At 35.8% G+C, this 140146-nt stretch overlaps 17 protein-coding genes, 3 long non-coding RNA genes, 1 other non-coding gene and 4 pseudogenes across 30 annotated transcripts; 18 read left to right on the top strand and 7 right to left on the bottom strand.

The window, feature by feature from the left end:
* Positions 1-7505: 7505 nt before the first annotated feature.
* LOC125587032 lies at positions 7506-10160 on the top strand (annotated as a pseudogene).
* A 7433-nt stretch (positions 10161-17593) lies between these two features.
* On the top strand, positions 17594-17665 carry TRNAT-CGU. Its single transcript has one exon. It is a non-coding gene; the product is annotated as a tRNA-Thr (tRNA).
* Positions 17666-17765: 100 nt separating this feature from the next.
* LOC106380988 (nuclear transport factor 2) lies at positions 17766-20165 on the top strand. 2 transcript variants are annotated; one of them, XM_013820847.3, is made up of 8 exons: positions 17766-17921; positions 18247-18432; positions 18507-18923; positions 18992-19127; positions 19201-19322; positions 19406-19471; positions 19554-19614; positions 19694-20165. In XM_013820847.3, exons 2-8 carry the CDS (start codon positions 18253-18255, stop codon positions 19927-19929), a joined length of 1218 nt encoding a protein of 405 aa, XP_013676301.1. In that variant the 5' UTR covers positions 17766-17921; positions 18247-18252; the 3' UTR covers positions 19930-20165. The 2 variants fall into 2 exon arrangements, with proteins under 2 accessions (XP_013676301.1, XP_013676302.1); XM_013820848.3 differs by having other exon boundaries at positions 18247-18411.
* Positions 20166-22911: 2746 nt separating this feature from the next.
* Positions 22912-24442, top strand: LOC106380987 (ninja-family protein AFP2). Of its 2 annotated transcripts, XM_013820845.3 has the most exons (3): positions 22912-23159; positions 23266-23796; positions 23890-24442. In XM_013820845.3, the coding sequence occupies exons 2-3, from the start codon at positions 23280-23282 to the stop codon at positions 24249-24251; spliced, it is 879 nt and encodes a 292-aa protein (XP_013676299.1). In that variant the 5' UTR covers positions 22912-23159; positions 23266-23279; the 3' UTR covers positions 24252-24442. The 2 variants fall into 2 exon arrangements, with proteins under 2 accessions (XP_013676299.1, XP_048614001.1); XM_048758044.1 differs by having other exon boundaries at positions 22989-23796.
* Positions 24443-24518: 76 nt separating this feature from the next.
* Positions 24519-27271, bottom strand: LOC106380986 (annotated as a pseudogene).
* Positions 27272-27334: 63 nt separating this feature from the next.
* Positions 27335-30433, top strand: LOC106380985 (protein root UVB sensitive 3). The gene is made up of 15 exons (XM_013820844.3): positions 27335-27574; positions 27664-27721; positions 27807-27866; positions 27956-27994; positions 28075-28137; positions 28254-28310; positions 28507-28570; positions 28709-28792; positions 28882-28964; positions 29060-29189; positions 29281-29373; positions 29460-29598; positions 29706-29749; positions 29829-30016; positions 30113-30433. The coding sequence occupies exons 1-15, from the start codon at positions 27438-27440 to the stop codon at positions 30209-30211; spliced, it is 1338 nt and encodes a 445-aa protein (XP_013676298.1). The 5' UTR covers positions 27335-27437; the 3' UTR covers positions 30212-30433.
* Positions 30434-31079: 646 nt separating this feature from the next.
* On the top strand, positions 31080-33238 carry LOC106379315 (FBD-associated F-box protein At5g27750-like). Its single transcript, XM_013819306.3, has 4 exons — positions 31080-31251; positions 31379-32349; positions 32435-32575; positions 32651-33238. The coding sequence occupies exons 2-4, from the start codon at positions 31393-31395 to the stop codon at positions 32942-32944; spliced, it is 1392 nt and encodes a 463-aa protein (XP_013674760.1). The 5' UTR covers positions 31080-31251; positions 31379-31392; the 3' UTR covers positions 32945-33238.
* A 1800-nt stretch (positions 33239-35038) lies between these two features.
* LOC106379314 lies at positions 35039-36848 on the top strand (annotated as a pseudogene).
* Positions 36849-37918: 1070 nt separating this feature from the next.
* Positions 37919-39754, bottom strand: LOC106379313. The gene is made up of 2 exons (XR_001275966.3): positions 38853-39754; positions 37919-38184 (listed from the first exon to the last, which is right to left on the bottom strand). It is a non-coding gene; the product is annotated as an uncharacterized LOC106379313 (long non-coding RNA).
* A 147-nt stretch (positions 39755-39901) lies between these two features.
* Positions 39902-42122, top strand: LOC106377921 (FBD-associated F-box protein At5g27750). The gene is made up of 4 exons (XM_013818135.3): positions 39902-40222; positions 40365-41280; positions 41346-41486; positions 41570-42122. The coding sequence occupies exons 2-4, from the start codon at positions 40369-40371 to the stop codon at positions 41858-41860; spliced, it is 1344 nt and encodes a 447-aa protein (XP_013673589.1). The 5' UTR covers positions 39902-40222; positions 40365-40368; the 3' UTR covers positions 41861-42122.
* LOC106380980 (putative pentatricopeptide repeat-containing protein At1g13800) lies at positions 42074-45010 on the bottom strand. The gene has a single exon (XM_013820838.3). The coding sequence runs from the start codon at positions 44930-44932 to the stop codon at positions 42332-42334; it is 2601 nt and encodes an 866-aa protein (XP_013676292.2). The 5' UTR covers positions 44933-45010; the 3' UTR covers positions 42074-42331.
* A 251-nt stretch (positions 45011-45261) lies between these two features.
* Positions 45262-47237, top strand: BNAC05G10150D (uncharacterized hydrolase YugF). Of its 2 annotated transcripts, none has more exons than XM_013820840.3 (9): positions 45262-45529; positions 45622-45716; positions 45797-45944; positions 46033-46128; positions 46218-46307; positions 46419-46511; positions 46594-46689; positions 46766-46831; positions 46914-47237. In XM_013820840.3, the coding sequence occupies exons 1-9, from the start codon at positions 45365-45367 to the stop codon at positions 47064-47066; spliced, it is 1002 nt and encodes a 333-aa protein (XP_013676294.1). In that variant the 5' UTR covers positions 45262-45364; the 3' UTR covers positions 47067-47237. The 2 variants fall into 2 exon arrangements, with proteins under 2 accessions (XP_013676294.1, XP_013676293.1); XM_013820839.3 differs by having other exon boundaries at positions 45264-45535.
* A 134-nt stretch (positions 47238-47371) lies between these two features.
* LOC106380983 (PLASMODESMATA CALLOSE-BINDING PROTEIN 4) lies at positions 47372-48459 on the bottom strand. Its single transcript, XM_013820841.3, has 4 exons — positions 48283-48459; positions 47949-48191; positions 47834-47870; positions 47372-47756 (listed from the first exon to the last, which is right to left on the bottom strand). The coding sequence occupies exons 1-4, from the start codon at positions 48332-48334 to the stop codon at positions 47498-47500; spliced, it is 591 nt and encodes a 196-aa protein (XP_013676295.1). The 5' UTR covers positions 48335-48459; the 3' UTR covers positions 47372-47497.
* A 7870-nt stretch (positions 48460-56329) lies between these two features.
* On the bottom strand, positions 56330-58555 carry LOC111206261. The gene is made up of 2 exons (XR_002658421.2): positions 57149-58555; positions 56330-56935 (listed from the first exon to the last, which is right to left on the bottom strand). It is a non-coding gene; the product is annotated as an uncharacterized LOC111206261 (long non-coding RNA).
* A 49-nt stretch (positions 58556-58604) lies between these two features.
* On the bottom strand, positions 58605-63257 carry LOC106395702 (probable inactive purple acid phosphatase 2). Its single transcript, XM_013836086.3, has 2 exons — positions 62508-63257; positions 58605-61988 (listed from the first exon to the last, which is right to left on the bottom strand). The coding sequence occupies exons 1-2, from the start codon at positions 63198-63200 to the stop codon at positions 60642-60644; spliced, it is 2040 nt and encodes a 679-aa protein (XP_013691540.2). The 5' UTR covers positions 63201-63257; the 3' UTR covers positions 58605-60641.
* Positions 63258-63272: 15 nt separating this feature from the next.
* On the top strand, positions 63273-66555 carry LOC125587471. Its single transcript, XR_007323761.1, has 4 exons — positions 63273-64072; positions 64142-64226; positions 64516-64578; positions 65935-66555. It is a non-coding gene; the product is annotated as an uncharacterized LOC125587471 (long non-coding RNA).
* Positions 66556-69813: 3258 nt separating this feature from the next.
* On the top strand, positions 69814-71587 carry LOC106377460 (remorin 1.4-like). The gene is made up of 7 exons (XM_048758045.1): positions 69814-69956; positions 70046-70143; positions 70246-70403; positions 70485-70578; positions 70681-70996; positions 71074-71155; positions 71253-71587. The coding sequence occupies exons 1-7, from the start codon at positions 69931-69933 to the stop codon at positions 71445-71447; spliced, it is 969 nt and encodes a 322-aa protein (XP_048614002.1). The 5' UTR covers positions 69814-69930; the 3' UTR covers positions 71448-71587.
* A 2596-nt stretch (positions 71588-74183) lies between these two features.
* LOC106377456 (probable WRKY transcription factor 4) lies at positions 74184-76351 on the top strand. Its single transcript, NM_001316266.1, is given in 4 exon segments — positions 74184-74606; positions 75167-75780; positions 75853-76023; positions 76099-76351. Coding segments are annotated over 4 exon segments (1461 nt in total).
* Positions 76352-76797: 446 nt separating this feature from the next.
* LOC106377453 lies at positions 76798-79797 on the bottom strand. Of its 7 annotated transcripts, none has more exons than XM_013817693.3 (10): positions 79653-79797; positions 79275-79380; positions 78845-79172; positions 78671-78757; positions 78320-78589; positions 78089-78227; positions 77713-78013; positions 77433-77627; positions 77221-77343; positions 76798-77109 (listed from the first exon to the last, which is right to left on the bottom strand). In XM_013817693.3, the coding sequence occupies exons 3-10, from the start codon at positions 79125-79127 to the stop codon at positions 76996-76998; spliced, it is 1512 nt and encodes a 503-aa protein (XP_013673147.2). In that variant the 5' UTR covers positions 79128-79172; positions 79275-79380; positions 79653-79797; the 3' UTR covers positions 76798-76995. The 7 variants fall into 7 exon arrangements, with proteins under 7 accessions (XP_013673147.2, XP_013673146.2, XP_022559064.2 ...); XM_013817692.3 differs by having other exon boundaries at positions 78089-78233; positions 79303-79380; positions 79653-79795; XM_022703343.2 differs by having other exon boundaries at positions 78089-78233; positions 78845-79195; positions 79653-79795.
* A 7364-nt stretch (positions 79798-87161) lies between these two features.
* LOC106374109 lies at positions 87162-90885 on the top strand. Its single transcript, XM_013814202.1, has 5 exons — positions 87162-89277; positions 89352-89874; positions 89949-90048; positions 90130-90505; positions 90584-90885. Exons 1-5 carry the CDS (start codon positions 87162-87164, stop codon positions 90883-90885), a joined length of 3417 nt encoding a protein of 1138 aa, XP_013669656.1.
* Positions 90886-91885: 1000 nt separating this feature from the next.
* Positions 91886-93562, top strand: LOC106374107. Its single transcript, XM_022702391.2, has 5 exons — positions 91886-92097; positions 92273-92399; positions 92474-92761; positions 92838-93056; positions 93251-93562. The coding sequence occupies exons 1-5, from the start codon at positions 91886-91888 to the stop codon at positions 93560-93562; spliced, it is 1158 nt and encodes a 385-aa protein (XP_022558112.2).
* A 2692-nt stretch (positions 93563-96254) lies between these two features.
* On the top strand, positions 96255-101809 carry LOC106377450 (ARF guanine-nucleotide exchange factor GNOM). Its single transcript, XM_013817687.3, has 3 exons — positions 96255-96431; positions 96915-97710; positions 98060-101809. Exons 2-3 carry the CDS (start codon positions 96973-96975, stop codon positions 101666-101668), a joined length of 4347 nt encoding a protein of 1448 aa, XP_013673141.2. The 5' UTR covers positions 96255-96431; positions 96915-96972; the 3' UTR covers positions 101669-101809.
* Positions 101810-101994: 185 nt separating this feature from the next.
* LOC106377461 lies at positions 101995-103646 on the top strand. Its single transcript, XM_048758046.1, has 5 exons — positions 101995-102476; positions 102752-102854; positions 102949-103066; positions 103146-103241; positions 103334-103646. Exons 1-5 carry the CDS (start codon positions 102098-102100, stop codon positions 103469-103471), a joined length of 834 nt encoding a protein of 277 aa, XP_048614003.1. The 5' UTR covers positions 101995-102097; the 3' UTR covers positions 103472-103646.
* Positions 103647-104220: 574 nt separating this feature from the next.
* Positions 104221-107219, top strand: LOC106377457 (integrin-linked protein kinase 1). Its single transcript, XM_013817698.3, has 11 exons — positions 104221-105121; positions 105219-105293; positions 105443-105559; positions 105663-105757; positions 105854-105974; positions 106056-106135; positions 106233-106292; positions 106377-106498; positions 106585-106670; positions 106753-106868; positions 106946-107219. The coding sequence occupies exons 1-11, from the start codon at positions 104816-104818 to the stop codon at positions 107070-107072; spliced, it is 1305 nt and encodes a 434-aa protein (XP_013673152.2). The 5' UTR covers positions 104221-104815; the 3' UTR covers positions 107073-107219.
* Positions 107220-112395: 5176 nt separating this feature from the next.
* LOC106377449 lies at positions 112396-114333 on the top strand (annotated as a pseudogene).
* Positions 114334-140146: the final 25813 nt, after the last annotated feature.

Raw genomic sequence — 140146 nt, forward strand, 5'->3', positions numbered from 1 at the left:
AATTACTATAGTGTCGATAGTAACTCGAATTTACGCGTTTATTTTCCCTTTGACTGTTGGTTTAATTCCATATTCACACTTCCGAAACAATAACAAAATACAAGGAATATCTTAATGATGCTCATTACCTTGAATTCCTCTTAATTACTTGTGCACTAACTCTTTGATTAACATTTGATATGTATTTATCATCGTTTTTCACGATAACACAATTGAAAATATGAAACATCTATTTAATCCTTTTTTGTCGACAAACATCTATTTAATCAAATAATTTAGTTACAAGCCAATATTAAAATTGTATTATATTTGTTTTAATCTTCATTTTAACAAATAATATAACTTTAAATATATTATAATATTTTATTGTTCTGAAACACATACTTTTCGTTTTGTAAAGGTATATGTTTTAGAAAAATAGTTTTACAAATAGTTTTTTAAATGTTTTGATTTTTTAATAATACAAATTATAAAAAAATTTAAAAAATGTGTTTATTAAATTACTATTGTTTAATGGTATTAAAATAAATAATGTATTTTGAATATATTTGAAAATATAAATATGACAACTTTCTGAAATTAGTTCAACTGTTTGTCACTGACATTGACTAATAAAATACATAGATACATAGAAATAGAGTTAACACTTTTGAAAACTGTGAAACAGTCTTAAGTGAAAAGGTGTATGTTTTATATATTTTCACTGAAAAGGACATAGCATCAGGAGAATATTTACTATTGACAGCTGTTCTTTGTGGAACCCAGAAGAATTTTAAGGGTAACGCGTAGGAATAAATATGTAAGAACAAAAAATGAAAGAAAAAGGAAAGTGTAAAGAAGCCAGTCAAGTCGATGTCGGGACAACGAGATCTTATAGTTATGCCCTTAACTAGCAAAAGGACTTCTAGTTCGGTTCGAACATAACCAAATTGACACTATCATTCTTCTCCTTTCATCATCTAGTTCTCTTCCCCTTTGTTTGCCATGGGGTTAAGAACTTACATATGGATTTTTTCTTTCTTCCAAATATTCAAACACACATTTATACAAAAAAAATTATACAGTGAAACCTCTATAAATTAATAATGTTGAGATTACACCAAAACTATAACTTTTTTATTTTTATTAATTTATAGAAATATTAATTTATCGATATACTATAAAATTTGAGACTATAAAATTATATTATTTTATAAAATTTTTTAATGTATATTAATTTATAGAGTATTAATTTAAAAAATATATATTGTATTTACTAGCGGTTCAAACAAACTATAATTAGACATTTAGTTAAAAAATAAAAAAATCTCTAATATTCTTAAAATATATACTGTATTACCCTCAATTTTTATTTGTTTCTTCATTTAGTTTTTTTTTCAGTAAATCATTATCTAACCTTTTTTTTCATATTCACATATATCACGTCATTTTTCACTATTGATCATCGCCATGGCCACCATCATAGTGCCTCTTTATATCTATGATCATGATTTCTTCAAAAACCACGATCACTTGTTGATTAGTAACCACCCCGCCGTTTTGATAACTGCCGCCACTCCTATAACTATTACCATCACAAGTTTTTCAACCGTCGCTTCAACTACCACTTCTTCTTCCGTAACAACCAACACATCTTCCGTAATAACCATCAACTCTTTCATGACCGCATCTATCACCACGTCCACCATCATTATAGTCAGCACGACAATCACCAAATTCGTAAAACCACCATCTTTCCTATATACCCACCGATTCTTCATAACTATCATCACATCTTAATAAAGCGAATGTAAGATTGATTTATGTCCTAGTTTGACATAATATATTATTTTAGACTATTTGTTAATTTAATTAGTATGTAATGCACTATTTAGTCTATTCCATTCTATTTATATTGTGTGTAACTGGTAACAACTAAAAAGAATATATGAAATGATAGCAATTATAATTTCTGGAATTTAATGGAATGGAATCAGCATTCCACTTATTCCAAAACGTTTTTGATTTGGAATGATTTTTCAAATGATAGTTATTTTTTTTGTCTGGAATGTTATGGAATGATATGAAATACACATTCCATTTTTTAGTTGTAACTGGTGAATTTTTTTTGGAATGCACATGAATCAAGCATTCTAGAAGTTTTTATTCCAAAAAACTACATTCCAGTTGCAGCCATTATCGTTTTTTGGTCTAACATTCTATTTCTATTTCTATTTATATTATCATTTGTATAATCTTGTACGATGGAAGAGTACGTTCATATGCATAATTTATAATTTTGTTTCATGTTGTTTAGTATTCTATTGGAAATATATACTTATTGAAAGCAACTTTAGATGTTCAAAGATAAACATAATCTATTTTTAATATATTCTTCCATTTGAACTAATATGTACTATGTGTTGAAAAAACTAATATGTACAATACTGTTAGATATGTTCCATTCTATTTTTATTGTAAAAAATTAAGCTTTAATTTTATTTAAAATATTATAAGTATATTTTATATTTTATATTTGACTCTAAGGTTCATTGATTATAATTTAAAGTTTAGTATTTAATGATACGTGGGATTAGAGGTAGAATTTATATTTATACTCCCTCTATTTTTTTATGTAGGTAGTTTTAGGTGAATGCACAAATATTAAGAAAGTTATTATTTTTTCCAAAAGTAGCATTTGATATATAAATTAGGTGTAATTAAACCAATCATAAATAAATATATATTATTTGATAGGTCACACTATACCCAATAAAAGTAAAAATTATTTAAAATTATGAAAACTACTTATATTTTGAAACAAGCAAATTTTACTTAAACTATTTACAATAAAAAAACAGAGAGAGTATTATTTAGAGAACTTTTATACAATTTATCTATCAAATCAGTTAAAATTTTATACTATTTCTTATATGATGTTCAAGTTTATTAGTTTAATTATGTAAAGGAATAGTTGACAAAAATAATTATGTAGATGGAATAAAACATATATTATATTATTATGTACTATTTGTAAAGGGTACAATCATGTTTTATCTATAAATTTGGTTTTCTATTTTGCTTTGTTGTTTCACCGTTTGTTCTACATAGTTTTTGTATGTGGTGATTAATTGAGTGATGTAATGTTATATGTTTAATTTAATTTTTAACATTTCTGTCTTTATCTTGTCTATATGTTCTAAATTGTGGAGGACATCACTTCCCTATCTCCTTATCACCGGTAATTTAGGGAAAAAAAAAGATAATACCAGACAAAACTTATGAAAAAATATTATGAACTTAATTATGACAACATCAATGCTATATTCTTTATTTCCAATAAAAATTTGGTTAGTTTGCAAAAATTTTCTTTATACAACATACAAAATTGTATGAAATTAAATGTCTAAATTATATGATGAATAAATAAAAAACGAGGGCAAGTATTCAATTTTTTTTGAGAATTCGAGTATCTAAGGCGGAAAAATTCTAATTTTACCCTATTTTCATAACATTATACATGTTTACTTTTATGTGAAGAACATTTTCACAAATACCAAAGTATGAAGTTTCATTAAATATGCTAAAAAAAATTCTATCATTGTTTTATAGATATATAAATATAAATAATTATTTAAATAAATAATAGAATAATTTTTATAGTTTTGGAATTATACGTTTTTAAATTTGTTGAGTTTTGGGCTTCAGCAAATTCATATAGCCCAGCCGCAACACCTATCAGATGGGCCAAGTCTTACGCAGGCCCACTCCCACTCTTGTACCTCGTCACACACATAATATATAACATATGATTAGTGTGTTGATTAGGTTAAGCAGCCATAAAGAAACACAGAGAACGTGTACGGCAAGAAAGATCAACTCAATCAGTCAATAAGCAAGAGGAAGGAGACAACAATACACGATACATAGCTTAAGCCTAAGTCTATTATCTAAGGGCTTTGTTGTATTCTCTAGCTTGGAGTATTTAGTTCTTTGTAAACAGACTATCTAGCACACTGATTTGGGGTTGCTAGAGTCTCTTTGATCTAGTGAAGTTTGGGAGCTGAAGTTCTCCCACGAGACGTACCGTGCAGAGGGCCGGAAACTCGTTAAATTGATTGTGTCGTTACTTTCAGTTTAAATCTAGATCTAAGACAAACTTGAAACCTACGTAACCTAAGCTAAATTTTCTTACAAATTTAACTTCTTATAATTTTTAATTTTTTTTTTTTTAATGTCCTAATCTCCACCCTCCAAAATTTCACATTTCAAATCTAGGCTTTGATCATTTAGGATTGTTACTGTTAAGATTTTTAAAATAATGGATTTAGAAAATGTTTGGCCCTTGCTTTTGTGGTCGTGATTTTAAAAGAAAAAAAAAACTATTTTCTAAAGCTTTGAATTCAAGTTTTCAGAAACAGCAAAGAAATGTGAGAAAAAAGTTAGAATTTGAATAATTTTAAGAGCTTTAAGTAATTTTAGGAAAGCAAAAAGCTGATTGGTAAATTTATTGGCTTTAAAAATTTTAGTTCACCGTAAAGTTTTCAGTCTCGAAATTTGAATCTCTAAACTCTAAGTATAAATTAGTCAATTTTAGAATTATAATGTCTATTTACTCTTTAAAACTGTAAATGCTATTAAAATAAACATGAAAATAATATTAAGAATGCGGTAATTTAATCAATTTTTCGTTATAAAGTTGAGATGGTGATTTATATTTTGGATAGTTTTCGGCATGCTAAGTGGCAATGATGTTTCGGTTTATGATATTTTTATTGTTTTGCATAGAAATTTACGTTTCCTTTTGTTTTCGATTGAAGTTTTTGGATTACCATGCAAATTTATACAGGAAATAAAATGCACGTGGCCTTTTTCAAGAAGTTTGTGTGTGTTCTTATTCATAAAATAAATATGTAATTATAGCCAATATAAAATTTTGAAAAAGGTATAGGACCGAAAAATGATTAAGAACATTTCTTAGTATTCTACGGGTCGTGTGAGTTATGTAAACATTTTCCATCATATTATTATTTTGGCATCATTTTTAAACAACATTTACCGTTTTATTTTATCAAATAAATATATTTCCAAGCGTTTTGAAAAATGTATGCTAACGTATTTTACTTTTGTATATGTTTACTTGATTTTATGCATTTGTACGTATTAGAGCAGTAAAATTATTATATTTTTATACTAGGATTAGTCCGCGATACGCGTGAAATATGCTTTATGTGTGATATATGTAACTATATAATTGTATATTTTGTTAATTTTTGCAAAAATGGTGTATATTAATTTTTATGGTTTTAAATAATATTATGGTATATAGTGATTATGTATGAGTTATAGATGGTGTTCTTGTTGTATGTTTTTGATAATTATCAATCTCTGATTGGTTAGTCAATCGTGGGTTGCTATAATTATTTTAAATATTCAACTTACACAAAGTTCCTTGACCAATTCTTTCCCAATATTATGAAAAAATTATGCTGATATTGAATGCTAAAAGAATTTTCAAACCATGGCAAAAAGTAAGGGAAAAGTTGCTAAATCATTATTCTAAAAGTTGTCATTATATACAAATATGGTATCCTCAATAGTTACATAACTTCTTAGAACATCTTTAATCCACTGTTTTTTTTATTTCTATAATAGCAATTAGAGATCAAATTGCTTCAACTCATCTCTATCACTTATTCTAAGTTATTTATCACTACTATTTTGTTACTATATATTTAACATGTGTTTAATCACAAAATATAATTGGAGTCTAATAATAAAAATATGACAACAATTATTAGATTCATTTTTTGGATTTTTTCTTGACTTTGCTTTAATGAAACGTGAAAGAAAGATTGTTAATGGATTTCCACAAACTGCTTTTTTTTTTATGAATTTTTGTATATATTTTGAATTTAAATATTTTCGTTCTGTTTTGTATTTTTGGTTATATTATGTAGTTCACTAAATTATAAATGGTTATTTTTGTATATATTTATTTTCATTTATATTTTTTAAAAAATTATGATTTGATTATTTATTAAATTTTTTAATTGTTAACGGTTGAATAACATATATATCATTTCCTCATAAAAAATCAAAACGCCAATGTAAACTTGATGTCTTGAATGTTTTGGCGTAAGTGAAATAATACAATTGAATGGTAAATAAGCTATATTGTCAAATCTTCTAAGTCTCTGAGAATGTGTTGTGTTATGTATTCAAGTTGTATCTTCTTTGTATGCTTCCGTTATTATCTGATTTTCATTGTGGCGTCTCTATCGGTACTTTTAAACTTTCACCAACTTTAAGTATTTTAACAAATTTAGCTTCTAAATCACCGAAGCGGCTTTTGGAAGAGTAGCTAATCTCTTTTTTTGGAATTATGTAAGAACCAGAACAAAATTTAGCTCATGAGTTTCAACACAATGACTATGTCGCTTCGAGAATTGTCGCCATTTGTTGTTCGATCACGATAATCGATTACGCACGCCAATTGGTTGACAAATTCTCTTAACCAAATGTTTATGTTTGGAATGGTATGTTTAATGGGTTCATGCCATACAACTTGTCTAAGGAAGTTTTGCTGCTGTTCAAAAGGATGAGAAGCATGGACGTGATGCCAATTGTTTTACTCTCCCGGTGTTTTTTTTGTTAAACCTCTCCAGGTGGTTTTATAAGCTTGTGTGATGGTTAAACATCTAAGACAGTTGGCAGCTTTCTGAAGTGTTGCATTCTATAAAATAGCTTAACAAACATAACCATTCCTTTTGTTTTTCACTAATATCAAATCGCAAAATATTGTTCCCCTCCCACCATTTTTATTATCTTCTAACCATCATCCAATTTTTTCTATACATAATAATTTAATTTTCAGATATTGGCTTCTCTCTTGAACCATTCCAAATCTCTTCTATCAAAAACTCAGTTTATTTGTAAAGTTAATAAGAATCCGTAATTTTTTTATAGTTTTTTAAAATAATCGAACTTAAAATCAGCCATACAACTCAAACACGTCATTGGCTGATTTTTTTGTACGCAAAGCAAATTTGCTTGAGGGGGTGTGAGTTTTGATGGATACAGCTAATAATGGGATCCCGCTAATAATCTAATATTCTTAGACACATTGTCTAAATTATTGGACCATCCTTCATTGCTACCGAATTTATTTACACATGCCACTCAAAAACTTGTCTTTGTTGATTGAGAAGATCACATACAAAGCAAATTAATGAATCTGTAAAGCTTAAATAATAATAATAATCATTCACTAATCTAACACTACTAAAAGCAGCATATGCTGAAAATCTGTGCTGCCACGTCACTAAAAATAATCCTTCAATCAGAACATTTCTTTTTGCCACATGAGATAGGCTTGACTCTAATATGTTACATTTGGGCCTCCGTTGCTTAATTTTATTTGTCTGGGCTTCGTCTGTTTTAGGCTTGGGCCTCGGTCTATTGTGTTATGTCGACAAACCTAACAAAAAAAAAAAGAGAATGGCCTAAATAACACGTAGATCGCGATGAAACCTAAAGCAGACGGAGGTCTCGAGGATCTACACCTCTGCCTCTTCGTCTTCTCCGATTCAAAGCGTAGAGAGCTCTGATCGATCAACTTCTCCACAAACGAAACTCCTCTTTCATGATAAGTCTCGCAGCTTTCTCTCATAACAATTTTGGTGAGTTCTTTCTTCTGTCAATGATGATTTTCATTCTTTCTATGATGTGTACTCACTCACACCTTTTTACGCAGTGACTTGTGTGGCATTTAACCCTGTGGATGATAATTACTTATTAAGCGGATCAATTGATGGGAAAGTTCGAATATGGGATGTGTCCTGTTGACTACACTGATATAAGAGAGTTTCTGGTTTTGTTCGTATCGATTAGAATCAATTAGGGCAAGATTAAAGTCGATTACTTTGTAGAAGATGCAACAAAACCAAGTGAAGAAGGTTACTCTCTCTCTCTCTCTCTATCTCTCTCTCTCTTCCCTCTCTCTCTCACTCTCCCTGTCTCATTTTGTCCTAATTTGATTATCGGCGACTCCAACCGATAAAGGATCCTCAAAGTTATCGGCAAAGGAAGCTACGGAGTCGTGTGCGCAGCCGTAGACACGCACACGGGAGAGAAATTCGCCATCCAGAAGATCAACAACATCTTCGAACACATGTCCGACACGCTCCGTATGCTCCGCGAGGTGAAGCTTCTTAGGCTCCTGAGGCATCTGGATATAGTGGAGATCAAAAGCATCATGCTCCCGCCTCCCAAGAGAGAGTTCAGAGACATCTACATCGTGTCCGACCTCATGGAGTCTGATCTTCATCAGGTTATCAAAGCTAATGATGATTTGACCAAAGAGCATCATCAGTTTTTTCTGTATCAGATGCTTCGTACCTTGAAGTTCATGCATAAGAAGTTCAATTCTTTTGTCAGACATGTTTTGTTTTTTAAATATATGGTTTGTAATTAAATTTTGGTTTGTTTGGGGTGCAGCTAATGTGTATCATCGTGATCTTAAGCCAAAGAATATACTGGCAAATGCGAACTGCAAGTTGAAAGTTTGTGACTTTGGATTGGCTAGAGTAGCGTTCGATGATACTCCCACCACAGTCTTTTGGACGGTTTGTGACACTTTGTGTGTTTGTAGCTTTCTCCTGTTCTGTGTTTTGAGTTTTTCCCTTTTGCTTCATGGCAGGATTATGTTGCAACGAGATGGTACAGAGCGCCTGAGCTCTGTGGATCATTCTTTCTATGGTACTAGATTCGCCTATATACTTATCTTGTGTAATGGATATGTTCAGTGTAGAAAAATTCTGTTAATAGTATTGGAGTTGTAAAGAGTATTGAAAATAGTTATTGTTCAGGGATGACATTGAACTCTCCCGGAAGTTAAAAAACCTGTGAATCAGGTAACCTTCTCCTGCAAAATAAACACTTCATATTTTCTGAACTTTTTCAAAACTAATTTTGGCATTAGTCAATTTAGAGTTACTATCTTTATTTTTGCAGTACACTCCAGCTATAGATATTTGGAGCATTGGCTGCATCTTTGCAGAGGTGCTAACATGGAAGCCATTGTTCCCGGGGAAAAGCGTTGCTCATCAGTTGGAGTTGATTACTGATCTTCTTGGCACACTCAAATCAGAGACCATCTCTGGAGTATGATTAACTTTTCTCAGCTTTAACTGTTTATTTTCAGCTGTATGTCTAAAACATCTATACTCTCTGTTACAGGTTAGAAATGATAACGCTAGAAAATACTTGAGTGAAATGAGGAAGAAAGATCCAGTCACCTTTCTCTCAAAAATTCTCCAAAGCAGATCCTTCAGCAGTCAGACTTTTGCAGTACACTCCAGCTATAGATATTTGGAGCATTGGCTGCATCTTTGCAGAGGTGCTAACATGGAAGCCATTGTTCCCGGGGAAAAGCGTTGCTCATCAGTTGGAGTTGATTACTGATCTTCTTGGCACACTCAAATCAGAGACCATCTCTGGAGTATGATTAACTTTTCTCAGCTTTAACTGTTTATTTTCAGCTGTATGTCTAAAACATCTATACTCTCTGTTACAGGTTAGAAATGATAACGCTAGAAAATACTTGAGTGAAATGAGGAAGAAAGATCCAGTCACCTTTCTCTCAAAAATTCTCCAAAGCAGATCCTTCAGCAGTCAGACTTTTGCAGTGGCTGTTGGCTTTTGATCCAAAGGATAGACCCACTGCTGCAGAGGTCTCTTTCATCCTCCTTCCTATTGCTTCTTGCGTGTATCTCTCTGCTGCTTAAATTGGCTATCTTCCTTTTTATTTCCTGATAGGCTTTTGCTGATCCTTACTTTAAGGGTCTCTCTAAGGTTGAATGAAAATTATCGTGTCAGCCAACCTCGAAGATGGAGTTTGAATTTGAAAGAAGAAGGTTGATAAAGGAAGACAGTAGAGAACTTATTACAGGGAGATACTGGAGTACCATCCTCAGTTTCACAAGGACTACATGGCGAATCTGAGGGTTCAAGTTTCATCGTGTTGTTTACTCCATCCTTTAAAACATGTTAACAAAGAAACGCATGATGCGTTAACACAACATCATCATGCGGGAACTTATGATTTATAACTAGCTAGCGAAACTGAGAACATTCTCACATTTATTTGAAAATGAATACACACAAGTTTCCGGCTTTAATCACTATGATATCTGGTAGACCCACACGTTCCATAATATATATTGTACTAAGAATTTTACCGAAAAGATAGATCCTCCAGTAAGTAAATTATCATTATCAGACAATTTAGAGCTACGAAAAGGTAGAGCGGTAAATTAGATTAGTCTACGTCCATTAGCTCTTATCCATGTCTATTAGCTCTTCTCCATTTATTTTTTGTGAACAAAGAATGATCATGTTTATTAGAAACCATGTCCATTAAGGACCAGATCCACTAACATCCATGAACATGGACTGCCATGGAGTCCATAATAGACCATATAAGAAAATTTTAAATTTTAATCTATAAGCCTACAAATTTTACAGTTTTGGCGGAAAACTCGATTTTGCGTTTCGGCAGAAAAAACGATTTTGCGGTTTTGCTGGAAAAATTTGGTTTTGACGGACAAACTCGATTTTGCGGTTTTTGCAGAAAAACTCGATTTTCCAATCTTCCAAGGAAAACTTGATTTTCCGGTTTTGGCGGGAAAACTCGATTTTTCGGTTTTGGTAGCAAACACGATTTTCCGGTTTTGGCGGAAAAACTCGATTTTACGGTTTTGACAGAAAAACTCAATTTTGCGATTTTGGCGGAAAAAATCAGTTTCAATCGTTGAAATTGCCAAAGGAGTCGCATAAACTCTCTTACACGATGAAATGAAATTTTCCAATTTTCCCTTAAATTTTGGAAACCCTAGAATTTTTTTTTAATTGGGCCGTCTATGTCTATATTTATCAAATCCACAAACACCTATAAATTAATTAGTTTCTCAATTTTGACAATTTAAAATCTATCTAAAAATATGAGTATAATTAATGGAAGTCCAAATATATTTGGACATAGACGTTCATTGGAGAACCCACCCATTTTACAGCTCTACAAAAAGGCGGCAAGTTAGACCACAAAATATTCACTGTCATTTTCTTATTCATTGGACTAACAGGCCCAACAAAATTAGAAAAAAAAGTTCAAATGTTAACAAAATAAATATATAATATGATCTTAGAAAATAAATATTTATATATTAAATTTAAAGTATTTTCAAATATTTTATAAAATTAAAATATGTTTCATATAAATTAATTTTGTTGTAAATTTACCCGCCCGTAGGGCGGGACAGCCCCTAGTATAATTAAAGAGGGAAAAAAGAAACTTGGTTAAAGGTTTAATTGAGCAAAAAATCTCTCTAATCTTCTAGAAAGAAATAATATCTATGATCTTTCATTACAAAACAGAAACCATCAAAGGAATGTCTCCTTATAGATCACGCCCACAAAATTTAAGTGGGAAAAGGGATCTAACTGAGGACCAAAACACTCTTCAAAAACTTTTTTTTTTTTTTTTTTTTTTAACGTCATTATTTTATTAGAAATGATTAGAGTTTACATAATCTTCATGGAGAAGATTTGAAAGAAACGATGGTACAAAAAAATGAAATTGGAAACTATTATATTCCGAATCTCCATGTTTTGCCAATTTGTCTGCAACTTGGTTTGCTTCAAGTTCAACCCACTGATAAGAAATATCTTCAAATCGTGATTCCCACCATTTAATCTCCCTTATCCAATTATATAATCCAAAATGTCGCTGCTTGTTGTTGAGTAAATTAACAGCTTTTTGACAATCCCCTTCTATTATAACTCTTCGATAGCCTCTACTCCAACAGAATTGCATTGACATTAAGATTGCTTGCAGTTCACTCTCCAATGGTGAACTAACCTTCATACCTTTAGCTTGTACTGATCCTTTATACGAACCTTTATCATCACGAATGACCCAACCGGCTTTACTTGTAGAGTTCTCATCAATAAAAGAACCATCAACATTACACTTTAACCAATCACTTTGTGGTTTCTGCCATCTATGTCTTCTTCGAACCTGTAATGAAGTTGTATGTGAATTTGGAGCTTCATGAGAATTTCCAGCATCCCTCCATTCTTGAGCATCCAACCGAGCATAATGTAATGTAGAGATCCAACTTTGACCTCTCTGTTGAAATATCAATATATTGCTGCTTTTCCAAAGCCGCCATAAAATCCACAAAGGTAGATCTTGGAAATGAGTTAACCTTGATGATGAAGAAATTTGTTGACAAACAGCTACTTTCTCTTCCAGTGTTGATGTTCTACTATTGATGATCAAATTTGATATACCAGAAGACCTCCAGACACATTGAGCATAATGACAGTTGAAAAATAGACGTACATTACGAAATTGTGGTATTACATTACGAAATTGAAATGTACAAATAAATATTGATAAACATAGAATGTAAATGTTAAAACAGGTTTACAAAATATTTGAACCGGTTTGTAATTTCAAATTGGTTTACACCATTAAACAAAATTAAAAAAAAAATACAAAACTAAACCTAATCTAGAGGCCGCCGTTTTCTTGTTGAACTCTCCACAAAAAAATACAAAACTAAACCTCCGCCTTTTCATCCTGCCTCTTCCGTCGTCTGTTCGTCCAGCTTCCTCCACCCCGTGAAGCTTCTTCTCCGTCCTCCTCCATCAAGCTTCTCTGCCTCCTCCAACTTTCTTTACCAAGACAAAAACAAATCGATATCAAAACTCGGAGAGAGAGAGAGAGAGAGAGAGAGAGAGAGAGTCCCCGCATCACCGCCGCATCGAAGAAGAAGAAGGATTTCGCTTTTTTTTTTTGTGAATCCGTATTAGGGTTAGCGTAATCAACATCTCAAAACCATAACACAATGTGACAATAACAAAGCCCATCACGAATTCTTCCCGATTACAAAATAAAGCCCAAGACAAATTCGTTTAAATGAAACGATGCGGAGTGAAGCGTGTGGACACGTGGCGCGATTGTATGAAGTGAGTCTCCTAGCTGGAATCCTATGTAGACAGCTTAGGAGGGAGTAAAACACTCTTTTATATAAGACTTTTTCTTGGGTTCACTCCCTAGGGTGAACCTAAAGGTTCACCAACCAATAGAAAGTTGTCATTTTAGATCTAGTATCTTTTAATTAAAGAAACAAAATAACTTCCCAAATTATATTATGCTTTTAAAATAAAAATAAAAAATTAAATAAATAAAAATAACAATAGTTCTAAAAAAATATTATTAAAAAAAAATATTTATTTTTAAGATTTAGAGTTTAGTGTTTAAGATTTATAATTTAGAATTTATCCAAATGTTTAGTGTTTTTCCAAGGGTTTAGGGTTTACCCAAGGGTTTAGGGTTTACCCAAGGGTTTAAGGTTTTCCCAAGGGTTTAGGGTTTAGGATTAGAGTTTAGGGTTTAGTGCTTTATTGACAACATGTTTAGTATTTTTCCAAGGGTTTAGGGGTTTATCCAAGGATTTAGGGTTTACCCAAGGATTTAGGGTTTGGGATTTGAGTTTAGGGTTTAGTATTAGAGTTTAGGGTTTAGTGTTTTGTTGACAACATTTTTTTTTTGAATTCGTTTTTTATATATTATTTTTATTTATTTTTAAATTTTATTTTGAAAAAATAATATAATTTGTAAGTTATTTGGTTTCCTTAATTAAAAGATACTAGATTTAAAATGATAATTTTCTATTGGTTGGTGAACCTAAAGGTTCACCCTAGGGGGTGAACCCAAGAATAACTCTTTATATAATTAGACTAGAATAAGATCCGCGTCTTGCGCGGAATTAAGTTATTATTTTTATTATATTTTGGAGAATGAAAAAAATAGTTTGGCTTCATTTGGATTAGGGGTGTTCAATCCAGATATCGGGTTGGTTTCGATTCGGTTCAGTATTTTTTCGGTATTTTGGTTAGTAAAATATAACTACTATTCTAAATCCATATTTACTTTGACTTTAGTCTTTCACACACTTTTGAAAGATTTCAACTGGACAACTAAATTGATCAGCCAATCTTGTTGCTTTAAATCATTAGTATATATATATATATATATATATATTATTTAGTTTGAATATTTATTAAATAAAAATTCATATGCGTTATATTTTATGATCATTTGTAACTTATTATAACAAAAAAAATAATCTATTGATAACAAAATTTTCAGAATGAGAATCTTCAAATTTCTAATAATATATAGACGTTTTGAAAAATTCAAAATATAACATATAAGAAAAAATATAAATGTTTTTATTATATATTTAATGTGATTTTCTTAATATCTTTTAATAATATAAAATTAAAAAAAGAACTAAGATACCAAAATTGTTATCAAATATTTATTATTCATAATAATTAATTTTCATATATACGTTAATCATATTAGGTAATTTCGTAGCTTCTAATTAAGAAAAGTGCAAAAACAATATTTGGTAGATTATTTATCAATTCGAATATTCGATAGTTAGTTTAATAAAAAATATAATGTAAGTTAAGATGGACCAACTTATTTTTTTAAGAATAGTATATTTTATATAGTCATTTATTAAATGAGAATTTATAATCATACACTTCTATGATCATTTATATCGTTTTATAACTGAATATTTAAATCATCGATAACAAAATTTTCAATGTGAAATCTTTAATAAGTTTATAATTTATAAATGTTTTTGAAAATTCATTGAAAGTTTTAATATTAAAATATTTATGTAATCTTATGGTATATAGTTTAATATATATATATATATATGTTTTATTATTAAATGATATTTTTTACTCATATGGTTTTAAAATCATGTGTATCTTCTTATAATATTAAATAAAAGTTCATATTAATACAATTTTATGATCATTTGTAACTTATTATGACAAAAAAATAATCTATTGATCACAAAATTTTAAGAGTGGTGATCTTCAAATTTCTAATAATTTATAGATGTTTTGAAAAATTCAAAATATAACATATAAAAAAATATAAATGTTTTTTATTATATATTTAATATGATTTTTAATATCTTTTAATAATATAATTTTTTTAAAAAGAACTAAGATACAAAAATTGTTATCAAATATTTATTATTCATAATAATTAATTTTCACATATATGTTAATCATATTAGGTAATTTCGTAGCTTTTATTTAAGGAAAGTGCAAAACATTTTTTGGTACGTTATTTATCAATTCGATATTTAGTTTAATAAAAAGTGTAATATAAGTTAAGATGTACCAACCTATTTTTCTAAGAATAGTATATTTTATATAGTTATTTATTAAATAAGAATTTATAATCATACGGTTCTATGATCATTCATATCATTTTATAACAAAATATATCTAAATCATCGATAACAAAATTTTCAATCTGAAATCTTTAATAAGTTTATAATTTATAATTTATAATTGTTCTTGAAAATTCATTGAAACTTTTAATATTAAAATATTTATGTAATCCTATGGTATATAGTGTTTAATATATATATATATATATTTTATTATTAAATGATATTTTTTACTCATATGGTTTTAAAATCATGTGTATCTTCTTATAATAAAAATGTTAAACCATTGATCATTAATTTTTAACATAATAATTTTAATAGTTTTAGCCATTTATTGTCGTTTTTAAAAATTCAAAATATAACATATACGAAAAAATCTAAATTTTACTTTTATAGCTAATTTGATTGTTTAATTTATTTTAATAATATAAAATTAAACAAAAAATGATGGAGGAAATATAAATTGTTATCAAATCTTTATTATTAAAATCAATAATTATCATATATATATTAGTCATTTATGGTAATTCCGTAGGTTTGATTTAAGGAAAGAAAATAGCATATCATATCATTATATCATATAGTTTGACCAACTTATGTATCTAACAACATATAAAAATCGAATGTGGACCTATTTATTTTTCAATTGAATGTAATTGACTACCTAATTGAGTGCCACCTATGCATTGGAGCCTATTTTAATTAATACAAAATTTAGGTTACATCTTTTCAAATGTTCTTCAATTAATATATAGGGGATTTGAGACTAATAAAGCAATAAATAATAGTATGATGCATATATAATAGTGGGTAATAAATAACACTAGGACATGAATATAAGATTATAAAAAAAATTAATAATACAATGTGAAATAGCAGTTACAATGTGAAATTAGCAGTTTAAAAATAAATTGTTTTGATGATATTTTAGCGGGTATGGTGAAATTATAGTTTTTGTTCTTTTTAGAAAATGATTTTCTATGTCACTTCTATAATACTCCATCCGTTTCAGTTTAGTTGATGTTACAGAGTAAAATTTCCGTTTCAAAATAAATTATGTTTTATAATTTTAATATAAAATTTATTGATTTATATTCAATTCTATTTTTCGAATGTTGAAATGTGGTTAAGTGTATTAGTAATGATGTTTTTATTTAGTAAATATACAAAATTAAATATTTTCTTAATCTGTATGTACAACGCTAAAACGACAATTAAAATAAAAGAGAGGTAGTACCGTTAATTCGTAATAATCCAAATGGGTTCTTAATGAAAATATTAAATATCCTTTGATATGTAACTATATCCGTAAATATCCTTTATCAATTTAAAAAAACAACAACTATGTATGTTGTCGAAGTGGATGATGATCCGTGATGCGATGGCTCTTCCTGGTGAATCCGGTTAGGACGAGTATTTATCTCTCATGTACTTCTCGTCTGAAGCAGTTTCTTTTTCCAATATTTCCTCACGTTTGGAGTGAACTGGATGAACAAGCATTACTGGTATTGAAAAAGATTTTTCTCCCGGTTAATGCGTTTCTTTCCCATTGTTGCGGAGTTTGTGACTCTTTGGATTACACTCAGAGCCGGGTGAAAGCGTGTGCTCTGATTGCTTTTGCACATGGACTTTTATTTTGCTTTGATTTTTCTTCAGTGATTAGACCTTAATTTCTTAAAATCATAAATATTTAGGTCCCTAATTTAAGAAAAAAATAAAGGTAAAGCTTTAACAAAGAAAAACTACTCAGCACTAGGCCTATAATATATGTGAGCCGGACCTGGTTACACTACATGCAGTTTTTCAAAGAGTCTATGAAATTGTCGTTATGCACTTTCTTATGGTGTCTTTTGTAAATTGTATCGTCATGTTATCTCTCTATCGTTCAGTTTATTTGACTGTTTGGCTTTCGATGGTCTTGTTCTATACTCTTTTAGTGGAGTTTAAACTCGTTTAAGTTTAATGGAAGTTTGGTTTGATCAAAAACAGAAAAATAATGATGCGATGGCTCAATGGATAGAATGCCGTTGTGGGAGTTAGATTCATGGGCTTTACGAACTCTAGCCCATCAGCTAAATCTGTATTGAGCCGATAATTTATAGCAGAGACATTCTTACTAGCACATAAAATCCATATCGAAGTGATCACTGCAAGTTTAAAAGTTCTTTCCATGCACATTGGTATTTGAATTCAAGACTTAAATCAGCGATAAAACAAACACGTAACTTTTAAAATTTCATTAAAGAACATTAAATTTTAAAACTGTGAGCTTGTCATAAGCCTCCGTAGCATAGTGGTATTGCGTTCGCTTCGTAAGCGAAAGGCCGCGAGTTCGATCCTCGCCGGGGGCTTTTATTAATATTTTTCTATTCATTTTGCTTAGTTATGAATAAATAACATTTGAATTCTTAGCCAATAATTTTACTGTGAAAATCTGTAGAAAAGCCACTACAGCAACTACGAGAATCCCAATTCTTTTCCAACTAAGTAAAAACCCTAGAGAAGAAAAAGCCACACACATAAAATAATATTATACTCATCGCTCGTCTCTGTCTATCTTCTCTTCACTCTGATCTAAGATTTCTTCTTCTCTTCTCATCTTCCAAGGTATTATTTTGCTTCTCTTTTTTCTTTCTTATCTGTTCATCCTAATACATGTTCTACTTAATATACCAAACACTTGTTTCATCACAAACATTTATTTATTTATTTTGGGACTCATTTCAATAATTCAGTTTAAAGATTCATCGCAAGTACTCAATCAACTCTTCCTGAGATTTGATTATTTCGTATAGATTGGAATGCGAGACAATGTATAGATTTTGATTTTGTATTGAATCACACAAAGACACCTCTTTTTTTAGTTTTTGAGTTTCGTCCAAAACCTCTTTGTTTTTTATTCTTTTGTTTCTGAAACCATTGGATTATGTAGAGAGAGATGGCACTCGAATCAAATGCTCCATTGGCGGATCCACACATTGTTGGGAATGCGTTTGTTAAGAAATACTACACCCACTTGTACGAATCACCCTCACAAGTGCATCGGTTCTATCTCGAGGACAGTGTTTTAGGGAGGCCTGGTTCTGATGGAGAGATGGTCTCTGTCAACTCCTTAAAAGTAAAGATACAGTTACAGATGATGTTCATTTTTGGAAGCAGCTTTTTTGATATTAGGGAGCTTCTGTTTTGTAGGCTATTAATGAGCAGATCATGTCCTTTGATTACGAGAACTCAAAGATTCAGATTTTGACTGCTGACTCCCAAGCTTCTTACATGAGTGGAGTTGTTACTTTGGTCACGGGCTTGCTCACCGTGAATGATGGGGAGAGGATGAGATTTTCTCAGTCTTTCTTCCTCGTGCCGCAGAAAGGAAGCTACTTTGTGCTCAACGATGTGTTTAGGTATGTCTCTGATGAGCTTTTTGTTGAACCAGAAGCTAACAAGAAGGAGGTTGAGGAGGAGGTGACTCCTCAAGCAGTCCAAACAACAACAGACACTATTATCAGCATAACTATGTCAAATGGACATCCCATAACAGAAGAGGAAAAAGTTGTGAACGATATTATCTGCAACGGTGTGGATGCTCCCAAGAAATCATTTGCAGTAATTGTGAGTCCTCCTTCGCTGTGTTCTATTGCTCAATCTGAGCTTATCTAATCTAAAAGAGTTGCACTTAGGTCCAGTCCCCAGCTAAAGTTGGTGCTGCCTTCAATGTCAAAGCTTCTACTGCAAAGCCTAAGCCTGTTAAAAAGCTGAGCGCTGCTCTTGAGTCCAAAGCTCCTGCGCCTGTTTCCCAAATCGACAACCAATCAGGTTTTGTTTTAACATTCGTTGTTAAAGCTTCTTGTGTAAAGCCTACCCCTATTAGTTGCTTGTATTGTAACAGCTGAGGGTGGTTCTATATTTGTTGCGAACTTGCCTATGGATGCGACACCCGAGCAGCTCAACGAAACATTCAAAGGGTTTGGTGCCATTAAGAATGATGCTATCCAAGTTAGAAGTTACAGAGTGAGTTTTTTTTTTTTTTTTTTTATGAAAAAGGACATTTCGTCTAGAAACTCAAAAAGGTTTTGATCTTTTTTTTTAATCAGCTGAAGCGAAACTGCTTCGGGTTTGTGACATTCGAGTCTGCTGAAGCTGTGAAACTGGTCCTCCAGGTATGTTTAAACATCTATGAATTCAACTTTTGATTGTAAACTGGAATGCTTTCTTCTGATGTGTTGCATCACACAACTCTAGGCTCACAAGGAGTCAGCCATTAGAATCGGAAACAGAAGAGTTTCCATAGAAGAGAAACGAGGTTAGTATTAGTTAAACAAAACAAAGTTTAGTTCTTTTTTGAGTATTGTTTCCAGCTTTATGACTTGAATCTTCTGCAGGCAACAACGAGAATGGCAGATCTTCAACGAGAAACGGAGGTTATAGGAGCGAGAACGGTTACAGAAACGACGGGTTCAGGCCTAGGGGCAACGGTTTCAACGGAGGAGGACGAGGCCATGGAGGAAATGGATATGAGAGAAGAGGAGAATCACGCAATGCTGAGGCCAATAATAATGGTGATGGCAGCAGGGCTTATCAGAATGGTTTGGTGAAATCTAGCCGAGCCAGAGGCTAAAGAGAGTTTTAAAACTATGTTGGCCCTGTTCGTTTGTACATCTGGAAGATGCATCCAGATGGTCCACCTAGATGTCTTATCTAGATGTTCCATTTGGGTGTTGTTCGTTTCTTCATTTCGTCCATGCATCCAGATGAATCATCTGAATGCAACTATGTTCGTTTGCTTTTCATTTTGTAACTTCCATCTGCATCCAGGTGGATTTGTTAATAAAATGACTAAAATATATTTTTTTACGTTTCGGCGGAAAAATAGCATTTTTACGGTTTTGGCCGAAAATATTTTTTTGGTTTTTGAGGAAATATGTGTTTTTCGCGAAAAAAGTGCATTTTTATGGGTTTGGCGGAAAAATACGTTTTTGCGGTTTGGACGGAAACAGTATGTTTTGAAGTTTTGGCGAGAAAAGTGTTTTTGACGGGAAAAGTTTTTTTCACGATTTTTGCGGGAAAAGTTATTTTTCGCGATTTGGCGGGAAATGCGCTTTTCCGGTTTTGGCGGGAAAATGCGTTTTCCGATTTTGGCGGGAAAATGCGTTTTCCGGTTTTGGCGGAAAAATAAGCTTTAGGCCGGAAAATGCGTTTTCTGGTTTTGGCGGGAAAATTTCATTTTCCGGTTTTGGCGGTAAAATATATTTTTCCGGTTTTGGCGGGAAAATACATTTTTTCCGGTTTTGGCGGAAAAATAAAATTTTCCGGTTTTGGCGGGAAAATGCGTTTTTCCGGTTTTGGCGGGAAAATGCGTTTTTCCGGTTTTAACGGGAAAATATGTTTTCCAATTTTAGCGGGAAATACGTTTTTCCGGTTTTGGTGGAAAAAATACATTTTTCCGGTTTTGGCGGGAAAATTATGTTTTCTGGTTCTGGCGGGAAAATTACATTTTCTAGTTTTGGCGGGAAAATTTTGTTTTCCGGTTTGGCGGAAAAAATGTGTTTTCGGTTTTAGCAGGAAAATTGTGTTTTTTCGGTTTTGGCGGGAAAATGCGTTTTTTCGGTTTTGGTGGAAAAATTCTGTTTTCTGGTTTTGGCGGGAAAATTCAGTTTTCCAGTTTTGGCGGGAAAATTCTGTTTTCTGGTTTTGGCGGGAAAATTGTGTTTTCCGGTTTTGGCGAGAAAATGTTTTTTTTTTGTTTTGACGAGAAAATGCGTTGCTTTCGGTTTTGGCGGAAAAATGTTTTTTTTGCGGTTTTGGCCGGAAAATGCTTTTGGAGTTTTGGCGGGAATATGCGTTTTTTTGGGTTTTGGTCGAAAAGTGTGGTTTTACTGGTTTAGCCGAAAAATGTGTTTTAATGAAAATGTGTGTTTTATATTTTTTGCGGAAAAATGCATCTTGCGGTTTTGGCGGGAAAATGTGTTTTTCTGTTTTTGCGAGAAAATGTATTTTTTGGTTATAACGGAAAAATGTATATGCAAAAAAATAGAATTTACGGTTTGAAAATAATATTTTGATTTTAAAAAGGTCATTTTTGTCATTTATCATTTTGGACTGAACTAGATGCATCTGCATCCAGATGCATCGTCAAGACTCACCTTCATTTGGGTGAGAATTTGAGATGAGTTTTAAAAATTCAGCTGGGTGATCCATCTGGATGTAACATTATAATGCACTAAACGAACATCAATTTGCATCTTCACCCAGATGAATCACCTGGGTCAGCAAAGGAACATGCCTGTTGTTGTTGTTGCTTTATTCATCTGAAATTGAGAATCTGAAAGTTTTTATAGGAAGAGAAGAGAGGTAGAGATTAGAAGTTTTGTTGACACTCCTTTCATTTGAGATTTTGATAATTTTTTTAATACCAGATATTTTGTCCGCACTTAATTTTTTTTTTTTAATATACAAGCATAATTTTTTTTACAAATACTCATCTGTCCACACATATGCACATAATTTTCTCCAAGTATTTATTAGTTTATGTTTTATTAATTAAAAAACTAGCATTTTATGTTCTTAAAAAGTTTAAATCAAACATCAAATTATTTATATATAATAAAGTTCTTAATTAAATTATATATGCTCCCATATTAAAAATATTTTAGAAAATAGCTTTATACAAATGTTTTTTCTTAATTAAAAATTAATTATAAAATTTTTAATATCTTAAATTTTTAATAGAAAATATTATTTTCATATAACAACACAATGTAAAATTATCTAATTGTTTAAAAATCTAATATTATTATATATACGAATTCATTAAGATATCATCGGTTTCTAAAGTTTTGTTGCGAAAAATCGCTTCACAAATTATTGATGAGTATGATCTGGTAAGCTTTTTTATTTGGACCGGTTAACAAACAAAAATATCCCAACCAGAAAATTCCTTGTGAGCTTGGTTTGATGCATGTGCCAGTAGAAAAGGCAACATGGGCAAGCCCTTATACCTTATGGGCTTCTTGGAGATGGGAAAGTGGATAGGGAGGGAGGGTCTTCTTCAATCTTCACTGCTCTATTATTATAGTTTCCTCGTAATAAAAACCAACAGGTGAATGACACGTGGTATTTTGGGGTCCCCCACTTGACTAAACAAAATGACCCACCAAAGATTCTAAAAATCTTCTTTTCAATTTATAGATTCCATTCTCCAACCTAACTTTCACTCAATCAATTAACTTACACTTTTCTCACTAAAATTTCAGCTTGTTATGTTGATAATACCAAAAAACGTTACCTTAATACTTTATGATATGTTAGTCTTTTAATTTATTTGAATTTGCCTTTATGTAGTAATAATTAAAGGAAATAATAACTTTTTTCTTTTACAAAATGAAGTGTTATATTCTCCTTCCTTCACTTTTTCCACAAGCAACTTGCTTCCCTAGTGGGTTCCACGGTCCGAGCCACGTGAGTGACGTTGTCGAGTCGCTTAGATTAATCAGAATTCGATTTTATGTTTTTTTTTTGAACAAAAGAGTAAACGCATCTTTTTACTTGGGAGACACGTGTCGTATCTGTGATTAACTCAGCCGCTTTACGACACGTTTCCTCAAGCAGCATTATGCAACGCCGATGTAATCAACCGGCCACGTGTCGTTCAGGCAGCTCTCTCGCCGGCCACTTGCCTCTTCGCACTCAAGAGGCTCTTCTGTCTCTCTCTCTCTCTTTCTCTTCTTCCTCCATCTCTCTTTTCATTTTTTTAATCTCTTAATTATCTAAAAAAAAAGCGTTTTCTCCTTCAGGTCAACTTCAGTTTAAGCATCTCTCGTCTTCTTCACCACCACCTTACCTTCTCTGGTAAACCCCGACGAGTTTTCTCGTTCCATAAAACTAACTTTGATCCGTATGAATTGGTTCTATAATATGTTCAAGTATGATTCTTTTTGTCTTTCATCATCATCAGTTGTTTAGTAATCAATGGGGGAAGAAGCAAGTAGACAACAACAAAGGGCATGGAACAACAACAGAGACATGACGTTAACGACAAACCTTTCTCTGGACATAAATAAACACCCGACAGATCCGTCTGAAAACGGCGGTGAAACATCGGACTGCGAAGAAGACGAGACAGCGGTTGAGCTGAATCTCGGTCTCTCTTTAGGAGGTCGATTCGGAGTAGACAAGACTCCGAGGAAGCTTAAACGATCTTCTTCTGTTTTGGGCGCTGCGCCGTTTGTGGCCGAGCCGGAGAATAGTTACGCGGTGGGTTTAGCGAGAACGACGTCGTTGCCGGCGGAGATAGAGGAGGGGTGGAGGAAAAGGAAAGAGATGCAGTCGGTGAGGAGATGCGAGAAACAGAGTTTCAGAGCTGGAGACGAGCAAACGTCGTCGTTTGAGAGACATTTGGTTTCTTGCGTTGATTCCGATGGTGGAAGAGTAGGAGGAGGTAGCTCTTCTAGCTTGTCCGAGCTTGACAACAAGAATCATCAACAAGGTATGTATGTTAGCAACATTGTTTTAGTCTTATAGACTATATAGAATAGTGCTATCATAGAAATTGACAAAGGTTATGTTGGTGGTCTTGTAGGTTCATCAAATAGTTGTGGTGAGGACATGAGTCCAAAGATCATGAGAAGATGTTCATCTAATAACAGCGAAATCCACGGAACGGAGAAAGGAGAGGATGATGGGAAAGGCAAAGGGAGGGTTCCTACGTCTACAGGTTTGTTTGACATGCCGTGTGTGTTCACTAAAGGAGACGGTCCAAACGGAAGACGTGTCGACGGCATTCTATACAAGTACGGGAAAGTGGGAGAGGAAGTTCGGATCATGTGCATTTGCCATGGCAGTTTCTTGACACCAGCAGAGTTTGTTAAACACGGTGGCGGTGGAGATGTTGATCGTCCCCTTCGGCATATCGTTGTCAACACTTCTCCTTCAACGTTTTGACTAGAAGACTCTGGTAAAAAAACTAGAACGTGTCGTTGTTTTTATAAAAATATCTTTTGGATATCTTCTGCATGTTTGGCTTTAAGAATGAAATGCCAAATCTCAATCTTGTTGAATATCAAGATTCTCTTGTATTTTTAGGTGTAATACATCAAAGAATCATCAAATGATATTTATGATTCTTGCTTGAATACTATAGTATAGTAACTATGATTGACGTGTTATCACTACGAAGAGTTTAACAATGGAACAGTGACTAGTTTGACCGCGGAAAGATCTTCTTTTTTTATGTAGCATGTGTTGTTGCAGGGCAACTATCAACACCACAAGCCGAATCATCTCTGTAACCTCTTGATATCTTAAATGAATCATGGACTCGTCCGTCGCTGCTCTTCTTGTATTCGAACAAAAGACTAGAGTGATCAATCGCTGTAAGTTTAACGTATCCATGGTCGTAATCTCTGAACAGACTCCAATTCGGTTGCTGCCTGGAGAATTCAGCAAGATGAGCTCCTCCACCTCCAGCAACTACGTGGATTGTCCCATCCATTGGACTCTTGTAGTTACTTTCTCATAATTCGTGCATAAACTCTACACACAGCATTAAAAAGAAAGCATTAGAACGATCCAATCATTAGAAATTTCAGAATACTTTTTTTTAGTTGAGCTAAGACATTATATTTAATTTACCTGATAAACCGGGCATGTTCTCTCGTAGTTATGTGCATGGCCATAGACTGCAATGTCCACTTTGTACTTCTTCCAGAGCTTTTCAAGATGAACTCTCCCCAATCGTTCAGCGAAATAGCCTGTTTCCGCATAGAATGATGTAGAGGAATAACCGAGCACGCGGTGAGCCAAGAATATAAGCCACGGCTGTTTTTTTCTGTCCACTGATGCTAAGCAGTGCTCAATGAACTTGTATTGATCTGTTCCTTTACTCCAGTCCTGCTCCGTGTCAGCCACGCAGAACCTAAACATTCCGTAGTCACTAGAGTACCATAACTTATCTCTGTTTTGATTAGGAACATAGAACATTGTCTCAGCTGGTACACCACATTCTCCTCCAGAATCTACACCATGGTAAAACGATCCCGAGTGGGGCCAGTCGCGCTCATGGTTCCCGCTGCACATAGTTAACTTTCAGACACTCAGGTAAACAAGAAAAATATATATCAAAACAAGAAAAAAGAAAGGCAAAAAAAAAACCTTGCAATCATGTATGGAACAGTGGAAGCAATGGGCTCAATCTGAGCTGTGAATTGGTCCCACTGGGAAAGATATCCACTTGCATAACAGATATCTCCAATGTGGAAAACAGCATCTGTCTTGTTTAGATCTTTAATGAGTTGCCTAGTGGTGTTTAAAGAAGGGCGTTGGGTACTGCTGTAGTCGTTTGACCCATCAACCTCGGCCTATAATGAATACAGTCTTTGAGACTACAACAGATTAAAGAAAAAACAAAAATATGATATGATTTTTAGACCAAACCTTTCCCATGTCACCAAAGATCACAACATGTTGGAGTGAGTCTTGGCCTGGAAATGGAGAAGATTTGAAGTGATACTCTTTACTCCATATGAATGCACCAGCATTGGACAATCTATGCCCAACTTTGTATGTATACTTGGAGCTCGGCCACAACTCTTTGAGGAAAGATGTGTGTATGTATCCAGGATCACGCCATCCAATAGTCCTTGCAGGAGGACCACACAAGTCGTTAGGCCCGTAGGTCAGTGTCCTAGCGTGTGAGAGTTTACTTTTTCCTCCTTTAATTCCCCACTCGACTACAGGTTCTGCTACATGGGGTCCATAACCACTAGTCCATGTCACTGTCATCTGTTAAAATGAGAGACGTTTGAGAAAACTCATTTCAAGTGAAGAGGGGGTTTACAGGATCTTACTTCGTTCCATTCTTTGCCTAGCGCCAAGCGAGGGTAAACTGGTGCGTTTGGGTTCTCAAAGGCTACTTTGTTTGAGATTGCCACAAGCTTTGGCTAAGGGGAAAAATCAAAACCAAGAAAAGGTTTTAGCTAGAAAACCTGTAGTAAAGCTAGAGAATGTTATAGGTGAATGAGTAATACATTCAACAAACCGCCAGAAAAGAGAGCGAAGGAAAAATCTGATCTCTGGTTGATCAGTTGAAGCTTCATAGAACCGCCTCCAGTACTGTTGTATCTTGGATTACTAATGTTTGCATATTGGAACTGTAAAAAGAGAAGAAGAAGAGTAGTAATGAGCTAAAAGACTTGTTGTATAGTAGAGAAGCTAGCAGTCACAATGGTGAATCATGTTATGAGAAAAAACCTTGATAGGAACTGAACACACTCGAGGTCGGTTCACACTTTTCTTGTTATCTCCTGGACAAGAAGAAGACCTGTAAGAAAAAACACAAGTTATTATTTCAACCTCAAAACTAATTCTTGTTGGGAAAGAATGTGTTTAATAATAACCTACATGAAATCTGCAGCTGAAAACACTCCAATCCAGTCATCATCTGATGGGTATGGAGAACTAAATTCCACCAACACATGTTCACTATGTTGACCCTGCCAAATAAAAAATTCAATGAAGTTTGGCAATTTTTATCAAATAATATATTTGACATGATGAAGAGAGAATGGCTATTATTACATTAGATCCAAGAACGGCTGGAGATGCATTGACATGAGCTTTTTCATTGAGATGGAACGTCGTTTTATGGATAGCAATTCCTGATAAAGGTTTTTCTATATGACAATTCACTTCTTGAAAAGCTCCTACAACAATCACCAGGATTACAAAATATTGTTGCTCCCTCATGACTTATTTTTTTTAAGAGAAAGAAGAGCCTGAAACAAACAACATGTGAGCAGAAGTTGAATACTTGTTATTAAATCCACAATCATCAAAATTCAAAAGTGGATGAAAGATTTACAAGTTTGGAGCAACCTGAGGAGTCGTTTAGAAATGACCAGTCTTGAGATTCCCTCATCAAAGAAGAGTAAGCGAAGAGTTGATATGAGTATTTAAATGTTAATGAAGAAAAAGAATATTTAAATATGACTCTCGCACTGTTTTTGTATGACTTTCGTTTGCTTTTAAAACACAAAGTCTAAACATCTCTTCGGTCGCTATTGAAACCCAACTCAAAGGCCCAATATCTAAACAAAACATTCACACTCACTTTCTTTCCCAAGATTGGCCATGGGAGGGGAAGGAGAAGGAGAAGAAGAACACTCTGTTTGTGGATCGATCACACTCGAAGAATGGAACGGCTCTTCTTCTACTAAGCTATTCAGAACAGCAAGCATCACTGCCTCCTCTTCCCTCTCCATCCAAAGGCTCTCCCTTTCTCCCCCTCTGTTTTCTATTCCAATTCAAAATCTCGTTGCAAGTTGAGAATTTTAACTCATGGGTGTGTGATTAACAGGTCTGCTAATCGAATCAACCATGTATGGAGACGAGTTCTTCAAGCTTTTGTACCCGAGGCAAGTGAGCCTCTTCTCGAATTATGATTATGTTTCTATAGAGGATCATTGAGACAACTGAGTTTTACTTTGTTCAATAATGCAGGGCTTCCCTGATAGTGTAACTCCAGATTATGTAGGGTTTCAACTATGGGACACGTTGCAGGTATGTGTGATCATCATACCTGTGTGCCTTATGGCTGGCTACTCTAACAATTGGGGGTTTGTTTGTTTTTTTTTTTCTTTTCCCTGCAGGGCCTCTCAACGTATATAAAGATGATGCTTTCAACTCAGGTGAGATCAAGTTTTTGAGCTTTTTGAGTTCTTGGTTTTTGTCCTGCTGCAGCGTTTGCTGATTTGGACTATTTCTACAGGCTCTTTTGAGTGCAATTGGGGTTGGTGAGAAATCCGCAACGGTTATAGGTGCTACCTTTCAGGTGAGTTTTCTAATTGCTGAACATATTCTCCTGCTTTGGGACTGATTGGCTCTCTCAAACACTGCCAAATTGTCATTTTATTAGAGTGATTATTATCTCTTGTTTGTACTATGCAGTGGTTTCTTAGGGATTTCACTGGGATGCTTGGAGGCATTTTGTTCACTTTTTATCAGGTGCTTAGATTCTCCCCAATCATATACCTTACAAGTTCTCTTCCTCTTCAAAATCTAGCATGGCTCCGTTGGTTTTGATGTTGTGTGGGAACGTTGATGATTTGTCATCAGCAATTGTCTCCCTTTATTTTCTGAGCATCAATGTCAGTCTCTAATACAAAATGGGAACTCTCTGGTTTTTTTTTCGGTTCGTCAGGGTTCCAACCTGGATAGTAATGCAAAAATGTGGCGTCTAGTTGCGGACCTTATGAACGATATCGGTATGTTCTTTTGTTATGTTTTTTTCATTCATCACGCTAGTAACAGTTAGTTGGCCACACTCACAATTGAATATATTTCCCCTGTATTTGGTTCTCTGAGACTTTGAATGACTACAAGCTTTGTTGCATTTATTTCAGGAATGCTGATGGACCTTCTCTCTCCTCTATTTCCATCTGCCTTTATCATCGTGGTTTGCTTAGGGAGTCTTTCAAGATCATTTAGTAAGTTTCATTACTTGCGTCAACCATTGAAGTTAAGACTTCCACTTTAGCTGATATACATATTGTTGATCTCCACTGCTTGAATTTAGCCGGTGTTGCAAGTGGAGCAACCAGAGCAGCTCTAACTCAGCACTTTGCTCTCCAAGAAAATGCTGCGGATATATCTGCTAAAGTACTCTCTTAACTTCTTTTCACTCCTAAATGATTCAGAAACTATAAATGTGAATTTTTTAGTAGTTTTTTTTTGGGGGTATTATCTATTGAAAGGAAGGAAGCCAAGAGACTATGGCAACTATGATGGGTATGTCATTGGGAATGTTGCTTGCTCGGTTTACCTCTGGAAACCCTCTAGCTATTTGGTTATCTTTTCTCTCCCTCACTGTGTTTCATATGTATGGTAAGTTACACATGTTATTTAAAATCCTAGATCAAAATCAGTATTTTTCTACTTCTTTTCATTAACTGGTTTTATTTTCTTACGTATTTAGCAAACTATAGAGCTGTCCGGTGCCTTGTATTGAATTCATTGAACTTCGAGAGGAGTTCGATTCTTCTAGCACATTTCATGCAAACTGGCCAAGGTAATTCTCAGAACGTTTCAATGTCTTCCTTTTTTATCATTGTATCATATGCATTAGGAATTTTCTTTAACCAAACATGTCGCCAGTTCTCTCGCCGGAACTGGTTTCTTCAATGGAGGGTGTATTGCCCATGTGGGCCACTTATTCGAAGTCAACTGATTCAAACGCATTGCACAAGAGAGTGCACGTAGGTGTAAGAGTTTCTTCTCTCCCTCGTCCAGATATGTAAGTTCTATACTTTAACCACTACAAGTCCTAGTTTATAAGAAACTAAGATTTTTCACAGCCTTAAGGGAAATAATCCTTGCGAGGTTTGACAATTTTATGTGCAGAATGCAACTCCTAAATGGTGCTGGAGCGTCTTCTCACAAGAATGGTTTGATTTGATTTCTTCTTCCATTATGTTTCTCTGTTTCATATTTGCTAACGTTTTGCCGTATTGTAAACTCCTACAGCTAAGTACTTATTGGCACATAGAGAGGGAAATGTAAGTGTGATCTTGCACAAAGACTCAACAGCTGGAGATGTGTTGAAGTCGTATATTCACGCCATTGCTATGGCAAATCTCATGGAAAAGAGCACATCTTTTTATTCAGAAGGAGAAGCTTGGATAGATAAACATTATGACGAGTTCCTCAACAAGGTAACTTAGATCATTATTATCTACAACATGAAATCGACTGTATTAGCTTTTGATTTTCACTCTCTTTTTTTTCTTTTGTTTCCTTGTTTATGTTAGCTGAGATCAGGAGGTTGGAAAACAGAGCGTCTTCTTTGTCCTTCCATTACATGGAGAGCAAATTGGATACCTCACACTTCAGGTGCCAAGACCGACTGAGCTTTTATGCCTTTGTGAGATGGGAGTTTTTGCTTTAGTGAAGACACAAAAACATGTTAGTTCCTTAGTGTTGGTGATACCAGTTCCAGTTCGGATCGTATGCTTTTAAAAAGGATTAGTAGAGTATCCAACTACATACTTTTCATGAACCAAATGGACCTCATTCAAATGTTATATACATATATTCAAGAAACTAAGTAGGCAATATAATTTCTTAATTTAGGATTGTCTTGATTTAGAATAATACGTTTAAACAAAAAAATAATATTCTTAACTAAGTAATAAAACACATATATACCACGTTTCTAAGCATTTATTCATATTTTGATTTTGCAATATTTAGAATATATTCAAATACTCCATTAATCATGTTGAATGTAGAAAATAGCGGTTTGGACTTCTCTTAATTCTTTACCAATAAAATCTGCATAACAAACGCAATTTATCAACCGAATCTCAGTTACTATTTTTTGCTTTTATAATTAACAAAAATAATTAATTTTGGAAGATTGTTTGGATATCAAATCTCACAAAAGAAATCAATTTGACAATGGAAATATGCATTTTCCCAAAACTAAACGATTTGCTGAATTCATAAGAAAAGATCTTTATGGTACATTTTTCTCCCTCCGTTTTTTAATATAAGTCATTTTAGAAAAATTTTTATGTTCCAAATTATATGACGTTTTCGGTTTTCTATGTAAAATTTATTAACACTTAATGTTATATGACCAATTATAATATAACTTCTATTTTATTATTGATTGATTTGTGGTTAAGTAAAAAATTAATGATGTTTTTATTTAGAAAATATAAAAAATTAATGATTTCTTAATGTATGCGACACAATTTTAAAACGAATTATATTAAATAAAAAAAGTAATTAACAGCATTTATTTTTGAAACGCTCAGGGAATCCGAACCGCTTCAAAAGTATAAATACAGACGATCGGTTTCGTATCACCACAAAAAAAAAGAGGTTCCCACCTTTCTCTCTCATTCTCGCCGCTACATTAATCCTCCTGCTAATCAACTCTCCGGTGAGTTCTTCAAAAACCCAGATTCCGTTTTCGTTTTTAATCGCATTGTAATGTCAAACTAGAGAAACCCATCGCTTAGTATTCGGTAAAGACATCTCCTTTGTTGTTTGTTTGTTGATGCTATTAGGGTTAGGTCTCGTGATGTCTGGGCGCGATAGGCTCAGCGCATTGCCGGAGTCTTTGCTAACTCATATACTCTCGTACCTTCCGACTAAACACTCGGTGAAGACAAGCGTCTTATCGACTAGATGGAAGAATCTGTGGCTGAATGTTCCAGCTCTTGACTTAAACTGTGAAGACTTCCCTTATAGAGAAGAAGAAGAGGAAGAAGAAGCGGTCCTCGGTTTCCTTGACAGGCTTCTCGAGTTTGAACCTGGTTCACGCCTGCTAAAATTTAAGGTGAAGTGCGGCAACGTGGAGGACATAGGCGGGCTCAGGGATCGGATCAGCACAGTGATTCACCGCGGACCTCAACATCTAGACTTCGAGAGCTTTACCGAGTACATAGATCACGACGACGCATTTTTATATCCTTTTATCGACTACATACCTCTGAATCTCTACACGAGCAGGACTTTGGTTTCCTTGAAGCTCACGTTTTCTGGTCTCGAGGATCCTGGTTTCGTTTGGATGCCTTGTCTCAAGTCCATGATACTTGTGAAAGTTCACTTTCATTACGCTGCGGATCTGGAGAAGCTCGTGTCAGGGTGTCCTGTTCTTGAGGAACTTACATTGGTAAGGAATATGGATCCTATTCTTGTGGGTACGGATGAAAAGATTATGCGTGTGAGGTCTGGGAGCTTGAAGAGGTTTCGTGTTCCGCTCTGGCACGGTAAGCGTTGCAGGTCGTCTGTGAAATGCACGCTTGAGATCGATGCTCCAATGCTAGAGCATATGACTCTCGGAGAAGATCATTATGATAGCGTCATGGTAAAGAACCTGACTTCTTTGTTCATGGTTGATCTTGGTATCAAGTTCGCTGTCAAGTTTGGCGAGTTCGTTGATCCGGGGGACTTATCAAAGAGAAATGAAATCCGTTACTTTCTCTCTGGGATATCGAGTGTAAAGCACATGAACATCTCTGAGAAAACAGTCCAGGTATGTGTATTTTTATATACATACAACAATACATGGACTTTGATTGAAAACCTCCCCCACTTATGTATATTTCTTGGTGTTGCAGGCCCTTGAGCTTTACTCCAACGTAGGGCTGATTCCCAAATTCAATTACTTGTCACGTTTAGAAGCCGTGTTCCCTTACAAGTTACTGCAGTTTTTGCCAGCCTTTCTTGAGTGTTGCCCAAATCTGAAACACCTAATCTTGGTACAAAAAAAAAACTCGTGGGTGGTTTTGTCTACATTTATAATTTCAAACTCAGCCTTTTGTGTGTGTTTCCAGGAGGTTTATTATTCAAGGGAGATGGAGGATGCATTTGAACTCACAAATGTGCCTGGGTGCTTCTTATCGACTCTCGAGTGTGTTCAGCTTAAAAGAATCCATGAGTGGGAGGAAGAGGAGATGAAAGTAGCCACCTACTTTCTTGAGAACGCTGCTGTCCTGAAGAAACTCACTCTCAGTCTCACGAACTATCCTCGTTATGTCTCGGATGAAGAAATCTTCGAGGAGGTTAATAAAGTTGCAAAACGTTCTCCAGCATGCCAAATTCTTCCTGATTGGGAGTTATGTGAATGAGGGAACATTATCATTGCAGGAGTCTGTCTTTTCATGAAAAATTTGCAATATAAGTCTTTTTGTAGACATTTGTTTGTTCTGGTTGGATTCCTTAAACCATGGTGGTTGACGCAAGTTTTCACTGTGAATGATTTAGAAACTATAAATATGAAATTTTTAGTAGTTTTTTTTGGGGGTATTATCTACTGAAAGGAAGGAGGCCAAGAGACAATATGGCAACTATGACTGGCATGTCATTGGGAATGTTGCTTGCTCGGTTTACCGCTCGAAACCCTTTAGCTATTTTGTTCTCGGTTCTCTCCCTCACTGTGATTCACATGTATGGTATGTTACAGGTAAGGGTGTCAATTCGGGCTGGTCCGGCTCAGCCTGGCCCAAACCCGCCGAGTTCGTAAATATTTGAGTCCGGCCTGGCCCGGAAATATTTTGGGCCTAGAATTCAAAGTCCGGTCCGGTCTTTATAGGGTTATAGAGCTTTTCGGATTTTTTTGGGCTTTTCAAAAAATAATTTGTCATTACCATATCCATCGTTTTAATACATGTAAAATTTCATTAAAAAAAAAACAGTTTCATTTTTATTGTATTAAAATATAAAATGTGTTTAAACTTTTTTTTTAATCCTTTTTCGTATGCTTTAAAAACATATTATAAACAAATTAAATTTAATAAGATTTAAATAATCAAATATAAATTAAAACTAAACATATAAGAAAATAAAATTTATGATAACCATGGTCAAACGTTTCGTACTTTGTATATTGAAAAAAAAACGTGTTGTACATGAAAGAAAAAAGTACTTTTGCAAAATTTAAAATGTGACACTTGTAATGATCAAACAATTAAATTATTAACAACTTTTATATTTGCTTTATTAGAGTGGATAACTATATCAAAATAATATGTCAATACTAATAATCGTTTGGATTGCAATAACAATAATATTTAAGCTAAAATATAAAATTTTGGGTTTTCGGGCCGACCCTAGTCCAAACGGGTTTAGACCCAAAATATCCAAAACCCAAAAAACTAATTTTTTGGGCTTATAAAACTAAACCCAAGTCCTGTAATTTTTATGGATGGACGGGCTCGGACGGCGGACTTCGACCCTAATTGAAATATCTAATTACATACGAGAATTAAAAACCTAGGAATTTTATAGTTTTTTAGTTGAGATTTTAGAGTGATTTAACAAAAAAAAAACTATATAAAATTTAACAAATCATGCAAATCCTTATTAAAATCAAATCAGTTCAATATAATAAAGAAACTCACATACCCTGGAATGGGTTTGTAGATTCAATAATACAATTTGGATATAAAAACAATGTTATCCAAACGAAATACTTCATCCGTTTCATTTTATTTGTCGTTTTAGGTTCATGCACACATATTAATAAAACATATAATTTTGTACATTTTTAAAATAAAAACATCATTGTCTATACACCTAACCATATTTCAACCAATAGAAAAATAAACAAAAGAATCTTGTCAATAAATTTTTCATTGAAATCACAAAACGACACTTATTTTGAAACGGAAATTTTTCTTTACAACGACAACTAATATGTTCTTTACAACGACAACTAATATGAAACGGAGGGAGTAAATCTCTTTACCAACGTTACTATTGAACATAATTATGATTTGACTGTATTTATTATATTTAAATGGTTTCCCTTTTATTAGTCTCTAATCATGTAAATGTAGAAATTGTTTTTGTTTGGGGAATTCTCTTGAATCTATACCAATAAAATCTGAATATTAAATGCAATTTATGATAGATATTAGTTTCCCTTTTCGTTGCTTTAATAAATAAAAAGAAAATAATTGATTTTGGGAAGATTGTTTGGATATCAAAACTAAAAAAAACTAAAGTCACTTTGATTACGGAAATATATATATTTCTCCAAAGACAGTCATTAATTTGAATGAATATTCCGATCGTATACCGTGGAAAGATATATTAAAAGCTTTTATTTTTGAAACGCTCGGAGTCGGAACAGCTTCAATCATGCTAATAAATACTTAAACGATCAGTTTCGTTTCACCCTCCGCTATACTCTGCAGGCGAATCAACTCTCCGGTGAGTCCTTCAAAAAAACCCAGATTACGTTTCGTTTACATACCCTATTTTAAACGCATTGTAGTCTGAGTTAGAGAAACCCATCTCCTACGATTCGATAAAGGCGTCTCCTTTTTATATGCTGTTGTTTGTTTGTTGATGCTCTTAGGGCCTCGTCTCGTGATACCCAGAATCCGTTTTTCGTTTTAAATCGCATTGTAGTTTGAAGTAGGGAAACCCATCACCTAGGATTCAATAAAGACCTATCCTTTACATGCTGTTGTTGTTGTTTGTTGATGCTTCTTAAGGTCTCTGGTGATGCCTCGGTGCGACAGGATCAGCGAGTTGCCAGAACCTTTGCTTACTATAAAATACTCTCCTACCTTCCAACTAAACACTCGGTGAAGACCAGCGTCTTATCAACCAGATGGAAGAATCTGTGGCTAAGTGTTCCGTCTCTCGACTTAAACTGCGACGACTTCCCTTACAGAGAAGACGGAGTGGTCCTCAGCTTCTTCGACAGGCTCCTAGAGTTTAACCCTGATTTACGCCTACTAAAAGTCAAGGTGAAGTGCGGTAACTTCGAGATAGAGGGGCTCAAGGATCGGATCAGCACAGTGATTCACCGTGGACCTCAACATCTAGACGTTAAGGGTTGTATTTACTATATAGACCGTGACACCAAAACCTATCCTTTTATTGAGTACATGCCTCTGAATCTGTACACGAGCAAGACACTGGTTTCCTTAAAGCTCACGTATTCGGGTGTTGAGGATCCTGGTCTTGTCTACATGCCTTGTCTCAAGTCCATGACTCTTGTAAAAGCTCTCTTTCGAGATGACGCGAGTCTGGAGAGACTCGTGTCGGGATGTCCTGTTCTTGAAGAGCTGACCTTGGTTAGGGATATGCATTCTAATTTCGAGGGTAAGGTTGATAGTTTCATCATGCGTGTGAGGTCTGGGAGCTTGAAGAGGTTTCGTGTTCCGCTCTGGTACGGAGAATATTGCAGCAGTTTGTTTGTGAAATACACACTTGAGATCGATGCTCCAAGGCTAGAGCGTATGACTCTCGGAGAAGATCAGTTTGATAGCATCGCGGTGAAGAACCTGGATTCTTTGTTCATGGCTGACCTTAATATCAAGTTTGCTGACAAGTTTGATCCGGAGGACTTTTCAAAGAGAAATGAAATCCGTTATTTTCTCTCTGGGATAACGAATGTAAGACACATGATCATCTCTGAGAAGACAGTGAAGGTATATGTATATTTCACTACACTTTTTGCCAGCCTTTCTTGAGTGTTGCCCCAATCTGAAACACCTAATCTTGGTAATTAAAAACTCTCAACTAACACTGTGTGTGTGCTTATGGTCTACATTTATAATTGCAAACTCAGCCTTTTCGTGTGTTTTCCAGGAGATTTTTTATCCAGTTGAGACGGAGGATTTATACCAACTCGCAAATGTGCCTGGGTGCTTCCTATCGACTCTCGAGTGTGTTCAGCTTAAGAGAATCCATGTGAGGGGAGAACAGGAGATGGAAGTAGCCACTTACTTTCTTGAGAACGCAGCAGTCCTGAAGAAACTCACTCTCAGTCTCACGAACTATCCTCGATATGTCTCTGATGAAGAAATCTTCGAGGAGGTTAATAGAGTTGCAAAACGTTCTCCAACATGTCAGATTCTTCCTGATTGGGAGTTATGTGAATGAGGGAGCAGCATCATTGCAGGAGCCTGTTCTTATCATGCAAAATTTGCAGTTAGTTTTTTTTTGTAAGACATTTTTTTAGTTCCGGCTGGATTCCTTATGATCAGTATCATTTCTTGGTATTGGTTGATACAAGTTAGTTCCTTAGTGTGGTGATCATATGCTTTTAAAGGATTAGAAGACTATCTCTCAGGTGCTTTTGTAAGTCTACAACTACATACTTTTCATGAACCACATGAACCTCATTCAAATGTTATATAGATGAAAGAAACTAACCGAATCTAAATTGGTTTAGATTCACTAATACAGTTGGGATCTAAAAACAATGTTATCCTTTTTTTATATGTGAAAGAAACCAACATTAACATTGAATAAATTTTTTGAATAAACTAAGAGAGGTAGTATATTTAGATGATTTTTATTAGTTTGGATCATGTAAATGTAGAAATTAGTATTTTTTTTTAAATGAATTTACAACCGAATCTTAATTAAATGAATTTACAACCGAATTTTAATTATTATTTTCCCTTTTCGTTGCTATTATAATTAACAAGAAAATAACTTATTTTTGGATATCAGATCTAACCAAAATTAACTAAATCATTTTGGTTATGGAAATACACATATTTATCCAAAATACTCTTATTAATTTGCATGAATCTTTCAATAGTATACCATGGAAATAAATATCAAAAATAAATGTTCCTTTTATTAAAAAAAATATCTTTATAATACATAATAAAAGAAAAAATATTCTCGGTTGAATTGGTACATTAAATTCTATACCAAATAATATCTATAGCTCTAATCTGGTTAACTTAATAAAACAAAGAAAATTGGTGACAATGATGCAACAAAGATTTTAAAATTCGCAAGAAAATTATTAGAGTTGATCTATTAATAGATCGTTGAATGAAAAGTGTCTATACAATTACTTCACTTGATCTCTCCTTGTTTTATAGTTATTTTCATTATAATATTTGTTGTTTTGTATTTTCATACTATGTATTATTTTTGTATGAGAAAAAGACAAAAATAGCACAAAATCGAGTTTTTGTTCCCAAACTAGCACTCAAGGTCAAAAGTCACAAAAATAGCACTTAATGTTTTATCAAAAGTCACAAACTTAGGGTTTAAAGTTAAAGGGTGGGATTTAGGATTTAGGTGTGACACCCGTCACTTTCGAAATAGTAAAAATAATTCGATAAGTACAAATATCTGAAATATCCATATATAAATATTTGAAAGTCAACATCCACACTTGAATTCCATAATATAAAATAAAATCTGAAACATAAAGTACGACATAAACCGAGAGTCCGAAATACGAAATAACATAAACGATAAAAGCCCAAAGGCCTAGAGGCCCGATAACGATAAAAGCGATAAAACGATAGAAGCCCAAAAGCCCAATAGTAGTAAAAGCCCAAAAGCACCGGTCCGAAAAATCACTCCTGCTCGTCGGTCTCACCTGAAAGGGGGAAATAAGGAGGGGTGAGCGACAGGGGAATCGCCCAGTGAGGTATGGGATGCTAAACCGCAAACCACTGACTCAGTTCATAGCACTACAACTATGTAGGCCTAGCTCTAGCACGAGACAATCACGGTGCCTATTACACCACACAAAACAATCACATATGTCTAGTGGACTAGACATGATACAACCAATGCGATAATAGCATATCACATTTCCTCATAAGGATATAAATATATATAACTCTACAGGCGTCGCTAGCACAGTAGTCCACACTGCACCCCGCAAATCTCTAAGGCGTCGTAAGTACAAACGTCTCTGTACCCCCCGCAAATCTCCACAAACATGGCAGCCAGTGCAAACGTCTCTGCACCCCGCAAAACTCCTCAAACATAGGCAGCCAGTGCAAACGTCTCTGCACCCCGCAAATCTCCAAAACATGGACTCGCATATATATACATATATATAACAATTCTTAACATCAATCATTTCAATCAACCGTTGAATCCTCTATTATCCTATTTCCGGTTTAACAATCAATAATAATAATAAACAAGCAAGACTCTCAAACAGACTCGATTCACAGAGACGGATCATGTTTCGAAACTAAACTTTCCATAACGGTAGTACTAAACTAGCTCGGGATTTAACGGAGTAGCCCTCACCTTAGCAATGAAGAGAAGTGGTATATATGAACTCCAGCTGTTCAAATGGACTCCAAATCAGAAATCAGATCGAAATTTTGAGTCAGAACGCCTTTCGAACGGTTTAAAACGAATATTTACGGAAAAGTCAACCCGCTGGTCAAAAATCAATTATTTAATTAATTAATTAATTAATTAATTAATTAATTATTTAATTAATTAATTCGGTTTATCCTAACCGATTTTCAATTGATTTTAACCGACCGGTTTAACCTAACTGAATCGAAATCGATTTAAACCGGTCAAACCACCGGTTGACCGAGTCAACCGAGTTGACTCACCGGGTCAACTCGGCCGAGTTGGCGAGTCGCCGGTGTCGGTCACCGGCGGCGACGGCGGAGCTACGGCGGCGGCCGCGGCGGTGGAGAACGGTGGTACGGCGGCGGCGCTGCGGCGGAGAACGGTGGTCCGGCGGCGTCTTCGGGAGGCGCGTGCGGCTTCGTCCGGGCTCCGTTCGAGGCGTGGTTGGTGTCTACGGCTTCGTCTCGACGAGAGGAACACGATGATGGTCTTGGATGCACGAGATTCGCAACGGTTAGAGAGTTATCGGCGAATTACTAAACGGACGAAACTAAGCTTAACTGTATGGCGGTTTCCGGCGATTCTAAGCTGCAGCGAACGGTGGTGACGAGCTCAACGTGATCACGGCACACGGTTGCTCCGGCGACGAGCTCAGGTGAGCTTTCTCTCTCTTTTTCTCTCTCTTTCTCTCTCTCTTTCTCTTTAAAGAAGTTGGGGATGGTGGAGATGGTGGAGATGGTGGAGATAGTGGAGGTGGTGGGAGTAGTGAGTAATTACATTAGGGTTTAGGGTTTAAAGTTTAGGGTTTATGATTTAGAGTTTAGGATTTCGGGTTTAGGGTTTAGGGTTTAGAGTTTAGGGCTTAGGGTTTAGAGTTTAAGGTTTAGGGTTTAGGGTTTAGGGTTTAGAGTTTAGGGTTTAGGGTTTAGAGTTGAGAAATGTGGTTTTGGGGATAAGATTTCAAATTTTGAAAAATAAAAAAATTAAAATTTTCAAAGAATAAACTTAGAAATGTGCTATTTTGTTCATTTTAGGTTTTAAATGCTATTTTTGTGATATAAACTTAGAAATGTGCTATTTTGGAGATTTGTCCTTTTTGTATTTGTATATCACACTGTAATTAATAAATTTAAGTTGATAAAAGAAAATAAAGACAGCTTTTAATTTTGAAACGCTCGGAAACGGAACCGCTTCGAAACGTATATAAATACCTAAACTCGTTCCACCCAAAAAGAAAAAAAGTTCCCACCTTTCTCTCTCATTATTCGCACACTCTGGCCGTCAAAATCCGCCGGCGAATCAAATCTCCGGTAAGTTGTTCAAAAACCCAGATTCCGTTTTGCTTACATTAATCGCACTGTAGCCTGAATTAGAGAAACCCATCGTCTACGATTCGATAAAGGCCTCTCCTTTATTTTTTCTCACATTGTTGTTGTTTGTTGATGCTCTTAGGGTGATGTCTGGGCGCGATAGGATCAGCGAATTGCCGGAGTCTTTGCTAACTCATATACTCTCGTACCTTCCGACTAAACACTCGGTGAAGACAAGCGTCTTATCGACTAGATGGAAGAATCTGTGGCTGAATGTTCCAGCTCTTGACTTAAACTGTGAAGACTTCCCTTATAGAGAAGAAGAAGAGGAAGAAGAAGCGGTCCTCGGTTTTCTTGACAGGCTTCTCGAGTTTGGACCTGGTTCACGCCTGCTAAAAGTTAAGGTGAAGTGCGGCAGCGTGGAGATAAAGGGACTCAAGGATCGGATCAGTACAGTGATTCACCGTGGACCTCAAGTTCTAGACGTTGAGAGCTGTACTAAGTATTTAGACCCTGACATCGAAACCTACTATCCTTATGTCGAATTCATGCCTCTGAATCTGTACACGAGCAAGACACTGGTTTCCTTGAAGCTCACGTATTCGGGCGTTGAGGATCCTCCAGGTTTCGTTTGTATGCCTTGTCTCAAGTCCATGACTCTTGTACAAGTTCACTTTCGAGATGACTCGAGTCTGGAGAGACTCGTCTCAGGGTGTCCTCTTCTTGAAGAGCTGACCTTGATTAGGGATATCCATTCTTGTTTTGTGGGTGAGGTTGATAGATTTATGAGTGTGAGGTCAGGGAGCTTGAAGAGGTTTCGTGTTCCGCTCTGGTACGGATTGTCTTGCAGTTCGCAGTCGTCTGCGAAATGCAGACTTGAGATCGATGCTCCAGGGCTAGAGCATATGATTCTCGGAGAAGATCAATTTGATAGCATCGTGGTACAGAAGAAACTGACTTCTTTGTTCATGGTTGACCTTAACATCAAGTTTGGCGAGTTATTTCTCTATGGGATATCGAGTGTAGGACACATGATCATCTCTGAGAAAACACTCAAGGTATATTTACCCATCTATTCATGGACTTTGTCCCACTTATATATTTATATATCTTTGTATTGCAGGCCCTTGAGCTTTACTCGAGAGTAGAGTTGATTCCTAAATTCAATAACTTATCACGTTTAGTAGCCGTGTTCCCTGGCAATTTACTAGAGTTTCTGCCAGCCTTTCTTGAGTGTTTCCCCAATCTGAAACACCTAATCTTGGTAAAATCTCTTAAATGACACTGTGGGGGGGGGTTGTTTGTCTATGTTCATTATTGAAAACTCAGTCTTTTGTGTGTTTCCAGGAGGTTGTTTATTTCAGGGAGGAGGAGGATGCATTCGAACTTACAAATGTCCCCCAGTGCTTCTTATCAACTCTGGAGTGTGTTGCGCTAAAAAGGATTCATGACTGGGAGGAAGAGGAGATGAGAGTAGCCACTTACTTTCTTGAGAACGCTGCAGTCCTGAAGAAACTCACTCTCAGTCTCACTGATTATCCTCGACTTATCTCTGATGAAGAAATCTTCGAGGAGGTTAATAAAGTTACAAAACGTTCTCCAACATGTCAAATTCTTCCTGATTGGGAGTTATGTTGATGCAATCATGAACGAGAGTGAGCATTATCATTGCAGGAGTCTTCTGTTCTTGTCGTGAAAATTTGCACTTCTTTCTTAGTTCTGGTTGGATTACTTACTTAAGCCATGGTGGTTGATACAAGTTCTTCAGTCACTTTATGGATTTTCTTTTAACTCTCAGTCTCAGATGTCTTATAATGAACACATGTGATGTTGATCTAGTGAGATATTGGATTATGTACTTGGTTTATGACTTTATTACCAGTAAGATAATGTTTTGGAACGTTGGTTCAAGTTAATACAAAAGAATTTGTGTATATACAATACTGGAACATCTTATCTAATTTACATATCCCCTGAACTAGTACTTCTCAAGAACAATGAGCTCTCACATACACATTAGGCCGATGCAGATCCTATTTTATTATTTTCAACTAATTAACACAGAAACTCTGTTCTCAGTAGTTAGTACCTATGCCTCACCTGAGCTTTTCAATATAAGGCTTCTTGGATCTTTGTCCGAGATACACGTCTCTCGGTGTTAGATTTAGTATGCAGTAGTACTACATTCTTTGAAGCTTCAGCTGGTGGTGGCTCAATCCCCTTTTCCCGCATCTCTTGGAAAAATCTCTTCGCATCACGTACATATCCATTCCTAAGACAACCAGCTATTATCGCTCTGTAAGACACAACATCAGGCTCCACTCCACTTTCTTTCATTTCTCGGAAGATCCTTTCCGCCTCTTCTACTTCCCCAGTCTTGCACTTGTGATGAATCAAAACCGTGTAGTAGTGAACGTCTCGTTTAATTCGGAGGTCTCTCATTTCCCTCTTCACATCCAACTTAGGGTCGTGATTGAGTAAAACCGTGTACGTTACCACATCAGGACAGATTCTTCTCCTCTTCATTTCTAGAAAAAGATCATATGCTTTCTTCCGGTTGTTTAGCCGGTAATAGCTGTTGATCAAGGCAGTGTACGTTGCAACGTCAGGCACGATTCCTCCCCTCTTCATTTCTTGGATGGCGGCACGGGCTCTCTTCTCGTTGTTTAGACGGTAGTAGGTGTTGATCGCGGTCGTGTAGTAGAAAACGTCTGGTTTAACACCGCACGTTTTCATGTCTGTATCGATTTCTTCCGGATTGTTCTTGGCCAGAACTGTGTATGTTACCACATCAGGTCTGATTCCTCTCTTCTTCATGTCTCTGAAAAGAGCATCGGCCTGCTTCAGCTTGTTTAGCCGGCAACAGGTTTTGATCATGATTGTGTAAGTGAACAGATCAGGGACTATCTCTCTACCTTTTAAAACTTTAAGAAACCGTATGGCTTTCCTCACATCGCCAACTCGACACCAAGCACCGATTAGCTTTCCGTACATGCTCTTCACAGGCTCAACTCCAAGCTCCCACATTCTCTCCACTAACTTCTGAGCTTTGTCTATATCCTTGGCAGCGCAAAGACTAGCGAATAGTGTGAAATAAACATTCTTGGGGAGAGGGAAGTCAAGTCTAATGAACCGTTCAAAGGCCTCATCAAGACGGCCAGCTTCACAGTAACCTTTAACAATACCTCCTGCCACATTTCCCCCAGGTTTATCTTCCTCCAAACTCTGATACAAAGCTTCAGCCTCGTCTATTTTACCTGCAACAATCAGGCCTTGGATGACCATGCTGTGTGTAACGGAAGTGGGCTTCACACCTCTATCTTCCATTAGTTTCAGAACACCATAGGCATTCTCTGCATTCCTAGCCAATCCACCGGCGAGCACGTTGTACACAACGATATCAGGCGGCTTACCTTTGCTTTCCATCTCCATAATCAAGTCAATGGCTTGCCCACATCTACCATGCTGACAGCACCCACCTATCAAAGTCGTGTAGTTGACAACATCAGGATCTATCCCTTCACACGTCATTTCCCGGAACAGCTCAACAGCTTCATCTACTCTGCCGAGCTTTATCAAAGCATCAAAGGCGACGTTGTAGCAGAACCTATCAAGTGTAATGTTCAGGTTTCTAAAGGCTACAACCTGATCTAAAGCTTCAGAGAACTTCCCCATCTGACACCAGCACTGAAGCATGGAGCTCGCAATCACAGGGTTTATGATCCTTTCCCCTTTCTGGGCCACTTTATCGTTAACGAAACGCAGAGCTTTGGAGAAACTCATGTTCTTGCGATGCCCTTCGACTACTGCTGAGTAAACAGACACATCCGGATCGATCCCACATTCCTCCATGTCGTGAAGAGCGCTTTCAGCTTCCTCTAACTTCATCTCATTACATAAACCTTTAACAACTTTACCATACGCGGTTGCGAGATCACTCTCATCCACCAGGATGTTCGCATCCCTCAGCGGTCTGAGTAGAATATAACCCACAAGCGACATCTCATTCACGCAGAGCCCTTCGATGAAATCCATATAAAATCCACAATGTTTCCTCGTCTCTGAGCTCAACAACTTGCTATGAAACTTCTCCACTCCTTCGCCATCACCCTTCCTATACAATGCTTGAACCACAACAAGATAAGTATCAGCATCCGCATCCCACCTTAACTGGTCTATCCCCCAGAAAAGATGTATAGCTTCGTCAAACATTTCAACCTCAGCATAGGCCTTAACCAACGCGCTAGAGACTCTGCTCCGCAACAAAAAGGACAACTTCTCATCCTCTTCGGCATCACCAACGGCGTTCAACAAATCAACAACACTAAACCCACGCCCTTGGTCTCCTTTTCTAATAATCCCAACAAACAAACTACTCAGCTTCTCATCCAAACTCCAACTGCAAACGATTCTAATCACAGCTGCGTAAGCACTAACACTAGGCAAAGAATCCCCATTTCCTTCGATTCGTTTCAGAAACGAGAGAGCTAGATAAGGATCGTCTCTCATAGTGGTTAACACTCGCAATACCCCGACTTCGTTTAGCTCCAGTGAGTTAACATCAAAGTTACCTTCTTTCGATTGCTCCGAGTGTGAGATTGTGGAGTTCGTATAGGCGAGTGCGGGAACCGCGTACATGCGCGAAGAAGAGGGTGCTCTTCGGACCAGTACTCTCACGTGTGAGAGTAGTGGAATCGGAAACAACCGCATGGAATGTTGACCCGCCGATACCTGTGGCAGCTCGAGAAATTACTAATTGAGATATTTCCCGACCGGCGACGATCAGCTTCGAAGATTTTCTTACCAATCTAAGGGTTTTAGGAAAGGAGGGGGGGGGGGGCACAAACCTCAAACCGAATCGAACCGATTCCACTCGGAATTAGTTTTTTTTTTTTGTAACTAAACCGAACCAAATCGAAAAGAACGGTTTCGAAACCGGATAACCGAATTAAAATGATTTGGAAATGTTTTGACCAGTACGGCCCATTAGGCCCATTCGTCGGATTACTACAGCGTTTTTTTTTTAAACTACTTTCATTGGTCGTACTTGCCACGTGTGACATCTTCTCTATCAAGTACCAACCGCTAAGAAAGCAGCGTCGCCTGCTCTGCCACGACGAGGGAGCAAGAAGAAGCTCAACGATGCTCTCATCAGCGACAGCGACGGCGGCGCGGATTGATCGGCCGATGTTGAAACGTCCGTTCAAAGTGGTGGCGGTGAAATTTCCGAAGTTTCTGCCGAGAGATGTTGAGAGAATCAGAGACACGTTTGCTCTAAAGCTAGCAGCCAGAATCGAGAGGCTTCCCGTACAAGTGAAATGTTTTATTCTTACACGTTAACATAGAATCAAGAACATGTAGTTTCTCTATGGTATGTCATGTGACGTGGGAATGTGTAGGTGAGCTTCTCGGAAGATAGAATCATGAGCAGCTGCGTGACGCCGCTGATGCGGAAAGAGACGAGTCCTGTCGTGCTTCTTCACGGTTTTGATAGGTAGTACTATTAAATCAATAATGTTGCGGTTTTCTTGAGTTAGAGTTTTAAAACTTTTCTTTGTAATAAAAAAAAAACAGTTCTTGTTTAGAGTGGAGATACACTTATCCATTGCTGGAAGAAGCCGGTTTGGAGACTTGGGCATTTGATATCCTTGGTTGGGGATTTTCTGATTTAGAGAAACTTCCACCGTGTGATGTAGCTTCTAAAAGAGAGCATTTTTACAAGGTTTGTTCGTCAGTCATCTTTACATATGTGAGTTTCCTCCTCTGTTTTCGAAGTAAGAATTGATGTATCATCCTTGTATGATTCGTAGTTTTGGAAGACTCATATTGAAAGGCCCGTGGTTTTGGTTGGGCCTAGCCTCGGTGCTGCTGTTGCTATAGACATTGCTGTCAACCATCCTGAAGCGGTACATATAGACACATTAATTAATATAAGCTTTCATTACTTTTAATTTTGCATGTTCAAAAGATATTGAGTTTTGAGAAGAATATACAGGTTGAGTCTTTGGTTTTAATGGACGCAAGTGTTTATTCAGAAGGTACTGGAAACTTGGCAACTTTGCCCAAAGCAGCAGCTTATGCTGGAGTAAGTTCTCATTAAATTCTTCTATAAATACATAATTTCTCCTGATTGTTCTGAAGGATGATCCACTTGAGCGAAACTATTTTACAATCTTGTTAACCTGACCTTTTTAAGGTATATCTACTCAAGAGTGTTCCATTGAGGCTGTATGCAAACTTCCTTTGCTTCAATGGTGTCTCATTGGAAACTAAATGGGACTGGACAAAGGTATACACACTTTTCATAGGAATTATTTATCACCGAGAAGCTATGTCTCAGTCTGATTTTCATTTCTCAAGCTCAAATCTAGATTGGTCGCTTGCATTGTTTGTATCCTTGGTGGGAAGATGCAGCTGTTAGTTTCATGACTAGCGGAGGATACAACGTTACTTCTCTTATTAAAAAGGTAACTTCTTTTATCATTGAAAAAAATAAGTGCATTCTTGTTCTATTGCAGGCTACTCAAAAGATTGTGTCTGCAGGTTTCACAGAAGACACTGATAGTATGGGGAGAGGATGACCAAATCATTAGCAACAAACTCGCTTGGGTTAGCTTTTTTGGCTGTCTCTTCTTTTACCATACACAAAATGTTCTCTTTAGGCCTAAAATTACCTCTTCTTCAAATGCAGAGACTACATGGAGAGTTACCTAACGCAACTGTGAAACAAATATCAGACTGTGGACATCTTCCTCACGTCGAAAAACCAGCTGCTGCAGCTAAACTGATCACAGAGTTTGTTAGAGAGACTTTCCAGTGTAAAGAGGTTGAAAGTATATCTTAGAGAGCCTTGAACCATTATTTAAGGTGTGTGTTTTCACCAAAATATTCTCTTTTAAACAGTAGTTGGTACTTTACTTCACTCATTGTTGTTTGGTCAATGATTGATCCTGAAAATTTATTTTTGTATACAATTTAAAACAGTATATTTTTACACAAGCAAGGTTGTTGTTGATAAGTCTTTATCATTAAATAACTCTCCACTTCCTTGGTCATTTGTTTTCCATTCTCATCACTGAGAGATTTATGTTCTGTTTTCTTGTTTTTTTTTAAATTAGAGGAACCTTAGTAGATGAAAGAACATAGAAAAAACACACAACAAAGCACCTAAGCTTATTTTTTCTCCACTCAAAAGAGAATCAAAGAAGACAAGAACCTAAGCTTATTTTTTCTGTCTCTCTACACATGGCAAAATCCCAACCTTACATCAAAACCTCACAGAAACGCTAGTGATGAGAAGCAGAGTGTTAAAACAGAGGAAATGACCAAACTAGAAGCACCATTGCTTGGAGTAAAGCCTCCGGTTCCGGGTGGACTAGGCGCAGGAGGAGCTCCTGGAAATGTAGTAGTTCCGTTTGTCGGAGTTGGTGTTGCTGGTCCCACTGGTGTTGCTGGTCCTGCTGGTGGTGTTGGTCCAGTTGGTGGTGGTGTTGGTCCAGCTGGTGGTGTAGTTGAAGGAGGCGGCCCTGCAGAGCTGTTATAAAAAACCGAAATGTTTTTTTGTCATATTGATGTGAATGAGATATTTAGTTTAATAGAATTGATTATTACCTTGGGCTTGAAGGAAATATGCAACCAGTAGCCAAATCTGTACAAAAGTAATTCATCAAGGCTCACAACTTTAGTCATCAAAGCTATATAGACTTTTAGGGGTGTGTGACTTTACTGGAAGGTGGGTTTAGATTGGTAGTAGCAGTTCCAGAGAAGTTGCAGCTTCCTGAGACTTGAGCTGCGTTCTGGAAGTAGCTGTTAACAGCCCAATCACAGTGGCTTTTGACTGTGATTGGTTGATAACAAGGACCCTTCTCTTGGATTGGATTACAATCTGCTAAGGTTCCACATGCATAGTCTATTGCTGTTTGAAGCTCTTTCTCTCCTATCCCATCGTTGCAGAGACAGTAAATTGCACCTACAGAAATAGATCATTCCTTTACATAAAAGCTTAAAATAATAGGACAAGAGAGGGGATTAATCAGGAAGTTGGAAGAAGATAGACTTACTTGAAGGTGTTATCAAGGCCAAGAGAAGCAAGAGACCTAGAAATACTTTCATGATGATTAGTCTTATGATCTCTCTTTAGGGGAAGCACAAAATAGACTTTGACCTTCGACCAACAACCAGGCAGACACCAAAACAAAGATGATGACTTAGAGAGAGAGAGATATAGAGAATTTAAGAGTTATGGACAATGAAAGGTGATTTAATAAAATATCTATTGAATAAACTGATTATGAAAAGTATACATCATTTTAGGAAAAAATGGGGGGAAAAAAAAAAGAAAAGGTATATTTTCTCTAGGTTCATTTATAACGTACAATAGAAAAGGAAATTGACGAACTACCATTATGCATGGGGAGATATCCGGGGGCCTCTCTGGTTGTTTTTTTTTTTTCGTAACTTAGGCTGCCTCTCTGGTTGTTGCATAACGCAATTTTGGTAATTATGCATTTAACGCATTTCTGTTAATGTTAATTATTCGTAGATTTGGTTGATATGCTAGATTTTTTTAGGACCCAAAATCACAACACTTCATCACTTTTGTAATTTTTCCTTTTTATTTATGTAGTTTTGGTTTTATTTATAGATTACTATATTCTGTTAACATATTTGGGACATGTGTCGCCTACAAAATCCTGATGTATACTATTTCTATAATTTACATATTGATGAGTCACAATTTTAAATGGGGTTTGTCACATCTTGATGAAACATTTCAAAGTTTAATAATATAATGCTATTGTTATTGCTGACAATACAAAGGAAAAATATAACTTTTTAAACGGTAATTCTGTTGTACACGACTGAAACGGCCGTTATAAAGTCTTTGGTTTGAACTTTTATTTAACAACTAGATTAAGGGAATAAACATTATATATATAAATCGAAAATGTATTATATGTTCTTACATATTATGAAATAATAAATATATATTGAATAATTAAAAGTCAGTAACTATTACATATATAATTAAATTGGTGCGAACGTATAAATCAATTTTATTAATCCAAACATTTTTTTAATTTTTTTTTATAGGATATGTAATTAAATTTAAATGATATTAACATACATAGTATATTTTTAATATTAATGTCTATTTTTTTTTAAATGATGCTTTCTACTCATATGTTTTTTTATCATGTGTATTTTTAATAGCAAAAAATTTAAATTACTAATAACAAAATTTTCATTGTGGGATTAATAATTCTAGTAATTGATAATTTTAAAAAAAATTATCAATGTTAGTTCAAAACTTTTATCAAAAAAAAATTATTCAAAGTAAATTTTGAAACTTAAATATTTATTTATTCAATATGGTTTATAGTTTAATTTAGAATGATATATATACATATATATTTTAAATCTTAATGATTAATTAAATTAGACTTTTATTTATATGATTTTGTAATCATTTGTATTTTGTCATAACAAAAAAATTTAAACCATGGATCGCAAAATTTGAATGTGAGACTTTTAACAGTTTTAGTAATTTATAGTCATTTTTTAAAATTCAAAATATAAAATATACAGAAAAATCTAAATTTTTATAATATGGTTATTGTGTTTTTTTAAAAATTATTTTAATAGTTTTAAATTAAACAAATTTGATTGAAGATACATTTTTTTATCAGATCTTTATTATTCAAAATCATTAATTGTCATATATACTTTACCCACATTAGGCAATTCCGTAATCTTTATTTAAGGAAATAATAAATGACATTAATAATGAATTTATGGTTAGTTTAATAAAAAGCTTATTATATAATTAGATGAACCAACCTATTTCTCTAATAATTCTAAGAATCATCCTAGTGATGACATGTGGCAACAAAAAGAAGTTGTAATGTTTCACAAATAATATATAAGGGGATGGTTTTGACTAGGGGTGGGCACTTCGGCTATTTTTTCGGTTCAGGTTCGGTTCGGTTTGGTTAGTTTGGTTCTAGTATATTTTCCAATTGAATAAACCATAGTTAGCTATAGTTAGTTTGGTTTGGTCTGGTTCGGTTTGTGTTCGGTTCAGTTTATATTCGGTTCGGTTTGTATTCGGTTTGGTTGGATTTATTTTTTGGATCAGTCTATTTAGGTTCTTCTTAGTTAGGTTCTTCTTAGTTTAATTTTTTTAAGAGAAATTGTTTTAAAGCATAAATTATGTAAACATAAACTATGTGAACTAAATTCAATATAAAACTGAACCAAAAACCTTTAAAAAGTCACAAAAATATATAAGAATTAAAACAAATGTAAGTTAACTAAAATAATAAAAAAAGACTAACATCATTAGTAATGTCTCTTATAGACTTACATCATTATTAAAAAGCTTGCAATGAATCATCTTCCATGTGACGCCGTGGAGAAGAACTTTTGTTTTTAATAAAATTTGCTTTATGTTTTAGGTTTAGATTTAACATCTATATTTGCATATATAAGAATATAAAGATACAAACTTTTCTATTTTTTTAAAGATACAAACTTTTCTATTTTTTTAAATCAAATATTTTAATGATTACATATTCGGTTAGGAGAATATATGTTAATAAATGAAAAATGGAAAATACGTGGTATGGTATTAGAATTTTAGTATATTGGTATTACTAATATTTTTAATTTAAATAATTACAAAAACACATCGATTTTTCGGTTTGGCTTAAAACTGAACCATTCAGTTGGAGAAATCTTCAACCGAATGGTTCGGTTTGAATCGGTTTCCGTTCGGTTGGTCCGGTTTGACTTGGTTCGATTTTTTTGCCCACAAAACCAGTGGCAGAGCCAGAAATATTTTTCACAGGAGTCATAATATATAAATTTACTATTTAAGTTAGAAATATATGTATTATTATCACAGAAATGTTTTTTTTTCAAATTAATGGGCCATGTGAAAAAAATTACATAAATTATTGGGATGAAATACTAAATTTTGACTAAATATTATAGTAATTTAAGAAAAAAGTATACTAAAAAAACATTTCCTCATTTTAATGGGGTCACTTGACCCCACATGTCCCTGTGTGCCTCCGGCCCTGATTTTGACTATGATCCTTACAGGTACACTGGTGACTGTGGGACGAAACTTTTAGTGTAAAGGTAATAATTTGTCTACAAAAACAAAATATTACTGTAGTATACTATGCGCGGTTGTGTGACTTGTGACATGTGTGACTTGTTGACCAAACAGAAGAAGATGAATTGAATACAAATATACTATGAAAAGTGGATGTGTTTTCTCATAATAGTTTTCTCTTTTCACGAGGTAACTAAAAGTATAAGTCAAAACTAGACTAGGCGCATGTCAAAAAAGCTCCATTCTCTCTCTTATCTCTCTCGTATCTTTGAGAGAGAGAGTATTGAAGCTTTGTTCATCGGATCTTTTCCGATTAAGGTTCCCGATGGTCGGGCTTATGACTCTGGGAAGTGGTGGATCCTTTATCACCGTCTTCGCCGGCTTATGGTCTCCGGGAAGGGATGGCTTCCATAGCATCATCCTTCGCCGGCTTCTCACCGATTTTTTCCGGTTGGTCTCGATCTGCGTTTATGTTCTTCTTTAGTCCAATCGATTCTTGATCTGAAGCTCCGATGTCTCTTTCCTCCCCTTGTTTAGGGTCGTAGCCATCTTCAAGTTTATCTTAATCATTAAAGATGGAGTTAGCACATGCAGGAAAATTGGTTCTCGGATCGATTGAAGACGATTGATGTTTTTTTTTAAAAAGCGTAGATCTGTTACTTTAGATTTCCGACTTGAACTTTCGTGAAGACCGCTTTGATTGGTCGGCTTTTCACCGGTTTGGCTTCGTCGTTGACGGAGCGCTGTCGCGCCTCTTTGCTGGCACCGGAGGAAGAAGATGGTTCCGCGTCTCGACGCGTGTACTTTGAGCGCAAGACGGTTCATACACGTGGTGGCGTCGTATCTCCTTTTCCCCAACGGGCCGAAAGATACTGAATTAATGGGCCTTGTGTTTCGGGTCTTTTTGTTGTTTGTATATTGGGACTTCTGTTGGGTCTTTTACGTTTAAGTGTGCATTTGTTTAGGCCTTTTGTATCATATTGTGCTGGGCTTTGGCCCTTTAGCTTCTGTCCCATTAATAAAATTCCTAGTGAAAAAAAATATATAAGTCATGTGGCGCTTGTGGGCCTGTGCTCCAGTGGTATTAACTGTGAAGTCCGATAGCCATTTAAGTTCAAATTCTTGGAGAATTAAAATTTCGATATCGCCGAAAATAGATGATCATGGACCGAAAAACGTAGGCTGTTAATACATAGTTAGTTTGAACCTATTTCGATGGGGATCAGGATACCTCTGTATAATTAAAAAAAAAAAGTATAAGTCATTTGTAGTGATAACTTTTTCGATAGGTTATTTGTTTGTTTTGTCGATTTCGTACATCAGATGTGATATTGTTTGAATTTGAAACGTTGTATATCTCGGTTTACTATTCAAAAAAAATTAAAAGATTTTCATGGGAAAATAAATTTAAGAAAATTTGAAAAGTGAGGAAAAGAAAAGATAATTAAAGAGTCAACATTAATTTGTTTATTTCGAAAAAAAACCGTTAGTTTGTTTGTGAGCTGAAGTAGCCACCGATGTTGAATGACAAGCAACAAGCAACAAGCAACGAGTTACATGCATGCCACTCCTAAAGAAAACATATTTTCTAATGGAGCTAGTTGCCAATAAGGTACTTGACCATTTATTGTATTAGTTCCCATGCATAACAAAATAATTTTTTTTTTTTTAATAACCCGGTTTATCTTGGCCTCCACCGACGTGGGTCCAGAGTCAGGGCCGGCTTAGATAGGGGCCGAGCGGTGCGACCGCCCCGGACCCAATCCGTTGTCCCCTTATTTCTTAATAGACAAGGGTCCGATTTTTTTTAAAAAAATACATGTATTTTTATATTAAAAATAAGAAAAAGGGCCCAATTTTTTTTATATGAAAATATTTTTTTATTTCCATAGATTTATTTTTAAAAATACTTCTGGTATTTTGAAAAAAAAACATATATCTATCAGCTTTTTAACGAAAAATAATAGTTTGGAAATTAAATTTTTTTTTTGCCTCAGGGTCCATGACACAATTAAGTCGGCCATGTCCAGAGTAGCGGTGAATGTCTATAGTAGCCTACGTTATCGGCCGAGTACGCCTCGGTCACCGGACTTGACCTTGGGAGAACCCATATGTTAAATTTTATCTCCAATGGCCAGCAGGTTTTGAATCCGGATCCGTATTGGGACAGAAGCTCCCTCAAGATACAAAGGAATTTTGTTAATAACTATAATCTCTTTTAACTCCGTTTATAATGTGATTGCCTATGGTCTACGTATAACTAAGTTATAACATCAATGGAGCTAAACTATAAACGAATATATTGTTTTCTTAATATCTCCATCGACATTTCCTTTATTTTCTTGTATACATCCATGTACAATAATCCCTAAGATCTTGAGACCTGTAACACAGTGTTTAGGTTATTAGTTATTACAGACAGAGATTCGACGTGTGACTGTCTGACTGATTACTACACAATCAGAAAGATAATCCAAACGACTGTTCTTCAGTTTCTATAGTTGTCACAGGTTTCTATTTTTCGATAACCATTTTCCTTTTCTTTTCTCTCTCGAGACCTCATTTTACTAGTAAGTCGTTGGATTAAATCTCTTCATGGTCGTAAAGTTTTCAAAAAAAAATTTATTGATTGCTATTTATTTTTAATTTTAAATTAAATATATAAAAATATTAATAATATTATATTACTTTAGTTAGACATATTATTTTAGATATGTTATATATAGTCAGTTTTGTTTTTTTACAGTCGATTTGATTATTATTTGGGTATATTCGATTACATCTATTTTTCTGAATTCAACTATTAAATGTTTTATTCTAAATATATTGAAACTTTCATTAATTTTCTTATTTGCATTTAGGTTGGTTGTTATCTTAAATATGTAAATATATTTTAGGAAAATTATGTTTATACCTTAAGATATATTGTTCTTAGAATAAAAGAAAAACTAAACTAAAGTGTCTTACCAAATTACATAAATTAATATAACGATAATACTCTAAAGTCTCATGCATATATATAAGTACATACATAAGTAATTCATACATTTTTGGAAGTTCATGAAAACATATCAATATTTACAATAATTAAAATATTTTATAAATTCTAAATAATTTTATGTCTTAGATTTATTGAATGGTAAATTGAAATTTATTTTAAATAATCTTAAAATGAGGATTCAGATTTGCTTTGGTATCTTGATTATATATTGATTTATACAAACATAAAAATTTAAAAGCAAATTATATATTAAGAAAACATATAATTTTAATAATGATAAAATATAATATATATCCCTCGTTAAAGTATATAGTGTTATGCTATTTTAAAATATTATGTACTTATTTGATTTTCTTTGGTATTCACATTATATACAAATATATATTTTCATACAAGAAAGTATATATAGATATAAAGAAACTATTTTATTACTTCAAAAGTATAGTTTATGTTATTTATAATTTTTTTTAAATGGAATATTACTATTTCTGAACTTTCCTTTTTAATGAAATCATATTATAGATACATATATTTTCGGTTTTAAATTTTTTTAAAAAACTTTATGAATATTTCCTTTTTATTATATAGGTTATTTGGAAAAAATTTAAAAGGAAACTAAATAAAAAAATCAATAATAGTATTTAAATATAATATTTTAATTCATTGTATCAGTGTAATCAACCATCGTGAAAGTTAACGTGAGCGCGACACATAGGAAATTGACTTCTTAAATAATATTATAGAGATGAGCGGAGGGAGAGAAAATTTTGAACAGCGTAGGAGGAATGTTTTCTAAGCCATGGAAACCTAAGAAGTGTAAAGAGATCGCTGGACCTATATGATTTTTCCGTAAGCATGGGTCCATATCCGCGCGGCTACATGTGGAGCTAATAATTTCGTCTGGCCTAGACCAACAGGGCAACTCCTCCTCTAGTGGAAACCACTTGGCCATCACGATTTGGTTCTGGACCTATATGATCACACCAGGTTTTCAACCTTTTGATTAGATTAGAATCTCAATCTTTATTTTTATTTTATTTTTGCTTAAAGAATCTCAGTCTTTATTATTTATTGGGAAGATTACTAAAATAACATCAAATTATGTTATTATTACTAGAATAACTTATAAATTTTTTTAATTACTAAAATATTTTTTATGCCTACAATGCCCTTATTTTCTTTCTTTGTTAACCAAAAAAAATTACAGAAAAAAAAATTATTGCACGTCATCAAATTTTTTTTTAACGAAACAATAAAATAAGTCTGCTATAAAAAAGCTGCAATACTTGATGGCAGTTTTAATAAACCGTTGCAGATTTATATTTTACCGAAAACTTAGTATCGTAGACTTATACCATCACATACTTTCAAAAACAAGTCTACCTCACATGATGGTAGATTTGATTACATTCGCAGATTTATTTTACGTTGGCAGACTTTTAGTGGCCGATTTTATTCCTATGACAGCAGGTTTTGTAATATGTCAAAAGTTTTGTACTGGCATGCAGATTTATCTCGTATACTTTTTTATAATTTAGCAGATTTTATTTTCATGTTATGGCAGACTTATACTTTCTACGTTTACAAACAACAAACTTTTAGAATAAGTATGCTTCTAGTTACGGCATACTTAAGTGAAACGACTTGGTTTATCACCTTTCTTTCACGATTTTGAACTAAGAATCACAAAAATCTGCAAACTTCGTAACCCTAGAATTGATCTGAAGAAGATGAACTTATTTACCATTATATCATTAATGAATTAACAAATGCAAAAAAATAAAAACACTCTATGCTGGGCTTGAACCCGTGAAGTGATGGGCGAAAAACCACCCAAATACCACCAGACAACGACACAACTTATGTTTTGACCTGCATCAATAATAATATTATTCTGAAGCCACAAAAGAACACAGTTTTGAAGCTAATTCAGAAGCGTGTTTTCAAAACCAAACCAAACCAAACTACGAAAATGTTACACATCCGAAAAATGAAAATATTACATATCCATAACGTTCAAAACATAAAAATACTACATATGCTAAAACATTAAAATACTACAGACACGAAACTTCATCATAGATCTCAGCAGCTAACTTAATACGCATTGCCGGAATGCACTGATGATCAGAAAATCCTTCAAAACCACAGCCAATCGCCTTACACTCTATATACTTTAGAGCGTAAACACCATAATCACCAGGCTCTTCATTCCGCGGAACATTTTTTAGTCTTGAAATCCTGAACTACTGTGAACTCTTCCTTTCCGGAACCATTTCTTTCAACAATAAAGGAATCATCTTCGTGAAAGGACCATATCTCATGGATATTATTAACCACCAATTGGTTTGTAAGTAAATTGTGAACCGCCTTGGCTGACGAGGTATAATTCAGCTCTTTCAGCCTCAGAATAACTCCAACAGATGATGTTTTAATGGATTCCCACGCATCTAAACCAACTACTTCTTCCACCATCTGGAAATTAGCCAAATGACAGTTATGATTCATGCTTCCACTTTGCAATGGACATTTCCCCTCTTCATAAAGTCTTGCTGGATATTTTTTTCCACTTTTTGATGTAGTCATCCGTCTGCAAAATTGTAAAATGTAGTAAGTATTAGAAAATTTAATTTTTCCAAAAACATACAAACGGCCAAGACTGAAGAACACAAACGATCAAGACGATACCCAAACTGATATCAACAAATGTACAAACGAAAAACACTTCTATCTACTCTGTATCAAAACAAAATCGAATTCATTTGATACTCAATATTAAAAAAATCGTTTCACAGAGACTAACCTTTGATGGCAAAAATAGGTGAATTAAACTGATTGATGTGGAGAGGAGCTTGTGAGAGTGTAGAAATCAACGAGAATAAGTGATGAAAGCCCTGAGATTCGACGCAGCTGAAAATTTTATAAAGGGAGTTTAGGGTTCGTCGCTTGGGTTTTGGATTCACTTTTCCTATGTGAATCAAAGGTTTTAGTGGTTGATTAGGGTGTAGAGATGAAGAAATCGATGAGAAATCATGATGGAAACTAAAGAGAGTCAAGAGTTTGAGGATTTCACAATTTGGGGATTTAGGGTTTTTGGGGTCATGGAAGAGAAAAGTATCGTGGATGTGTATTTTTTTTTCTAAGAGGTTTCACCTTTTTTGGTCAAGTAAGAGTAATTTTGGCTTAATTTATTTTTATTGGGAACTAATTTTTTTTAACCGATGGGGCATTTCAGTTTTAATTGTACATTTTCTATCTTTTTTTTTGTGTGTTAGTCTAGTCATTAGTCATAAAATGTTAGTTATTAGAGGTAATTTCCCTTATTTTATGATTCTGGATGACTGATAACTGGTTCTTGATTAGATAAGATCATGTTTATATCGTGACTGGTAATGTTATGTTGAATGGTTTAGATAAACCGTCGAAGAAGAGCGGGAATAACAAGGAAGAGCGGGACAAACTAGGTTTGGGTGCACAAGGACGATCGATCACAGCCAACCGCTACCGTTAGACCAACCAACAAACGCTTTGCAGAAAGTCGAGGTTTGTGTTCTTCTTCAAAATCTAATTTCACATTAACTGTGAATCTCAACAATATATTGTACGCAGAATATTGAATTTTTTTCATTTGGAGTCACTTTTCCACTTTCCTATTACACTTCAGGTCACCTTCGACTGGAAACACACATTGTCATGTAGAAAAGACTCCAATGCCCCCTAAGCTAAAACACTGTAACTGAAACAGTTTTTCTTTACTTTTTCCGGTTGCTAAAGCACAAAAATTTTAATACCACTTAAACATTAAAATTTTTCCCCTTATTTTCCAGAAGTCACGAAAACCCCAAATTCCTAAAAAAAAAATCTCAATTTCATCACACATAAAATTTTCAAATTTCCAATTTTTATCTCACAGACGATGAAGATTAAGATTCCTAAACCGTTTCATATCTCGAAACCGAACATCAACCCCACTTTGTGCCCATGGCGCCTAAGTGAACATGGCACCTTTCATCCAATTCTGTGTGAACTGGGAAGGCTATGTTCCTTCGAAGGCGCGAATAGAATCCATTAGGTTGTCGTGTTGTGGTCAGATTGGCTTTAGTATCGAGTTTCAAAAACGTGTCTGGGACAAGAAATTACGCGGCGTTGGAGCTTTCCACGGTGGGTAAGCGTTTCGATTGGGCCAAGATTCGGCAAAAAAACCGGGTTCTTAAAATGTTTATTTTTCCAGATTTAGTTCTTAAAATCGAATGTAACCAAATAGATCTATCAATTTAACTCAAAAACAACATGAACAACGTGATTTTTTTATTTATTGTGACAATATTCTATGGTCGGCCATGAAAGTGTTACAGACGAAGTAAAACAATTTGGAAGAAGAAGATGACCACAATTACGATTTTGCCATTACTAAAGAAACAAAAAAAAAACAGCAAAAATATCAAATCATATGAACATTGGACATGTACGGGTCTTCAAATATTCTGCTCAACTCCACAGACATGCCCTCCATAGTCCTCCCATCCATGCCTTTGTCGAACGCATCCACGTACATACATCTCTTGTCCACAATCGTCATCCCCAACTCCCCTGTCCACACTTCCCTTGTCCACACACCTAAACTAGGAACAACTTCATCAATCTATGTTTTGTTGTATCAAAAACTATTTCATGAGTGTTAAGTTGTTGTGAGCGATGTTGTCCTATAAGATTATCTGTTGTTCTTCTCTTTTAAATGAACTATATTAGTTTGTCTTTCTTTCCAATGTTATTTTGTAAATGGTTAGTTGTTTTAGTAGACCATGGTCATCATCTATACGAACCACAACGTACACTTCCACATATACGCCATCCATAATTCATTCTTTCAAATTGCACCGTCCACAACACATTATCCATGATATTGTGTCCACTTAATTCATTTTTAAATTTTATAAAAATAAAAATATGAATGTGTTCAAATGGTACCGTCCACAACACATTGTCCATAATACTATGTCCACTTAATTCAGTTTTGAAAAAATTAAAATATCAAAATAAATATATACATATTGATCTCAAAACATAGAAGAAAAAAATTATAATTTACTATGTATATTATATATCAAATTTAGTTACCATAATACAAGACAATAATAAATAAAATCTGTTGAGGGAAACAAAAAAAAACTTGTAAGTGGTTGGAGACTAAGAAAGAATACGTTAAAGTCAGACTAAACTCAAAAATTGTCCATTTTTCCGGTTTATCTCATCAAGGGCAAATTAGTCCAAAAGCTCTTTTGGTCTTCGTGAATGTGTTCTACAAGCGGGAAGAGTCTCTGAATGCTAATAAAACTCAAAATGTGGTCCATTATGTAATCAACTCTAGAATATTTAAACCATGTACAATGGTTTCAACACTCATTTCATTTTTAACACTTTTTTTTTCATTTTTAACATTTCACATCATCTTCATTTTCTTCCACCTAATTCATTCAATACTTATTTCATTTTTAACTTCTACAATGGTTTGTTTAAAAAAATTCAACACTCCACCCCCACTATTTTAATTCATATATTTATCATTTACAATACAATAATTACAAATTAATAATTTGATTGTAATTAACTTAAAACTAAAATAACATTTTTTCTATCTTATTTTTTTAAATAATACTAACACTAATTAATATTATTTAAAACAATTTAAATAGTTGATTATCATAAAAATAGTTTTTTCTCTATCCAAATGAAATGAGAGTAATATCGATTTATAGATCATAAAAATCATAAATTTTGATATAATTTTTATTTTTGAAAAAATAACTGATGTAAACTCGTCTACCAAGTTAAGAATAAAACCAGAGCAGATTGATCCAAGTTAAGAATAAAAATATAATCCAATCACTGATATAATATTCTTTAACCATAAGAAGAAAACTAAACTAAAATCGAACATAAACCTCGTTTGGACATTATTCAGCAATTCAATGATCTATAAAGAAGTTTTGTAGCACGACAATTCAGTGATTTAAAATGTAGTAAAAATGAAACAAAAGTTTTTTAAATGCTAATAGAAAATAATAGTATAAGAATATGTTATTTGTTCTATATCCAAAATCAAATAAAATGATGAACTCTATATTTACACCAAAAAGGCCTTTCAGGCTGTAACATCGTAGAGTGATTCTCGGACAACTCTTCAAACTTACAAGAATCAGTATTATTATAATGTACTAAAACTTATGCTTTCTTACCGTGGGGAAGAAGATACTATACACAAAACGTGCTCCCTAAATAGATTCGCTTGTTTAATATCATATCTCCTCGCTCTTGACTGGGATCCAACGGTTACGAGCTGAAGATCCTTTCTTCACCCCCGTAAAATACCCAGCAATGAAACCTAACACCACACCCATAACCATCAACCCTGCTCCTTTAATAAACCATGATCCATCGTTAGCTTCAGATTTTCCCACAAATGTCGCAGATGCAGGAACGGTCTGAACGTTTGGGTTTTCAGTATCGTCTTTACTCCCACTGGTTACTTCCACAGGCGCAGGAGCGGCCGCAGTATTTGAGCTTTTAGCATCGTCTTTGCTCCCGCTGATTACTTCACCAGTCGCTAACATCTCAACAGTATCGTGAACTTCTCCATCGTGGTTACCCACAAACGAAACAGTGAGCTTGTCTTTGTTTGCGACTAGACGAGTGTACCCAAACTCACCCGTGCGGTACATTGACTCTTCAGGCTGAGGGAATATAGGAAGATCCGGATGGTTCGGTCTAACCGCCCAAACCGATTGCCAATCTTGACCACCCATACCGACCACAAGGTGAACCGGGCTTCCTTTCCACAGTTTCCCACAAGTGTTGTTGCTTATCGGACAGAACCTTTCGTATCTATGAACATGTCCCCATATAGCAAGCGTGACTTCGTTCTTAACGAAGAGCGGTTCTAAATGCTCCAACATCTTTTGTCTAATCGTTGTGTCTCTAACCTCGTTGCTCGTGGTGTACATCGGTCTGTGCCCTTGGACAACAACAAAAGGAGTCTTGTCCCTGTTCACAGACTCGAGATCTCGCTTTATGTACTCGTACTGAGTCCCTCCTTCAAGGAAGTTCGTCTCGGTAGATATGGAAAGGAAATGGACCGACCCGGCATCATATGAGTAATATAGATTCCTTGTCACAGGAGCGTTGGTTCCCGTGAGTTCTGTTGAGTTCCCAGGCATGTTGAACTTCAAACTATACGGCACGCCACACTCACCACCACCGTCGTTTCCATAAATAGAAGCTGCCCAATCAGGCTTCCAAGGCTGAGCGGGGAAATCATACTCGTGGTTACCAATGCACACATGGTAAGGAACTTTGGAGGCAATAGGCTCGATCTGAGCAAAGAACTCATCCCACACCCACGAGTAGCCACGAGCGTAGCTTATATCTCCAATATGCGAAATAAAAGATGGCTTGTCACCAAGAGCTTCGATGTCGCGTAGGATCCACTTCACGGTTGATTTACTCTCTTGTTGCGTGCGGATGAAGGTTTTGTAAGGTGTAGCGCAACCCATATCTCCAAATATGAAAGCTCTGGTTTCTTGTGCGTACATGTCTCGAGATATGAAGCTGTAGATCTCGCTCCATCCCTTTGCTTCACTCCCAATCTGATTCACATGGCGCAATATATAAGCAACACACCAATAAAATAAAAACACATGATTGGATCAATTAAATTAATATTTTTTCAAGTTATAACTCGAATTTTATATTGAATTAAATTAATATTTTTTTCAAGTTAGTAATATATTGAACTACTACATTCCTCTCATTTCATATGGAAAATTCCAAAATATTTATTTCCAATGTTTTTTTTTTGAAGAAATTGCTCATTTATTTTTCCGTTCATCTGATTAATTTCAATGGAATTTCAATTCTAAATGAACTGATGATAAGCAAATTGATTCATCTTTTTTATATAGTACCTAAAATTTCATCTAACTAAAATGCTTTCTTTCGAGATGATGGTTCTTTGACCATTAATTTTAGAATGAGTTGTCAAAAAAAAAAATTAGAATGTTGGAAACCAACTTTAAGGTCAGATCGATTATGGATGATATGTTTCCAACTTAAATCAATTCGCGAAGTAAATAGATTGATCTCTATCTCTTATCTGATTTGTTTACCTGATAGTAGTTCCTAACGGCCGGATTCAAATTCTTCAAAACGGTATGAAAAATCCAACCGGGATCTCTCCAGCCGATGCTGGAATTAGCCGGAGCATTGCACATCTGCTCTCTATCATACCTAATCCCACGCGCCGCCGCGGAGTTTCCCAACAAATCCTTAGTCTCTCCGTATCTCACAAACCGTTCGTCACCATCCCCGGCAACGAACGTAACCTGCATCCTGTTAGGCTTATTCTCGAACGCCAAATGGATCTGCTCCGCCTTATCCACCGCCGATCCAAAAGTCACCTTCTCCGACTCAGCCAAAAGATGCTTCGTTCCAGGCAAAGGATTCTGATCGTGATCCAAGTGCTTCGTGTCGATCTCCGACTGCGTCCACCGGAAGATCCGGAAGGTGTAATCCGATCGGAGATTGGTGAGGGGGAGGGTGATCGATCCGTAACCGGATTTGGAAGTCGGCGAAGCGTTGAGGAATTTGTAGCCGATGAAGTGGTCGTGAGGAGAGTCCCGCGGCGAGTAGATGCCTAGCCAGTCGAGATCGGAAGGAGAGTCCACGTCGGACCATTGGATGGTGACGTTATCGCCAGATCGTTTCAGAGTGTTGGGGGAAACGGAGAGGGTCGCCTCGGCGTTGGCTGAGGAGGTGAAGATAGAGAGGAAGAGGGTGAAGATAGAGAAATTGAGAATCATGGCGATAAATGCGAGTTTAAGAGAGAAATGATTTGATTCCCGCCACAGAGGAAGAGGATTTAAACACTATTTAATACGGCGACGTTTTTAGCGTTCTCTGTGTTGGGTGGATTGGAATTTTAAGCTATTTTTAAAAACCATTAGTTTCTCCGTTTTAAATTATTTATCGTTGATTTTCTTCCCACGACTTAATTTTTAATTTTATTACTGTTTAATCATTGAAATTTTATAATGTTAACGGTTTATTCATTTAATTTAAAAAAACAGATAAACCTATAGAAAAGATTGTGTTAGAATCATGCGACAAATATATGGTTTGGCCTAGTTAAAGAAATTGATTTAACTATAGAGTTTTAATTTTGCTTTTATAAATTTGTTTTCTTCAGTAGATCACCCAACAAGTTATAGATATACACAGTATTTTTGTTATGATCTGCATGTAGTGCCATGTACTATAAGGATGCTGACACCAATCAAAAGGATTTTGGCATCTTAAAGCAGCATTATCGCTGACTCTTAGCCTAACCCTTTCCCCCAAACCCAATTAAAAAACAATTAACAAAACACATAAGTCCAAAACTCACTTCTTGTGGAGGTGCCGAAGGCCCGCCTCTTAGTGCAGGTGTCAACAAATGAGAGGACGAAGCAATCAGTTACGCGTCTCTCTCGATCATCTCTCTCTCTCTCTTTCTCGATCATCTCTCTCGACGAAAGGTGATTTCGTCTCCTTCGGTGTCTCTCATCAGCGACGTCTTCGTCGGTATCTCTCATCGGCGACGTCTCCTTCGGTGGCTCTTGTCGGCGACCTCTCCCTCGGTGGTTCTCCTGGAGGCGACAGAGCTCTCTCTCGGTGGCTCTTTCGAAATCGAAAGGTAAGCGTTTGTTGTGTTCTTGACTATGCATGTGTTCGATTAGGTCTGATATGTTGTTTTTCTATGTAGTTTGTTGGTTCTGTCTCTCGGTGGTTCTTCTCCTCGAAGCTTTTCCTCAGTGACTCAAATCGAAGCTCTCACCTCAAATCGAAAGGTAAACTGGTTGTTTTGTTGTTTCAATATACATGTGATTGATTATTGTAGTTTGTTGTTTCTGTTTGTTTCACCTGAAATCAAAATTTTGATGTGTTTGATCTCTGGATATGTTATGTTTGTTCTTGGGTTTTAATTTTGTTTCAATTAATACGGATGGATCAAAGTTGATTTGCTATGTTTCAATCCTTACTCTGTGTCTGTTCTTTGATTTGTTTTCGCTTTTGATTATGTCTTTTTGTTGGATTATGGTCTGAATCATTTTTTTGTTTATGGCTTTCTGTTGTCAGATAGAAGGATCAAAGTTCATTGAGCAAAGGTTCATCTAGCTCAGGAGTTCACTGCAAAATAAGGTTAGTGTTACTCTTAACTGGTTCTCCTTACTAGAATTGATTTAGGTTGTGGTTAGAATAGAACCGACTGTAATTAATGAGTTGGTTAGAGTTAGGGTATGGTTGTGTGATTAATAGAAGTGATGGATAGCTACAATTGATTAACGCTTAATGTGATGAAAGTAATAGATAAATGTCAACACGTTTTTGTTTGTTGGTTGTCATGAATGCATCCTCTCTTCATTCTCTGCCATCTATAAACACACTTTCCTCCTTCTCTTTCTTATCATCTCCTTCATCTTTCTACTCAACTTCTTCTTCTCGGTATGATTCCTAATCAAAGCCAGTCCTCTAGCTTTTTAAACTTACTAAACAGTCAACTCTCTAACAATGAATACCGAACTCAGTTTCTGAGTTTTTCACCTTCTCCATACGTTGGAGGATCTGCTTCAAGTGCACAAACTGGTAAGGACCGTAAGCAAAGGTGCAAGTGGTCAACAGCTGAAGACATGGTCCTCATCAGTGCATGGTTGAACACCTCTAAGGATCCACTCGTTGGAAATTAGCAAAAGGCAGAAACCTTTTGGAAGAAGATTACGACTTACTATAACGCAAGTCCCAAGGTGGTTGGTTTGGCTTCAAGAGAGCAGACCCACTGTAAGAAAAGGTGGGGGAAGATAAATGAAGGTGTCTGCAAGTTTGTGGGGTCATTTGAAGCTGCAACAAAACAGAGGACCAGTGACCAGAATGAAGATGACGTTTTGAAGGCTGCACATGAGATATTCTTCAACGATTACAAGGTGAAGTTCTCATTGGAACATGCGTGGAGGGAGCTTAGGAATGATCTGAAATGGTGTGGGACTCAAAGAAGTAGTCAACATAGCTCAGGTTCGAAAAGAAAGAGCGTGGGGGAAGAACAATCTTTTCAGTCATCAGCATCTATGCACAGTGTTAATGGGGATGATGAAGCAATGGATAGGCTTATTGGTGTTAAGGCTGCAAAGGCGAAGACTAAAAGGCCAGTGGGAGAAGAAGTGAAGATTCCGCAAGGGTTTAAGGATATGTGGGAGATGAGGACCAAGGACTTAGCTTTCAAGGATAAGCTTAGCAACAAGAAGCTGCTTGACAGTTTGATTGCAAAAAAAGAGCCACTTACTGAATTAAAAGTGGTGCTTAAGAACAAACAGATAACCGAAATGTTGTCAATGTAATCTTCTTTGTCTTGATGTGTTATATAAGTAGTTGATGTGTAATATAAGTAGTTCATGTGTGTTATAAGTAGTATTTCTGATCAATGTTATCAATCTTGCGTTTTTGTTATCAGTCTTTGTGATCAATGTTCTAATGCGTTTCTGTTTTGTTTTTTTGGTTTTTCAGGGGAACAAGTCACACACGACCAGCAATGGAAGCAAGAAAGTCGATTGTTTGTTGTCTCTCAGCGAGAGGTATGATACCACAACCTCTTCCACAAGAAGACACGGATGATGATGTTGCGGATGTCACACCAAGTGAAGTAGAAGTAGTGGAGATATCAGATGAAGAAGAAGCTGATATGGTGGAGTTATCAAGCGAAGAATACATGAGAAATGTGGGCTATTTGACTAGGGTGGGGGAATCGAAAGATGACCTTGAACCTGAGTTCAGAAGGCTGCTGCAAAGGATGCATGAGGAAGAGAAGAAGCTGAGAGAGGAGAATTTCAAAGCCATGAAGTCGGGAATCAAGCTAGAAGAAGGACAATCCTCTAAGGTTGATGGTAAGAAGAGGAAGAGAAGAAGTTGAGAGAGGAGGTCATGGACTGTGGTGTTGTGTCACAGGTCATGTGTGTTTGTGTTTTGTCTTTGTGTTCTTTGTGTTCTAGTGTCACGAATGTTTATAGTCAGGTCACAAGACATGTATGTTTGTATGTTTTCTCTTTGTGTTATTGTGTCACGGATGCTATGTCAGGTCACAAGACTTATGTAGACATGTTTAATAATTTGTCTTCTATGTTTGTATTATTGGTTTTCTTCTATAAATTAAGGCAAAATTTTTATTTTTGAGAACACAACTCTTCATCTCTTCTTCCTCTCTCAACAAACACAACTCTTTATTCTCAGTTTGGATTCGAGAAACATTTGATCAAATAAAACATTAGATCAATTAAAACATTCCCCACAATTCTTTCCTCTATTCTCTTGTTCCAAACATTTTTAAAAAATAAGTTTTTCCTTTCCATATGGCATCTTCTTCTCAAAATCCGTTTGATGCATTGGATGATCAAAGTTTTGATGATGCATTTGATCAATATGTTGACCAACAATTTGATCAATATTTGGATCAACAATTTGATCAAACTTTCGAGAATATTACCATAAATTATGGTCATCAAGAAAAAGCAAAGAAACAAAAAAAGCGAGCTTATATCGAAAGAATCGTGAAGAAGGGCATATTCGTTTATGGAATGATTATTTCAGTGAAACTCCAACGTATCCCGCAAATATGTTCCGGCGATGATTTAGAATGAACAGGCCGTTGTTTATGCATATTGTTGAACGACTCTCCAATGAAGTTGAATTCTTTCAACAAAAGACGGATGCTCTCGGAAGGCTTAGTCTCTCTCCACTTCAGAAGTGTACATCAGCCATTTGTGTCTTGGCATATGGGACTGCGGCTGATGCTGTTGACGAATACCTCCGACTCGGTGAAACTATTACACGGTCATGTGTGGAACATTTTGTGGAAAGCATAATATATTTATCCGGCGAGGAGTACCTAAGAAGACCAACACCGGCTGATCTTCAACGTCTCCTTGATATTGGTGAGCATCGTGGATTCCCTGGAATGATAGGAAGCATCGATTGTATGCATTGGGAGTGGAAGAATTGTCCCACCTCTTGGAAAGTTCAATATACACGTGGTTCGGAAAAAACCACAATCGTTTTAGAGGCGGTTGCATCGTATGATCTATAGATATGACATGCGTTTTTTGGACCTCCAGGTACCTTAAATGATATCAATGTTCTTGATCGCTCACCTGTTTTTGATGACATAATAAAAGGTCAAGCTCTGCAAGTCACCTTCTCTGTCAATGGAAGAGAGTATCATATGACTTACTATCTCACCGACGGTATTTATCCGAAATGAGCAACTTTTATCCGATCAATTTCAATACCACAAGGGCCAAAAGCGGTTTTATTTGCTCAACACCAAGAAGCTGTCCGAAAAAATGTCGAGCGTGCTTTTGGAGTCTTGCAAGCTTGCTTTGTCATTGTTAAAAATCCAGCACTTTTTGGGATAAACGAAAAATTGGGAAGATAATTAGAGCATGTATCATATTTCATAACATGATAGTAGAAGACGAACGAGATGGATACACTCAATATGATGTTTCAGAGTTCCAACAAGGAGAAGACACCGGAAGTTCACATGTCGATCTCACATTCTCTACTGATATCCCTACAAATATCGGCAATATGATGGGTGTTCGAACTAGAATTCGTGATAAACACATGCATGAACAACTCAAAGCTGATTTGGTTGAACATGTATGGCGTAAATTCGGACGTGATCAGGACAACAACTAAGCTTGTATGTTTCTTTCAAATGATTCTCGTTTATTTTACTAATCTTAGTTTTAATGTTCTTTTTAATAATTAATGTTTAAAATGTTTTATTTTAATATGTTATATATATTTTTTTTGACAGCAAGACATTCACAGACTCATATTGACTCTGTAAACCAAATCGGCAACTCCGCATCCATATGAACGACGAAAGACGGTTGTTTCCTAGCACTACGTGCCAAGCTATCCGCCCTTTGGTTCTCCGTTCGGGGAACATGGATGATGTCTGAGTTGAAGAAGCTTCTTCGTAAAAGCTTGATATCTTCCAGATAGGTTTCAAATGCTGGCAATTCTTCTGGTTCCGAAACCATCTTCACCAATTGAAAACAATTCGTTGCAAACGTAACCTAAAACTGTCTTAGATTCTTCATACATTCCATTGCCCAAATCAATGCCTCCACCTCCGAATGAAGAGGTGACAAACACGCCCTTATATTCTTTGCTCCTAATAAACCATCAAAACCTGGTAAGGTACTATACCATCATTGTTCCGAAAATAGTTCATTCTCTTTCCACGAACCATCTATAAAACACCAGCGTCCTATAGTTTCTAATGTAGGTCGGGCCTGTACTTGCCTCTCCCTTCGTTGATCAGTGTTAACCTGTGCTTCAGCCCAAATTTATATTTAATAAATAAATTTTATCTTTAAAAATATTTTAGTTTAATATTTTTTTTTCTTAAGAACCCAAAAATAAAAACTCCATTGGACCTAACAAATTAAGTGTCTCTTAAGTACAACCTCTTAACTATTATTAATTACTAAAAAATCATTAAGAATCTAGATTAACCTTTTAGGGCTAATGGTGTTCTTATACGCATAGAAGATGTTTAAAGTTAATAATATTAATTGAAGTATTTAATTTTATCATTATTCAACTGTTGAAAGTTAATAATATTAATTGTTTGTTAAAATTAAAAATGAAATAGATAAATCAATAGAATTTTTTTTTGATATAATCAGAAAATAGTGATGGATGGTGTTGTTGTTGAGGATATAACTGATCACCTTCCATCACGGTCTACAACACTATATAACGTCAATCCGATCTTGGCTACAAATGTTCTTCTCAGTAGTTTTTATTCATAAGAAAAGATCAGCGAATCAATGTGCTGAATGTTAGCCAAGCGAGCTTGTTGCTCTCCATTGCAATGGTCCAGTGGAGTTTCTTTTATTCATGCCCTACTTTCATGCAACAACTTGTTTTTTTTTTTTTTTGTTGTTGTGCAACTCATGCAACAACTTGTAATTACATGATACTGATTTATATATAATGAAGACTTAAAAAACAAAGAAATCAGAAAATAGTACGCGTTCAAATAAGACGTGAAGACGAACAGTGCACATAAGATCCTGGAACTTTATGACACAGGCGTCATTGTTTAGTTATGCTTATGCATATCTCGTTCATATACATATAGGAATCTCGCCTTTTTTCTGGCTCTTAAGATTCATTTTCCTTGTTTGTAGTTGATGTGTTTTCTGCATGTAAACGATTCCTTCAATTTATCCACTATTTGGAAAGTTGAATATAAAGGAATCTGTTTTGTTCTTTTCACTGTCCTTTTTGAGAAAGCAAAGAACCAAAAAGCCAGAGAGGGGAAAAGAATAAAAAAAGTGTTCTTTACTTTACCTACACAGCTTTATGATCCAAATATGAAACTTGCATGCAAAGCAATAATCTCAAAAAACCCTTAAAAAACCCAAAACCCTCGAACAAATCTATCTAACCAAACTCCCTCAAGTTCTCCCACCATATTTTAGATTGAATATGGATAGCTTGATCAAGCAAACAAGGTAAATCACTAAATATCGAAATTCATCTTTTCATTCAACTACACAAACATACATATATTGGTGTAAGCGATTTTGTTATATTATCTCAGGAGGAGGCATCCAACTTCCCAGGGCAAAACTGTTGAGGTTGGTAGCTCCACTAGAGAGAAGAAAGTGCCAGCAAGGAGGTCTGTTTCATTCAAAGAAGGTGCGACAAACTTTTGTTATGTTGTTCTTGTTAGACTAATTTTTGATGCGTGATTAATTTTTTAACTTAGGGCTTATATCATAATATTATGTGTGCTGGTAGATAAGAAGAAGCCTTCAAGCTGGTTACAAAAGCAGTTCATGAGGCAAATGAGCGACCAAGGCTATGACCCGATCAGCGAGATGGACCACGCAGCTGCAGTTGCAGCCACTGCTTATGCCATAACCACTTTTGAAGAAACTTGGCTAGAGAGTTATCATGTAAGGGTTTCTAACCAAGACTTTTTGCTATAGTTAATTAGAGTTACCATTTTTCTAGTAATTTGAGTTTAAATAAAACAGACTGGTCTCGAACGTGGAGCTTCCTTGTCAAGGAGCAAGAGTAGAAGAGAGTCGCCTTTTGAAGAACCAAGAAGCTTATCAAGAAGATTCTCAGGTAACATTACAGAACAACTTAAAACATTGTTATTCAACTGAAAATATTTGATTGGATGTTAAAAATATAAATTTACATGTTATGCTTCTGTTGATGATATAGGACAACTTTCACTTAAGGAACCAGAGTTAAATGGAGACCACACCAGACGAAGTAGGGATTCAAGGGAGAAACGTGAGAGACAAAGAAAACCGCGGGTTTCTGAACCGCCAGCTCCAGTGCGGAAACAACCATCAGCCAGGACACGATCAGAACGTCATGCTCCACCACCACCACCCCCTCCTCCTCCTCTACCGCCTCCGCCTCTGCGGCTTCCACCTATGGGAGTCAAAACGCAGAGCTCAGGCCATACTAGTCGAAAAGATGACGCTACAGCAGATGGTTGGGAAAAAGCTGAACTAGGTAAGATCAAAGAAAGGTAAGTCTCAGTACACACACAAGAATGAATTTATATATGAGTTGTTATTACATTAACATAATGTATTACACAAGCAGGTACGAGAAGTTAAACAGAAAGATTGATTTGTGGGAAGCCAAGAAGAGGGACAAAGCTAGAAAGAAGCTGGACAAATCTGAGGTTGATTATACGATTTGCCTTTTTCTTTAATCTAGTCTCATGATCATGATATTTTGAGAAGTTTTTTCTCTCTAACCGTTTGGTGCGTGAACAACAGAGCGAACAAGAACAGAGGAGGAAGAGAGGTTTGCAGAGATTTAGAGATGACATGGAATACATCGAACAGATTGCAGCCGGGGCGAGAGCTCAGGCAGAGAAAGAAAGACAGACCGGAGAGCTCAAGGTGAAGGAGAAAGCAGGAATCGTCCGTAGTACCGGTAAAATTCCTGGAAAAGCATGTTTCTGTTTCTAAGACCAAAACAGAGGATCTCAGATATTTGTAGCTATTGTGAGTGTATGTTTGAAAGAGAAATTTATTCCAAATTGATGACTCTGTAAATTAATATTTTACTATCATAGTTCTGAATATAAATTTATAGAAGTTTTACTGTACAATTATTCCCAATTATCACATGAAAGGAGTTTGGGATGGTGAATGTTGGTTACTTGTAGTAGTTACAGTTGAAGGACAACGTTGTCTCCTCGGCCCTCTTGTCATGTTACCCCAACGAGGGACAAGGAGCAGGAACCGGGTAATAGACCACCGTCTCGGTCTTCCTCTTGGTCTGCCTCTTGAACAGGTTGGAGTCAAGGAGCTTCCCGTTGCTCTCATGAACCCATCAAACATCTGAACGTCTTCTGTTACTTCTTGTTTAGAAAGAGACACAAGTCCAGGGAGAATGTCTCTTTGGAAGTCTCGTCTCTGCTGTTTGCCTTTTCTAGCGTTTCCTCTTCTTGGTCTTTGGTGGCTCGGGACAATCGTTGTGGTTCCTGAGGTTTCCTCCAATTTGAGGTCTTCAGGGACTAATGGCGAGGGTCATTGACTCGAAGTAATCTATCTCCTCGATAAAACACGCTTGATTCCTCAAGATAGAAGCGAGCTTTTGGTCCAGATTAATTCTCTCTGAGAGTATCTACTGTTTCTGCAAACCAGTGAATGATGATTGTTTCTGATGAAGTAACAACTTCAATCTCTCTATCTAGGCAAGCTGAAGACATGGCAATTATTGTTTCTGCTGCTATTTGTTCAAGAGTTCTTTCTTCAGTTGGGGTATCTTCTGAAGTAGAGACATCATCTTCTTCTGGCTAATGTCAGTAAACAATATCATCAAGATTTTGTATGCTTCTGATTTTGAGATCTAATCTTTCTGAAGGGACTCCAAAACGCTTTAAGATGTGAACAAGTAGCTGCATGGAGTACATGTTTAGTTATTGCACGTAAGGGATGACAACAAAAATGAATAAGAAAGTGTTGTACGCACTAAATTTGTTACAAATGTTCTTTATTTGTCTGAAGTCTTCCCACCCATAGTATCAAATGTAGAACTGGATGCTTCGAAGAGCTTGAACCAGGCTAGTTCAAAAAGAAATCAGGCAATGTTACAGTTCAAGACAGCTACTACTATAGGTATTTACAACATTTTTTCTCTTTGTTCAACGAGCTTATTCAATCTATGGGGTAGATCCACGAACCTAGCCTGCAAAAGTGGAAAACATCATAGTAGATATCCTATGTATATAATATTTTTCAGATAATTACGTAACATTTTATTTTAACATGTAGTTTATCTATTAATCTCGTAATCATATGGTATTAATATGTGTGTATAACTTATCTCTAGAGAATCAATATGTATGAATAGGCTTTTATTTGACAGCCCATTAACATATAAAATGGGCCTTGAAAACAGAATGTCAGCTGTCATCTATGGACTCGTTTCAAACAACATGGAGTAGCTGTGGCCTTGTCCCTCTTGCCTCTTCTTCACTCCAGGTTTATCGTACAATTACAAGACCGACGCTTCTGTAAAAAAGGGTAAGACCTAAACTGAAATCGAATAAATAGATATCAGTCTGGTACAATTTTTGTTTTCTTCTCGTTGAGGTTAATACTCTAATATTTATTTTAATTTTTTTTTCTCAAATTATTACTTTTACTTCCAGTTTTATTGACCATGACACGTAAAAGTTTCATATCAAAATTTTATATCCGATTTAAAATCTAATAAAAAATGTAAAAACTTTAGTTTCTTATGAAAATACTGAAATATACATTTATTTTAATTTTAATTTTTAACAAACTATGTATCCTTAACCAAATACAAATCATACAATATATACCGTAAGGGGGGGGGTGTATTCAATTTGAAGTTTGAGCTGATTTGTATTAAAATGACAAATTCATTGTTATTCAAACATTGATTTAAAAAAATATTTTGAAATGTCAGCTTATAAAACACTCTGGAATCCACTGTTATTGAACAAAATTTAAGTTAGAAATTTTAAAGTGATTTAAATTTTTCTAGAGTGCATGAAAGGAGTTTTTTAGTTATAAAATAAAAATCTAAATCTCATCATTTTATATGGGATTCTAGAGTTATTTAACAAAAATCACACCAAATTATTTCAGATTTAATACACCCCATTTAAAACATTTCCAAACGTATAGAGATTCTTTTACATATATGCATCGTAGACTTTAATATAGGGGGTGATTGGTAGTTGCTGTAGGTGCTCTCCACAGCCTTATTTATTTCTAAAGCACCAAATTCAGAACAATCAAGCTTTAAATTTTTTTTTGAAACCACAGCTCCAGAAATAACCTACAGCTGTACAAGTGCTCTGCAGAGCCAAATATCCAAAGCAAATTTTTAGTGCTTTCATAAAATTCTACAGCAATAAAATTTAAAGCCAGAATAAAAAATTTACAGATTTTTTTCTACAGCAAAAATTTTAAAATTATAGCCATTACCAATCGGACTCATACTTGCGAGAAGACAAAAGCTTTTAATCTCTTTATGTTTCCAGATCTGTTTTGATGGAACATAAAATAGATTAAAAACTAGAAATCTCCATTAAAAAAACTAAAATAAAGACGGCAAAAAAAAAAAAGCGAAGTGAAACACGAGACGGATTCACACAGACAGATATATACAAAAAGGATATTTTGTTTTCATTATTGGGTTGTTGTGTTCTCTCTCTTTTTACGATGTCGGAGAAAGAAGAACGTCCGTCGACTTCCAACAAGTCCACCGGACCTCCGTCGCGACCGACCTTATCTCTCCCTCCACGGCCCTTTAGTGAGATGTTCTTCAGCGGCGGAGTTGGATTCAGCCCTGGTCCGATGACTCTGGTCTCGAACATGTTCCCCGATTCCGATGAGTTTAGGTCTTTCTCCCAGCTCCTTTCCGGAGTCATGCCTTCTCCAGCAGCTGCATCTTCCGCAGCTAGTGAAGAAGGGGGTAATAACAGCTCGAGCGGTGGTGATGTTGACCCGAGATTCAAGCAGAGCAGACCCACCGGTTTGATGATTTCGCAGTCTCCGTCGACGATGTTCGCCGTAACGCCAGGGCTGAGTCCGGCGATGCGGCTGGATTCACCGAGCTTCTTGGGTCTTTTCTCTCCCCTTCAGGTTTTAAGATCAAAGTTTCTCTATCTTCTTTTTTTTTTTAATTTGGGAGTTAAAAGTTTAAAAATCTATTTATGGAAATTGAAAGTTTAGGGCTTTCTGTATTGAGCTGTTTCTTGTTTTTTTGCTTGCTTGGTTGGCTCTGCTCATGATTAAAGAACCATTTTTTTTTGTTAGCAAAAATCTAGGTAGATTCCATTTCCGACAGATCACAAATTTGGTTGGGAGATAAAACATTCAAGATAGGTCAAAATTGGAGAAATCAGATTATAGTTGTGTTGAAAAGGTATATGAACTTTCAAAGAAAGAAAGAAAGAAAGGTACTTGTGGATCAAACACTCTCATCAAGATTTGGGCTTGCTCTCTAGGTTTATATATCATAAAACTCCTAATGTCTTTATCACCTGATGATATGCTTTGATTCTGGTAGAATCTGTAAATGGTTGCGCCTGTGCTTATTCTCTTTTAGCAACTGGCTGTTTTCTATTTCTCTGCTTCTCCTTTGTCTTGACTTTGTATTTACCTGACATATATTATAACCGGAAAATGCAACAATTGTGCAGGGATCATATGGAATGACACATCAGCAAGCTCTAGCACAAGTCACAGCACAAGCTGTTCAAGCCAATGCTAATATGCAACCACAAACCGAGTACCCTCCTTCCTCTCAGGTTTCATCTGTTCAACCTCAGAACCCCACCACAGCTCCTGATTCTTCAGCTCCAAGAAAAACCTCGGATACAACCATCATCGAGCACAGGTCACAGCAGCCTCTAAATGTTGACAAACCAGCTGATGATGGCTATAACTGGAGAAAGTACGGACAAAAGCAAGTTAAAGGCAGCGAGTTCCCTCGAAGCTATTACAAGTGCACGAATCCAGGGTGTCCTGTCAAGAAAAAGGTTGAGAGATCTCTCGATGGACAAGTAACGGAGATCATCTACAAAGGTCAGCACAATCATGAACCTCCTCAAAACACTAGGCGAGGCAACAGAGATAGCACAGCTAATCTAAATGGGAGTTCGGTTAATAACAAAACTACGAGGGAACAACATGAAGCAGCAGCAAGTCAAGCTACGACAGAGCAAATGTCTGAGGCAAGTGACAGTGAAGAAGTTGGTAATGGAGAAACTGGTGTGAGGAAGAAAGCTGAAGACGAGCCTGATGCCAAGAGAAGGTATAGAGTTATAACCTTTGATGATTGATTGATAATTTGGTTTCTGATGAGAGAGATATTTGGAATGTGCAGAAGTACAGAAGTTCGAGTTTCAGAACCAGCTGCTGCTGCTGCTGCTTCACATAGAACTGTGACAGAGCCTAGAATCATTGTCCAAACGACAAGTGAAGTTGATCTATTAGATGATGGATACAGGTGGCGTAAATATGGACAGAAGGTTGTCAAAGGGAATCCTTATCCGAGGTAAATACACAAAAAACATTAGTTTATTTCTTGAGACGTTCTTGTTAATGATCTCTTTTTTTTTTTTATCTACAGGAGTTACTACAAGTGCACAACACAGGGATGTGGAGTGAGGAAACATGTGGAGAGAGCAGCAACAGATCCAAAAGCTGTAGTAACAACATATGAAGGGAAACATAACCATGACCTTCCTGCATCTAAATCAAGCAGCCATGCCGCTGCAGCTGCAGCTGCGGCACAGTTAAGGCCAGAAAATCGTTTGGCTAACTTAAATCAGCAGCAGCAGCCGGTTGCGCGTCTAAGGCTGAAAGAAGAGCAAATAATTTAAGAGAAGAAAACTCTCTCTCTATCAACTCAAATTCCACTCTGATCCTTTTTCTCTTGACAAAGCTTTCAACTTTGATGGAATCTTTTGGTTGAAGTTGAACAGGTAACTAAACTATATATATACACTTGTCTGAGAGAAATCTAGCAGTTTACAGGAAAGGAAAGAGTTCATCAGAAGGGGTTGTAAACCTTAAAGCTTTGTAGGTTTTTAAGATGTCTGTTGACTTATGTGAATTCATTTGTACATGAGGAAGAATACTACAGGGAGGGGATTGTGTTGTAACTCTGTGTTATTGTTTCAGAGGATAGGTTATAACATTATGTGTATGAATTTATCTGTTGTAATATTTCGTTTGTTTATTTTATGGTATTACATTATTGACCCAAACTTTGCTTTATTTTGTTGGTTTCTCCAAGTCTTTGCTTTGTTTCACTGTGCAAAAATAGTTTTCTTTCATAAGAATTATAAATTTCTGAGCAAATCTTTGTTTCTATGGTTTTCACAAAAAGACATTGATTTTCTTTTCTTTTTTTGCTTTTTGTCTTTTCCATACAAATACATGAAAAGGTTCTCTGTTTATGCTTTTGTCTCCTTGCTTCCTCCATTGATTTGATTGATTGAGTAATCATTTTCTCTTTTGAAACTCATGATTGTTTGTTAGTTAAAAGCGTTGGAATCTGTCCGTGATTCACGAAATCAATCTTGTTCAGCCTGACACAACACAGTACTTGCTCTGGAAGTTCCTCTGGTGTTTGCGCCTATGTCAGAAAAAGAACAAAAATGTTTTTACTTAAGCAGCACTCCAAAAACAAAAAACAAAAAACAAAAAGAACTACCAACCAAAAGCTTTGGGAGATTATTCCAAGTACCTGAATGGTTAAACCAAGATCAAGGATCCCATTCTTGATCCTATCCCTGAAAGATTCGAGTCCTTTCCTTGAAATGTAACTGAACCTGTGTATGTCTAGATCAATCTCAAAGTAGTTTGGTCCCTGTGTCCAAATGATCAACACATAACATTAGTACAAAGACCTGATAAATGAAATCTACTGAAAACTAAAAGAAAGATCTGCAATCTAACCCTAAAGAAATCATGTTGTGGACGAGAAAGAACCGGTCTATCATTGTAAGCTGTGATGAGTTTTCTCTCAGTAGAACATAGCTGAAGATCCTCAGGATTAACCAAACCGGCCATGATCTTCAACCTCTCTCTGAATGGAACTGTTGATTCTCTTGTGAATCCTTTGACCTTCTCCATCTCATCATCCATAAACCTCTGCAAAAGAATCAAAATAAATCTTTAGAACCTCTCTTTACATAAACAAAAAAAAAAAAGAAGACTGAATCCATCATTATAATACCTTGATAGTTTCTTGAAAGTGAGATGAGATTTCTTTGTCATAATTCTCATTCAGTTTGAAGTATAAAACTAAGCTAAGTCCTTCACCATCATAGTCACCAAACATGGAGGTTTGATACATTGGAAGCTGGATGTTCACTATCAAGAGATTGGGGACATCACAGATTCCTGATGATGCAGGTTTCAAACTAGGGAGCTCAATGTGCTGAGCAATGTGGTTTATCTTCTTAGGACACGCGAAAAGATCGACTCCAATTGGTGTGTAAGGACTACAATCTGGTGCTGGACTCTTTTGTTTGTCTCTGCAAATGATATAAACAATACATTTAGATTGATAAAAAAAAAAAAGCTGTTTGTCTACTTTCTTGAATCCTAACCTGAAGAAGTTCAATCCACGGAGCTTAAAACTCGACGGAGAAAGTTCTAACCAGCTTCCTTGATTTGTCAGCTTCTCTCCCAAAGAACGTTGAATTACAGAACCGGCTTTTGGTCGGTACAGGAGCTTCTCACCTGAAGCTGAAGCTGTTACACAGTTTAAAAGACATAAGAAACGTTCAAAAAACATTTAAACTTATAAAAGAGACTTTAGTTCTTTTTTTTTTTCTTACAGAAGTCAGATGATGCTGATTTGCTATCAATAGAAGTTCTTCGGACAGAGACCATAACAACTTTTGATGATGTCTTCCTGTGATCTTGATGATCTTCACAAGTAGTAGTCTTGTAAGTTTCATGATGAGACTCATCAGCCACTTGGTTTCTCTTTATGCTAACTTCATTCTTGCTTGAGAATGTTTCTGCTTTGTTTCCATCTATTGTCAGGTAACTTCCGTAGAATTCTTCATACTGAATCACCTGTCCCATTGCAGAAGCATTTGCATCTGCAAAAAAATAATATAAATGTTAATAATTCACAAACTAATATTAATGTCATAGATTTTATCAAAAGCTTTGATGTTTACCTTCGAAAACACTACTATTTGATCCATCATCAGAATCAGAGTCAATGTAACTAAAGGAATCATACCAAGCTTCCTCATTTGACATTCCTGTAAATGAAATAAAACTAATCAGAATCAATAGAAATATAATTCAAGATCTTAAGAGGTTTTTTTTGTTTTAAAGATGTTTCTTACGGTTTCCATCGATTTGGCTGCTGCAGTTCCATTGAAGCTGTGTCATATGGAAGTTAGCATTAGACATTTCAGCTCTCTTACACATCATCTTGGCTGCACCTTTTTCGAAATCAAGATGAACAAAATCCCTGACGCTCGCATTGCTCATGCGTTTCATAGGAACATCTGGCATCGAAGCCGAGATTCTGGACCTGCATTGGGAAGATCTGCCGCCATGTTTGTTATGCTTCTTCTGTTGAAGCTTGTTGCTGAGTTTTCTCTGTGAAGAAACGCAGCCACCCATTTTTTTTTTGGAAGGGTTTCTACTACATTCATCAGCTAATAATAGCTGCAACAAATAAAAAAAAAAACCTGTTTCAAAACAATCAAGACATAAGGAAATGAAACCAAACAAATACATATGATCTTTTGACTGATTGAATCTTTTTACCTTCTATAATATTTGAGAGAGAGGTCACCTGTAAGAGCTTATGAAGACATAAGAGAGTGCATCAACGTTCATAACAATAGGATGTTGATTCATGTATCTTCAAGACCTTCACAAAAAAAAACAAAAAACAAAAAAAACTCAAATCAAGATTTATATTTCTTTTAATTAGCAGATGGTTTAAATAATATTTGACATCAAACACCAAAATTTGCAGCATTTGAAATTTGAACCGTGAAAGGTAAGAAAATCTTGAAACACACATAGTTAAGCATTGTTTTCAATCAAAACTCAAATCATAGCATAACGTGAAATAGAGAGGAAACAATAATTTAAATACCCATTTTAAAAACGTTCTTGTTGCAAATCAAGGAAACTAACCAGAAGAGGAAGAAGGTGAAGAACAGAGGAAGAAGAGGATCTTTGAAAAAAATCCTCTGTTCGTCTCTCTCTTCTCTGTTTCTGCCTATCTCTGTTTTTCTGTCTTTTCTCGTCAATAAAAAGTACAACTTTTTAATCTCTTACTATAAATAAAAGAGAGAGAGAGAAACTTTTTAAGAGAAAATTAAGAACCTAACCACCACTGGTTCTTAAGAGCAACATTATCGCCAGGCCTTAACTGAGTCCTTAGGTATATTGGACCGAAATTTAAATAAAAAAAACGAAAACTAGAGCAACACGGACCTTAATTAAGGTGTTTTCGACATGGTCCTTACTTCCACCTGGCAGCATGCGATTGGGTGCGGAAGTCGTGTAGGGCAAAGTCGCGTAGCGGTCTCCAAATCAGTTTTCTCCTTCACCCTATTCTCTATCGACGGCGACGGCGACGGTGAAACTTCTCGACAGCTTGTCCGGTGATTTCTCTCTCGACGGCGAAACCTCTCTGTTCGCTCACTCGAAACCGATCTATTCTCTCATCCAAACTTCTCCGTCGTTTCCAATCTAAACGGTATGTGTTCCTCTTCTGTTATGAGTTTAATTTTTTTTCTGTTATGAGATATAGAGGATGTCCTTGTTATTGTCGATCTACAAACTCCGCATAGATTGCATGTTAACTTGAGGTCCAGTAGTTGTTATTGTCAGATTGCATGTTAACTTGATGTTTGTTAGATTCGCTGATGATATGATTGGCGTCTGTTGTAGTTCATCTGTTCTGAGGCTAGTGGCTTTTTTTTCCGTTATGAGTTATAGAGGATGTCCTTGTTATTGTCGATGATATGAATGTCGTTTCTTATTGTATGAATGAAATGAATGTCGTTTCTGATTTTTTTTCTCTCTTATTTGTTGTGATGATATGAATGTCGTTTCTGATTGTATGGTTTGTGTTTGAGTAAATCGAATTGAGGTCGAGTAGTTGTTATTGTTAGATTGCATGGTAACTTGTAGTTTGTTAGATTCGCTGATGTTATGATTGCCGTCTCACATAGTTCGTCTGTTGTAGTTCTCGATCTACTCTTTAACTCTTTAATCAACAAGAACACCCATCTCACATTCAATTGAGCTATGGTCTATCATTTTGTTAGATTCGCCAAATACAGGTAGTGGTTAGTTGTTTTTGATTTGACTGTTGTGGTTAATGCTAAAATAAATTGAGAAGGCAACCAAATCCTGTTTTGTGCTAGATAGTTGGTAAAATGAATTGACAAGGCAAGAAGTCAAGTTTGGTTGGAACCAAATCGTATTTGAATTTAATGGAAAGTAACTAAGATGAATTGCGTAGTCTGGTTGTATTGAAGTTAGTCCGAAACCAAAACCCCTTTAAATTTAATGAAATTGTAAACGAGACTTGATAGCTTTGTAGTTGTGTAATGTGTAATAACTTCTGATTAGACTTTGGTAGATAATGGTTAGGTGTTTGTAACTTATTACTTGTTACAGTTTCTCCTATTTAATCCCAACCATCATTCATTCTTTCATATAATCTCCCTAATCTTCTTTCTGTCCTCTAAAACCCGTAATCATTTCTCTATCTCCTTCTCTTCTCTGTTCTTCTTGCTATGGATTCAAAGAATCCATATAGTCAGCGTTCAAGTTATGTGGGCCTTCTTAACAGTCAACAAGAAAACTTTCCTTAACAGTCAACCGAAAAACCAACTATTGTGTTGGAGGCGGTAGCTTCATATGACCTCTGGATATGACACACATTTTTTGGAGCTCCAGGTACAATGAACGATCTTAATATTCTTGATAGATCACATGTATTTGATGACATTATTAACAGAATAGCTCTGGAAGTCAATTTTTATGTCAACGGAACGGAGTACCATTTGGCTTACTATCTCACGGATGATATTTATCCGAAATGAGCGACTTTTATTCAATCTATCCGACTACCACAGGGTCCGAAAAATTCTTTATTTGCTAAAACTCAAGAAGCTGTGCGAAAAGATGTTGAGTGTGCATTTGGAATCCTCCAAGCTAGATTTGCCGTTGTAAAAAATCCATCTAATTTATGGAATAAAGAGAAAATAGCAAATATTATGAGAGCATGCACCATACTCTATAATATGATTGTGGAAGATGAACGAGATTCATTCACTCAGTATGATGTTTTCGAATTTCAACAAGGAGAAGATGTGGATCTTACATATTCCGTCAATATGGCTACAAATCTCGGGAATAAAATTGATCTTCGAACAAAAGTTCGGAACAGACAAGCCCATCAGCAACTAAAAAATGATTTGATTGAAAATACATGGACTAAATTTGGACATCTTCCAAATAACATATAATTTATAAGTTTCTATGAATTGAATAAAATGTTTGTTTGCTTTAATATATGATGTTTGTAATTTTTTTTGGCAACTTTGTTATTTCCTTATGTTTTCAATTTTAATGTTATACTAGATCCTGACCCGCGCGCCAGCGCGGATATGAATTTTCAGTTTTTAATTATTTATTTTATTAAATGATGTGTTTGTAAAATTCATTCATATTATATTCATTAAGTAATTTTTTTTTTTTTGCATCTTAAACTATCTATTTTTTTACGAATGTGTGATATCATATAAAAAAATATAAAAAATGAGTATACATAGTTAATTAGATAATTGTAAAAACATAAATTTTTCTTTCGTTTGCGATATCATATAAATAATGATCCGCCCAGTTAACAAAAATCATGATTTTTTTTATGTGTAATTTTTTTTATTTTGACCATTTCTTTAAAACTATATTAAATTTTACATATTTTAATTAGAATATTTTTAATATCTTTACCTTTTTATTTGAAATGCAACTCAATATTTTTTAAAACATTATAACAAAATATTTAAAAAATATTTTTAGAATTTGTTTAAAAAATATGAAAATTACATTTTAAATTAAAATTATCCTAAAATATGATAAGTTTTGATGTAAACGAAAACTCAAATTATGTCAAAAATAATTATATTCAATGATAATAATAATTTAAATTGATTATTTTTAAAAAAATACATTTACAAAAATATTGTTTGAAAGAAAATTCATTTCTCTTTCAAATATAAAATGAAAATATTATAATTAAATAATAAAAAATATAAATAAAAACCATAAATTTAGCAAATGACAACTGAGTTATATTATGCTAAAATTTTATTTCTAACAATTTAGCAAATGACAAATGAGTTATGAGCAAATAATACCATATAATTTTTAAAAACATAGCCATTCTTAAATATTTTTTGAATAAATAAATATTTTTTTAATTTAATCAACTGAAAATAATATCCGTACAATTGTGTGAGTCAAATTCTAGTTTTATTGATGCACGTTATATATTAGTGTTGTATGTTTTATGTAACATTTTAATGATGCACGTTTTTTAAAATCTTCATTATTAAAATTAGGGTTTTCTGCAAAAAAACCCTCAATGTGGTTTTTTTTTGCAAATTAATCCGCGAACTCAAAAACCCACGGGTCAACCCTCCAAGTGCCAGTCAAACCGCAATATAACCCTCGGCCGTATTTATGTGTATTTGACTGTGTATAATTTTAACATTTTTTCAATACTAGGTCGTTTTGGCGCTAATTTTTTAATGAAAAAAATTTGTTGAACTCGTGGTTTGAAATTTGAACCTTAAATACCATGTGCATTCTATATAACCATCTCGGCCAACAAATATATTTGTTTACTTAACAAACGCAATTATATAGATTTCTAAAACGAAATGACCTTGTTTTTCTCGGACATGGGAGCTTGCGTAAATGCACAATGAAGGTGGGGTTCAACGAATTTTTTTCATTAAAAAATTAGCGCCAAAACGACCTAGTATTGAAAAAATGTTAAAATTATACACAGTCAAATACACATAAATATGGCCGAGGGTTATATTGCGGTTTGACTGGCACTTGGAGGGTTGACCCGTGGGTTTTTGAGTTCGCGGATTAATTTGCAAAAAAAAAATCACATTGAGGGTTTTTTTTTGCAGAAAACCCTTAAAATTATGCACGTAAGGATAACTCATGAGTTTTTTTTGTTGATTAAATGACATTATGTCCAAATTTATTTACGGATATTTCATTAAGGTAACTGAAAAAGACAAACAATAAAATAGGAAGTTTAAATTCATTTAAGCATATTTCATTAATGTAACTGAAAAGACAAGTAATAAATTAGGCAGTTTTATTCGTTTTAGGATATTTCATAAATGCAACTGAAAAAGACAAAGAAAAAAATAAAGAGTTTAATTAATGAAGTAAGAACATTTTCAAATGAGTACTTCTCTTTTAATAATATAGATGTTTTATTTTAAACTTATCTTTTATATGTTATTACTTATTAAAAATAAACATTTAATTTACTAAAGAACAACAAAAAATCCTACCAATAATCTACACTTTTGAGATTTTTTCTTAGCTTTGTTTCTTAACATACAAATAATAATAAATTAACCTAAGGATTCAAAAATTAGTCCTTCCAATAATGTTGATTTCGGTAGATGCATTTCAAAACCTTTTTCTCTCGTATCCATTTGCCTAAACTTCGGTGATCTAGCTTTGGCTTATGCCATTACCGCTAAACCCAATTCTTCTTTTCAAAACCATTTTTTTAGCTAAGGCTTTCACTCAACTTTTTCCTTCACTAGTAATCCGTTTCCCCGTTTAATTCTCTCTCTCTATACTATTAGTATTTTGTATTTTCTTTTTGTCCGTTTTAGTGATATTTTATCACAGACAAAAGTAAATTTGTTTTAAGGATTGATCCATGAACTACGCGCGCGGGTAAAAGAAGCAACGTTTTAATTACAGATGTGTTATTTTACAGCACGTGTCTCCATTTATGGAATACTACTACTTCTTAACCTCTTTTAGTATTTTTATGTCCTTTTCCTCGTCGATGTTAATAAATATTCACGTCCATTTATTGTTTTCCCGATCATCAATAAAATTGAAAACTTGATTCTTTTTTATTTGAAGGTCTGGTTGTTTTGACAAGAGAAGGCTGGAAAAAATGGTGACGGGTATAAAATGTCTACAAGCTAAAATATATTCAATAGGTTCATCAAATTTAGAGAGTTTAATAAGACATAAGATATTTGTAAACTGTATCAAAAAATACTAATAGTTTCATATAGAAGCTTCTGATAGAAAATGTTTAATTATGATCGTCCAGAGATTTGAAATAACATTTTAAAAGAGATTCCTTGTGAAGTTCTCGAGGACCTCATGCTTAGTGTGAGAACCACATGCTTAGTGTTATAAGCTGCATTTTTATACGGTGATCCAAGGAAGATAATACAGAATCATCCTTTATGTCCAATTATTACGTTGATTCAGTGATAGAAAGTACTGTGTAGTTTTACAATGTCATTTTTTACTTATCTTGTGATTGTGTCATCCATACTAAGATTCTTTATATATCAAAGCCGTCCAAAATAAACTACTTTTCAAATATTCTATTATTGAGCTAGAAAGTGAATGAAACCATTTAAGTTAGTTCAAAGTCCTTTTCGTATGAGAGTAAATTAGTTTACGGATATATATTCTTATCATTCAATTTTGTTAAATAGTTTCAGTATTTTATTTTAATTTTATACTCTTTTGGTTGAAGCTGTTATTTGAAAGAGACTTCGCTGATTCTGTATGTTTGTGGAACAATTTCTTAATCAACTATATTTTTATATTATAAATACAACAAGTTGGTGGTTTCCTCGCTTCAAATTATGTTTAGAACTTCCAAAACTTTGACCAGTTCCACTTTGATTTATGTTATTACCCTTTCCTATTTGCTAATCGTTACAGCCATACAGATAAATTCCCGACTGTATTAAATAGTAAGATCAGCTACGAGTAACTTAAAATTGCATTTGCACATATTCTCTTGCATCCATTCCTTTTTAATATAGTACAAGTTCTTTTAGTTAATGATATTTTCAAGAAGACATAACAAAAGATTCTCCAATATATTTCAACTGTGCTATTCACGGCTCATATTATCTATCGCTGCTTTTTATTTTAAGACATTTAGCTACATACCCTCATTCTCTATCAGTATTAGCATAAAATAGTTGACAACAATAAATGAAAATAACAAAAAAAAAAAATTCTTCGGCCTATAATTATATTTGAAAAAAGAAGCTTGATATTTATTTTTCTACATAGTTATGAGATCATTTATATATTATTATGAAAGCATGAAGAAACGCAACTAACATAAGATGGAATTTCTATAAATAAATATATATATATATATTCTTTTTGGTAAAATCTACAACAATAATTCAAAGCCAAATAAATCAATTTCTTCCAATTTTAATAATATTTTTAGACTGCCTTATAGTTTATAACATAAACTATTTTCTTTACCTGGACTATATATATTAAGAAACTGTAGAGTAGAAAAAAGCTGAAGAGTATAATAATAACAAGAAAAACTCGACAGAAGCAAGGCATCCATTTTTCTCACCCAAAAAGATACAAATTAGGTAGATGGGATAACATTTACATAATGTCCATTTTAGGTGTGCTTTTTCCAAGCAACCATGTCTTATTTTATCATATAATAAACATTTACATAAATTTTAAATATTACTTTAGGACTGCCGAATTATTTAACAATTTTTTATTGACAACAAATTTTTGTATACCTTATTTTCCTCAAGTCTTAATTACTATTCTCTATAAAGTAGAATATCAAATAAGATCCGAAACAAAATGTGAAATATCAAATCAATGAAATATTATTTCAAATTTGATAAATTGATTGTCGAAATGCTAGTCACAATATTTTTATTTAAATTTTTGTTTTTACCCAATTTTTATAGAATTGCTAGTCCAACTTGCCATATCATTGCAATTGTTTTTTATAAATTTATATGTTTAACGTATTAGTGTAATATGAGTATACGTTGGTACTACAAGTATAACTGATTTACACTCTCTATTTCATATGTGAATATATATGATACATCTAAATATATTATACATATATATATATATATATATAATGCACTAGTAGAAATCTACCGCATAGCCACGAAAGTGCCACTACAGAACCGTGGCTATAATAAAATACGCCACGAAATTGCTACGCAAGGGCCACGAAAAGATATAGCCACGGTAAACGCAAAAAAGAGCCACGAATTTGTCACGAAAACAAAACGTGGCTATAAAAGCCACGGTACAGCAACGAATATAACGTGGAACTTAAAATAGCCACGAAATAGCCACTTTAAAGCATCGTGGCTACGTCTTGTTTTTTTGTGCCGACATCAAAACGCCTGTGTTTCATGGCTGTATCGTGGCTAAATTAACTTTTGCAGACCGAAACAGAGAAAGATTCGTTCGGAAGTAATATTTTTTTTATAGTCACGAACTTTAAGTGGCTGTGGCGTGGCTATGTCAAACATATATTCACTTCCCGTATGAGACATTTAGAAGTTTTGTTCTTCAACCAAATTTTCTAAAATGTCTTTCTACTTTGATTCAAGAGAGTGGATGGATCAAAGGATTGATCCTCAGAGTAATTCTGTTTCAGAAGTGTTTTTTGGAGGCATCAATGCATTTCTTCAATTTGCGTGTAATCAAGCCGATTATGAAGAGCGGCAAACATTATTGTGTCCGTGTGCTCGATGCAAAAATGTGAAGCAACGAGATGCAAAAGTTGTTTCAAGACATCTATTCTTATACGGTTTTAAGGGAAATTATTACGTTTGGACAAGTCATGGAGAGAAATTCTACACTGTTGGTGAGAGTTCTGGAGCGAATCATTCAACGGGTGAAGAAGAAATGTGGGAAAATCCTACTTGGAATGCTCATGAAGATCACTACCAGGATAATTTAGAAGTACCAGCGGACATTGCACCACCATACATACCAGCAGACATTGCACCACCAGCAGAGACGGATGTGGCAGAGCCATATCGTGACAATGTTTTTGAAGCATTTGAAGCTGCTAGTCAACCTCTCTACGAAGGGTGTGCAGACGGAATAAGTCAGTTGTCTCTTGCTTCGCGGATGTTGAAAATGAAGACGGATTATAATTTGGCGGAAACTTGTGTAGATGAGATATCTGAAGTATTTAAAACAATGCTTCCGCAGCCGAATAATGCTCCAGCAACATACTACGAGACAAAGAAACTGACACGAGGGCTTGGTTTACCCGTTCAGAAGATTGATGTTTGTGTGAAGAATTGTATGCTATTTTGGAAAGAAGATGCGAATTTGGTTAGTTGTAGGTTTTGTGGAGAAGATCGCTACTATCCGAACAATGGAAAAGGAAAAAACAAGCCAAAGCAGAGAATGTTTTACATGCCTATTGCAGATCGTCTGAAACGTCTATACCAACTTGAGGCGACAGCTTCCAATATGCGGTGGCATAAGGAACATGTGACTCCGGAAGGCGAAATGCATCACCCATCTGATGCTATAGCGTGGAAACATTTTAACGAGGTATATCCTGGATTTGCTGCTGAAAGCCGGAATATTTATCTATGCTTATCGACCGATGGATTTAATCCGATTGGTATGAATGGGGAAGCACATTCCCTTTGGCCCGTTATTGTAACTCCATACAATTTACCGCCGGGAATGTGTATGAAAAGAGAATTCCTTTACCTTTCGGTGCTAATTCCTGGACCCAAACACCCAAGGAAAAGCTTAGATATTTACCTTCAACCATTGATTGAAGAATTACAGATGTTGTGGAGGGATGGTGTGGAGGCATATGATATTTCAATGAAAGAAAGATTCAAAATGCGAGCAGTTTTGATGTGGACGATAAGCGATTTTCCAGCTTATGGAATGCTTTCAGGTTGGACGACTCATGGTCGGTTGGCGTGCCCATATTGTCAAGATGAGACTGGTGCATTCTGGTTATCTAACGGAAGGAAACATAGTTGGTTTGATTGCCACAGAAGGTTCTTAGATGCAGATCATCCTTACCGGAAAAACACTCAAGCATTTAGACGGGGAAAAACAGTTTTAGATCCTCCTCCACCATGGTTGACCGGAGAAGAAATATTGCGTGAAAGGATAAATAATATCGAAGGTTTATCATCATCTGTGGAATGTGGAGGGAATGGACATGATAACCCATCCAAGACAATATCTGGATATGGAGTTACTCACAATTGGGTAAAGAAGAGTATCTTCTGGGAGTTACCGTATTGGGAAAATCATCTTCTTCGGCATAGCCTTGATTTCATGCATATTGAGAAAAACTTCTTCGACAACCTGACGAACACATTGTTAAATGCTCCTGGAAAGACGAAAGACAACATCAAAAGCAGATTGGATCTTCCAGGACTATGCAAAAGACGGGATTTAGAGATGAAAGAGGATGGAACGATGCCTGTGCCAATATTTAGGCTGCCTAATGCGGGAAAACGGGCATTTCTTCTCTGGTTGAAAAATGACATAAAATTTCCCGATGGATACGCTTCGAAATTTAGTCGATGTATTGACGAAAACAATTTAAAGTTACATGGACTGAAAAGTCATGATTGTCATGTCATAATGGAACGACTATATCCATTTGCGTTTGCTGAACTCCTTCCCAAAAATGTTCACACAGCGATTAGAGGTATTTATTTGTTTGTATCATTTTTTAATTTACTATAATTGATGCTATAATTAACTTAAATATTTTGTTTACAGATATTGCTCTCTTCTTCCGAGATATCTCTTCGAAGATTTTGAAAGAGTCAGATGTTGGCCTATTAAAGGCAAATGTCGGTGTGAAGCTTTGTAACTTGGAAAAAATATTTCCTCCATCGTTCTTCGATGTTATGGAACATCTTCTTGTGCACCTCCCAGATGAAGTAGCCTTAGGTGGTCCTGTCCATTTTAGGTGGATGTATGTATTTGAGAGATACATGTATCATTTGAAGCAGATGGTCAAAAACAAAGCACGTATTGCAGGTTCAATAGTTGCACAATGGATAAATGAGGAGATTTCTAATGCTTCCTCAAATTTTTTTGGGCATCCTGAAATCATGAGCATTCCAGAAGGTCCGAATGATATTCGTTTCACATACAATTATCCGGATGTACCCCCCTTGTTTTACCATGAAGGGAGAATTAGTGGTCAATGCTCAACTGGTTGGTTGAATGATGAAGATAACACTATTCTTCAGACATTTATGATGCTCAACTGTGAAACATTTGCTCCATATGAAAGGTAATTTAATATTATGAAGAATATAATATAAATACATATTTCTAGTTACATAACTATGATTTGTCTATGTGCAGGATGTTTGAAGAATATATGACATTAAATGTTCCTGATATTACTCCAGTTGCAATGCAAAAAGCGAAAGACACCAAATTTGCTGATTGGTGCAAGGACTACGTGAGTTATTGTTTTATATTATAAAGTTTCACAATTTTTTTAATTAAATTTGTATTTTATAACAATGTTATTGTATTACAGATTAATGATGCGACTGAGTTTTACACATTTCCTATGTGGATGTTGGATTTTGTACAAGGTCCAAGGCGTAGTTACAGGTCTTGGCCAATATACCACACACGTGGATACACTTTCCACACTCATAACCATGGTCAAAATAAGAGAACTCAACATTATGGTGTATGTGTACCTGGAACCAACGAGACAGACTACTATGGTCTTGTACAAGAGATCATGATGGTAGAGTATCATGGTGATGTTGGCTTGAAAGTCATGGTTTTTAAATGTTCGTGGTTTGACAACACAACAAATCGCGGTATGAGAATACATCCATTTGGTCTTGTTGATGTCTCACCACGAAGACAATATGCAAAATATGATCCTTTTGTATTACCAGGTAAGTGAAAAATATATAATTATTTCTTTGGGATTTGATATTATTGATGAAACTATGATGTTATTGTACTATAAACAGGTAATTGTGATCAAGCATGTTTTATTCCTTATCCACGGGTACGTCGACAGTCAGTCGATGATTGGTGGGCATGCGCAAAAATTATTCCCCGAGGAATCCGTGAAACACCAGAAATTGCGTTAACGGCATGGCAAGATGATAGACGTGATCAGGTTGCTGAAAGTTCATTGTTACGGGTGGAGACACATGTTGTTGATGATGTGTCTGATTATGATATTGCTCCGGTGAATCCTCCAAACGATGAATATGTATCTGATGGTGATGTAGAAGCAGACCGTGATTCAGATGATGATTCAGAATAGAAAACTATATTCCAAGACTGTAAAATATGTGTTTAAGGTAGTAAGATATGTTTTAAGGTTGAAAAATAAGTTGTAAGGTTGTAAAATAAGTTGTAAGGTTGAAAAATAAGTTGTAAGGTTGTAAAATAAGTTGGAAGGTTGTGAAATATATTGTGAGATGTAAAATAAATGGTAAGGTTGTAAAATATATGGTTTAAAAAAATATTGTAAGGTTTTAAAATAGATTGTAAGATTTTTGGAATATGTATGTAAGTTGTTGTGTGAGTATAAGGTTGAGGGAAAGGGTTTAGGGATTATAGTTTAGGTGTTAGATGTTCGTGGTTTCGGGTTTTGAAATAAGCCACGCTTATTTTGTGGCTTTTTAGTGGCTATGTGAAAATTGGAAAAAACCAACTGGTTTGCCTCCAATATATTAAAAAATAGCCACTATATTTTTGTGGCATTGTCGTGGCTAATTGGAAATTTTGGTTTGCCAATTGGTTTGCCTCCAATTTATTCGGTTGTGGCTCCAATTATTTGAAATTTCGCGGTTAATGCTAAAACCAAGCCACGATCTGCCACGCTGTTTTCGTGGCTCTGCTGAAAGAGTTTATATCGGTTTTCCTCTTGCTTCTAACACTTAGCACAGAAGAGAAACCGAAACTCTCTCTCGACTCGCGACTGACGAAACGCGTCGTCTTCTCCGGTTTCAAGTCTCCCATTCCAAGCGTCACCGTCTCCCATTCCAAGCGTCACCGTCTCCCGTCTCTCATTTCTCAAGGTAACCCCTTTCTCTCCTCCGCTAAATCAGAAATCTTAGGATCCCGAATCGATTAGATGTTCTAGGGTTTTGATTTCTTCGCTTCTGTGTGTGTTTCGATTTCACATGCAATTTAAGGTTTCGATTTCGTTCCAATCTAGGGTTTTGATTTCGTTCCAATCTAGGGTTTTGATTTCTTCGCTTTGTCTCTGTTTATATTTGTTTGTATACTAATGTTTCTTTGTCATTGGTTGTTAACAGATGAACTCACCAAGAGTACCTCCTCCTATGCCTCCTGGTGCTACTGGACCGGCTTCTATGCCTCCTGGTGCTACTGGACCGGCTTCGAACCGTGCTGCTTCCTCTTCTCGTTCCAATAGCTACCCGCAGATGACTCTCAATGCCATGCTCAATTCACCTGCTAGGCTAGCACAGCCTCATCTCCATCCAGATAAAATCAATGGAGCTTTATGGTAAGATTACATTTGGTCTCCATCTCTTTCTTAGACTAAAATAGTTTATGTTAATTGTTTTATGGCTGTGATTGCTTAGGATAGTTTCTGTTTAGGATTGTTAGCGATGATTGTTTATTTTTTAGGATTTTTTGTGATGTATTGTTTCTGTTACTGATGTTGGTTATCGATTTAGGTTTGGTATTGACCCATGTGTCAACTCTTTCATTCGGGCAACTTGGCAAGCATACTACATGGGGCCTTGGAAGAGTTGGAGGACGGTTCCTGATGAAAGGAGGGAATCATGGTGGCAAACCTTTGTGGTAAGTGACTAGTATACATTGTATATGCTGTTAACATGTTTTAAAATCGCTAACTGTTTTTCTTTCTTTTGTAGCAAAATTTCTATTGGGTCCCTGAGTTTAATGACTTAGTCTACGGTCTTTGGAAGAAAGAAACGTGGACAACCATTGGTGAAAGGATAAGCAAGAAGAAGAGGCAACATAAGAAGCCAAAGTACATCAATGAAGCTGACTGGACTCTCCTGTTAGAGTATTGGGCGACTGAGGCAGCTAAAAAGAAGAGCAAGAAGGCTGCAAAATCTCGCAAGTCTGATCCTGTGGGTAAAGGCTGCCACAAGCATAATGCAGGACCTCGGTCTTTTGCAAGGATTGAGTATAACATGGTATCTTTCCATGTCTATACTCTTAATAATGTTCTTTTTTTTTCTAATCTACTGTAATTATTTTCCTTCTGTGCAGATGGTGGCTTCTGGTACTAATGAGAGGCCATCATTCACCGACCTAGTTAGGGCGACACACACCAGACCAGATGGAACTTTTGTGGACTACCGTGCTGAAGAGTTGGTTACTCAAGCCGAGATGGAAGCCACACAACTCTCTAACACTGACGGATCACCCGGGAGTCCAAGTGCATCATCTACTCCTTCTCGCCTCAAGATAAACAAAGCTTATCTAAAGGTATCTTTCATACACTAGGACGTTTCAGTTGTTTTATGTTCTGATTTGTATGTGGATTTGGATGACTTAGAGCTGCTTAAGAATGTGGTTGGTTATTTGCAGGTAGAATTAGATATGACTTAGAGCTGTACATGTTCTGTTTATTTACAGTGAAGAAAGCTTTTATTAAAAATTTTTTCTGTTATGTTCAACAGAATGCTAAGGGTAAGAGGGGGCATGTTTATGGACTCGGCAGTGCCCAATACAGGGAGCAAGCACCTTCTTCACGCGTCCCTAATGGTCTTGCGCGCAACCTGGAGCTGGAGATGCGGGTGGGAGGTCTTGAGACAAGCCTCCAAAGTGTGAGGGAGGACGTGTCTGAGGTGAAGCAGGATGTGTCCGAGATGAAGCAGGAGTTTGCATCAACAAGAGATGCAATCAATCAGCTCCTCCAAATGCTTCGTCCCCCACAAGCACCTACTGAACAGACTTATGCTCAGCCCCAAGTCCCAACTCCTCAGCCCTAAGTAGGTTCATGTCTTCTCTTTTGTAACAAAGCTCATCAAACTCTAGCTCATCTTTTGTAGAGTCTTCTTAGACTCTTTAAAACTCTTCTTCCTTGTATAATTATCTAAGTTTGTGTAATATTGAACCTACTCTTTTATATATATGCAATTTCTGTTTTAATTATATGTGCAATGTTTTAATATTTGAATGAAAATATGAAATTTTGAATTTGGAAAATTAAAACAAATCAAAGAAGAAAACCATTTACAAAAATGGTTATTAACGTGGCTAACCAATACCACGTTTATAAAAAACAAAATCGTGGCTTTTTAAAGCCACGAATACATAGTGGCAAAACTGTGGTAACTACAGCCACTTTAAATAAGTTGTAAAACCGTGGCTATTATAGCCACTAAAACTAGCAACGCTAAAGGAGTTATTAGCGTGGCTATTTAAGCCACGAAAAGAAGCGTGGAAAAGGCGTGGCTAATAGCCACGAAAAGCCACGTTTTAGTTCCAGCCACGAGGCTATAGCTACGGTAATTCTCCTTTCCAAAACCGTGGCTCTTTTCTCCCAAGCCACGAATTTCTCCTCTATAGCCACAGAGTTGTAGTGGCTATGCGAAAGTTTTTTACTAGTGATGTATAATTGCATTTAAAGATAAATTTTCACAGAGGGAGGGAGCTCTTTGCCAACAATAGTGTTTGAAAGAGGAAAAATGAAACATTAATTGGAATCTTTGAAGTCCAATTAAGAGGCTTGAACAGCTGCAAGTATGGTTGGTAGACTCTTCAGAACACCGATCAAAATGTATACACTTAGATGATGTCACCGTAAATTAGATTTCTTATATTATGAATATATAGCTTTCGAGTTGGAGCCGTAATGTCTACTTGAACCACTGGAATAAAAACTTTATTTGATGACAACTCGAATTCCTTTTCTCGTTAAAATTGATATACTCGAACTATACCAACGAATATACACTAACTTCAAATATACTAGTTTAGTTTATTATTCTATAACAAGAAAAACTAGACTGATATAACCAAAGTTCATTCATATAATTAACATGATCCCTAAATACGATCTAGTTGTTATTTAACTAGAATACACACGATTAATCTACATGTAAATTTGAACAGTTCTTATAACAGAAACTGGTGCAGTTTACGTGGATACCAAATATATCACACAAGTTAATATATATGAAATTCAAGAAGCAGATATCTTCCAACCAAATACTTGAACGTGTGTAGACCTTAGCAAACATTGCCAACTGGAAACGCCATAGTCTATAGTATTATTTAAATTTTAATATACCTATAAATCTAGGGGTGGATGTACAATGAATATTTGTTTGGTATTCAATTTCATTTTCAGATACCAAATACCTGGATGTATATCAATTGAAAAAACAAAAGTCTCTTACATGATCACTAAATAATCACACAAAAATACCTAACTGTTTTCGTCCACAACTCATGTATCTAGTAGCTATGTATTTAGATATTTATGTCACGAATTATAATGTATCATCACCATGATTGGTAACATAGCATACTATATTTTATTAAATGGTTGTTCAATCTTTTTTTGACACTGATTAAACATGAAAGAGACATGTCCTTCGGGTGCAAGAGTACCTAATTAGACAAAGCAAGAAGTCATAATATCTTATGATTATAAATGTGGAGCTATAAAAAAGTTCATTGTATATTATTTCCTTACATAGTTTATGTAGGACATCATCATATTAATTAAGATTTAATCATTTTTGGGTTATAAAATTCTGAAAAAAAAGTATTGTCTCCCACTATCCGGAGGCGCAAAGGCAACCACCTCAACAACATCAAAGAAATAGAACCATTCAACTGTTCCGCGGCATATATATAAAAACTATACTAGTGTTACAGTTGTCTGTAACATACACTTTTTTTAAGACTCTCTCCGTTTCTAATAATTATAAGTAGTTTTGCTTTTTTTTTTTTTTTACGCTGATTTATTGTGGCATTACAATTATGAGAAATATTACATAGACAATCTGACAACCGACAATACTACCTGCCTTATGAGGATCTACGCCTAACTGCATCACCTGAGCCGTCCTACGAAGATCCACGCCTGACTGGATTTACTTGCACCATGTTGAAGATCCCTTGTAAGTCTTTCTTCCGTAGTCTGCAGTAATAAATCGCTCTCTCCGGGACTTGAAACCTGAATTTCCTGTATTCTGCAATAAATTGCATAGTCTGGGATTCGAACCCCAGACCTGGGTGTAGAAGCCTTTAAACCTTAACCATTAGGCTACGGTGCTTCCACAAGTAGTTTTGCTTAAAAGCACGAATATTTAGAAAATTATTATTTAAAAAAATATATCATTTAACCAATTAATTCAACCAATTATTAAAAGCCTAACATTATTTCATTGGTCACACAATATCCAATAAATGAAAAAGATGCATTGAAATATGTAAACTACTTATATTGTGAAACAAACTCTTTTTTGCTAAAACTAGTTACAATTTAGAGAGGGAGGGAGTATGATTTTATGAAAATGACAAAAGTGGTTAATACTAAAAAAGTAAAAACAAAGCAATTTATATCAAGACCCACCCACATGAATAAAATCGGTTATTACAACATTTAACAATTAGCCTGCTATTGGCCCACTAAAATAATAGCCCATTTACATACCTGGAAATAAATAATCCGTGGCCGTAGAGGGGTGTTTCCGTAAAATTACATGTTTTACTTTTCTTTTCTTCTCTCTTTCCTCGGCCTCTGCTCCCCCGAGATTGTGTTTCCCGATCGTGCTTTCCTCAATAGCATTTCTGTTTCTCGGCGTCAGAGCCCCGGCGATAGATCTCTGGATCACTGCAGAAATAGTAAGTAAAATCTTCAGATATCGCTTCTTCTGCGAATACTATTGTTTGTATCGTTCCCTCGTCGTGCATTGATAGTCCGTGCTGTTCACTAGAATCTAGAATTGAACTCGGAAGATACCCCTCTTTGTTTTGAACTAGATTTCATCTAAGTATCGAACGTGCTCTTCGTGTTTTCGATTCGCATTGATGGGGTTTTTTGCTTACACTCCGAGATTTAGCGAGACTTGCGTTCGAGTTCTCTGGTGTTTGATGAGATTTTAAAAATCTGAAGAACTGATAAATTAGTTTCAACAATCTTGTTTGGATTCATGACACTGTCACTGGTCAGCTGAATTAATTTTAAGTTCATTTCTGGAGTTGTATACTGTGAGAGATTTTTTTCTTTAAAAAAGAATCTGTGATCTGTTTATAACAACACTTTTAGTAGACGTCTTCCCTTTTTTTTTCCCCAGTAATGAGTGAGTTTATCCTCTATTTGTGAAGGGTATTTGCGAGGGAGATAGTGAGGATCGAACTGCCTTGGGCTCAGCCAGAAGATTAGATGGGCCGCCTTAAGTTGCATTCTGGAATCAATGCCATTGAGGAAGAGCCTGAGGACTTCGAGAGTAGTGAGTCAAGCAATACAACCACTTTAGCATGCATGATCGATACTGAAGTCGCTGCTGTTTTGGCGGTTATGAGAAGAAATGTAAGATGGGGAGGTCGATACATGTCTGGTGAGGATCAACTAGAGCATTCGTTGATTCAGTCACTTAAAGCTCTTAGGAAACAGTTGTTCTCGTGGAACCAGCCTTGGCATACGATAAGTCCCATGCTCTATCTTCAGCCCTTTCTAGATGTGATACGGTCGGATGAAACTGGAGCACCGATAACCAGCATTGCTTTGTCATCAGTTTACAAGATCCTAAGTCTGAATGTGATTGATCAGAATACTACAAACATTGAAGACGCCATGCACTTGATTGTTGATTCTGTGACAAGCTGCCGTTTTGAGGTGACGGATCCTGCATCAGAAGAGGTTGTGCTAATGAAGATACTTCAGGTTCTTCTGGCTTGTATGAAAAATAGAGCGTCGGTTATGCTGAGCAACCAGCATGTATGCACTGTCCTCAACACTTGTTTTCGTGTTGTCCACCAATCAGGAATGAAAGGTGAGTTATTGCAACGTGTAGCTCGCCACACGATGCATGAACTTGTGAGGTGTATCTTCTCCCATCTCCCAGAAGTTGACAGAACGGAAACTACACTTGTCAACAGATCTGAAAGCATCAGTCAAGAGGTATGATATTGGGTTCTTGTTATTTCCTTTTTGGTTGATTTCCAGTCACGTTACTTGTAGGATGCTAAGAGGTTAAAGCATAACATGCCATATCAATAGCTTGGTTTCTTCACTACATAATTGCAGAGAATAATAGATTTACTGTTTAAATATACGTCTGCAACCTACTTTAGGACTTCGAAACTGTTTAAACTCTTGTCTTCTTTCCGCATAAATTTATATTTTTCCTAGTGCGAGTCAAAAATCACGTAGTACTAGGAAAATAATTTCCCCAACGGATACTGAATTTTATGTCTTTTTCTCTTGTTTCATATATATACGTTCGTGATGTTGTTTTGCATGGTCGCAGAAAGCTGGAGTGGACAATGATTATGCCATTGTGACTAAACCAGTGGAGGATGGAAATACTAATTCCGAGTATGATACTGAAAATTCTGTGGCAACTTTTGTATCTGGTGCTCAAAGTTTGATGGATGATGGACCGGCTGGGCCTGGAAGCAGAAAGCCGGCTTCTCCATACGATTTGCATATAATGACAGAGCCATACGGAGTTCCTAGTATGGTGGAAATATTTCACTTTTTATGCTCTTTGTTAAATATGGTCGAACATGTTGGGATGGGCGCCCGAGCAAATACCATATCATTTGATGAAGATGTGCCTCTCTTTGCGTTGAACATGATCAACTCAGCCATTGAATTGGGTGGAGCGTCCATCCGCCATCACCCAAGATTGTTAAGCCTAATTCAAGATGAGTTATTTCGTAATCTGATGCAATTCGGCTTGTCAATGAGCCCCCTTATTCTTTCGATGGTTTGCAGCATTGTTCTCAATTTGTATCAACATCTACGTACTGAGCTCAAACTGCAGCTTGAGGCATTCTTTTCCTGTGTAATTCTGAGGCTTGCGCAAGGAAAATACGGGCCCTCGTATCAGCAGCAAGAGGTTGCTATGGAAGCTCTTGTGAACTTTTGTAGGCAGAAGAGTTTTATGGTGGAGATGTATGCCAATCTCGATTGTGATATAACTTGCAGCAACGTGTTTGAGGAGCTATCTAATCTAATATCGAAGAGCACATTTCCTGTGAACAGTCCTTTGTCCGCAATGCACATTCTTGCGCTGGATGGCTTAATTGCTGTTATTCAAGGAATGGCCGAGAGGATCAGTAATGGATTGACCGGTTTAGACTTAGGGCCTGTCCATCTTGATGAGTACACGCCTTTCTGGATGGTTAAGTGTGACAATTACAGTGATCCAAATCACTGGGTTTCATTTGTCCGCAGGAGAAAATATATCAAGAGAAGGTTAATGATTGGAGCAGATCATTTTAACCGGGATCCAAAGAAGGGGTTAGAGTTTCTCCAAGGGACACATCTCTTGCCTGACAAACTTGATCCCCAGAGTGTGGCTTGCTTTTTCAGATATACTGCCGGGCTTGATAAGAACCTTGTGGGTGATTTTCTTGGGAATCACGACGAATTTTGTGTTCAGGTTCTCAATGAGTTTGCTGGGACTTTCGATTTCCAGTACATGAATTTGGATACTGCACTCCGGCTCTTCTTAGAAACTTTCAGGTTGCCCGGAGAATCTCAGAAAATACAGAGGGTTCTTGAAGCGTTCTCTGAGAGATACTATATGCAGTCTCCTGAGATTCTTGCTAACAAGGATGCTGCTCTTGTGTTATCATACTCTATTATCATGCTCAACACTGATCAACACAACGTTCAAGTAAAGAAAAAGATGACAGAAGAGGATTTTATTCGCAACAATAGGCATATCAATGGAGGAAATGATCTCCCTCGAGAATTTTTGTCTGAACTTTACCACTCCATCTGCAACAACGAGATCCGGACTACTCCAGAACAAGGTTCAGGCTTTCCTGAAATGACTCCCAGCCGTTGGATTGATTTGATGCATAAATCCAAGAAAACTGCTCCGTATATTTTGGCTGATTCAAGGGCTTATCTTGACCACGATATGTTTGCTATCATGTCTGGTCCAACCATTGCTGCCATATCAGTCGTTTTTGACCATGCAGAACATGAAGACGTTTACCAGACATGCATTGATGGATTCTTGGCTATTGCTAAAATCTCTGCTTGCCATCATCTGGAAGACGTGCTTGATGATCTGGTTGTGTCTCTCTGCAAATTCACAACACTGTTGAATCCATCATCTGCTGATGAACCGGTTCTAGCATTTGGTGATGACCCAAAGGCAAGGATGGCAACTATCACTATATTTACCATTGCAAACAAATATGGAGATTATATTCGTACGGGTTGGAGGAACATATTGGACTGCATCTTACGGCTGCATAAACTTGGACTTCTGCCAGCTCGTGTAGCCACTGATGCAGCTGATGAATCAGAACTTTCATCTGAGCAAGGACAAGGGAAGCCTCTTGCGAATTCCCTATCCTCAGCTCATCTACAAGCAATGGGAACTCCGAGGAGATCGTCCGGGCTGATGGGAAGGTTTAGTCAGCTTCTTTCACTTGATACAGAAGAGCCAAGATCACAGCCTACAGAGCAACAGCTTGCGGCTCATCAGCGAACACTTCAAACAATTCAGAAATGTCACATTGACAGCATATTTACCGAAAGCAAGTTTCTACAAGCTGAATCTTTGCTGCAGCTTGCGCGTGCTCTCATTTGGGCTGCAGGTAGGCCTCAAAAAGGGAACAGTTCTCCAGAGGATGAGGATACTGCAGTTTTCTGCCTGGAATTGCTAATTGCAATCACTCTTAACAACAGAGACAGGATCGTTCTCCTATGGCAAGGCGTCTATGAACACATAGCTACCATTGCTCAGTCAACGGTGATGCCCTGTAACTTAGTGCAGAAAGCTATTTTTGGTCTGCTTCGGATCTGCCAGAGACTACTTCCTTATAAAGAAAGCCTAGCTGATGAGCTTTTGAGATCTCTTCAGCTTGTGCTGAAACTGGATGCACGTGTTGCCGATGCCTATTGTGAGGATATTGCTCTTGAAGTCAGCCGTCTTGTGAAAGCCAATGCTAATCACATTAGGTCTCAGGCGGGATGGAGAACAATAACATCGTTACTCTCCGTTACAGCGAGGCACCCTGAAGCTTCTGAAGCAGGATTTAATGCCGTATCCTTTGTTATGTCTGAAGGAACTCACCTGTATCCAGCCAACTATGTTCTCTGTGTTGATGCTGCAAGACACTTTGCTGAATCCCGTGTGGGACAATCCGAACGTTCTATCCGTGCCCTCGATCTAATGGGAGATTCCTTAGAACATTTGGCTAAATGGGCTCGCACCGCTAAGGAGAACATGGGAGAAGAAGATTTTGCGAAGACGTCACAAGATTTCGGGGAAATGTGGCTAAGGCTTGTTCAAGGACTAAGAAAAGTGTGTTTAGACCAGAGAGAGGATGTCCGAAACCACGCGTTACAGTCATTACAAAAGTGTTTGGGCGGAGTAGACGGGATCAGTCTAGCTCATAGCATGTGGTCTCAATGCTTTGACAAAGTAATCTTCACCGTTTTAGATGACTTGCTCGAGATCGCTTCTGGGTCACAGAAAGACTACCGGAACATGGAAGGAACGTTGCTGCTGGCAATCAAACTCCTCTCCAAAGTGTTTCTTCAGCTACTCCAAGAACTGTCTCAGTTATCAACCTTCTGCAAGCTATGGCTGGGCGTCCTAACCCGTATGGAGAAATACATGAAAGTGAAAGTACGGAGCAAAAAAAGCGACAAGCTTCAAGAAACGGTGCCGGAGCTTCTGAAGAACATATTGCTTGTGATGAAGACGAAAGGAGTGCTTTTGCAAAGAAGTGCACTTGGTGGAGATAGCTTATGGGAGTTAACATGGCTTCACGTTAACAACATCGCTCCGTCTATGAGGCTGGAGCTATTCCCTGATCAAGAATCTGCAGAGCCTTGCGATGATGAGAGCAATGGCTTAGCTTCTGCTGAAGCTGGAGCGACATAACTGGTTAGTGGACCTCTATAAATGACGATCATTAGGTGAGTTTCTAAAAGTCTTTGTTTGGAACAACTGTGAAAGTTGAATTCTATTTTGTATAATGTCGCTTATGTTTTATTTATAATATATACGTTGGTTTCTAATTCAGAGATTTGTATCCATTAATCCCCCATTATAATATTTTTGTTCTCTCTTCTTCGTAAGAGCTACTTCAACAAAGACCCTCTGATTGAGAAAGAAGGTTTTGAACATTTTGTTGGACCCACCAAAGAAAAAAAATATCAGCGGAAGCAGCAAAGTTGTTTTATTTTGCTTCCACACGAGTTGTTTTTTACTTTTTTCTTTTTAGGTTCGTCTCTTCACGTTGAGTCGTTTACGTCTCCTCACACTGATTTTCCCGAGAAAATTGAAAGAAAGTTCTGTTCATTCAAATCAATGGAGTCGATAGCATCTATTTCTACTTCCATAATACTACTACCTCCAACAACAACGATCTCCGTTTCAACTTCACGATCAGTATTGATTCCTCTTCCTTCCCACCGCTGTTCTTCCCTTTCCAGCGCAGGGAGACGGATTTCGATTCCGAGAAGAAGACACTTCTTGAGCTGTAAATCGACCACCAGCGGCGGAGGAGGAGGAGGAGGATCAGATAAACAGGGTGGCGATGAAGAGGAAAGCGAGGAAGTGGAGAAGGCGCTTCACTTGGACGGTACGATCCCTGGGACTTCCGATGAGTTTGTGAGGCAAGTCTCGTCGCGTGCTTACGACATGCGTCGGAAACTAGAGCAGACGTTTGATTCCACCAGCTATGACGGTGATACTCTCTCTAATCGTTCTTTGAAGTTTGATTCTTTAGTGCCTTGTTTTCATTAAGAGGAACCCGATCGTTTTGGTGAGAACATTCAATCTCTAATTGATAGATGATTTAGTTAGAGAAGAAGGCTTTCAGCTCAACTCTGATGAGCAAAAATTTGTTGCTTTTTCTACTTTCTCATCATATGAATTCATCATCTCCAAGATTGCAAGCAAATCATTACTTTTGTTCATCTAAACTTCTAAACTTGATCGTGTTCCTCTTGACAATCTCAGTGCTGGAGTCTAACCCATGGAGAGGAGGAGACTCAAAGCCGGTTTATGTACTAACACACAGAGAAAACCAGATCTGCACCATGAAAACTAGAACAACCCACAGGTTCCCAAATAATCCTTCCACTTAAAGCTAATTTTACACTTTAGTTTTTCCCTCACGCTTGCATGTATAATATTAAGCAGTTATTGTATAACAGTGAAGTAGAGAAAGAGCTTGGACTGTTGTTCTCTAAAAGGATCAGCAACCAGAAAAAGCAGTCTAGACCCGAAACTAAATTCGATATGCTCGTAGAAGACATTCGAGATGGAGTATTGGTAAGCATTCTCAATGAAATCACTTCCAAGACCGTCTGCAAAAAGTTTGATTATGTTTTCTTTTTCTGTTTCTCTAAAGGTTTTCGAAGATGTGAATGAGGCTGTTCGATACTGTGATCTACTACAAGGTGGAGGAAAAGGTTGTGAAGGCGTGGCTGAGATTGAGGCCTCCTCTGTAAGCTTCAGACATCAAATATTATTATAGACATTGTTTCCTTTAGATTTATACATTTGACAATGATCTGCTGCTTTGTTTTGTCTGAATAGGTTTTTGATCTTTGCCGGAAAACAAGGTCTCTGGCGGTTCTATTCCGCCGTGGAAGAACACCACCTACACCGCAGACGCTGGAGCGTAATTTGGGATCCCGTAAGCGTTCTCTTGAGGACTTGAGGGACAACAAGTAGCTTGTACATCATCTTAATAGTACTTACAATTATCCGAAAACAAACTTGTATAAACAAGTGTAATTAATCGTGTATATATAATAGATGTATGTTACTTGTGGTGCTTTCTTATTCTTCTCTTGGAGTTGCTCTGTAAAGGCTTTTGAAGTTCCTAGTAGCAATCCCGTTTATGACAGTTTGGTTTAGGCCTGGACACATTTTTACAATAACCGAACCGAAAAGAGGTTTGGATTTGGATATTATATTCGAAAACATGAATTTTCTGATTTTGTAATCTGAATTAACCGAAAAACCAGAATTGAATAGGCTCTGAAATTATGTTGGATATATCCAATTTTTAATTTTGTTTTCCGAACCGAAAACTAAAAAAAAACTCAACCGGAATCGAATTAAATTTACTAAATATACTAATGGACACTAAATTTCTAGAACTAAAGAATTTAACCGGAACCAAGAACCGATTGTGCATGACTAGTTTGGTTTATGGGTTGATTATCTCAGTGTAATATTTCTCAACTATAAAGCCGAATTGGGTGACTATCAAATGCGGAGATTTGTTTCATGGCTAGTGGCCAACCAATTTCGAGTAATTTATAGTTGGCCAAACATGTAATGTATTGAATTTTTTAATATGTAAAGTAATGACCTTATTTGGTTACATAAATGATAAAAGTAGATGTGAAAGAAAGGCATAAGCATGTGTATTTATAGCAGTCATGTGATAGATGTGATGCCATGTTATCCGGATCGTTGACTTAGTACCATTCACACACACAAAGACCATAACATCGTATTATATGAATTATTACATAGCTTTTCGATGAGATATAATAACTAAGGGTAAAATCAAAGGTGATTACTTCATCATTTCTGTTTTAAGAGAAGGTGACAAAATGAAACAATGTAAGAATTCACATCAGATTTTACCTTTATTCAATACTAACTAAGTTCATAAGGTAAAGTTCTAATTTGTAGGAAATATTAGCAAAAAAAAAAAGAAAAAAAAACTAATCTAGATGCAAGTTAGAATTCATAATTGTTCATAAGTCAAAATTTTAAAAAATCCCATGATAATCCCTTGGAATTAGTGAAAGAGTAAAAAGTAAACTCACTAAAATAGACGGAGGAAAAAGTCACCGACTTGACGGCTAAGTTAACGGCAGGTGATGTACGTTCACACGGCACAAGAGACAGAACCACAAAAGCAGCAAGCTTCATCATCTCCCTCTCCCTCTCCCTCTCTCTGTCCGATCTCAAATTAAATAATCGATCCCTCAATCACTCAACGCAGTCTCATCCTTAGACCGATCTAATCGAAACCCTCTTTTCAATAATCTCACTGAGATGAGCTCCGAAGCGTCGGCGGCTGGAGACGGCGGCGAAACGAGCGGTGGGCCAGCACCGGCGTACGACAAACAGAAGGAGAAGGCGCGCGTGAGCAGAACGTCTCTGATCCTGTGGCACGCGCACCAGAACGACGCCTCTGCAGTCCGGAAGCTCCTGGAGGAAGATCCGTCTCTGGTTCACGCCAGAGACTACGACAAGCGAACGCCTCTCCACGTGGCGTCTCTTCATGGGTGGATTGACGTCGTCAAATGTTTGATCGAGTTTGGTGCTGATGTCAACGCTCAGGACAGGTGGAAGAATACGGTACGCTCTTTTTTTTTTTATATAATTTTATTCGGTTCTTTTATCTCTTCTTTATCATGTTTGATCTGAAACTTTTGTTGTGTGTGTGTTTTGAAAGCCTCTGGCTGATGCAGAAGGAGCTAGGAAGCAGAAAATGATCGAGCTACTCAAATCTCATGGCGGTTTATCTTATGTGAGTTTTTTTTTTGAATATCAAAGTTATAAACTTTCAAAAAAAAAAAAAAAAAAAAAAAATTATAAACTCTCATTCCTTAAGGTAGAAAAAATTGCAATAAAATTTAGGAACTTTCTCTGTGTGGCTGATTGAATTTGTCTACGCAGGGTCAAAACGGAAGTCACTTTGAACCAAAGCCTGTGCTACCACCAATTCCAAAGAAGTGTGACTGGGAGATTGAACCTGCTGAGCTGGATTTCTCTAATGCCGCCATGATTGGAAAGGTTTGTTGTGTTTTCTTTTTGAAGCCAAGTTTTGATCCATAGTCCTGAGTTTGTTTGGTTCAGTGCAGTGGGACTAATTGGATCTTTGGTCACATTCTGTTAGGGTTCGTTTGGAGAGATTGTGAAAGCCTATTGGAGAGGAACACCAGTAGCTGTCAAACGTATTCTTCCTTCTCTCTCAGATGATAGACTTGTTATGTAAGTTCTTCCCTCTCTCTCTTTTGATATTAGCTGATGAGTTTTAGTTTTAGCCTGTCCTAAGATTCTTGTGTATTCATACTTGGTGTGATGCAGTCAGGACTTCAGGCATGAGGTTGATTTGCTAGTTAAGCTTCGCCATCCCAATATAGTCCAATTCTTAGGAGCCGTAACCGAAAGAAAGCCCCTTATGTTAATCACAGAGTACTTACGCGGGGTAAGTTTTTTTCACTATCTGCAATTTTTTTCATCTCTGCAATGTTTAACTAAAATGATTTCATCTACTTTTTTTTCACAGGGAGATCTTCACCAGTACCTCAAGGAGAAGGGCGGTCTTACTCCAGCAACTGCTGTCAACTTTGCCTTGGATATCGCTAGGTACTTTGAATCTTTATCATTTTGAGATATTTTGTGAAAACTTATACATGGCCTGACTGAGTGATTTTTTTTTATATATTAAATTGGTTGCTAACAGAGGAATGACATATCTTCACAATGAGCCTAATGTTATCATTCACCGAGATCTTAAACCAAGGTAACCAAACTTGCTTCATGTGAAACCGGTTCTTATACTCTAACTCTGCTCTTTTGTGAAACCGGCTGTTGTTATATTTTTCAGGAACGTTCTTCTGGTTAATTCAAGTGCAGACCACTTGAAAGTTGGAGACTTTGGGCTTAGTAAGCTCATAAAGGTTCAAAACTCTCATGATGTCTACAAAATGACTGGCGAAACCGGAAGCTGTAAGTCCTGTTCTATAGTCAAATGTCTCTTTTTTAGTTTTTTTTTTTGTTTCTAACTTCTCCTCCCCTTTGTGCAAACAAACCAGACCGGTATATGGCTCCTGAAGTGTTCAAGCATAGGAAATATGACAAGAAAGTCGATGTCTTCTCCTTTGCTATGATACTTTACGAGGTACACTAACAATCTTTAACTAAACAGAACCACAGTTAAAGAAAATCTTGATCCTTAATTTGATTAACCACATTGTATGCAGATGCTTGAAGGAGAGCCACCGTTTGCGAACTACGAGCCGTACGAAGCAGCGAAACATGTATCAGACGGACACAGACCTACTTTCCGTTCCAAAGGATGCACACCTGATTTAAGAGAGTAAGCCAAAAAAACTCCCAAGTGCCCCCTCGGTTTTAGTCTAGCAAATAACCTAACCAAGTTTCATTGTTTTACAGCTTAATAGTGAAATGCTGGGACGCTGACATGAACCAGAGACCATCGTTTCTGGACATCCTCAAAAGACTTGACAAGATCAAGGAAACTCTGCCGTCGGATCACCATTGGGGCTTATTCACTTCATAAATACACAAAACATCCTCCTCCTGAAAACACATTCTGTTTGCTTATTATTATTCTATGTTTAAAGATTGTTTATTCTCATTTGTTTCACAGTAAACGACTAAAAAAGGGTGTGACAAAAAAAGAAGAAGCTTCTGTTTGTTCCATGGATTTGGATTGAGTTTTGCAAGTCACTGAGATGCTAAAAGATCATATCAGACAAGATACATGTCTGTTTCTGAAAAATCGAGTAACAAGATGCTTTGACAAAGTGAACTCAGTTGTGTGTTAAACTCAGTGTTCTAAAATACGTTATGCGCTCCATGTGCGGTGATCTACCGCCTAGCGCATAACTGTATACGCGGACGCTTAAACGAAGCCTAGGTGGATATATGTATATATAAATATATTTATATAAAATTACAACATTTATTGATGACTAATATGAAAATTAAATAATACTAAAAGAATAGAAGATTTTCAATACTAAATTTATAAAATAAAACAACTAATGTCTAAAAGTTCAATAATTCTAAATCTAAATAAAGAAGAAAAAAGTCATCATCCTCAAATCAAAATAATGACTAAAACGTAAAGAAAATAAACTAAATTAAAAGTCTAATTATCATTTTCTTACTGTACATGTTTGAAACTTGATTTTCATTTGATTCAAAACAAGAGATAGAAAAAGATAAAGTAGCAAAGTAAATGTTCTGGGGTTTCATGACAAAGAACTGAACGTGAAGGGTTAACAACTTAGCATATAGAAACTTTCGATAAACTACGTTGTTTGAAGCACAAATGTTTGTGCTTCAAAAAAAAAAAAACTACGTTGTTTTATGCTGACTCAATTTTTGAAAGAAAAAAAGACAAACACCTAGACAGTTCTGTTTGTGCAGACTATGCGCTGTATATACGTCCGTTTTTTTAACAAACTGCATATTAGGCCGTATATAATGATTTCGCTACGTTGTTAGATGTCGCATAGAACCGAACTCTGTCCCCAAGAGCAGATGCGGATCTATTAAGCTTCAGTGATGGGAAAACAGTAAAGGTTCAGTGATGTTGTTGGTTGAAGTAGTACTCTGACCCCGTTTTAACCAGGGATCGATCCCTCAGTGACCCATTGTTGTAACGGACGTGAGAAGGAACAGATACGGAAACAAATGAATAGATACGGAAACAAATGAATAAAAGCGATGTAACTACGGTTCACCCCTAGGGCTACGTCCACGGACAAACAGAAATCTTATTATTGGAGGCGATATTGAGCTTACAAAGTGCAAGTTTAGGGTTATTTCGAATACAAGATATATATAGTAACATCTCGCATCTAAAATCCTATACTAAACGGACTCATGGGCTTAAGCCCACGATCAGATGTAACATCCATAATAACTTGATGCAACGCTCTTGATGCAACCGAGTTGGTATGATGTACGTGATGTAACATCCATCGCCTAGATGTAACATCCAGATTCAAGGCATATCAACAATTCTCCACCTTGACTTGAATCCTCTCAATAACAGATGTACCAGATGCAACTTCAAGTGCCAGATGTACCAGATGCGTTTATCTGCGCCAGATGTACAAGATGCGCCATCAGCGCCAGATGTACAAGATGCACTTTCAAGTGTCAAATGCGCCATTAACGCCAAATGTACCAGATGCGTTCTTCAACGCCAAATGTACCATCGCTCTCTTTGCCTCAGATGTCCCTTCAGACCAGATGTGTTGCTATGACGAACCATATGCCCTTTAACGGCCAGATGCTCAACTAGAGCCAGACGTTCGTCATCAGCCGGATATCCCAACGGACTGGATGTCCCAACGGACCAGATGTCCCAACGGACCAGACGCCCCAACTGACCAGATATCCTTGTGGACCAGATGTCCTTGCGGACCAGATGCCCCAACGGGCCAAATGTCCTTGTGGACCAGATGTCCATGCGGACCAGATGCCCCAACGGGCCGGATGTCTCAACGGACCAGATATGTCCTTGCAGACCAGATGCCCCAACGGGCCAGATGTCCCAACGGACCAGATGTCCCAACGGACCAGATGTCCCAACGGACCAGATGCCCCAACGGGCCTGATGTCCTTGCGGACCAGATGCCCCAACGGGCCATTCGCCCCAACGGGCCAGATGTCCTTGCGGACCAGATGCCCCGACGGGCATGATGCCCCAACGGGCTAAACCATATACATGGTGAGATGAACATTTGCAGTGCACAGAATACTGATAGGTTCATCTGAAGACATCATGAACCTTGTCAACACCTCATTAATGTAGGCCTTCTGTGACAAGAACAACTTCTTCTCCCTATCTCTGAAGATCTCCATTGCTGCACCCAAATCATTCATCTCAACTTCAAAACCCAAAAGCTCCAGCTTCTCGATGTCACACTTCTCTTTAGCTAACAACATGTCATCCACGTAGAGTACCAAACAGATGAACGTCGCATCCTTCAACTTACTCATGCATACACACCAATCATAAGGACTTCTGATGTAGCCCAACTTGATTATGTAGCTGTCGAATCTCTTGTACCATCCTCTGAGAGACTGCTTAAATCCACAAAATGACTTCTGAAGCGTACATACATAGTCATCCTTTTCAGGAACTCGACAACCATCTGGCTGAGTCTTGTATATCTCCTCTACTTCTCCATGAAGATACACTGTCTTCACATCAAATTGCTCAAGCTCCAAGTCCTGACGTGCTACCAGCGTTAGCAACACTCTGATGGACGTATGTCTGACCATCAATGATAATATCTCATTGTAGTCTACTCCATCTCTCTGACTGAAACTTCTTGCATCAATCCGAGCTTTATACTTAGCTCCTTCTGCCAGTGATGCTCCATCCTTAATCATGAAGACCCACTTGCATGTAACATCCCTTCTCTCCGATGGTAATGTGGCCAGGTCCAATGTATGGTTCTTCTGATGAGACTCCATGTCTCTCGTTGCAACATGCCATTTCTCAGACTCGGGACTAGAAACAGCTTCCATGTAAGTAGATGACGCATCCACTTCCTCTGCAACCTGAAGTGCATAACCCACCATATCCTCGAAGCGATATCTCTCTGGTGGCCTGACATCAATCCTTCTTAGTTGATCTTTCAAGATGCTACGCTCTGTAGCATCAAGCGGTTGAATCTTCGTAGACTCCAACTGAACATCTTCTACACGCTCCTCTTGATTTTCTGTGTGTGCCTGCACATCGATCACTTCATGATCATCTTGCAGCTCCACCTGTTTATCAGTGCTACACTTTTCTGCTTCTGAACTGGACCCTGAGCTTCTAACCATAGATGCTTCATCGAAGACACCATTCCTGCTTAGAACCATTCGGTTTTCTGATGGAGACCAGACCATGTATCCTTTAATTCCATCACCGTAGCCCATAAACACTCTTAAAAGTGAATATTCAGCAGATCCACCTGACCACACCTCATAAGGTATCCTGCACTCGATGCCTATGTGGGGAACAAGATTTATCAAGTAGCAAGCCGTGTTAACTGCTTCAGCCCAAAACCGCTTCTCCGAACCAGCACTCAAGAGCATGCACATCGCTCTCTCTAGCATTATCTGGTTTATCCATTTTGCAACACCATCCCGCTGTGGTGTTCCTCTGTCTGTAAGATGCTTGGCAGATGTTGCATCCTTACAAAACTGTTTAAACTCTTCCGAGCAGAGTTCCAAACCAATATTAGAATGAAGCAGATCTTGCTTCAACAGATGTTGCATCTCACGATCACCCATATGTCCAAGCCTCATATGCCATAGCTTAGTCATATCTTCCTCTGGGATCTCTGGCGATGCAACATTTGCTGAACCTGTAACGGTAGTACCCTTCAGCAAATATAGAGTACCTTTTATGAAACCCTTCAGAACCACATCAGAACCCTTGCAGACATTCAGAACTCCATCACCACCCGAATATTTGAACCCTCTACTGTCCAAAAGACTCATGGATATCAAATTCTTCGTCATTGATGGAACATGCCTAACCTTGTTCAATGTGCAGAATCTGCCATCATGTGTCCTGAGCTTGATTGAGCCAATCCCAACAATCATGCAGGCAAAGTCGTTTGCCATCTTAATCTTGTTGTCAAGTACCTCTGTGTACTCTGAAAACCACTCTCTCCTCGGTGTCATATGGTAGGATGCTCCCGTATCAAGAACCCACACATCAGAAGAGTATGTGTGTCCGTGCACAACAAGAGTGATGTCATCGTCAGACTTGGTTTCATCCTCGGCTACTGCAACAGACCCAAACTGCTGCTCCTTCATCTTGGGACAGTCTGATTTCCAATGTCCCTTCTCTTTGCAATAGTTGCAAATATCAGATGCTTTAGGACCTCTTGGAAACGGCTTCTTATCTTTCGAAGTCCTTCTGTTCCGATGTCCCTTCACACCACTAACAAACAACCCTGATGCTTGATTGTCTGTCCTTGAGATGGATGCCTTATGGCGCAATTCCCGACTATGAAGCGCCGACCTAACTTCTTCCAGTTTCACTGTATCTTTGCCAACAATGAACGATTGCACGAAGTTCTCGAAGGAGTTCGGCAGAGATACCAACAGGATTAGTGCCGCGTCTTCATCCTCCACCTTAACATCGGTGTTACACAACTCCAGTAATATCGAATTCAGCTTGTCAAGATGGTCGCGAAGCTCAATACCTTCTTGCATACGCAAGGCAAAGAGGCGTTGCTTCAGAAGTAGCTTGTTCGTTAGAGATTTTTTCATGTACAAGCTTTCCAACTTCTGCCACAAACTAGCAGCAGTTTTCTCATCCGACACTTCGATGATGATCTCGTCTGCTAGACACAACAAAATTGTTGAGAACGCCTTCTCTTCTAGAGTCTCCAAATCAGCTGCTTCAGATTTCTTCTCTGGCAATGGTCCCCAGATGCCTTGTTGCTTCAACAACGCCTGCATCTTAATCTGCCAAAGACTGAAGCTATTTCTCCCATCAAACTTGTCGATCTTCGCTTTTATTCCAGACATCTTCTCACTAGATCACAACCTGAAGCTCTGATACCAGTTTGTTGTAACGGACGTGAGAAGGAACAGATACGGAAACAAATAAATAAAAACGATGTAACTACGACACAAATATTTAACGTGGTTCACCCCTAGGGCTACGTCCACGGGCAAAGAGAGATCTTATTATTGGAGGCGATATTGAGCTTATAAAGTGCAAGTTTAGGGTTACTTCTAATACAAGATATATATAGTAACATCTCGCATCTAAAACCCTAGACTAAACGGACTCATGGGCTTAAGCCCACGATCAGATGTAACATCCATAATAACTTGATGCAACGCTCTTGATGCAACCGAGTTGGTATAATGTACGTGATGTAACATCCATCGCCCTAGATGTAACATCCAATTCAAGGCATATCAACACCCATGCTCAAGGGGAGCTTCGGCATACACGGATCTTCACTGGTTTAACCCATCACATCTCCGTCGAGCCAGTTCCATTGCCTCATCCCCTGAGTCAGTTAATTAGAGAGTTATTTTGAGGATATTTTTGATGTGAGACATTTTATTGATTCATTAAGAGATGAAGTTCGGATCTTTAGGAGGCTTCCTAAACGTTATAGCACCAAGTCTGGTTACCAGATGTTCCAAATGCCTCCTGTTAGCTGGTCTGATGATAACTATTACTTGAACCAGGTCTGTGCTGCAAGCGTTTTCTTCATTGTTCTTGCTTTTTTGGTCCGTCTCTTGCTTTATTTGACGAGCATACACACGCCTGTGATCTGTATATCTGATTGGGTTAGTTTCTTTTCCAGATATTGCCCCTGTTTAGGAAACATAAAGTTGTTCACTTTAATAGGACGGTATGGATACCCGTCTGGCAAACAATGGTCTTCCTCTCTCACTCCAGCGGCTCAGGTGTCGTGTGAACTTCCAGGGACTTAAGTTCACTCCACAGCTTGAGGTCTTGGGGTCTAAGCTAGTCCGCATGCTACAGCAAAGAGGGCCCTTTGTCGCTTTACATCTGCGATACGAGATGGACATGTTAGCTTTCTCTGGCTGCACTCGTGGTTGCAGTGACGAAGAAGCGGAGGAGCTTAAAAAGATGAGGTTTGCTTTCGGACTGGTGTTTTGAATGCGTCTTTTACTAGTTTTTTTTTTTTGTGTTGTTGTTAACGTATAAGTTCCTTTCATGTGTTTGTTAGGTACACATATCCATGGTGGAGAGAGAAGGAGATAGTCTCAGAAGAGAGGAGGGCGCAAGGGCTGTGTCCTCTGACGCCAGAGGAGGTGGCCTTAGTTCTAAAAGCACTGGGATTCGATAAAAATACACAGATATACATTGCAGCTGGTGAGATTTATGGCAGCGAGCATAGACTGTCTGTTCTAAGAGAAGCATTCCCGAGAATTGTGAGTCTATCAGTCCTACTTTCCCTAACGAGTGGGTCAATCGGCGTCTTCATTATATGTGCTTAGCAGTTATGCTCTCACATGTGGTTATAGGTAAAGAAGGAAATGCTATTAGAGTCCACAGAGTTGCAGCAATTTCAGAACCATTCGTCTCAAATGGCTGCTCTAGATATTATGGTATCTGTGGCCAGCAACACTTTTATTCCCACGTATGATGGAAACATAGCAAAAGTGGTGGAAGGTCATCGGAGGTAATAAAGAAATTGAATTCATTCATTTCTTTTATGACAACGGACAAGGTAGTGTGATTGTTAACTTACTATGCCGAGTTTGCAGATATCTCGGGTTTAAGAAGACAATCATGCTTGACCGCAAGAGACTCGTGGAGCTGCTGGATTTACATGACAACAAGACCCTCACGTGGGATCAGTTTGCAGTGGCCATCAAGGCAGCACATGAGAGACGATCAGGAGCACCTACACATCGAAGAGTAGTTCCTGACAAACCTAAGGAGGAAGATTACTTCTACGCAAACCCTCAAGAATGTCTATGTGAAGGTACAAACTGCCACGACCTGTTTGGGGATAGAAATTCAAGTTTAACACATTGATGTCATGTTTAATTTAGCACATTACGGGATGCAAAACACTTGGAAAGGGAGCTGCATACTAGTTCCTTCCCTGAGTTTTTTTTTTCTCTCTTTTTTGTTTTGTAACTTTTCACTTTTACTGCATAGCTGCTGATCTTGATTTATTTGTTTTTGCGTAAGTTAAGATGTAACTAAGAGAAGCGTATGTATCTCTTCTTGTAGAAAATTCATTAAAAGGCCACTTTTGGCAATAGCTTAACACACAGATTGTGGTCTCTGTAAACTCTGTCTCAAGGCTGATTCCCCAATTCTATGCGGTCTGAGACCAAATCAGTAAATATTTCTGTAATTCTGGCTCTGAGTTTTGTTCTGCAGGGTACAAGCTACACATCAGCTAAACTGATTCTCACTCCCAGAAGATGATTTCGCCTTGCCCACCAACCAAACAAAGATCTTTGAGCCGTCTCTCTTGGTAATACTCTAGCACGTCAAGTTCAAGCTGTCTGTCCTTGAAGATTTGGTCAATCCTTATCTTGAGAGCCATTTCCATCCTAAGTCCTTTCCTTCTTCCAGAAGCTTTTCATCCTTCCAAAGACGAGCAAGAATTGAGTGTGCTAAGTAGCTTAAAAGGACAGGAGAGGTAAGAGTTGGAACGTAAATTCCACCTTTTCAATGGTGTTAGTAAAACCAGAAATAACAAATTTGCAGGCATCTCTGACAACACGGCATATAAGTTCCTCGTTTGAACGAGTTACAGGCAACTCAAGATGCCCCCATATGGTGTTTCTGAAGATAGACTCTAACAAGAATGCGTCTGAACCGCAAAGAGCCACAAGCCGAATGTACTGGAGCATGCCAGAGGGAAGAGATTGGCCCTCTACAATGTCAAAGTATCCAGTCTCACCCATTAGCCACAGCAATATCCAACTTGTCTCCAAAGAAGGGGTCTGATTCTGGTATCTCTATTGTTAAAGACTTATGTGCTCCGGTTAAGGTTTGATTCCACAAAACCGTGGTCCGGAGCAAGATCTGCATTGCTTTTGTTCAGATCATACTGAATGGGCTGGCTTAACATTGTTATAGGTCATACAATTTATAATCAGACAAGATATGAACCCGTTACGTTGCAACGAGTTTTGTTTGATGTTTTAATTTAATAAAAATCATAAAATAATAAATCATTTTATTATAGTCTTATGATTGTTTTTTGCATATGTTGTTTGAGATTTATTTTATAAGTAAAACCCGTTTTTACACATAAGTTCAAGTTAATATTTGTATTTTATAATCATGGTGCATAGATGAATTGTTATAAACTTTGTACTTAGAATTAAAGAAAATACTATACCTAAATGTTTAAACTGAACACAACTCGAAATAAGAAATTGAATGAAAAGTAAAAAGAAATGAAAGTCAAATACACCAATCGAGTCAATGACAACATTATATGTTCTTATGTACTAATTTAATGTCATATTAAATAAGTCTTTAAAATTTTATTTTGTTAGTTTTTTTTTTAAAAGAAAACATTCTATTTTATAAATCTCCTTTTTATTTACAATAAAAAATAAAAAATAATATTAAATACTCTTTTACAATTTTGTTTAAGATTTTAGAAAAGGAAAATTACGGTCATATAACTTATTACAATTATCTTCTCTTTAGTATTTCTAAAAAAAAATTGGTATCAAATAATTATTTCTAGTTATTAATAAATAATTTCAAAATTACTATTTTTACAATTCGTATCAATACTAATTTTACAACACTTCGTTTGTTAATTAAATACGTTTAGTATCATGTTCATCATCAAATACTCTCTTAAAAATATTATCAAATAAATTTGGGAAATTGCCACAAATACCACATTCATAGTACAACTTTTCATGTTTACACTAATCACTTTTACCCTCACTTTTAATGAAGGGTAAAAGACACTTGTACCCCTAGGGTTAACTAATCAAAACTTAGAGTTTAGAGTTGAGGGGTGGAGTAGGATTTTTGGAATGTGAAATTTAGGATTCTAATAAATATATAAATAAATACTTTTAAAATATATAAATAAATACTTAAAAATATATAAAAAAATTTAAAAATAGTTTCAAACATAATTTTCAATTATCAATAAGAAACTTTGAAAAAATAAAAAAAAAATTCGAAAAAAAAATAAAAAAAAAATTATAAAAAAGTTCGAATTTGAAAAAAGTATAATTCGAAAACATAATTTTTTTTTTTACTTTTTTTTTTACTTAAATAATGATTTATTATATATGTATATATAACAAGGATATAAAAGTGTTTTGCCACTTAATGAATAAGGTATTTTTGAAAATGTCGCTTTATTGGTGGTAAAGATGAAAAATGGTAACATGAAAGTGGTACACATAAAATTTTCCAAATAAATTTTTACAATTCTTTTTTGGTTAGAACTTAAAAATATGATACAAATTTCATTTGTTCATTTGTGTAGGATTTTTTTTTATAAAAACGGAAAACAACTATCAAATTTTCTGTTACAGTTTTTTGGGATTTTAGAAAATGAAATTAATATTACATAATCTTTTACAATTATATTTTGTCTTGGATTATAAAAATAATTTTTTTATCAAATAATTATTTCCCGTTAATATTAATTATTTTTAAAAGTTCCTTTTTCAAAATTTGTTTTTTTTCAGTATCACTAATATTTTTACAATTTTTTCTTGTTAATTAAATAATTGTTACTATCATTTTATCATTAATGTTTTTATAAAAATTACTATTAAATAAAGAGAAATTGCTACAAATACCACATTCATAGTACCACTTTTCATGTTTACACTAATCACTTTTACCCTCACTTTCAATGAAGAGTAAAAGACACTTATACCCCTAGGGTTAACTAATCAAAACTTAGAATTTAGAGTTGAGGAGTGGAGTAGGGTTTTTGGAATGTAAAATTTAGGATTCTAATAAATATATAAATAAATACTTTTAAAATATATAAATAAATACTTAAAAATATATAAAAAAATTTAAAAATAGTTTCAAACATAATTTTCAATTATCAATAAGAAACTTTGAAAAAATAAAATAAAAATTCTAAAAAACAAATTAAAAAAAATTATAAAAAAGTTCGAATTTGAAAAAGTATAATTCGAAGACATAATTTTTTTTTTACTTTTTTTTTTTAGTTAAATAATGATTTATTATATATGTATATATAACAAGGATATAAATTTTTTTTGCCACTTAATGAATAAGGTATTTTTGAAAATGTCACTTTAGTGGTGGTAAAGATGAAAAGTGGTACCATGAAAGTGGTAAACATAAAATTTTCCCAATAAATTTTTACAATTCTTTTTTTGGTTAGAACTTAAAAATATGATACAAATTTCATTTGTTCATTTGTTTAGGATTTTTTTTTTATAAAAACGGAAAACAACTATCAAATTTTCTGTTACAGTTTTTTGGGATTTTAGAAAAGGAAATTAATATTACATAATCTTTTACAATTATATTTTGTCTTGGATTATAAAAATAATTTTTTTATCAAATAATTATTTCCAATTAATATTAATTATTTTAAAAAGCTTCTTTTTCAAAATTTGTTTTTTTTTTCAGTATCACTAATATTTTTACAATTTTTCTTGTTAATTAAATAATTGTTACTATCATTTTATCATTAATGTTTTTATCAAAATTACTATTAAATAAAGAGAAATTGCTATAAATACCACATTCATAGTACCACTTTTCATGTTTACAGTAATCACTTTTACTCTCACTTTTAATGAAGGGTAAAAGACACTTATACTGCTAGGGTTAACTAATCTAGACTTAGAGTTTAATGTTGAGGGGTGGATTAGGGTTTTTGGAATGTGAAATTCATGATTATAATTAATATATAAATAAATACTTAAAAAATATAAAAAAATTTAAAAAATATAGTTCAAACATAATTTTCGATTTTCAAAAAAAATTTGAAAAACAAATTAAAAAAATTCGAAAAAATTAAAAAAAAAATAATTAAAAGTTAGAATTTGAAAATGTATAATTCGAAAACATTAAAAAAATATTATTTTATTTTTTATTTTTTAATTTATTTAAGTAATGATTTATTATATATAAATAACAAGGGTATAAGAGTCTTTTGCCGGTTAATGAAGAAAATATTTTTGAAAATGTCTCTTTAGTAGTGGTAAATATGAAAAGTGGTAACATGAAAGTGGTAAACATAAAATTTCTCCTTAAATAAAATTTTACAATTCCCTCTAGTGATGATTTTGCTTTTTTGTAAAGAAAAAAAAATCTTAATTGGTTAAGATTATAAAAGATTTTTTTTTAGAAATCTCTTTTATTTAAGATTTTAGGAAAAGAAGAAGTTATTTTCACATAATGGTAGTTTCTATTGACACATATACACTCTAATTTTTTAATTACATATGTCACAATCATATGAGGTGAAATATTTGAAGTTAATTTTGGTTTATATTTTTGTACACAAAATTAAGAAAAAGTAAAGCTAGTTGATTATAAGAAAAATAAGATTATTTTTACATTTTTATTTTATTCAGACTTTTAAAAAGGAAATTAATTATTTTATAATTAGTTTTTCTTTTATTTTTATACCACTATTTTATTTTTAATAGAAAAAATTCTGTTTAATTATTTATATATTTTGTCATATACACACAAACACATATTTATCATATTCACACATATTCATGTACGACAACACCATCAAAATTAAAAGTTATGTTAGCATCATAAGATGTAATAAGGATAATAAAAAAATGACTTGTATGAAGAAATTAAAAGAAATTACTCAAGTAATACTTTTCATGTAAATACTAATGCATTTTTTTAAAAATAATATGTGGAAGCTTAAACCTAAATATAGATGTGAAATATTTGTAGCTATTTTTGGTCATAATTTTTTAACATACAATTATCTATTGGAAAAGAAAAGTTAGTTATTTATAAAAAAATAATAAGAGTACTTTTACAATTTTCTTTTAATTAGGCTTTTAAAAAATTAATATTATTTATTTTAAAGTTAGTTTTTCTGTATGTTTTTTTTATTAAATAATTTACTGCACTTGTAGGATTTTACAATTCTTTTTTTGTTCAACATTGTTTTTTTTAAAGTTAATATTTATCTTTTATAATTCTCTATCCTTAATATCTTTTAAAACAAACATTATAATAATAATAATAATAATAATAATAATAATAATAATAATAATAATACTATTAAATAATATTTATAATTTTTTTTTAAGAAAGATTGTTTTTATTATTTTAGTATATATATTTTGATTATGAGATAGTTTAACACATTTCACATTTTAAATATATAACTCACATGTGTCATAATCATGTTATTTAGTAAATTTGAATAACCAAACTTTATATAATAATAATAAAAAAATAATAATAAGTCTATTAAATAAGATTTATAATTAATTTTTAAGAAAAATTGTTTTTAATATTTTAGTATATATAGTTTTGATTATGACTGACATGTGTCACAATTTTGTTAATTAATAATTTTGAAGAACCAAACTCAATATAAACTTTTATAATTATATTTTCATTAAAATTTTGGAAAAGGAAAGTTATATTAAATAAAAAAATTTCAAATCTATTTTTTTACGATTTTGAAAAGGTAAAATTTCTAAAAACATTACTACTAACTATTTTTTTAAAAACATTTTTACTATTAAATAAATTTTAAAAGTAGTTTTTTTTCAAAATTTAGTTTTTATTATCTTATTATATATATTTTTAATCATTATATATTTAAACACATGTCACAATATTAGAAGGAAAATTATTATCAAATAATCTTTTGCAATTATGTTTTGATTAGGATTTTGAAAAAGGAAAATTACTATTAAATAATATTTATAATTAATTTTTGTTAATATCTTAGTATATATATTTTAATTATGAGATTGATTAACACATGTCATAATCTTAAAATATATAATTTTCATATGTCATGATCATGTTAATTAGCAACTTTGAAGAACCAATCTTCATATAATAAGATTTTTGTTAATATCTTAGTATATATATTTTAATTATGAGATAGATTAACACATGTCACAATCTTAAAATATATAATTGTCATGTGTCGCGATCATATTAATTAACAACTTTGAATAACCAAGCTTTATATAATAAGATAATGTTCAAAATATTTTTAAAATTTAATCATTAATATTTTGTATATTTTGTGATGAAAATAAAACTATATACATATCAAACATTTTTGGGCTATTTTTAATTTTATTATTATATTTATAAATTTTTATATAAAAATATAGATTTATAAAAAAAAATTAGACGCCTTAACTATTAATATATGAGGGGACACGGGCTTGAGCGCGGGGCGGTCGCACCGTTTGTCCCCCTTTCTGACTGAATGTATACCTGTGGAAAAGATCATCCTCACAAGAATTAAAGGGCTTGTTATTAAATTCTATGAGGTGCGATAAAAAATAAGTAGGAGTGCCCACCTGCTTTAACAAAAACGGGGAATTTCAAAGGAAAAAAAGAGATCTCTAGAGAACAGGCCACCTCCTTTGTTGGGAAGTAATATCTCTTGTTCCGGTTAGAGAATTCATTCTCCACATACTTGTAACGACCCGGATTCATAGTCTTCTTTTTTTTTTATATTAATTTCCCAAACCATTCATTAAACCAAGTTTGGTTTAATTATTTAAGAAAAGTATAAACCATTCGGTCTTTTACCTTCTCACTTCCTCCCGTGTGTATGGGCTATTATATATTACCTAATAATATATATGTATCATCTTCTTCTTCTCAAGGCAGCCGCCTCCTCCATCCAAGCTTCTTTGATCTCCCATGATATCTCTTTCTTGATCTCTAATCCTTTTAATTGAGCTCGTGTGCTTGGCCATCGGAGAAGACGTGACGCATCCACCTTCTTCAACCACCACCGGCCACTGTCATTGGAGGAGAGCCACTGTCGCTGGAGAATCACCGTTGGAGAGCACCGGAGCTATCTCCACGCTTTGTCAGTGATGTGACGGTGAACCGAGATGAGGTGACACGAACCCGCATTGGAACCACGACGTTCGCCACCACCAACCACCACGGACACCGATCTACACCACCTCCTGCCGCAAACCACTAGGGTGACTCCTCTCATTTCACCGTAAAGCCGCACTCTGCAGGTAGGCGGAGCCACCGTCATCAACCGTAAGCCTCATGCGTATGATTAAGCTGTCCCCTTTTTCCTCGTTACTTGATTAACAAGTATAATTGTCATAAACCCTATTTATATTTTATTTTAGTTATGCCTCTTGCCTTGTGTTTGTTTCTTTCCGATCTGGTGTGATGCAGGCGAGACGTCGAGAGCTAAGGCAAAACCCTAGTTTTCTTGTTGTTCAAGTTATGTCGTTATCTTCTATCTGTTTCCGGCTCTCCGATATGGCAAAGGTGAGAGAGTCTATTCCGTAAATCTCGTACCAGTGTAGAATTCTCTCTATTGTAGTTTAGATTTAGAATCATGATCCGCTTGTTTGAATTGAGTCTGTTTGAGTCTTGATTGTTAGTTAGTTCATTCATTGTAAACTGGAACTAGGGGTCTAGAGGATTCAACCGTTGATTTGATTGTGTGATGTTAAGAGATACGATATAAATATGTATGTATACATAGTTATGAGTAGGGACTATGTGAGAGGGCGGAGGTCCAGAGATGTCTGGACTAGCGACGCAGCTTTGGTGGGCGGGGGCTCAGAGACTTCTGGGCTAGCGACGCAGATTGTGTGAGGCGTGGGTGCAGAGACGTTTGCATTCGACGCAGCTTTGGAGGGCGGGGGTACAGAGACAGACTGTACTAGCGACGCAACGTATGTATATATATATATATATTCGTATGAGAAGATGCGGGGTGTATGAATTAGCTATATGCTATCATCGCATTGTTTATGTTGTGTGATGCTTTAGGCAACTTGTTTGTTCATGTTAGAGCTAAACTTCCATAGTGGGAGTTCTATTTACTCAAGTAAGTGGTTTGCGTGTTTAGCATCCCATACCTCACGGAGTAACTCCCCTGTTGCTCACCCCTCTTTCTTCCCTTGCAGGTGAACTTGATGAGTAGTTGGATATCTGGACGGTTTGGTGTCTTTGGGATCATTGTATTTTATTTCGCTTTTAATTAACTTTTCGATTTAAAGTATTTGGTTTTAAATTATAAACTCGTTTTATTTGAAAATTATTTGATTAAAAGATTCGACATTTTATTGGGTTTTATAAATCGGTTTAATGCAGTATCTTTTTGGTTAGTAGCACGCCATTCTCGAGAGAGGAGAAGACGGGTGTTACAATACTCTTTCACACCCATTGTAGTGCTCAACGGTTGAGTCCCTAAGCCAAACTAGAGAAATCAGTACTAATTGCTATCTACAACTGATTAAGTAATGCATATTGCAAACGGTAAAAGGGTGAAAATGTTGAACCTTTAAGCAAGAAAAAGGTGACATCGATTGAAGAAATTCAAACTCACTCCACCAATATCGTCATGAAGACTGTATATGTGTTACGACTAAAAACGAAAGAAAGCAAGAAAAATCCGGCCTAAGCCACCGGGAACGTTAACTCCGGTGAAAAACGGTAGTTGCATACTTGCATAGGTATTGCTCAGAGAGAAAACGGTTTTATATTTTGATATCCCCTACCTTCCATTTAGAATAGTTTTAGTTTTAAAAAGTTGCTAAAGTATCCAAATTAGTGTCTTTTCATTATGCAATATTTATAATAAATGTGTCTTTTTATTCCAATCACTTATTAAATTTGTATAAGTTTTAAGAAGGTTTTCATGATGCATTGTGGTGTTTTTTGTAATGATATGTCTTTTTAAAATATATTATAAAATATACTATTTTAAAATAACTATTTTAAATTTGAAAAGTCATGATCTTTCATATGAATCTTTGAAAAACTATAAATAGTCAATGTTCTTGGCTTTGGTATTGTGTGATTATAGGAGAGAACTTCCCAATTAGTAAGTGGAACCATCACATCAACACCAAACTCACATTGATCACATCATGTCCTGGTGTAGTATCTAGGGAACCCTAATAAGCCACAGTACAATGGAGGGATCATCGTGAACCCTGGTCTACAAAATGGTTTAGAAGGCTGGTCACAATACGGAAACGACAAAGTTAATTTCACTGAATTTGAAGGCAATAAGTTTGTTATTGTACGAGGGAGGAATCAACCTTATGATAGTGTGAAGGCACAAAAAGTTTGTTTGGAAAAGGGACTGCTCTGCACTTTCTCTGGTATATATGATTTCAAATTTGTGATTCTTGGCTCACACTCTTTCCTTAGAATTATGTTGACTGTTATCTAATATATTTTATGTAGCATGCAACTTGGTTACAAGTAGGCCAAGGGAACGCTCCCGTGAGAGCCGTCTTCAAGAAGAATGGTGAGCATAAGCATGCAGGTTGACTTATTGTTGAATCCAAATGCTGGTCTATGCTCAAAGGTGGTCTTACTTTTGATGAACCTGGTCCTGTATCTCTACTTTGAGGTATCTTCACATACAAACATAGTCGTGGTCTAATCATTCGCCTAAGAAAACTACTACTTTGATATATTTTTAAAAACAAAATTGCAACAATAAGACTCACGTTAAAGGGAAGGATTATTTGAAAAACTAATTTCTGATTTTTTTTTTCTTTTTAAAATGTCAAATAGACATTAAATGTATAAGAAACTACTACTTTTTATATTTTAAAAAAATTGCAATAAGAAGACTAAAGTTTATTTTTTTACGAAGGATTTATTTGAGAAAGTAATTTCTGAATTATGTTTCTTTAGATTTGAAATATAAAAAAAAACGGTGTAAATGGAAACGGAGAAACTGACCAGTGAGGATTCTTACTGGATTATTTACATAACCGTTGAGATTTGGGTGTACAGCATCTCGTTACCATTCACACAAAAGAGTGTAACTCTCACCATTAGCATGACGAGGAAAATGATTTGTGAGGCTCAGAGCCATAAACAGCGCTGGTGACCAGTGAGCTAGTATCAAACGCAACCATCTCTATCGTACATAACAGAATTGGGGTGCACCGTAGAAAGTAACATATATGGGGACAAGGCATTCCAAAACTGGTTTCACCAAAAGATTCGCCTTGATAGCTTTTTGGAACGCGATGAAATGGTACATCACAAAAGTTGTAAGAGGAAAAGAGGTTTACTCAACCACATAAGCGATGGTAAGAATCTGTTTTTTTTTTATTATAAATTTTTTGTAGGTTTTGAAAAAGTTATATTTTTGTTCGAAGATGTGTTTTTCATTTTAAAAACTGCATAGATTGTTAAAGGGTTCTCAAAATGTCTGATGATATTTCTTTCTAAATGTTTCTATAAGTTTTTAATATAGTTATTGTTTAGTTCATTTTCATATCAGTTTTATATGCATTTAAAGAATATTAAAATTATCTAAAAATATTTTGATAATTTAACTTGTGGATAATTTTATTATTTTATACTTTTATAATCTATCGAAACCATTGATGATAGTAACATATTTGGTGATGAACCATTACAACTATGGTAAACAACAACAATTATTGATAATGATATATTTTAGTGATGAACCATTGCAATTCTTAGTGACAACCCTTGTAATCTACATTATAATAGGGCAGTTGCATCACTCCTGATATGACACGTCAGCGATATGTGGATCCCACTTTTAAAAAGTGTGAAAAATGTGTTAAATCTGTGACTCGAACCCGGGTTATTGAGATCTAAACAACAACATTTATACCATTGAGCTAAAGGATTCTTTGTACATTGATGGCTGAAACAAATATATATTTATGGAGGTCGGAAACCTTTGCTTCTTCGGTTTTCTCTACGGGACTCATACTTATTTATTTTATCTAATGATTTAATAAATACTTTATAACTCACGTTTTGAAATGGGATTCGTTAAAAAAAAGCCCAATAAACATCTTTGGTCTGTAAGCGTTCTCTTCAATGGAAGTTTAGAGCTTTCAATTTTTAATCATCGGTTCATGACTCATCTAAGAAACACAGATTGACTCTTTGAGTTTCATGAATCAGTTTTTCTTTTTTAGTCTCTACATCTCCTCATCTTTAATAAATTCATCATCGGTTTTTTTATTTTGCCTGATAAATCATGATTGTGTGCTTTTAATTTTCTTTGGCCATCCTTAGCTTGCACCCTGTGATCTAACCAAGAAGAAGAAGAAGACATTTGTTGTTCAGGATGCCATCGAGGACTCAGCTGAGTCACACGGGAGACATACTATTCGTTGCCTGATTGTTCAAGAAGAGTTTATGTGCTGTGAAACATATTTGTTTTTTTTTCATCAGTTGCTTTGTTTAATCTTTTTTCCTGCAAATAATGATGGCTTTGACAGTTCATTCATGGGAGCCAAAAAGTAAAAGAAAAAGAAGCCAGTGAGTGTTTGCAACATTTTCTGTCTTCCTGAGTTTTTTTTTCCATTCATTAAACTTGGATTTTGAAGATTATGTGCCTCACATTCTTTTTATTTTGATGGTTGTTAGGTTGAATGAAGATCATTGAATAAAGAAAATGTCGATGCTCCTGAAGATTTGGAGGGTACTTTATATTTCTTTCTCTAATAATTCTAGCGACATAAATTTGAACCTTACAGAGGGTATATTGCAGAGCATCCTAATGATGAGGAAGAGGTGGAGGGAATTGATCTGCACCAGCAACGTTACCCGTGGGAGGGAAGTGACATGTATTACTTATACGACGAGGTAAGCATATCATTAGATGGTTTACGGTTCATCTTTGAGAGCTGTCGATTGTAAGTGTCTATCGTTTTGAAGTTGTACGACACTAAGATGTAAAGAATTACTAATCACGATTACCTTACTAGCAGAGTTCTTTTGCACAGCTATTGTCAATGAAATTAACACTGAAAATTGATGGTGCTATATTTCATGTTCCAAATGCTAACGCAAGCTCCAATGATGATTCTCAGCTTTAACATGCCAAAATCACAATGCAGTGGGTGTTGTAAGGTAATTCAGTAGGCACAAATGTTCAGTTGAAAAAAATTCTAAACTGTATTTATGCATCAAACTTATCATCCATAACATAATAATATGTTTTTTTTGTGCTAGGAACCGTTTGTAAATAAATGTCTCGGATGTATATGACTGCTTAGTTTGTTGCTTTTGACAGTGAAATCACTAAGCTTGCAATGTGCCAGGACAACAAAAGCATCTCAGCTGATGGTTAGCTTTACAATTTCATTGGATTCTTTTTCCTATTATGTTGGATGGATTATTTTAGCTAACAAATATCGCAACAGAGCGCTGGCAATAACTCTAATAGATTTATATATACATTTAAAATTGGAAGTTTGGTGAGAACAGGAACAAGTACTTCTGTCACGCTATTGGACAGTTATACGTCATTTCAAGAGAATTGATTTCTCATATTTCCCATAATCAGTAAGATTTTAACTGTTTTGTCTACTTTGCATTCATACCTTATTCTCCATCTAACTTCTCGGTGCTACTATATAATGATCAAGTCATTTTCTGCACAAATAGGCAAGTGGGGATGTTATGTTGGGTGCTCGGTTTATTGGGCTTGGCTATACAAAGTCTGTTGTGACTCTAAAACTTTTACTTCATTTAACATTGATTCTGGTTCTTGGGAGAATTGCAGATTGTGAATGAAAGGCACAAGCAGGGAACATATGTGTAGCTGCGTTTGACTCGACGTGTAGCGGTATATGCAGATCCGTTGATCCCATTGTTAAGGTTAACATGCAATGTGTTGACATGGAAATCATTATTTGGAAGCTACATTTCAAAGCATTTCCTCAACATATAAATAGACTATAGACAGAGTTTGATATTTATAATACTCAGTGATCGTGGAGTCTGCAGAAAACAGTTATTTTGCATATTCTATATGGAACCAAGAGATATGTCCTTTGTTTGATGATTGTATTATGATAGCTACTAACATAGGAGATGACTAGAGAAAGAGAAATGAGTATGAAACTCTTATATGGGTAGCTTTTGTAAACACATTTGAGTTTATTAACAGTTGTGACAAGCAATTATGTTTATAGTAAAAGAAATCCGCCGCAACGTCAATAACAAATGCGCCTGTTTTTTTGTTGTTTGGGATTGAAATAGCTTATGGGTTTTTTAAATCAATATAATTTATTTGACTAAAGCTATCTTGGATGACAAAAAGAAGAATTGCAAGTTTAATAACTTATACTTTAGACTTTAATTTCAACTAAATTATAATCAGTCTTTTATCCATATCATCTTAGTTATAATCGTAAGGATTTATTAGAATAAATAAATAGTTTCAACAATATTTAATATGTGATTTAATAAACAAAAGAACATGTAGGATTTTTAGGATTTAAAGAGATTGGAGACAATAGTTAATGAATATGAAAAGAATACGAAGTAGATGATGAAAAATGATTCGAGCAAATTAGTGGCAACACAGAGCTAAGCGAGATAAAAATATCAATCAATAAAGAATGAAAGAAGAATGAGCAGGGTTAGGTTATTACACAAACCAAAACTAAGACAAATTAAACGACAGAACGTGAAAACAAATGTAAACAAGACAAGAGGAGATGGTGATGATAAAATGCATTGAAAACCTGAATGCTAGATTAGTAAGCAAGAGATAAAAATAGATTAAAATGCAAAAATCCCGCACCTTGGTGCGGGTAACGATCCCTAGTTATTGATAATGATACACTTTAGTTATGTACCATTGTAATTTTTGGTGATTACCATTATGATAATTGGTTAACCATTGCAATGTTCTGAATGTTAATCATTGCAACCCTCAACTTTCTATATAAAAGTTGTAGGTATTGAAAAATAATAACTTTTTTTTTTCATCAAAAACAGACTCATACTGACTCTGTGAACCACACCAGGAGATCCTGATCCATGTGAACGACGAAAGATGGTTGTTTCCTGACACTACGTGCTAGGCTATCCGCTGTTGAATTTTGCATCCTTAGTACATAGATGATCTCTGATCTAATGAAACTCTCTCTCAGGTTCTTGATATTTTCCAAATAATTTGCAAATGCTGGCCACTCTTCTGGTTCCGAAGCCATCTTTACCAATTTAGAACAATCCATTGCAAACGTAACCTGAAATTGACGTAAATTTTTCATGCATTCCATTGCCCATAATAAAGCTTCCATCTCCGCATGCAGAGGAGTTAGACAAGCCCGTACATTTCTCGCCCCCAACAAACAAGCAAAACCTTCTAAAGTACTAAGCCAACCTTGTCCTGAGAAAACATCATTCTCCTTCCAAGAGCCATCTGTGAAGCACCATCTTCCTGGAATCGAAGGAAGGGTTGTAGGCTCGATCGGTAAGACTCTCCTGTTTTCCTTGGGTTCCTGTGCCTCAGCCCAGAGTGTTGATTCTGTTTCTGCCAATTTGAGCGTATCTGAGGATCCATATCCAAATTACTAAAAACTTTACTATGCCTTCCTTTCCAAATATACGATAGTATCCACGCGAATTGATGATCCTCCTTCTGCGGGATGACTCGCCAAAAGAGATGATCCACATTTGTGAAGAGGGAGCTTGTGGGGAAAATGGCTGGGTTTGAAGGTACCTTGGAAAGAGCCCACACCTGAATTGCTGGAGGACACTCAAAAAACACATGATTGATCGATTCCTCTTCCGCTCCACATCGTGCACAACATATATCCCCTTGTATTCCTCGCGCTTTCAGATTCTTCTTTACTGCTATACACCCTGTCACTAATTGCCATAGAAAATGTTTCATCTTTGGGGGGCACCGAATTTTCCAGCAGAACACCTTCAATGCATCAACTGTAGGTCCAAACACCAAAGGTGGTCTTTCCCTATCTGGGTAGACCCGTTCTATCTGATATCCTGATTTAACCGTATACCTCCCATTATTTGTGAAATGTCAGCCATCCCTATCTACCATCTGGGTTCTACTCAGTGGTATGCTTTCTATGATTTTCACATCATGGGGATCCATCAAGGCCCGGAGTGCCTGGGAGTTCCAGGTTCGCGAAGTAGAATCAATAAGAGAATCCACTGTAAGGTCTGGGTATAAATTGTGTTGATTTTTATTTGCTGGTCTCGGGCGAGTGGTTGGGAGCCATGGGTCATTCCATACAGATATAGATGATCCTGATCCCACCCGTTTAATTAGTTCTTTGCTAACCAGAGATCTAGCAGAAATAATACTCCGCCAGCCATATGACGGAGAATATGAACGAATCGGTTCCAAGGGTGAGGCGTTCCTGTAATACCGACCTTTGAAAACTCGAGCAAATAAAGTATTTGGCCTCTCTATCAGGCGCCATAACTGTTTACCAAGCATCGCTGTATTGAAATCAGTGATATTTTTAAAGCCTAAACCTCCATCCTCCTTATTTATACACACTTTATCCCATGATTTCCAGTGCATGCCTCTTGTGCTTCTCCCTGGACTCCACCAGAATTGTGCAACCGCGCTTGTTAGTTTTTTTTGCAGTTGCCTTAGGTAAACGATAGCAAGACATGACATGATTTGGTAATGCCGTAATCACTGATTTTATAATTACTTCCTTTCCTCCTTTTGTGAAAAATTTAAAAGTCCAGCCATTAAATCTATTGTTTAGCCGATCTTGCACGAAGCTAAAAACTTTTATTTTGGATCCCCCTAGATTTTCTGGAAGACCTAGATAAGATCCCATACCTCCAATATTCTGGATTCCCAAAATATCTCGTAATTCCTGTTTAAAAGATTCCTCAATTTTGTGCCCAAATTGAATGGAAGACTTTTCAAAATTTATAAGTTGACCGGATACAACCTCATATTCCTTCAAAATCCTGAGAATAGTTTGACACTCTTCCTTTTGAGCCTTACAAACGAAAAGGCTATCGTCCGCAAATAACAAATGAGATATTGATGGACATGCTCGAGCTACCTTCATACCCGTTAAATGTCGTTCTCTCTCCGCCTTTTTAATATTTGCAATCAAAGCCTCTGTACACAAAATAAATAAATAAGGAGACAAAGGATCCCCTTGTCGTAAGCCCCTATGAGGAATAATAAGACCCCGAGGTTGACCATTTAATAGAACCCGATATTGTACAGATGATATACACTCCATCATTAAAGCAATCCAATGAAAATCAAAACCCATCTTCTGTAGTAGAGCCTTGATAAAATCCCATTCCACTCTATCATACGCTTTACTCATGTCCGTTTTAATCGCCATATATTTTTCTAGACAAGCCTTATTAGTCCGTAGTCCATGAAACATTTCCTGAGCTATAAGGATATTATCTGAAATCAAACGTCCCGGCACAAAAGCCGATTGAGTTTCTGAAATGAGGGCAGGTAGACAGATTTTCAACCTCTGACATAAAACTTTTGAGATAATTTTATACCAAACATTACATAGACTAATAGGCCTCAGTTCCGTCATCCTTGTAGGTCTCTCTGTCTTTGGGATCATACAAATATTTGTAATATTTAACCTTTGATCCATTTGTCCCGTAACCAAAAAATTATTTACCATATCCACCAAATCTGTCTTAATGATGTGCCATGCATGTTGAAAAAAAGAGCTGTCATGCCGTCTGGTCCTGGTGCCTTCTCTGGGTGCATCATAAATAAAGCTTCTATGACCTCATCTTTCGTCGCTAACCTCAACAATCGTTGATTCATCTGAGGAGTAATGCCTGGTGTTACCTCTGTGAGGAAATCATCAAAATCCGTTGGTGAAGTAGTAGTAAAGATCTCTTCAAAATAGTCTATTGCTACCTTTTCCACACCAATATCCTCCGTAATCCAATTTCCTGCAGCATTATGGAGACCTACAATCCTATTACGGACCCGTCTTTGTTTGGTTAAGGCGTAGTAAAACATTGTATTAAGATCCCCCGATGAGTACCACATATTCCTGCTTTTCTGGTGCCAATACTCCTCCTCCTCTTTATATGCTTCTTGTAGCTTCCTAGACACCTCCAAAATATCCTCCTGAGATCTAGTGTTATCCATTTGTACCTCCTCAAGAGCTTTTTGTAGCTCATTTATTTTTTCCTTTCCATACGGTGGATTATTTTTCCGCCATGTAGCAATTTCATGTCTACAGTTACTTATTTTTGCCACTATCCCATTATCTCTTCCGTTACTATTATCTGACCAGCCCATTGAAATTGATTCCAGAAGACCTTCTTGACCAATCCATCTTTTATCGAATCGAAATTGTCCTCTCCTCTTGGGAACTTTATCCTCTAGATAAGCCACCACTGGGCGATGATCAGATGCCACCATCCTTAAATATTCTGTATAAGAATATGGAAACAAAGTATGCCACTCCTCATTTGCTAGGGAGCGGTCTAGACGGCATCTGATCATTACTGCCCCTTTTCATTTTCCTCTTCTTCCTTGCCAAGACATTTTGTCGCCCCGGGCCGGAAACTCCAACAAACCGCTGTTTCGTATCATGTCATTAAAGGGGATAAACGAATCCGAACTTCTCAAAGCTCCTCCATCTTTTTCATGATTTCCAGTAATTTCATTTAAATCGCCAATAATGAACCAGGGTTCGGATCATGAAAGTTCATACCTAGTTAATCGTTCCCAAACTTGTTCCCTCATTTTTTGGACCGGATCTCCATAAACAAATAATAACTAGAAGCAAATAAATTGAAGAAATAAAGAGAAAATTCCATTTTCAAACAATTAACAAAGACCTTCAATATATACATACAAATACGAGAATTTTTATTTGGTATTTATGTATCTTAGCCTAAAACATGAAAAATTTATTTGCCAAATTCCTTTTTAAGAAAGAGATTTCATACGTGATTTTATCATTATCCAAGTTCATAATTCACACATTCTAGATTATAACCCCAAATAAATAATACAATTATACTAATAATACCATTTTTTTAAAAACATAGTTGAAGGTGAATTCTTTCATCTTTAAAATTGCATAGGTTTTAATTGATGTTAATTTTGTTCGTTGGTTAATTCTATTTATTATACCTTTAAAACAGACCAAAAAAGTCACTACAAGAAAACGTGCCCATAACAACGAACATTTACGACGAAAATATTTCGTCGTAAATTTACATGGTGTTTACAACGCAATTACGAGGAATCCAACTTTTGTCGTAAACGCCATGTAAATTTACGACGAACAGATTTCGTCGTAAACTCCATGTAAGTTTACGACGAATGTACGTGGAAAGAGAAATACGTCGTAATCATTACATCGACATTACAACGAAACATGTTACCGTTATATTTAGGTGAAAACGTGTATTCAATGTGCTTTAACTTACCTAATTTCGTCGTAAAGTCGTTGTAAATAATATGTTAAAACCATGTAAAATCCATGTAAAATATTTCTTGTAAAATCGTTGTTATATTTCAACTACCCAACTCGAAAATTTCTCTATATATATGTCATTTCCCACAACTCTCTTCCTCACAACACACAAACGGGAGAAAAAAAATCCAAAAAAAAATCAGAAAAAAAAGATTTCAAAAAAAAATCGAAGAAAAAAATGGCCGGTGGCGGTAGTATTTACGAGTTACGGAGTTGGATGTATTTGCACAAAGATTCCGACGGAGGGTGACGAACGCATTTCTGAGCGGGCTAGAGACATTCATGCACCAGGCGGGCTGTACACCGGTCACACAGGAAAGCGGTAAGATGTTCTGCCCCTGTTGAAAATGCAAGAATTCAAAATTTGCACGTAGTGAAACTGTATGGAAGCATTTAGTAAACAGGGGATTTACACCACAGTACTACATTTGGTATCAACATGGAGAGGGTTATGGGGGAAATGAAGCTAGTAGTAGTAATAATAATTTTGAGGATGGTCATCATAGTGAAGAACCGAATCATTTGCATAATGAATATAATTATCATCAAGATCATGAGCAGATGGTAGATCATGATAGGGTTCAAGATATGATTAGTGATGCATTTTTAGAAACAACTACAACAATAGCTGATGGAACTGGAAATGTAGAAGAACCTAATTTGGATGCAAAAAGGTTTTATGAAATGCTAGATGCTGCAAATCAACCAATCTACACTGGTTGTAGAGAAGGTCTCTCTAAATTGTCTCTAGCAGCTAGGATGATGAATATTAAAACGGATCATAATTTACCTGAGAATTGCATGGATGCATGGGCGGAGTTGTTTAAAGAGTATTTGCCAGAAGACAACGTGTCTGCTGAATCTTATTATGAGATTCAGAAATTGGTTTATAGTCTTGGGTTGCCTTCGGAGATGATTGATGTTTGCATCGACAACTGCATGATCTACTGGAAAGAAGATGACAAGTTAGAAGAGTGTCGATTCTGCAAAAAACCACGATTCAAACCGCAAGGCCGTGGGAGGAATAGGGTACCGTACCAAAGGATGTGGTACCTACCAATTACAGACAGATTGAAAAGATTATATCAATCTGAGAGGACTGCTGCGTCGATGAGGTGGCATGCGGAACATGTCCAGAGAGATGGTGAGGTTGCACATCCATCAGACGCAAGAGCGTGGAAACATTTCAACAAGGTACACGCAGATTTTGCTACAAATATTCGGAATGTCTATCTTGGGTTATGCACCGATGGATTTAGTCCATTTGGAATGTCTGGTAGACAATATTCTTTGTGGCCAGTCATTCTTACGCCGTACAATTTACCGCCGGATATGTGCATGGAACAAGAATTTCTATTTTTGACCATATTAATCCCTGGGCCGAAGCATCCAAAACGGTCTCTTGATGTTTTTCTTCAACCGTTGATAGAAGAGCTAAAGCAATTGTGGTCAGAAGGGGTGAGGACGTACGATTGTTCCTTGAAAAACAATTTTACGATGCGAGCAGTTCTGCTGTGGACGATAAGTGATTTCCCTGCTTATGGGATGTTGTCTGGCTGGACAACACATGGAAGATTATCTTGTCCATATTGTCTTGGATCGACGGATGCTTTTCAACTGAAGAATGGTAGGAAGAGTTGTTGGTTTGACTGTCATCGTCGCTTTCTTCCACTTGCCCATCCGTACAGAAGAAATAAGACATTGTTTCGGCACAAAAAAATTGTCAGAGACGGTCCTCCTCCATATCTCACCGGCCAGCAGATCGAAGCAGACATTGATTATTACGGAGCTCAGGAAACAGTTAAAGTTGGAGGAAATTGGCATGTTCCTGGAAATATGCCTGATGGGTATGGTGTGTCTCACAATTGGCATAAGAAGAGTATATTTTGGGAGCTACCCTATTGGAAGGATCTTCTCTTACGCCACAATCTGGATGTCATGCATATTGAGAAGAACTTTTTTGAGAACATCATGAATACATTACTTAACGTCCCTGGGAAGACAAAAGATAACAAAAAGTCAAGGATGGACTTACCTGATATTTGCTCAAGAAGTGAGTTACATATCAAGAGCAATGGAAACGTTCCTGTTCCCATCTTCCGGTTGTCATCAGAAGCCAAAACAACCTTGTTTGACTGGGTTGCATCAGAAGTTAAGTTTCCTGATGGTTATGTTTCAAATCTGTCAAGATGTGTTGAACGAGGTCAAAAGTTCTCCGGAATGAAGAGTCATGATTGTCATGTGTTTATGCAACGACTACTTCCATTTGCTTTTGCCGAGCTCCTTCCAGCAAATGTCCATGAAGCACTTGCAGGTAATTATAAAACGTTAATATATATACATATGTTATGAAATGTTATTAATTTGATTACTTTTGCAATATACAGCCATCGGCGCTTTTTTCAGAGATCTCAGCACACGTACGTTCAAGGAAGAAGTCATCGAACAACTTCATCATAACATTCCGATCATATTGTGCAACCTGGAGAAGATATTTCCTCCTTCATTTTTTGACGTCATGGAGCATCTAGTTGTCCACCTACCGTATGAAGCATTGCTTCGTGGACCTGTTCACAACGGATGGATGTATCCGTATGAGCGACAGATGAAACATTTGAAGGGGAAAGCAAGAAATCTTGCAAAGGTGGAAGGTTCAATAGTTGCGGGAAGTTTGACAGCCGAAACATCTAACTTCACATCATACTACTTTGCTCCAACTGTTCGTACGAGGAAAAGAGTTCCTAGAAGATATGATGATGGTGGAGTACCGACATCATATCCAATTGATGGTGTTCCTGACATTTTCTGCGAAATTGCACGGTTTGGTGGTAAAACGAAAGAAGTATGGTGGTCATGTGAAGAGGATAAACATAGTGCCCACACTTATATTCTGCTCAACTGCGAGGATGCAGTGACCCGTTACTTTGAAAGGTAAATATTTTTGTGAATGTTAATTATATGAATTGCAGTTAATTATGTATGACTTGATTATTTGTTTAATTTGCAGCATGTTTGTATCTCAAGTTGAAGAAGCAATACCAGGAATATCTGCAACTGATGTGGACACACGTAAAGATAAGCACTTTGTCAAGTGGTTAAAATCACAGGTACGTAATATATCTCATACATTGATTAATTAAGTAAGTGTTTTGATACTTCAATATTAATTAAGAATAACTGCTTTTTGCAGGTTGATTATGACGATCCTTATTATCCCGTATGGTTTCACGAATTGGTTCAAGGTCCAGTTGCAAAGGTCACCACATCACCTATGTATTTCACACGAGGATTTACCTTTCACACATACGAGTATGGGAGACATCGGGCAACGAGTAACTACGGAATATGTGTGAAAGGTGAAACGGACTTTTACGGGATCTTGCAGGAGATTATTGAAGTGGAATTTCTGGGGTTATTGAAGCTAAAATGCGTCCTCTTCAAATGTGAATGGTTCGATCCTGTTGTGAACCGAGGGATTCGGTATAACAAATTTGGTGTTGTGGATGTCAATTTTGGGAGAAGATACAACAAATTTGAGCCTTTCATTTTAGCTTCACAAGCCGAGCAAGTTAGCTTCCTTCCTTATCCTCGGCTTCGAACTTCCGGGATAAACTGGTTAGCTGCTATCAAAATTACACCTCGTGGACGCATTGTCGCTGGAGAAGAACCGCCCTTGCAAGAAGAAGACGCTATCAATGAAGTTGAGGTACCAGAACAACCAACTGATGAAATCCTTTTGATCGACCCGCAAAACTTTCAATATGAAGATATTCCCGAAGATGCGACAGATGAAGCACGTGAAGACGAGTTCGAGAGAAGCGACGATGATGATTGTAATGATAGTGATGAGAACGAAAACGATTTAGAGTGATGTAATATTGATGAGAACGAAAACGATTTAGAGTGATGTAATATATGTCTCTGATGTTGTATTTCTCTATTGTAACGTATGTTTAAAGAAATATTGTTTTTTTACCATCCTAATGTATGTGTAACAAATGTTGTTTTATATAATATGTATTTGTGTTAATTTTAAAAAAATTATTTGGAGTTTTAGGGTTTTAGAGTTTAAGTTGGAGAAAGAGCACAAAGTAGTAGAGGAGAGATATATATGATGTTAGATGATATGTGACTTTGGGGTTTAGGGATTTCATTCTCGGTGTTTAGGGTTAAGCGTTGTAAAATCGTCGTAAATGGTTATCTATTCCACGTAATTTCGTCGTAAATGGAAAAACGCGGGCCTGGTAACTTCGTCGTAAACGTGGGCCTGGTAAATTCGTCGTAAACCGATGTTTCGACGTAATTTCGTCGTAAATCGAAAAACGCGGGTCTGGTAACGTCGTCGTAAACGAAAAAACGCGGGCCTGGTAACTTCGTCGTAATATTACGTCGCGTTTACGACGAAACCTTTTCTATATATTGGGACGCCGAGACGAGGCTGCCTCGTCCATTCCTCCCAAACTCCTCTCCTCTCCCTCTAAGGTACATTCTCTTTCCTCCTTTTTTTTTTAATTAGTTTAGGTTATTAATTAGTTAGGTAATTAGTTTAGGTGATTATTTAGATAATTAGTTTAGGTGATTAGTTAGATGACGGAATACTATAGTTTAGGTGATTAGTTAGGTAACGGAATAATTTTTTAATTATGTCGTCATAATATTTAAATTTTTTTAGATGGCTCCTAGAAGGAAACCGGCAGCACCTACTTATGCCGAGTTGTTTGGCGATGGTTCCGGTACATCTTCTTACGGTCCATCGTCGTCCGATGCAGTTCCAGACTCTTAGACTTCTCAGAGAGTTTTTTCGAGTCCTCCTCTTCCACCGCAGATGCCTTCACCTCCTCCTCCAGCGGCTGCACCTGAGCCTGTCCCAAAAGGTGCAGTTCATCCGGATTTACGTGTGCCTTCATATGCTCCCTTCGCGAGATATACGGTGGAGGATTTGCTTGCCTAGCCTGGACGGGAGGGTTTGGATGTTCTAGACCCCGATAGACCCCGAAGAACTTATTGGTAAGTTATTAATTTTTATTACTTTAAAATTTAATTAATTTTTATTTTCTAACGGTTAAATTATTTTTTTTTCAGGTTTGGGGCTAACAACCGTGTTAGCCGGAGCGTTTCGGCGACGATTAATGGTTACTACGACAGGGCATACCCGAACTGGAGCAAGACACCAAATCACGTTAAGATCACGTGGTTTAAATGTTTTGCGGTAAGATTTTTAAATTTAATTAAATTTTCACTTTTAAATATATATATATTTTTAATATTTATTATTAATTGTAATTTTTTCAAAATTTTTATGTTTCAGCAAAAGTGGCATTGGTCTTTGGGAATCACCGAGAGGGTGAAGGCGGAATTCGTTGCAAAGGCAAAGATACGCCTCTGCAACACAGTCTCTGATTGGAAGGACAAGTGGGAGATCTACGGGTATGAGGGAAAGCCCACTGAGCTCACGACGGATGTGTGGGATGGCCTCATCGCCTATTGGGAGCACCCCTCTTCGATCAAAAAGGCCAATTCGTGCTCGGCTTCTCGAAGGACGAAGGATAAAGATGGTCATTTGCCCATGCTTCACAGAACCGGACAAAAACCTCATGCAGGAGTCCGTCTAGAAGCTGTAAGTTTTGTTTTAAATATATATTTTAAAATATTCAATTAATATAATTTATAATATTTAATTTAATTTTTTTTGTAGTTCGAGAAGACGGGAGTCTCACCTTCTCTGTCTGACCTATTCAAGATGACTCACGCCACATCCGACGGAGTTTTTTGGATCCTGCATCTGAGAAACTCTTCCGAACAGTGGCTGGTCGGATTGAAGAACGGGAGACGCAACTAACCCAGGAGTCTCCCGATGGATTACCAGTCACATTGTCCACCGAAGAGGTCGACAGAATCTTCGAAGAGGTAACTTAAAATTTTTGTTTACATTATTTTAAATATTTTAACATAATTAACTATATTAATATATGTTTTGATTTTATAGGTGGCTCCTAAAAAGAAGGGACGGATAGTCGGTATAGGCTCTGTTAACGAAGTTGCAAGGGCAACTTCGTCATACACTTCGAGACGGGGTGAAGAGACTGCTCAGATGAAGGCTCGAATGGATAGCCAGCAGGTTCGTTTAGACTCTCTTGAGGATTTGCTAGACGTGATGGCCGTGGGAAACTCGGTTATGCAGAGAATGTTGAGTGAGAGACGAGCCGCTCTTGGAATGCCACCACGAGATCCCCAAGAGTCCGATCCAACCCGTCAACAGCCGAGCAACCCCACCAACTAGTTCGAGAATGTGTAGTTTTTTTTTATTTTTCTGTTTGTATTATGAATTTAAATATTATTGTAAGACTTTTTAAAATATGTTTTCCAATTTCATATTTCGTTTTAAAATTTAAATTATTTTAAATTCTGAATGTTGAATATAAATTAAAATCTATTATATACTAATTAATAATAATATAATAAGAAACGATGTAAACTCCTCGTAAACATTACATGGAGTTTACATCGAATGTTTACGAGTGATTAACATCGAAATATTTACGAGGGTTTTACATCGAAATGTTTACGAGTGATTTACAACGAAAGTATTTACGTGTGCTTTTCATCGAAATAATTACGTGGGCTTTACGACGAATATTTTCGTGGCTTTTACGACGAATCCTTTCCCTGCGCTTTACGAGAAATATATTTCGTCGTAAACGCAACGAGTCGTTTACGACGAAACCTCCGTTACGACGGACGTTTAACAACGAAACGTCTTTCGACGTTAATTCGTCGTAACACCCGGTTTACGACGAATTTACAACAAATACTGCCCTAGTAAAAAATATGTTTTCTTGTAGTGAGTATCTAAAGATATATCTTTTCATTTATTTCCTTTTTTCCTGGAAAATGGTCTATGAATGTGTTTTTTCTTATTTGTTCACTTTTATATACTATCATTTTATATATTATCTTTTGTAATATCAACCAACTTTCACAAATTAATTTTAATGAAAATATAATTTATACTACCGAACTAACACAACTATATGTTTTTGAATATAACTTATCTTTTCATTTAAATCCTTGCTAATTGTAACTATGTTTTCCATAAATCCAAGCATTCCAACCACATCATGTAATCATTCTCTTACCATAAATATATTTTATGTGGTTTCAAAAAAATCATGAATATGTTACCAAACAAAATCTCTTAACTTTATAAATTTAATAAATTACTAAACATATATATATATATATATCTTATTTGGTGTTAACCCCTGTTCGAAAACGCGGCCGCCTAGGCGCTGTTCGAGGTTGACTGCGGCGATTATGTCCAAATCGGTGTAGCAAGACGTTGACCCACGTAAGACCTCGTTGACCCGCGTTGACCCGTGTTGACCCGCGAAAGACCGCGTTGACCCGCGTAAGACCACCATTATTGACAGATTTTTTTGTAATTATTCATTACTAAATAATTATAATTAGCTATCAAACCCAAAACAAACACATACATACTACATTTAGGGATTTTTTTCGGTACCAAATCCACCATTTACGAATCAAAAATAGACTGTTTAAAATTATATATAAAAATTATATAATTATGTCTAAGAACTTGTATCATCATGTTTAAAATTAGCTAAATATATTATAAATATATTAAATTGTATTTAAAACTAGGCCCCGCATAAT

Source organism: Brassica napus, chromosome C5 (assembly GCF_020379485.1).
Source record: "Brassica napus cultivar Da-Ae chromosome C5, Da-Ae, whole genome shotgun sequence".
In the NCBI taxonomy this organism is placed as follows: Eukaryota; Viridiplantae; Streptophyta; class Magnoliopsida; order Brassicales; family Brassicaceae; genus Brassica; species Brassica napus.

Coding starts and splice junctions, on each gene's coding strand:
- LOC106377921 (XM_013818135.3), top strand. CDS start 40,369: ATGTCTGGGCGCGATAGGATCAGCGAATTGCCGGAGTCTTTGCTAACT. Junction 41,281..41,345: donor TCTCTGAGAAAACACTCAAG/GTATATTTACCC, acceptor TTTGTATTGCAG/GCCCTTGAGCTTTACTCGAG. Junction 41,487..41,569: donor ATCTGAAACACCTAATCTTG/GTAAAATCTCTT, acceptor GTGTGTTTCCAG/GAGGTTGTTTATTTCAGGGA.
- LOC106380987 (XM_013820845.3), top strand. CDS start 23,280: ATGGGGGAAGAAGCAAGTAGACAACAACAAAGGGCATGGAACAACAAC. Junction 23,797..23,889: donor CAACAAGAATCATCAACAAG/GTATGTATGTTA, acceptor GTGGTCTTGTAG/GTTCATCAAATAGTTGTGGT.
- BNAC05G10150D (XM_013820839.3), top strand. CDS start 45,365: ATGCTCTCATCAGCGACAGCGACGGCGGCGCGGATTGATCGGCCGATG. Junction 45,717..45,796: donor CTTCTTCACGGTTTTGATAG/GTAGTACTATTA, acceptor AAAAAAAAACAG/TTCTTGTTTAGAGTGGAGAT. Junction 45,945..46,032: donor AAAGAGAGCATTTTTACAAG/GTTTGTTCGTCA, acceptor TATGATTCGTAG/TTTTGGAAGACTCATATTGA.
- LOC106380980 (XM_013820838.3), bottom strand. CDS start 44,932: ATGCGGTTGTTTCCGATTCCACTACTCTCACACGTGAGAGTACTGGTC.
- LOC106374107 (XM_022702391.2), top strand. CDS start 91,886: ATGAACTCACCAAGAGTACCTCCTCCTATGCCTCCTGGTGCTACTGGA. Junction 92,098..92,272: donor AAAATCAATGGAGCTTTATG/GTAAGATTACAT, acceptor TTATCGATTTAG/GTTTGGTATTGACCCATGTG. Junction 92,400..92,473: donor CATGGTGGCAAACCTTTGTG/GTAAGTGACTAG, acceptor TTTCTTTTGTAG/CAAAATTTCTATTGGGTCCC.
- LOC106377461 (XM_048758046.1), top strand. CDS start 102,098: ATGGAGTCGATAGCATCTATTTCTACTTCCATAATACTACTACCTCCA. Junction 102,477..102,751: donor TGATTCCACCAGCTATGACG/GTGATACTCTCT, acceptor TGACAATCTCAG/TGCTGGAGTCTAACCCATGG. Junction 103,242..103,333: donor CTGAGATTGAGGCCTCCTCT/GTAAGCTTCAGA, acceptor TTGTCTGAATAG/GTTTTTGATCTTTGCCGGAA.
- LOC106380983 (XM_013820841.3), bottom strand. CDS start 48,334: ATGAAAGTATTTCTAGGTCTCTTGCTTCTCTTGGCCTTGATAACACCT. Junction 48,192..48,282: donor GGCCTTGATAACACCTTCAA/GTAAGTCTATCT, acceptor CTATTTCTGTAG/GTGCAATTTACTGTCTCTGC. Junction 47,871..47,948: donor CAATCTAAACCCACCTTCCA/GTAAAGTCACAC, acceptor ACTTTTGTACAG/ATTTGGCTACTGGTTGCATA.
- LOC106377460 (XM_048758045.1), top strand. CDS start 69,931: ATGGATAGCTTGATCAAGCAAACAAG. Junction 70,579..70,680: donor CTTATCAAGAAGATTCTCAG/GTAACATTACAG, acceptor TTGATGATATAG/GACAACTTTCACTTAAGGAA. Junction 70,997..71,073: donor CTAGGTAAGATCAAAGAAAG/GTAAGTCTCAGT, acceptor TTACACAAGCAG/GTACGAGAAGTTAAACAGAA.
- LOC106377457 (XM_013817698.3), top strand. CDS start 104,816: ATGAGCTCCGAAGCGTCGGCGGCTGGAGACGGCGGCGAAACGAGCGGT. Junction 105,758..105,853: donor TCAGATGATAGACTTGTTAT/GTAAGTTCTTCC, acceptor GGTGTGATGCAG/TCAGGACTTCAGGCATGAGG. Junction 106,293..106,376: donor CACCGAGATCTTAAACCAAG/GTAACCAAACTT, acceptor TATATTTTTCAG/GAACGTTCTTCTGGTTAATT.
- LOC106374109 (XM_013814202.1), top strand. CDS start 87,162: ATGTCTTTCTACTTTGATTCAAGAGAGTGGATGGATCAAAGGATTGAT. Junction 89,278..89,351: donor TGTTCACACAGCGATTAGAG/GTATTTATTTGT, acceptor TTTTGTTTACAG/ATATTGCTCTCTTCTTCCGA. Junction 90,506..90,583: donor TGATCCTTTTGTATTACCAG/GTAAGTGAAAAA, acceptor TACTATAAACAG/GTAATTGTGATCAAGCATGT.
- LOC106379315 (XM_013819306.3), top strand. CDS start 31,393: ATGTCTGGGCGCGATAGGCTCAGCGCATTGCCGGAGTCTTTGCTAACT. Junction 32,350..32,434: donor TCTCTGAGAAAACAGTCCAG/GTATGTGTATTT, acceptor TTGGTGTTGCAG/GCCCTTGAGCTTTACTCCAA. Junction 32,576..32,650: donor ATCTGAAACACCTAATCTTG/GTACAAAAAAAA, acceptor GTGTGTTTCCAG/GAGGTTTATTATTCAAGGGA.
- LOC106377453 (XM_013817692.3), bottom strand. CDS start 79,127: ATGGGTGGCTGCGTTTCTTCACAGAGAAAACTCAGCAACAAGCTTCAA. Junction 78,590..78,670: donor AAATAGTAGTGTTTTCGAAG/GTAAACATCAAA, acceptor ATTTTTTTGCAG/ATGCAAATGCTTCTGCAATG. Junction 77,344..77,432: donor CACAACATGATTTCTTTAGG/GTTAGATTGCAG, acceptor ATTTGGACACAG/GGACCAAACTACTTTGAGAT.
- LOC106395702 (XM_013836086.3), bottom strand. CDS start 63,200: ATGATTCTCAATTTCTCTATCTTCACCCTCTTCCTCTCTATCTTCACC. Junction 61,989..62,507: donor CCGTTAGGAACTACTATCAG/GTAAACAAATCA, acceptor CATGTGAATCAG/ATTGGGAGTGAAGCAAAGGG.
- LOC106377450 (XM_013817687.3), top strand. CDS start 96,973: ATGGGCCGCCTTAAGTTGCATTCTGGAATCAATGCCATTGAGGAAGAG. Junction 97,711..98,059: donor CTGAAAGCATCAGTCAAGAG/GTATGATATTGG, acceptor GCATGGTCGCAG/AAAGCTGGAGTGGACAATGA.
- LOC106380988 (XM_013820847.3), top strand. CDS start 18,253: ATGGCACTCGAATCAAATGCTCCATTGGCGGATCCACACATTGTTGGG. Junction 19,128..19,200: donor CCAAATCGACAACCAATCAG/GTTTTGTTTTAA, acceptor GTATTGTAACAG/CTGAGGGTGGTTCTATATTT. Junction 19,615..19,693: donor TTCCATAGAAGAGAAACGAG/GTTAGTATTAGT, acceptor AATCTTCTGCAG/GCAACAACGAGAATGGCAGA.
- LOC106380985 (XM_013820844.3), top strand. CDS start 27,438: ATGGGAGGGGAAGGAGAAGGAGAAGAAGAACACTCTGTTTGTGGATCG. Junction 27,995..28,074: donor AGATGATGCTTTCAACTCAG/GTGAGATCAAGT, acceptor CTATTTCTACAG/GCTCTTTTGAGTGCAATTGG. Junction 29,750..29,828: donor AGCGTCTTCTCACAAGAATG/GTTTGATTTGAT, acceptor AAACTCCTACAG/CTAAGTACTTATTGGCACAT.